At 30.5% G+C, this 128,172-nt stretch overlaps 3 protein-coding genes across 6 annotated transcripts in view; 1 reads left to right on the top strand and 2 right to left on the bottom strand.

Moving 5' to 3' along the window:
- Positions 1-21,940: 21,940 nt before the first annotated feature.
- Positions 21,941-98,329, bottom strand: Sf3b3 (splicing factor 3b subunit 3). 4 transcript variants are annotated; one of them, XM_075368888.1, is made up of 20 exons: positions 98,171-98,329; positions 83,439-83,691; positions 76,948-77,291; positions 73,581-73,835; positions 73,131-73,372; positions 68,149-68,327; positions 66,995-67,159; positions 61,555-61,706; positions 52,920-53,075; positions 51,694-51,849; positions 48,469-48,753; positions 45,785-45,979; positions 45,025-45,159; positions 43,037-43,242; positions 40,913-41,029; positions 40,502-40,667; positions 37,813-38,025; positions 36,720-36,869; positions 31,921-32,118; positions 21,941-25,632 (listed from the first exon to the last, which is right to left on the bottom strand). In XM_075368888.1, exons 2-20 carry the CDS (start codon positions 83,662-83,664, stop codon positions 25,492-25,494), a joined length of 3,681 nt encoding a protein of 1,226 aa, XP_075225003.1. In that variant the 5' UTR covers positions 83,665-83,691; positions 98,171-98,329; the 3' UTR covers positions 21,941-25,491. The 4 variants fall into 4 exon arrangements, with proteins under 4 accessions (XP_075225003.1, XP_075225004.1, XP_075225005.1 ...); XM_075368889.1 differs by lacking the exon at positions 98,171-98,329 and adding an exon at positions 91,907-92,016; XM_075368890.1 differs by lacking the exons at positions 21,941-25,632; positions 31,921-32,118; positions 36,720-36,869; ... (7 more) ...; positions 51,694-51,849; positions 52,920-53,075 and adding an exon at positions 63,080-63,198 and having other exon boundaries at positions 61,569-61,706.
- Positions 98,330-98,728: 399 nt separating this feature from the next.
- Positions 98,729-107,962, top strand: Pp4-19C (protein phosphatase 19C). Its single transcript, XM_075368887.1, has one exon. It carries the CDS (start codon positions 99,016-99,018, stop codon positions 99,937-99,939), a length of 924 nt encoding a protein of 307 aa, XP_075225002.1. The 5' UTR covers positions 98,729-99,015; the 3' UTR covers positions 99,940-107,962.
- Positions 107,963-113,109: 5,147 nt separating this feature from the next.
- Positions 113,110-128,172, bottom strand: part of LOC142326405 (serine/threonine-protein kinase MAK-like) — a 44,924-nt gene continuing 29,861 nt past the window's right edge. The window contains exons 7-10 of the mRNA XM_075368886.1: positions 126,951-127,124; positions 122,442-122,597; positions 117,320-117,460; positions 113,110-113,274 (exon numbers count right to left, since the gene is read on the bottom strand). Of these exons, the coding sequence (XP_075225001.1) occupies positions 113,262-113,274; positions 117,320-117,460; positions 122,442-122,597; positions 126,951-127,124 (484 nt within the window). The 3' untranslated portion in view covers positions 113,110-113,261. The remainder of the gene's footprint in view (positions 113,275-117,319; positions 117,461-122,441; positions 122,598-126,950; positions 127,125-128,172) is intronic.

Below are 128,172 nucleotides of genomic sequence, written 5' to 3'. Positions count from 1 at the left end.
ATAGGTATCCGTTTATATTTTTATGGTTACATTAACTTCATTTTTATTTTTTACGTTTGTTCATTACCGTAAGATTTCTTATTTAGCATGCACGGTATAGCCTCGGAACGTGAATACACTGCACGCATAGCGCAACGCTACTATTTGACGAGCCGATTAAACAACATTTTATGACAACAATCTACATTAGATCAGAACTAAGAATAAAGTACGATTACTCTCATGACATTAAATAAACTTTGTTGCACATCATAGTAAATTACAAGAGGTTATCTCTAAAGCAAAGACCGTTTCATTATAAAAAAATTTATTCTGAAAACTTTGTAAATAATTTTTTTTTTCTTTTAAACTACATATGTAATACTAGTTCTCTATATAATCATCACATGAATTAAGGCATTTATCGTAGCTGTACACCAGCTTTAATACACCCTCGTCGTATTCTTCTCCTGCCGGTCCATTTAGTCTCTGATTAAAACATTTTTAAGTTCATCGTCACCCGTGAATCGCTTACCGCTCAAAAGTTCTTTTAATTTCCCAAATAAATTATAATCAGAAGGAGCTACGATTACTCTCAAAAATCCGGACTAATGGCTAAATCCGGACTATACGGTGGGTGATCGTAAATTTCCCATCCAAATTTTCTCAGTAAACCCGCAACATGTGGACGTGCATTATCGTGCAGCAGGACGACGCCGTCGGTCAGCCGCCCACGCCGCCGATTTTGAATGGCGCGCTGTAACTTACGTAGAGTTTCGCAGTAGGCGTCTGCATTTATAGTCGTTTCAGGTGGCATGAAATCGATCAGCAGTATGCCAAACCGATCCCAAAAGACTATGGCCATAAGTCTGGATCCAAATGGCTGCAGCTTGACTTTGTCGGTGTGGTTGCTGATTGAGGATGACGCCGTTCACTTGACTGCGTTTTCTCTCTGATGTGTAATATAAAATTCACATTTCATCGCCGGTAACAACTGAATTAAGGAACTCATCACCTTTTTCTGTGTAGTACATAAAAAATTCCAAAGCAGATCCGTTCGAATTTTTTTGTGACGTTCCGTTAAGACGTGCGGTACCCGACGTGTACAAACCTTTCTGATGCCTAAACGGTCGTGAACAATGCGACCGATAACAGCTCTTTAAACATCAGGAAAAAGAAAGGCCAGGTCGGAGGATATCGTTGAGCGGCGATCTTTTCTGATTTCATCATCGACGCGCTCAACAAGTCTTCGGTGGTTATCGGAGGCCTCCCCGAACATTGTTCATCGTACATAATAATTCTGTTATTTCTAAACCTTTCTCTCCATTTTCGGATGTTTCTTTCATTCATTAAATTATCATTGGCTAGTGAAAGATTTCGCTCGGATTTCAGCTACCCAGGTGAAATGAGGTCGTACTGATAATTGGGGGAATAGGGCCTCGGTTTATGACTTAAAATCTTTCCTGGAAAAACACGAATGCATCCTGAAAAATTGAAAGCAATCGGTCGGTCGGTTCTGGCATCGTGTGAGAACAAACAACAAACTTTCGGTTTAATATATAATACGCGACGTTGGTTCCTTTTCAGTATCTGTTGCGATTAAAAGTTTCACATTTTTCTAATTTTATATTTTTTAATTTAAAAAAAAATGCAGGTAGTGTAAACGAGTTTGTTACGGTTTTAATAAATCTCTATCGAGATCCTAAATACTATATATTTATAGTACTATAAATATATTAACGCATCGGATACACTCTTGATCAACCGGATCTTGGTTATCCGGAAATTAAATCGTTTTGCTTGCACTCACCCACCGTAAAACGTACCGATCCGATCTTTCGCTAAATACACTCAAATCTGCGCGTTAGCGCAGATGTAAAGTATAAACTTACGAAGTCTAAAAAATTTTTAATTTGAAGGTGTGAATTTCACATAATCTTACACATCACCATAAAAGCTTGTTGTCAAATCCATTCTGAGATACCGTCCTAAAATTATTTTTTACCTTTTGGTACGTTTAATTTAAGAGTGTTTTAAAAAATGTTTTTACATATTATTTTCTACTTTTTAGTGCATTAATATAAGAGTGGTTTTAAAAAGTTTTTTTATATATTTTTATTTTATACTTTTTAGACTTCATAAATTTATATTTTATATCTGCGCTAACGCACAGGTTTGAGTGTATTTAGCGAAAGATCGGATCGGTACGTTTTACGGTGGGTGAGTGCAATCAAAATATAGGGCTAAACGATTTAATTTACGGATAACCAAGATCCGGTTGATCAAGAGTATACCAGATGCGTTAAACAGTTAGTGTTCAACCGGCTGATATATAAGCCGTTTGAATCGTGAAAATCGTCCGAAAATTTGGATCCAGTTAAAAAGCAATGAATTTTCCCAAAAATTCGATTTATATTTCGGATACATACATATATATATATATATATATATATATATATATATATACGGTATATCGACATATAATAATACACGTTGTCCCGTATAAAACGCAACCCATCAATCACTCATCCATGAAATTTCAAAAGTCAAGCTTACTACCCTACTCGTTACTGAAATGGACTCGTCCAACATCTGAACATCGCGGCGACGCAGTAGAACACTACCGATAGTAACAACAATGCAATCATAACGTTCAGTGTTTTGCTAGAGACAAGATGGTGTTTTCGCTAGATGAACGTGTTTTCATTGTCGAGTCGTACTTCAGTACGAAATCAGCGGTCGCAGTCCAAGATTTGTTTCGCCATAAGTTAATATTTCAAAGGTCGGTAGCACAGTTGTAATCGTCTGTTATGTTATGAAGTCAAAAGTGAGCGGTAGAATTAAATAGATGAATAATATTTAAAGTGTAAAAAAGTAACTCGGTTTGGCCGGGTCTCGAACTCGATCGCCCAGTGGACTCGGTACCTGATGTGTTAAGCCTCGCGGCTACACCAGTCTGCCGACCGTATAAGTGATATTTGTTCTATGTAAGTTGTGAAATTACATCAGTTTAGTAAGCGTCGACCGTCACCTCTTGTATCGCCACACCCCCGCAAATTAAATATGGCATGCGCGCGCACTTTAGTTAGAATCATTGAATTAAACAAACGAGAAAATAATATATTTAAATAAAATGATAAATATTTTTAATTAAGTTGTGCGTGTATGTATGTGTAAGTCGTGAATTAAAAACAACCCACAGTTGTAGGACTCACATGTGACGGGAAGTTCTATAACTGTATAATCAGCTTTTTAACCCCTATAACATGAGTACTTCCTAACTGCGTTAAAAAGCATTTATCCATTTTAGGTATAAATACATGGTTAGGTAAGATAAAAATTTATGTTAATAAAGACGGAGATAAGACCAGACAAACATTCCCTCCCTAGAACGAAATTTAAAATGTACTTATGGCAAAGCTTTCGTAAAAAGGTTTTCAATAAATTTAAAATTCTTTTTAAATTTAGCGTTGTTAATAGCGTTGTTAAGCAGCGTTGTTAACAACTAAGCTCAGCATCGCTGTTAATTAAAAACAATTTTAAAACTCAAAACGTTTAGGTAATTATTTTCAGAAATAGGACAAATCAAATTAATAAGTAAATAATTTGTCGTGTACCTGAAAATTGCAATGATTACATAAGTAATTAATTAATCAGAAATTACTTAACACTACTGAAATCCGGACATCAAATAAATAAAAAAAATTCAATGATTTATTTATTTCGAAAAGATTTGTACTAATGTCGTCACATTCAACCCATCGATAACGCGTCTTCTCAAATCAGCTGATTTGGAAGTTGAGAGTTCGAGCGTTCAAGTCCTAGTAAAGTCAGTTATTTTTACACGGATTTGAATACTAGATCGTGGATACCGGTGTTCTTTGGTGGTTGTATTAACCACACATTTTAGGAATAGTCGACCTGAGACTATACAAGACTACACTTCATTTACACTCATACATATCATCCTCCTTAGTATTATCTGAAAGGTAATTACCGGAGGCTAAGGAAAAAGAAGAAGGCTCCCACCAAACCATAGGCATAGCAAAAGCCATAGATCGTTTTTTTTTAATTTTTCAACCATTCTCGTAATATAACTGAACAAGAGTTGGAACATATATGTGGAATCCATAACTTATACTGGTCTCCTACTTCATACCAAAATAATGCTGATAAGCAGTCTTCAGAAGAGGTGTCAGATTGCGTGCGTTTCTGTGACTAAAATGTTATTTTACCTCAAATGTAACAAAAATTATTCATTGAATTTTTTCACATTTTCGTGACATTCTGATTTAACAGATTTTTCACTTCAAAAGCACTCGAAAACCAGAAATTCTGCACTAATTACAACACAATCAATATGAAACTCATAATCACAGCAGCAGTAATAACGTTTATAATCTACAAACAGCTGGAGAACGTTGTGTTTTGTCATTTAACAGGTGTGACAACTCCAAAACCAAAATTACCCCCAACTAAAAATGTAGATCGGGTAAAAGATGACGTCATTGAATCTCCAAACCAAGAGCTGATCGGTCATTTTTATGGTTATTATTGAATTCAGTAGATAGAAATACATAAAAGAATAAGCTATTTTTGAGCCTGATACATTCCCATTGTTGGGCAGTGAAATTGGGTAAATAATTTGTATAGTACGAGTACGGTCAAAATACCGTACTCAATCTGTCAATCTGTCAAATATGTGATCCTTATGACAGACATAAGCCCTCAACGACGCCGCCGTCTGCTCGACGATACGCTGCAGCGCCGACTGCGGTGGATGCAGTGGTGACAGCGTTGCCACCTCCGCTTCCTAACGGGATGTCGTCTCGTCGTCGCTTGGCTGTATTATGTAGCATTCTTGGAGTTGGTTGTCGGGTTATGACAACCAACCTTTTATGACAAGCCCTCAATCTGTTAAATGTCATAAACTGTAAAAAATTACCTACTGCCAACTGAAAGAGTCTCAACACATGTTATGAAATCTATCGTAAAATATAAAATAAGTTTATCTAAATTATCTTATTAAAAATAAATGAAGTAGGTTGATAAATTATATAATATATCTATATATAAATAAGCACTGAAAATAATAAATGTAACTTAACCTTATTATTTAGTTTTAAATATTTTTTGATCGACAAAACTATTTTCATACGCCACTAATCGAAACAAAGAATATTGCGATAGAATAATATGTCCGTTGTGACCTTGTAACAGCCCCGATCTTCGCGGAATAAATATTAACCGAAATTCATTTCAATCACGCAAATGTCAAAGGGATAAATTTGAAGAAAAAATGACGGTAAATGCCATCTCAAAGCCGAAAATATTTTTCAGAAACTAATTATACGAGAGTAGAAAATTAAATATTTTATCCTAATATTTATGGGGTCGTGACACAACATTAGTCTTGAAAAGTACACACACACACACACACACACACATATATATATATATATATATATATATATATAAGAATAATCGTTCTCATTTATCAGAAATAATGATGAAAATATTTACAGATTGGTAAAACATACGAGTATTTAAAAAAGTTTTAAATGCATTCTAATCGAAGCTCTGCGGAAATAGCGCGGAGTTTCTATATCGGCCTTCAGTTCGATTACCGGACAAGGTTTTGGCATTCGTTCACAAATCATCATTTTAAAACGGAGGTCAAAACAACAAAAATAATAAAGAATAAACAGTTTATATTGAAAAAAAATCCTAGTTGTAATATTATATTAATAAAAATCAGTTGAACACTTATTTTGCAATGTCAACAATTTTTTAATTTCCATGTATATGTATCAAATTCTTTTTCCACGTCTTTTCAGTTATATATGGTCAATATATAACATTGTCAATTTTGAAACAAAAAGCTTAACGTTTAAGAATTATTTCGTACAGTATTTTTGGAGCTTCAAACGTAAATTTTCGGAATACAGAATCTTGCAGTACAGTCGATCTGTATTTTTATTTGAAAATCCTTACCTACCGATTGATGTTTTTTCCAGTTAGCAGGGATGCTAACTCCAGATTTTTAACATTCCCCCTCCCATAGATTTTTGAAAAATTCGAAATACTCAAAAAGTTTTTGAAATGCGTTTTTCTCTGAATCTATGCATTTTAGAGAAACGTTTTTCAAACAAAAAATGTAGAGGACATTCTCCTCTACAATTAATGTCTTTGAAGTTATGCCGTATAATTTGAAACTGAAATACTAGGTGGCGCTGAATTTGTAAACGAGTTTTTTCAGTTTTTTCACCGGAAAAAATTGTTTTTCGTCTATATTGCATTTGGAAAAGTTGTTAATCTCAAAAAAACAGACAACTTTTATTTAAACAATTTTCTTGTACGACTTACCGTTTTGGAGCTGTAGCTTGTGAAAATATGAAAATGTTGTGAATTGCGCACGTGTTCGAAACCGGTCTAGTCGTTTACTCCTTCGTTTACAACGTTTTTTACAACTTCAGCGCCACCTAGTATTTCAATTTAAAATTATACGGCATAACTTCACAGACATTAATTGTAGAGGAGAATGTCCTCTGCATTTTTTGTTTGAAAAACTTTTCTCTAAAATGCATAGATTCAGAGAAAAACGCATTTCAAAAACTTTTTGAGTATTTCGAGTTTTTCAAAAATCTATGGGAGGGGGATGTTAAAAATCTGAACTTACGCTTCCCTCATCGCCCCTAACGGATGGACAAAAGATCAATCGATAGGTAAGGATTTTCAAATACAGCCTATTTTGATGACAAATTGCCTGTACTAATAATAATTATTTTTTCCTTCTTCCTATTCGAAGAAAAATAAAATAAAATAAATACCAGATATTATTCGAAAAAATTTAACATCACTTTTATATTGTGTGTATACATATATATTCCATTAACTTCAAAAAAATTCAAGTATTTCTTCAAAAAAACATCAATTTCTTTTTGTATTTATAAACAACCCTGCTACAACTTTACCGATTAGTTTGAAGAGTAAATAACTCGCTTCAGATACAGAAAAAAATAGTTTTCTATTAAACTATAATACGCCTTAATTTCTCTACTGAGATTTTACTTTAAAAAAAGTGAAGTAATACTTAAAAATATACCATTTTTAATCCTTTTTCAAATTTTATAGTTTATACTAAGATTAATTAATCTGAAAAGTAAAAAAACCTTATTAAGGGCACCCGGTACCTTGTAACTCGGTAATGTTATTTTTTCTACTTTAAGACCCATTACACTGATCAAGAATGATTTTATTAAATGAGAGTCAATAACCGATTGTTAAAGTATTTTTCATGCTGATTTTAAACATGAAATCAGAATTCTTTCACCAGGTGATAAATACCCCGATATTCCCTCGGCCATGCAACCAGTGCCGCATAGTCTAGAGCTTCCAATTCCAGTACCACCAGAAACATGGACCTTAGATGAAGATGAAAATGTAGAATCTTGTGTTGACTTATCCGGCGATGAAAAAAGAGATCCAAACTTTTTAAAAAATAGATATACTGAACCCTATTTAATTAATCAGGATCAAATGATGCGGTTTGTAATTTGAATTTATAAAAGAATCAAGCAGAAATATTGACATCAAGACTGAAAGGCATTTTTTATAACCAAACACTAAAATAAGTGTTTTCCGTGACAGGCAGTCAGAATTTGAAAATTTCTTCTCTCGGTACGAAAACTTAGTATACCGTAATGATGTAGTCTCTTTACTGGAATCTTTGGGACATATGCACCATCCTGACAAATAGCGACTTTTTATTGACTCATCAAAGCTTAGTTTTTTGAAAGCGATTTTACTTCATATTGGAAATAAATACCCATCAATATCATTAGCACACGCCGTTCGCATGAAGAAGCGTTATGAAAATATGAAACTTGTATCGAGCAGGATTCAGTATGAGAAATATTTATGGAGATCTGAAAGTAATACCAGATACACTAAATTCTGTTGCTTTTTGTGGATGAGAGACATCCATAACCCGTAGGAGGGAGACACTCACCTCGTGACGTTACCGGTCGCTACACCACTCCCTCGTTTCGATCCCTGAGGGGCTTCTGGAGGTCATCTTTGGACCCTCTTATTGATTACGTCTCACAGTCATCAGCCAGGCCTTGGTTGTGATGCCACCGATGTAAATACCTCGGCAGACATTTGCACCAGTAAAATACAAAACCTTACAAGTAAAATACAAAAAACCTTATTAAGGGCACCCGGTACCCTGTATCTCGGTAATGTTATTTTTGCCTTCACGTAAATTTCACTCAAATTTTGTTCACGTAGGCCTCAAACGGACATCTTCACAACCAACCTAACACGATTCACTCAAACTAACTAACCGACACAGCGGAAGCGCGGACCCCGCGCCTAGTCTAAATTTGACACCACCGTTCGTGACTGTGAATGTCTCAAAAAACGAACGAGTTGTAAGTCAAATCGGTGCTACACTCGTGCCGATCAAAATTATGTTTCACGTAACATAGATATTCAGACCTACACCCAAATAAGTCGACAAAATTAGATCACCTAACAAGAGGAAAGTAACCTCATTCCGGTTCGCGCAGGAGCCGGGGATAAACCCTGCACTCCCACCCGGTCCCATCGTGGAGTCTCGCGCGGTATTACCAAGTCACAATCATGGACCGCCACCGGAGGAACGAAGCCATGCCCCCGGTCGCACGGGGTACCATACCTCGGCAACGCGGCCACCCCCCGCCAGTGGGACAGCAAGGATAGGAAAAACCATTACATAAAAGAGCAGCGGCCAAAGAAAGAGGTATTGATTGTAGGAGAGAAGAATGTTGTTAGTTAGGCATTAATAAAACACATTAAGTATTTTATTCCAACTTTTGTTAAAGCGATAATCATAATGGTGCAGGGTTTAGTTTATAAAAAACAAATTCCCTAATATAAGCTATGCTAAAATAAAGGAAGGTATATTTGTTGGACAACAAATAAGAAAACTAATGAGCGATTCGGCGTTTGAATGACTTGCATGGAAAGCAGCAACCTCCAAAAACGTGGTAAACAACTTCCTTGGAAACCGTAAGGCCAATAACTACAGAGAACTTGAATGAAACATGTCACTCAAAATCCATTTCTTACATTCACATTTGGATTTTTTTCCTAACAATTTCGGCACTATTAGTGACGAACATGGAGAATGCTTTCACCAGGAGATAACTACAACGAAAATACGATACCGGGGAAAATGGAACCCAAAAATGTTAGCTGACTACTGTTGGAATCTAAAACCTACCGCAAATTGCAACAGAAAATCTAAAAAAAAATAGGCGAGTACAAAATGCATATAATGTTCCGTCATATTACTTTTACCATACATTTTTTGTTTCTAAAAAGAAATTTCAATAACAAAAAAATGAGCTCGATAGAAAAAAAATCTATTTATATAGACAGATCTATCTATATCTGAAATCAACATAAAAAATACTATAAGAACCAGCCATTCATTCTCATTTAACAAAAAATAATTAAATTTTGTTGACCAGTGTTATCTCAGAACGCAATAGGAATTCAGCAGGAAAATTTTGCACAGTTGTTTTAAGTTCTATCTTTTAGCTACTGAATTTTTTTCATACTTTTACTACAAATTTTTTTTCATTTACAATTTTTATTCTGTTTTTCAAGCTGATTTTTTCACAAAAAGTTATGTATCGTAGAAAATATAGATCATTAGATCCTAAAAAAAAACTCGGATGTGATTTACACACAAAAACACAATATATGTAAATTTAATTTTCCTACTTTAAGTGATTTATGAGATAACGGATCTTATAGAGTTATAAAACGCAATTTTCAGAAAACTATTAAAAACATCAATTACCGCAGGTCAATACATCCCAGCACAATATTCTGGATTATCTGGGTTTTCTTCCACATCGTTCTTATATACTGGTCTATTATTTTTTATGTTTTTCTTAGTTCCATGTAAATAAACTATTTTTGCTTCCTTATCAACACTTTTTATTCGACGATAGCGCACATGTTTTCACACGGTACCGTTCAAAATTTTTTAATGACTTCAACACGTCCTCCATTCCCATCATTGAACGTTAAAGTAGCATCATAAGAATCACAATACAAAATTTCCAACTCAATGTGTTTTGATACTCTGGACCGTAAAACATTTTTATAACACTGATTGTGATTTTGCAAGAAACCGTGCCAACTTTTTCTTAGAAAAGAAATAACAGCAAGACTTTGAAAAATTGGTTTTACTATGGGGGCAATCGGTTTCGGTATTGGTGATTTATGTGAATATCTTTTGTTTATTTTAGGTTTTCCTTTCTTTTCTTTTTCCTGTTTAGTCTCCGGTAACTACCGTTTAGATAATTCTTCAGAGGATGAATGAGGATGATATGTATAAGTGTAAATGAAGTGTAGTCTTGTACATTCTCAGTTCGACCATACCTGAGATGTGTGGTTAATTGAAACCCAACCGCCAAAGAACACCGGTATCCACGATCTAGTATTCAAATCCGTGTAAAAATAACTGGCTTTACTAGGACTTGAACGCTGGAACTATCGACTTCGAAATCAGCTGATTTGCGAAGACGCGTTCACCACTAGACCAACCCAGTGGGTCTGTTTATTTTAGCTAGGTTATATTTACACTACTTATTTCAATTATTTGGACAAAGCTCGTGTGAAGGGTTTTCATCTATCAAGATTTCACGAAAATAAATAGCCTGTATTGAACCCGTGTCTTCTATATTGTGTATTTTTTCTTACAGCGACACCATAGTATCCCTGAATTTTATTGATAACTTTATTTGTCAGTCAACCCTTTCCTGAAAATTTTTTTACCATCTTCTCAACATTCTTAAGTCTCCGCGGAGTCTTTGCAATCGTGAGCCCATCGATTGAAATAACTAAAAAATGTTTCACGTACAATGCAGTGATAGATTATAATTTCCCTATTTAAACGCTAAATTTACCTTCCATAATAACTAGAGTGCCAACAAAAAAACAAATCATATTTTGAAAAAAATACCATATGACTTCCTTGTACACTTACTAAATTACATATACACATTTTTTTTAAATGAAAAAAATATAATATTATATTTCATTAATAACATCATATATAATTTTATTATTAATCGTAAAAATTTTTTACAATTAATTAATAATTATTAATAAATTAATACATTTAAATAAAATTAAAAAATAAAATAAAAATTTAATAAAAAAATAAAAAATAAAAATAAAATTAAAAAAGTTGATGAAGTCTGATGCGAATCGATGTGCCTTCCCCTTGCGAGATCCAAATATTTCATTAATAATATATTTTATTTGGTTAAAACTCTGGAACCAATGAAAAAAAAATACTACTTAATATAAATTGTTGAAAACCTTTCGATGAGGACTTATTACTGCAGTTAAGGAAAAGTCAAAAATCCAAATTGTTTTGGATTTTGGGCTTTTTTGGTCCAGTCGATTGCAATCAAAAGGGGAAGTTGCACAACTTTAGGACTGTTATAACAGTCCTAAATCCAAAATTTCAACATCCTACGGCGATTCGTTTTTGAGTTATGCGAATTACATATGTACATACAGACGTCACGCCGAAAGTAGTCAAACTTGGATATTTCCAAGTTTGACTACTGGATATTTCCGTTCAAATCTGAAGACCTACATTTTTCGCTATCACAATACTTCCTGTACTTCGTACAAGGAAGTAAAAAATCAATTTTGGCACTAAAATTTTTTTTGCTTATTTTATTGTTTTATACGCATAAAATAACATTTGTAATAACCAAAAATACACAAAAAAAAAAAATCGAATTTAAAAAAACACAGGTTACCGGATGCCCTTAAGTAAAAGGAGAGTTCTAAGGTTCAAATTCTAGTAAAGGTGGCTTACTTTTATACAGATTTGAATACTCGATAGTGGATACCAGTGTTTTTTGGGGGTTGGGATTCAATTAACCACACATCACAGGAATGGTCGAACTGAGACTGTACAAGACTACACTTCATTTACATTTATACATATCATCCTGCGGTCGTTCCGAAGGCTAAGAAGAAAACGAAAAGGGTGCCCTTAAGAGGAGTATGTACAGTCTCATTCAAACACAGGAAAGATATTTAGTTTTGAGTAAAAGCTTGCAACGCGTCCAACGATCTGTCGTTGAACGCAAAGGTTCGGCTCCCATTCATATTTGCATATTTAAAATCTACTCTGGTTTATCGTTAGTATACGAAGTACAAGAGAAAGAGAAGCTCTAGAAGGCGCTGCGCGAACCATTTATAGCAAAATTGATAGTTGCTTTTTACGGAGCATAGCAATAATTACATGGTACTGCGTTATTTGATAACTATTATACTTCTGCATTTTGCTTCTCGCAGGAATATAAAAATATTTCAGGTGCAGAAACATAATTTAAAATACTACATGAAATTTGCCGATTCTGTGTATTCGACACTCGATAACGCTGAACATCTCATCCCTATTTGTGACTAATTATTTACTAAACTATCTTTAAGCTAGTGAGAAATACTAAACATCTTTATAAAAATATTACGGATAAAATTGCGGTGAAATCCGTTTTCTATCATTATCTCCGACAAATTTTGGAACCAAATTTTTACAATAATCTGGTTTTAAAAAAAAAAATAAATAAATAGCTGTTGCAATCAAAAATGGGTTTCTTTTTAATTAGAAGCTAGTAAGTTCGTATCGGTAACCTGAATTTAGAAATGCGAGAATAGTAATGAAATATAAACTGTTACTCTTCATTAGATAAATAAACAGACGAAATAAATTTAATAAAGGTCGAGAATAATATTTTACGGTGGTTGGTTTTTAAATCTTTAATACTGAAAAAATAGTTTTGCTGAGAATTTACAATTTTTATTCGTTGTGTAATATTAATTGAAATTCAATATTTCTATTAGCTTACGTCATCTCTTGGCTAACATCTGCAATATAATATGTAGTGGCACGAAATTTTATTTATATTTTATATGAATATAGAGAAAAGACGATCAAGGTTTTATAAATTTTACCATTCGTATTCACTTCACAGTGACAAAAAGCAATAAATCTGCTCGACAATGAATACTACTTATAGTATTGTCAACAATTGTATTCCAATCCATCCGTAGAATAAATTCCTTGGCATAATAATAAAAAATAGCATTACATTCCCTGTTCTTCAAAAAAATAAAAAAGCATTAATAAATAATATGAATTTTATTTGCGCAAAGAAACTTAAATGCTTTGGAACTGCTTTCTTAGTCGATGAACAGAACGAAAATAATATTATAAATTTCCATTCTCCAAATAATAGGCTTTCTATTCTTGCAGGAAAAGTGTAAAAAATAAATATAACAACTTAAGCGCCACCCGCTTATAAATTACGATAAAATTATTAATCTCGAAAAAGTGGAATTATGACGGGGAACTTTAAAAAAATAAAGGGAAAAATTAAATAAAAAACACGTTAAAATTCTGCTTGGAGATTTTTATGAACAAATTGGGAGAGAAGACAGAGAAATAAAAGGGAAGTACTCGGAACACAAGAAGATAAATTCAAATGACAAAGATCGGTCACAATTTGTAAAAAATTTCAATTAAAACTAATGTTGACAACATTAAGAAAACTTCCAAAAAAGAAAAAAACTTGGAAGAGTCCAAACAAGGAAAGAGAAGAGTCAGATTTGATAGCGTTGCAATCTCCAAAGAAAATATAAAACAAATTTAAATGTCAAATTAGAAAATCGAATTTCGATTCCGACCATTATTTGTCTTAAATTAAATTAAAATTCCTACAAAAAATATTAAGAACCGAATGATATTAAAAGATTTAATATCACGTCGTGTTCTTGCACGACAATGTCCGTTTACATACTGCTGAAACGCTCCAGAAATTCAACTTTGAAGTACCGGCTCATCCTCCGTATAGTCCTGATCTTGCCCCTTCTGACTACCGCTTGTTTGGTACACTCAAAGAGGCATTAAGGGGCCGTCGATTTACCTCGGAGGAAACTGAAAAAAGCGGTGCATTCCTGGCTCGCAGCTCGACCGAAAACCTTCTTTTATGAGGGCATCAGGAAGCTTGTGCAACGACGGACCAAGTGCGTTGAAATGCAAGGGGACTAATGATGTACATGTAAGTTTCCTATTTGCATTGCAATAAAATTTATAACTACATTGCTGATAATAATTGACTTACCCTCGTATGTTACTTAAAACTTTTTTCTATTTTAAAAAGATAAACTAAAGCGAAAAATTTTGCAAACGCTCAGCGCCATACAACCCCTCCGGAAGAACTGTTTTGTAATGTCGGAGTTATTATGCGAAAGCGATTTTTTATTACATAAATTTCGCGTTAAGTTGAAAGCTAACGCCATTTTCTGCGTTCGCTCTTTTAGCGCTTCCTTTTCTAGAGCGTTTGGTGTTATTACTTCTCCGAGGTATTTAAATTTTGATTCTATTTTAATTTCCTGATGTTTCGAGAACTTTTAGAATTTGTAATTTATTGTATTTATCATTAGAGAACCGTTTTGTTTTCTCAAATGAAATCTGTAAGCCTATTTTATGAGCACATTTGCTTAATTTCTGGACTTTTAATTCGAGGCTCGTCCATTTCTTTTGCAAATATCGCGATATCATCTGTGAAAGCTAATAAGGTTGCGTTCATAAATTTGTTTTTGTATCCCGTTTTAACATTTTCTGCAGTATTTAGTTTTTCGAGTCCTTTCTTCTATTCTCTAATTATTTTTTCTAGAATGCAGTTAAAAAGGATCGGAGAAAGTCCGTCTCCTTGTCTGACGCCTATTTTTATTTGAAACGGTTCAGAACGATCTCAAAGAAATTTAACTTTGGATTTTGCGTTTGTGAAATGAAAATAAAATAAATTACGTTCATAACTAGATAACGGATTATATCCATTTGAATATGCGATTGAATATTAAGCCCATTCTTACCGGTTATTGTATATTTTCCGTAAAATTTAGTGATGATGCATATTTTCGCTACATTTACAATATTTTTCGGTAGGGAACCCGGTTAATTTTAAGTTGCAGTCGGCCAAACCTCTTACGCGGTGTCCTATGTAGGCGACGCGATCCCGCAGGCGATTTGATGGCCCTGTCCTACGTGCGCGCGACAAGCGATAAAGCGATCCGATGTCATCTCGATTTAAAAAGAACTTTTAAATTAGCGCGCACGATGTCTACTTACGTAAGCTTATGATGTATGAAAGCTCGTTTGGAGAGGCCGTTATTATACGGAGAGTTCCATCATTTATTTAAAAAACTCACAACTAACCCTAATGGGCCAGAGTTGTTTCAGAAATATACAGGAATGCTACCTACTACATTTATTTACATAGTTGATGCTATACGAAACGAATTTCAGCTCAAGGTGACAAACTTCCAACAACCGATTTCAGTCGAGGAGTCTTCCAGTAACTCTCAGATAATACATGTTTAAAATATATTTTTATTACTTAATATAGCACTACAGTTCACAGACACTCCAATGAAAATCTATAAGTTCATTCAGTACTGAAATAATTACTAAGGAAAAATGATACAGCAAATTTGAAATAGTTAGTAAAAGTACAATAAATTGACAATGACAACATTAAAAGTGCAATAAGGATAACGACTAGGTATTAAAAATTGGTAGTGCATAATTCAAAACGTAACACGTAATTGGTATTTGCACTGAAGAAAGTCGTGAATTATATAAAAATTAATGAATATTTTACAGCCGGTGTGGTGAGACATTAACTAATTATTTAATCGATTACAAGTAACCAGAACTTTATTTATTTATTGAAATAATAGTTTTATATAGAAAATTAAATAGTAATGTTAACTGAATTTTGAAAATAAATGTCAACTATATGTCTTTAGGGTTTGTGGAGTAACAATATGGTCCACCTTGCGAATAGCAGTTGACTGTTTCTTGGTTAAATTCTTGTTGTGTCGAAGGTTGCAAGTGCAACGTTTTCTCGTGCATAGTGGTTGTACTCGCGGGAATTATTGAGTGCGATGAGCTTGAACCAGGTGAAGGTGCACCAACCCACCGGGTTGGTCTAGTGGTTAACGCGTCTTCCCAAATCAGCTTTTTTGGAAGTCGAGAGTTCCAGCGTTCAAGTCCTAGTAAAGCCAGTTATTTTTACACGGATTTGAGTACTAGATCGTGGATACCGGTGTTCTTTGGCGGTTGGGTTTCAATTAACCACACATCTCAGGAATGGTCGAACTGAGAATGTACAAGACTACACTCATACATATCATCATCTGAAAAATTATCTAAACGGTAGTTACCAGAGGGTAAATAGAAAAAAAAAAAAAAAAAAAGGTGAAGGTGCACCAGATATAACACTGTCGACCTTTATTATCTCTTCTACGAGGAAGTTTAGAATATTACTTCGAAACAAAAGTTTGTTATATAGGTGGTAGTTTTTTAACATACGGGATGAAAGAATTGAAGAACTGCATATCCTCGCTATTTGATTCTTTGGCCAACAAAGATAGTTTTTTGGATTCTAGAGCCAAAAAATCGGCTTTGAATTTATTTGCAGCACTGACCTTCTACTTTTTCCGTGAAACTAACGAATGCACTGAATTTTCTGTAGTGCTAGTAGATGACTCCTTAACTGTTGGCAGCTATATCTATGTTGTAATTTATTGGGATGTTTAATCCGTGGCCCTGGGAGAATTTTATATATCGATTACTATTTTGTTTGTAATTATATTTTAAATTCATAAAAAATTACTATAAAACTACAATTATACTTATCTGTCCGATTACTTTACGTTGTGGCGATACATTTGCGTAAAACAGTATACAATAGTACGCAGCGACAATTAACGCCCAACAGCGTGATTCATTTACATCATGGTCGTGGTAAATTATTGTTTTAACATTTCATGCGCTTGTAAACAAATTTGAATTTACATAAAGAAAAAAATCACCGTACTGCAAACAGATAAACGAATAAAAAAATACATTCCATGTTGCAGGGCATGAAAAACACATTTTTTTAAAATTCTTGAGCGAGAATAAATAGAATTCTTCTTAAAAAAAGACTAGTTATAAAAACAAAACAAAATGATTCTATCTTGGTTTTATTTAGAATTTCAAAGAAAATCTCACTTATAGCTTGATTGGAAAAAGGAAAGATCCTGCTCATAAAAACTACTTAAAATATTAATTCATTAAAAAGTTGTTTTTATAATAAAATAATATACTCACTTGTTCCGTTTAGAGTAGCGGCAACTTCACCCCATTTTTCGGTTATTTTCCTGTTATGGTAGTTGTTATCTTTCATGTTCCATACGATTGAATTTTCGACTTCACAGATAAGAAGCTCAGTGAAATCAGACAGCGAAGATTTACAATTGAAAATCGAATACACGACTAAATTAATAAGTCCGTGTACAGATTTATATCGTTCAACTTCTGAAAGCAAACTGTTTAGGGGACTATAGGACAAGAGCGAACGGAACAAAATTTTATTTTTTTGTTTTTGTAAAGTTTAATGTGTACTATGTCTCCCGAAAAAAAGTGTCTCTGTGTATAGCTGACTATCCTGGAACATTTACGTACAACTGAATTGTTTTATACTGTCCAGTTTGCGAGAAAAATATTTCTTACACAAAAAAGTTTTAAATAGACTTAACATGTCAAGACAAGTCTTCAAATCGCAGCATTGCAAAAGAAAGGCCCACAACTTATAACAGAGGCAATTAGCAACGATTTGACTTCCGAAGGTAAACAAAAAAAACATTTTAGCATAGATTTTTGTGAAGCATTGCTTATAAGTAATATTCCTCAAAGATTTTCTGCGAAAATATTGTTTGAATCAAAATATACCAAATGAATCAACACTGCGTAAAAATGACATACCAACAATTTACCAGCATGTTCTGGAAGAAATACACAATGAAAGCACCGTTTGGATTTCAGCTGACGAAACTACAGACACTTGTGGCGGTTATATTGCAACTGTCGGTGCAATAAAACTAGAGTCCTCTTCTTCCTATCTGGTGGCCTGCAAACACCTTGAAAAGACAAATCATTCTACGATCGCCATTTTTGTGAATGAGAGTATCAGATGCTGCTCCCTATATGTTCAAGACAGCCAAAGCTCAAGTATTTTATCAGAATCTGATTCATGTGACGTGGTTTGCTCGACGAGTACATCGACTCGCTAAGTATGATCCACGTTTGGGAATGTAAAAAACTGGTTTCAAAGTGTTTCTTAAGGCACCTGCTCGCATTAACTTATAAAGAAAAACTGCCAAATGTCACTTTACATCCCGAACCGGTCAAAACTCGAAGGGGAACGTGAATTGAAACTGTGCTGTTTTACAATGCGCATTTCAAGGCTATCAAAGGTACAGTAAACGACTTCGACAGTGCAGAGGATATGACAGTTTGTCAGTCCAAGGAAGCATTTAATGATTCTAGTATAAAAAAAAGTAGCAGTGATTAGCAGTAATTTTCCCACATATTTATGAGTATTAAAAAGCTTGAAACTCAAGGTTTGGCATCGCCTGAATTTATTCACTTAATAAATAAAAGTCTGCCAAATTAACTCCGCATTCCCATTTAATTTCAAAGAAAAATTTGAAAAAAATTTTAACAATAACCCAGGCTTTGAACCTTTAATCAAATTGATAGTTTTATTAATGCGGCGGGTGAACTTTTGCCAGAAACAATAACTGCTAACATAGCACCCGATTCAAATACTGTGCAGTTACCTCAATGGATGTGGAGCGATCCTTTTCCACTTATAAAAATATTTTGCATGACTGAAGACACAATCTTACTACAGAACATTTGGAACAGTACCAAATTGTTTATGTTTAAAAAAGTAACAAAATATTAAATAATTTTTAATTACCAAATTTATCAATATGCTGTTCAATTACTTCTAATTGTTGACTTTGAAATAACTAAAAATACTATTTTTTTATTATTTAAAGTTGCATATTTTGACTTTTCATGCATATTTCAAGCTTTTTATCCAGTCTCTATTCATAACAGTTGACTGTCAATAGTTAAAAGTCAATATAAAAAAAACATCTGGTCAGTAAGATGTTTATAAGGTTTAATGGCATTATAACTTACCGACAAGACTTTTTTTTTTTTACTTTTTAACAACTGACAATCAACTGTTATGAACAAAATAATTTTAATTGAATTCCCATTAATAAAAATTTATATGCACAACTATAACATTCATAATTAATCGGTAATCCCTGATGATGGAGGAATAATCTGAAAGCGCTTGGATAGTCAAAAGTAAAACTGTGTGAGTAAAGATTACAGAATTCACATGCAGAATTTCAGAGTTTATTAAAGAAATCAGATTTTAACTAGGTATTAAAAACAAATTTTTAATATTACAAAAATATCAAATACAATTAAATAGACTGCTGAAAATATCGTCCGCCATAGTGGGTACAACATTTAGCCTGACGAACAATGTTTTTGGCGGCTTTCGAATCTCAACGGGGTTGTTTTGTATTAGTTGTACTGTACTGCACTGAGAATTCTAATAACTTCTTACGTTATACTTTTGTTCATACATTGACTTTAAATGTCCCCATACATAGTTGTCCTGAGGTGTTACACCTGGTGACCTTTAATGAATTTGTTTATAAAAACAGCATTTATAGTCTGCTACAGAAGAGTGTGAAGCTGCCCTATCGTGCTCGAAAATCCTTCTTATTACCAAAGGATAATCTGGCTAATTATTCTGCGAATCTAAGTATGAAACGATCAAAACATTCTCATTGAAAGTAAACGGTCTCATTATTTTTTAGTCGGCAATACCTCGATCGTTTACATAAAATGCGTATTAGTACTCATTTTCGATGGTGGCATATGGATTTTCGTGACTTTTTAAAATTAAATTCCACTTCTGGGTAAATGTGGTTTCATCAATAAATAATAAACGACAAAAATTTAGACGTACAGGTAGATATCTGGTTAGTAAATTTTGTACATTAGAAAGATGGCGATCTTTTCGATGTTTTAAACCGATGAAATAAGAAACTCTTATCATGATACCCGAGCCTTATTCTACGCGTTGAATTACGTTTTCTTCTTCAGTCATAATGTCGGTTTTAGCATTTTGCAAATCAATGTAAAATTTAGAAGGCATTATTAGATAAAGACACGCACTGTTCCGATCATTTAAACGTTTATTGCCGTTCAAATGCAATAAGGGTGTATATGGGGGCAATTATGCTATATGCTGCACCAGTAAGGGCAGGTAGTTTGAAATTTAAGTTTACAGAAACAAATATTATTGTGGTCTCTTGTGTGATAAATTAATTGCAGATTTCATGGATGTAGAAAATGAATCTGACCGTGTGAATTTGATTTCTTTAAGTGATAGAAGCAGTTTCGAAGACCGTTAAAAACAGCAAAGCACGGGGGGGTGTAAAGGTGGAAAATTGTTGAAGTATGGAGGTCTTTTGCTAAAGCTGAGATTTTTACATTTCTTGAATATATGTTGGACTAAAGCAAATATCCTGGAACACTGAAATGCTATTGTTCAACCGTCTTTAAAACGGGCAATGGAGATATGTTTATGACAACTACAATCATTGCTTTGCGCCAGTTGAAAGACATATTCTAAAATAATATCTTCCAAGACAGACTCCAATAGCAGAGATAAAATTTAAAGAACAAGATGGTTTCTGCAAAGGTATATCTTGCACAAATGTTTTTCCCCTCTGAAAAATTATCGATAAAAGAAGAGAATATAACTTGGAGGCCCGTATCGCATTTGTTGATCTGTTTAGATCTTTTGAGCGATGTTACAGAAATGTTGTAGGAAATTTTGACTCATAATGGGCTTCCTTTTTACTTTGTAATAGTAATTCACAGTATGTATTACAGGACATGTATTCAGATAGAACAAAAAAAGAAAATAATATATATATATATAAATTTAGGTGTCCGCTATTAAAAGTTTTAATCTTTATTTAATAACTTTCATTTGTGAAAGGAACAAGCTTTACAAGGGAGTTTATAATTAATGACATTTAGTTAGTAGTATTCAAACTTAAGCATTTCTGTATTTAATAGGAAGCTAGAAACGATCACACTTCTTTGGTTTTGTTAATCGTGCTCTATTGAGTTCAGTAAAATTACAAACAAAAAATCACTTGATTATTTGATCAGATTCATTTTCAGGCCAATAGAAGGCTAATGTATCTTGGCCAGTACCCGATTCTGAAATGCAGTTTCAAAGTAACTTGTCACAAATTTCCTGAGGGTGGCCACAACTACTTCAATTCAAATAGGCTTTGGCAGAATTAAGAAGCTACTAAAAAATAAAAATTTCTTTGCTCTAGCAATATTGTGAATTAATCATCAAATCAATAGAGAATGTGGTTGTCGAGGACACAGGATACGTAATTTTTGGATCTAACCTTTTTGAATATTCTTTGTATGTTAAAAAGTGTCTTTTACAAGATGTACAAAAATAATAAATTTGGCCACATATAACGAAGAATTGTAGATCTACAGCTGCCCTTGAAAATGGTTTCATTATTACATATTCAAGAATTATCACAAAATGTATTTTGTTACGACACCACCACCACCACTCACAGACACCCTTCAATTTTTAACACTCATCCATGACTTAAACTACAATTTTTCCAACATGATTAATACAATGTTGTTAACATAAAAAATAATTTTTCCTCTTAAGAAATAAAAATCTCATCTGAAAATACTGTAAACGTTTACAAGCAATACAGATATCTGTGCCTTTTCACATAAGGATACAAGGTTCTAGACACCAGTAAAGCATGCCATTTTTGCATAGCAAAAAAATTCATTATCACTTATCTATTGGATAACTGATTTTTTGGAGGGCATTAATCTGTTGTTGCTGTGTAAATAAATAAGAGGAAAAATATAATGATAATTGGCAAACTTAAAAATAAATTATTTATTGAAATTACACATTTAAGGTATAGAAAATTGACATTACCACTAATCAATGTACATAAAAATGTTTATCTAATTTCTAACAATTTATGTAAAAATATAATATTAAAAACTACTTATCTGATTAATCAGATATTTTATCTAAATAATCAGTAACTTATCAAAGAAAATACTGAGTTTAGTAAATTAAATAAATTAACCTTATAGCACTGACAAATCGCAACAAATTTGACAACAAAAACACACGAATAAGTTTTTAGCAAAATATGGTCAACAATAAAATGTATACAAAGTCTGAATATCATTTTGACCATCTAAAACCAATGTAAAGACAGAATGATCTGCTTGTTCTACAGTTCAATATGGAGCACAAAATTGCTCAATAAAAAATGTAAAATTAAATATAGAGAAACCAATTAATTATACCGGCATATTTATTATAAAACCATACAGAAAATAAATTATTATAACTAATTTGCCACTACTACTCTGTTTTTTATAAGTACGGGGATAAATATATACGAGTAAATCGCATTCAAATATTGAATCTAGTAATCGGAATCAAGATGGAAAAATCTATTTTTAATGTATGCGAATAATTTTTGATCGGGAACAGAGTTCGAGCTCAATCTGTAGTGCAGTAAACACCTGCTTTGTCTGCACCGCTAATTATACTTTTATTGTTTTTTCAAAAGGTACTGTTGTATTAGTGAAGTTTCATATATCAGTTCAAGCGGTTCTTTAAGGAAGATGCACAAGAAAGTTGAACAAAACAAAATATTTAAAGGAAAGAGTTAATACTAAAAAATAGGCCCCCAATTTTGATCTCTTTAATATGCAAGCGGGTAATGATAGTATGCAGAATGGCACACGTGCCGAAGCTGTTATGTAAAGACTTTGTAAATCATTGGTGAATTAACTTGATTCTTTTCATTAGCAATTAAAACCGAATCTGTAAATATGAATATAAGTAATGAAAATTATATTTTATCGGCAAAATGAACTTCATTTTAAAGATTACCGGCAAATATCTTATTCGGTTCACAAACATACAAATTTATTAATTATACTATTTTTAATCATGTGCATCTTTTAACTGGAGAGGATTTATTGTTTTACTTTATTTTTACTCTTTCATTACCAGTGTTATCTCAGCGCCCAACTTTTTCCCATACTTTTAAATTTCTGGGAAGTTTACAACAGTATGTCCTTTACAACAGTATGTCCATTGCAAAGAACATCTGTACACTATGTGTGTAATACGCTACCATCTAGACCGGTCTCTATCAACTAAACAGGATGGCCGAGCATAGCTGAAGAACAGGTTGCACATTCTTAAAAAAAAAAATGTTATAAAGAAAGTTACGCCAATTATAGAAATACAAAAAGATATGACTCATCATTTACTTCAGTATGATGAAAAGAATGAAGATGTTACATGGTGCTGTAGTTAGTTGTAGGCTGTACAAAAAAAAACTTTATGAAATCCCATAGAAAATAAGTTTTTTCTAATAGTATATATATATTTCTACATATTCTTATATAATATTAATTTTGATATGTAAAATATAGTACTAGATGGCATAATTTTGTATATAGGCTATTTTGTGTTTGGTACAATATATGTATTCTACAAGACTGAAATGAATATAGAGAAATAATTTGGTAGCGAGAACTATATTTTTTAGTTATTGCCTTGAGGACATACAGCATATAAATTTTTGCACCAATGATCATAAAGCTTCTTTTAAGTCTTTAAAAAAAGTACTCAATTTTTAAAAAAAATAATTTTGATTTTTTTAATATTTATTAACGAGTTTATGTCTCCATTCAGTGTTTTATTTTATTATACTGATGTTATACATATTATGTTCTATTCTATTCAGCAACAGTCTTAAAAAAAAAGAGAAAATTAAATTTTCCCTTGTTCACCAGACAAAATTGTAGCACAATTAAACTTTGAAATGATCATTTGGACAAATAAAGTAAAAGATTTGCAAATCTTCACAAATTATTTAATGTAAATTACTGGACATGGAAGGCAATCATTTTTTTTTTTCATTTTTATTTTTCAACATTGGAGGTATAATGGGATGAAGGACTTGACCAGAAAAAAATATATAAATAAAGGGGAGAGGTGGTTTTGGGGATCGGAATATTAATGGTAAGAATTTTATTTGCTAAGTAATGTGAAGGTGTTCTCCAAATTCTTATTGATAAAGAAAACATAGCCAGAATTTATAACCAAATAACAAAATGTTATAGAATTTTATTGTTAATTTATTGTTTTGGAATATCCAAATACTGACCTCTTAAATTAATTTACAGTAAATGAGATTAAGGCAAGATTTATGAAGTTTTTGTTACTTTTCTATAGATTTTCAACTCTGCACCCCATGGGTGCTTTTGTTTCAAAAATAGCTGTGTCAAGGTTGAGTTACAATAGCGACTTATAATTGTGCTAAGCTATTTTCAATGTTCAGAATTATGAGTGTTATGGCTATTTTCATTTTTGTGTTAAAATTTTAAGCAAGAGGTAATAACATGGTTAAAATCAAAGAAGAAATTAAATATACTTTACAGTAATAACAAAATCAACAAATATTCTGTTATTGTTTTTTTAAGTTAATTTTATGAGAAAGCTGAAAAAAGCGATATGTTATACACTGATTTTTTTATAGTTAGGATCACAAATGCATTTATATAAATTTAACATCAAAATTGTATTTATATTAGAAAATATTCTAATTTGTTGTCTTTTATATTTTTCAATGATATAAGAACAGAATTAATTATAAATTTATTTTTATATTGCAACATATTTCATAAGAATATTTGGAGGTAACTCTTATTTGGTGGGGATTAAACTAAATTTATTAAAGGAAAGAACAATAAATTAACTGATCCTCCTGAGATTTTAATTTCCAAGGCTTAGGTCAGCTGTACTGCTTTTGACTTTCATCTTTCATTCGTTGTATATTATAATTCCTTCCTATGAAGTAAGTTTTCATTTTGAAAGGAATAAAGAACGTTAATGATTGATCAACGAAAATCTGGCAACTTTAACAAAGGCAATTTCATTTTTGTACCTGTATAAATAAATATAAACCGCACAACAATTGAACACTTTACATTCAAGAATATTTTATTCTGAAATGATTTTCACAGTTTTCAGCAGACTTCTTGAAAATAAGCAACATTTTAATGAAATTTGACAAATTTTTTTTTAATTCTTGGAAAAACCTGTTATTCTTAAAATTTTTAACAGCCTATGCTTGTAAGAACCAACAAAGCATACAGTTAAGAGATAAAATTATATAAAACGAAGTAAAGTAGAAGCTAAAAATTAATCCTTTAAAAATTTGTTTAATACATTACAGTTACAATTCTTAACTCTGTGAAGTAAAAACTGATTATTTACATTCTGTGCAACATACAATACAACATTATGATACATCAGGGAAATATGCAAACAGACATACATATATATAACTAAATAAAATGACGATACAAAAAAATTATAAATGATATAAACTTTATTAGAAAGCATAGCTAGTTCTAATGTCTTCTAATTTTTTGCTAACTTCACTCGGTGTTCTGTCTAAATCTTCTGATATACTCTTCTGCTTGGCCGGATCAATAGCATTAAACTGTTCACAAAGATCACCATCAAGCACATTCTGAAATTATTAAAGAATTATTTGCATTTAAAATTAATTATTATAGTCTCTAATTCACTAATATAGTACACGATCTGGCAGCTGATTTCCGCAGGTACCTGTTTTTTTAATGAAACTCGATTTAAATGAATGATTAATAATTTAATACATTACTGTTTAGAAACCTTTTGTTTTTAAAAACTTCAGGTTATTATTTCCTTATATGAAATTATTATTCGATTAAAAAATATTCTATAATAAAAACTTTCCAAATAAGCCACATCATAAATCTTACATAAACAGTTTTCAGTCATAAATAAAATTGTGTAATTATAATTAACTAAGCTTCAAATAAAGAGCAGGCAGGAGTAGGTTTCGTAATGAACAAGAAGATAGGGAAGAGAAAATGCATAGCGATAGAATCGTTATAATAAGGATAAAATCAAAACCTAAGCCGATAACGATTGTTAACGTCTATATGCCTATAAGTGACCATGATGATGATGAGGTAAGAGTGAGTATATGAAGAAATTGAAAAAGCAATTAAATACATAAAAAGGGATGAAAATTTATTAATAGTTGGAGATTGGAAAGCAAGTACTGGAAAAGGCAAGAAAGGAAATATTGTGGGTGAATATGGGCTGGGCAAAATGAATGAAAGAGGGCTAACACCAAATTTAAAAATCATAATAGAAGAATATACACACGGGAAAAGCCAGGTGATACTGCAAGGTATCAGATAGATTATATCATGGTTAAGCAAAGATTTAGAAATGAACTTGTTGACTGCAACGTTTAATCTGGAGCAGACATTGATAGCGATCATAATCTAGTGATAATGAAATGTTGATTGGGATTTAAAAATCTGAAGAATTTTTGAGGACATCCCAAAAGGACTGAGTAAAAAAGATAAGGTACAAAATATAGAAGAATGGGAGAACGTTAAATTTAAGAACGTTGATTTAAGAAAATTCTTAAATCAGCAGAAGCAAATTTAGGCAGAACAAAGAGAACTGGTAGAAGACCTTGCATATCAAGCGGATACATTGCAGCTGATGGATGAACATAGAAACTATAAGAATGCTAGTGATGAAGAAAGTAAAGGGTACTATCGACAATTAAGAAATACTATAAACAGGAAGTGCAAACTAGCAAAAGAACAATGGATTAAAGAAAAGTGAAAACAGAAATGATCATTGGTAAAACAGGCTGAGCATACAGGATGTGATACATAAATTAAAATCTAATAGTGTGTTAAACAAAGATGGTACATAGATTTATAATACGTAATGAAAAGTCAATAGGTGGGTGGAATATATCAAAGAGTTATATGGAGGAAATGAATTAGAAACTGGTGCTATAGAGGAAGAAGAGGAAGTCAAAGAGGATGAAAGGGGAGAAACAATAATGAGATCTGAATTTAAGAGAACATTAAAAGGTTTGAATGGCAGAAAGGCTCCTGGAGTAGACTGAATACCTGCAGGTGAGGAAGTGATAAGATAGATTATATATACAAACAAACAGGTGTGTAATATTTATAAAAAAAGGAGAAGTTCCATCAGAAAAAAGCAAAGAAAGCAGGAGCGGATAAATGTGAAGAATACAGAACAATTAGTTTAACTATTCATGCATCAAAATCTTAACTATAATTCTGTACTGAAAAATATAGAGGAGAGTGAGAGAAGTGTTAGGGGAAGACCAATTTGGTCTCAGTTAAAGCGAAGCAATTTTAGTGCTCAGATTAGCAATAGAAAGAATAAAGAAAAACAAAACATACTAGCCATTTATATACCTAGAATAAGGATTCATAACAGACTTGAATAAAATGTTCAGCATTTTAAAAAATTTTGGTTCAAGTACAGAGATAAAATAATCGAGGAACCAAACAACAGTAATAATTGAAGAACATAAGAAAGAAGCTGTAATAAAAAAGGGAATCTGACAAGGATGTTCCCAACCCCCCGTTACTTTTTAATCTTTACATAGAACTACCAATTAATGAAGAAAGAAGCATTTGGAAAAATATAATTAAGAGAAGAGACAGATTTATAGGCCACACATTAAGGCATCCTGAAAAAGTCCTCTTAAAATATTGGAGGGATAGGTAGATGGAAAAATTTATGCATGCAGGCAATGTTTGTAATATGTAAAACAAATTGTTAGGGGTGTATACCAAAATGAAACGCGACTGGCACTAGATAGGGAATCATGGAGAGCTGCACCAAACCAGTCAAATGTAACTTGAGTAGCTCACCTAGCACATTACCCCTTCACACATCATTCATACAAAGACAAACAACTATGGAACTTTTCTGCTTACTTGAATGCATATCATCGATAAATCAAGCAAATCAACATAGTAGCACACAATTAAGAGCATATACATTTTAACTGATATTCTTTTTATAAAGTAATTTTCTACTGAAAACAATCTGTTCAATATTTGGATCAAATTGCAATGTAATCCACAATGAAAGTGCAAATTTTGGGTTTGCTAGCTTATCAGGAAATATGTTAATAGTTTTGGCCATCCTCCTATCAACATAACAACAGACATGAAGAGCAAGTTAAAATAAAAGCATATAAAAAAAGGGTCCAATGAGATCCAATTTGAGTTTTTAAATTTTTAGTAATTTTTTATACTTTTACTTTTTTTCCAGATATGGCTGTTATTAATTGTTATTTGAGATAGCTGTTGGAGCATGGGAGGTGACAAGTGGATCCAAATGTTTTTATTAAAATTTTGATTTACTACAATTTTTTTAATGATAAAATGTCATTTGGTTTCCATGAAGTCAACTGGGAGGGGTATTCCATTTTAATTCAACAAATTTTCAAAAATTTTATCACTATGATTTTTATGATATTTGGTATATAACTACCCATCTTGTAATGGCCAAAAAATATTTCTTTATATTAAAAAAAAATCTTGAATAGACTATTTTCTAAATTGCCAATAGCCACTTTCATAAGTTTTTCAATGAGCTGTAGCATTTTTATTTTGCATCATACAGCGGTCAAAAAGAGGTTTTTGTTAAGAGTAGATGGAACTTCATCTTAGTATACTCAAAAATTGATTTTGTTACATAACCAAAACTTGTAATGTTTACTGAAGTTATGTTTACAAAGTACTGTTTTTCCACATTTTGGACCCAAAATATATAATGTACGGTTTAGGGTAACAGGCCTGGTTTTTTTTTTTTTTTTTTTACCTTTACTAGTAGTACTTACACAAACAAACTCATGTTTAAACATAAAAGTGAACAGACATGCATGAACATAAATGTTTACTTTTAACATACCTTTTTTATTTTTTATTTTATTAATTACAGAAATTTTTATTTTAGCTGTAGATAAACTGGGATAAGACAGCGAGATGTAATTTATAGATTTATAAATTATACTAACTATATTGTTATTGTTATACTGAACAGCAGTAACATTGATGTACTGAAATAAAAAATATCTGTAAGTTTCATAAAACCGAATATTTAAATAAATATTTTCATATTAATGGGAAAAGTTGCTCTAACCCATTCAGCTGTCACACTAAACCGGTTAAGAAATCTCTTTGAGGAATATCTTAATTTAAAATTTTTGAATATCTTAATTTTGGGATTGAGGAATCCAAATTTTAAATTAATTCCAGACAAAATATAAAAATCACTAACGACAGAAAACGAACTGGAATGTTAAGATGTATTTCAGCTTCAATGTATAATAGTAGAGTCTGTGAATAAAGCTTGTTTAGTGCTTGGCATTAAGGTTAAAAAATTATCGAGCAATGCAAAGGAACATATTTAAAAAAATAATGTAACAAAAATAACAAACAGTATCAGTCACCAGTAAATTAAACGATTCCTTTAATTTAAATATTTCTACAGAAAAAAACAGTTTAGTTGTACAAAATTATGCTGATTTATGTAGGGAGTATGAATTAATCATTAAACTAAAGGATAAAATGAAAACAGTTACATCAACCCAGGAAAAAATTAATATTTTAAGTTTATTTACCAAGCAACTGGAGCATTCAAAAAGAGTTTAGTACTAATCAGTATTCATCCCATCACCAAAAAATTAGTTAAGTGGAATTTTATCAAAAATCGGCAAAAACAGACCCGGTCATGTAATTGATGAAAATGTTATTAGATCTGTCCAAGATTTTTACCAAAATGATGAGCACAGCTGAATGATGCCAGGCAAGAAGGATTGTGTCTCTGCAAGACAAGCTGATGGGGAAAAAATTAATATTAAAAAGGCTTATCTTATGTAACTTAAAATAATTATACACAGCCTTCAAAGAAAAACAATTTAAAAATTGGTTTTTCAAAATTAGCTGATTTAAGACCTAAATTTTGTGTTCTGGCTGGTGGGTCAGGTAGTCATTCTGTTTGCATGTGTCTACACACCCATCAAAATGTAAAACTCTTATCTGCTCTAAAAATGAATATAATTCAAAAATTCTCCTTTCAACTACGGTGTGCGATATAGAAAATGAAATACACATACTGTCACAATGTGAAAAATGTCCAGGCACTGATGAAGTTCTCAGATTACTGCAAGAGAGCTGGGACGATTTTGATTCTGAAATTATGTTCAAACAGTGCGTTTCTCCTGACCATTGTGAACTAACTACTCAAATTCTTCCATTTCAAGAGTACTTAGATAAATTTAATGAAAATTTAATCTAAAAAGGCATAATTTTGTTGCAAGAAAACAACCTAATTTCCTCAACTTGAAGAGGAAAACTTGTTGGGAGGGTGAATGCATTCTAATGGGAGACTTCTCTCAAAATGTTATTTTGTGATACAGGATGAAGTCGTCATATTGCTGGTCAAAAACTAATGCCACAGTACATCCATTTCTCATATATTTCAAAAAAGAAGAAAAATTTTAAAGCCAAAAGCTACTGTGCGATTAGAATACTTGAAGCACAATACATCATCGTTCTTCTGCTTCCAAAAGTAAATTATAAATAAAGTAAAAACACTGTTACCACAAGTTAAACAATTTGTCTATTTTTCTGATGGCTCCTCAGCCCTACTTATCAGTTCTACTCTATATAAAAAATGGCAGGAGCACTAAGTTATGTTAAGTTTGTTATCCAAAAAGTGCAAGATTTATTCGTAACTTCCATTAGTAGGAGTAAAATAAAGTAAAAATGAATTGAACGACTTGTTAATTTATTTGATTTGTTTATCATTTTGTAACTATTATTCATCATTCTGTAATTGACTATCATTTAGTAATAGGCTATTATCAATTTATTCATTCTAAAGAATTTAGTTGTAATTTTTATAATCTGAAAAAAAAACCCCAAAAACAGCAGTATCTTTAGAACGTTGTATATGGTTACAAGGAATGGTGTTTTTAGCGGTTTTGTTGGCTTTATTACTCCTCAATCAATTTGAGTAACAAAATAAATTTTATGGTTTTGAAGTACATAACTGCTGTAAACATTTTAGATTTTTGCCATCTGTCCATGTGGTTTTTCGGCCCCCAAAACAAGACGCTTTCAAAATCTTACGGTCTGGTGGCCATTTTTTAATGAAGGACACTGCAACAGTTAAATTTTTAAGTACTACTAGTAAGTAAGAGTTAAAAGGTAAAAAACAGACTGGTTACCGTAAGTCCATTATTTATTTTGGGCCCAAAATTTGAATAAATAATTTGTAAAAATAGCTTAAGTAAACAATACAATATTATTTGGTTATGCAAAAAAATGAATTTTGATTTTACCAAGATGAAGTTTCATCTTTACTCTTTCCAGAGAAACCCTTTTTGACCCTCTGTACAATGTAAAATAAGAATGCTAAATTTCATGGAAAAATTGACAAAAATGGCTGTTTTTACCTGCTGGCGAGTTAATAAAAAAATAAAATTAAAAATTTTTTTTGATCACTACAAGGTGGATAGTTAGTTATATACCAAATATTATCAAAATCAAAAACAGTAATGCACTGGTCATTTGTTGAATTAAAATGGAATACCCCGGGATACAAAAGTTCATATTAAAGATTTTTTATACTGAAATAATTTAATATTTCTTGATTATTGATAAAATGTAATCATTTTATAAACAGATTCTGAGGATTATAATTACCTTATCCCCAACTTTCTATAATATACCTCTTTGTTATTTGGTTTGTTTCTGCAATGAAATTTTTTTGGGAGGAAGGGGAGCGAGAATAGCTATAGTTTTTTATGCTTTTTAAAATGTATCTGTAGAATAAGTATCTTCCATGAAAGAAACAAGAGGAACATACATTACATGACATGTCTTAAACTTAATAGTAATATTAAACTTACTTTTAAAGGATAATAATATGAACGGAATGACAAATGATCACGACCACACAACGGTGGATTCTCAGAACGCATGTGCATTTCTAAATGTTGGAAAAAATCTTGATCTTCATGAGATGTAAATGGAACAAGAACACCCACTGTACCAGATAAAGTGGTATAAACCAATGATTCTGATCCTCCAGGAATAAGTGTTGCTCTCTGAAAACACAAATCAATAATTATTTTAAAGTAAAATTCTTAATGATAAATAATGCTTTTAAGTTAAAAATATTCAATACGATGAAAACCAACCCCAAAAAATATATTTATTACATTAAAAAATATTTATATAATTTTTTACATGTGAAAAAATGCAAATTCATTTATTAAGTTACCTTATCTTAAACCATAACTCCAACTACATAAGCATGAAATTAAGTAACAATATGCACATGCACTGCATCATTGTTGCATCTTCATGGCTCGATCAGGATTAAAGAAATTAACAATTGAAAATGTTTATATAATTACAATTTATTCGTTTCATAATATAACATAAATAAAATAGAATAAATCAATAATAATAACAGTAATAACTACAATAATAATAATAATAATCTACATACAAAAAAAAATTTCATGTAGAGGATTTATTTACAGGCTTAATCGTAAAAACCAAAATTCAGTCCCACTGAAAGACATTATAATAGTGGCTAATATTTTGCACCTTAGAATCATTGTAATAAGGATAAAATCGAAACCTAAACCGACAACGATTGTTAACGTCTATATGCCTACAAGCGCCCATGATGATGATGATGAGGTAGAGTGTGTATACGAAGAGATTGATGCAGCAATAAACACGTAAAAGGAGATGAAAATTTAATAATAGTTTGAGATTGGAATGCAAGCATTGGAAAAGGCAAGGAAGGAAATATAGTGGGTGAATACGGGCTGGGCAAAAGGAATGAAAGAGGGGACCGACTTATAGAGTTTTGCACGAAGTATAATTTAGTAATTGCCAACAACCAATTTAAAAATCATAATAGAAGAACAGGCAATACTGCAAGGTATCAGATAGATTATAACATGGTTAAGCAAAGATTTAGGAATCAACTCGTTGACTGCAAAACGTACCCTGGAGCAGACATTGATAGCGACCATAATTTGGTGATAATGAAATGTAGATTGGGGTTTAAAAACCTGAAGAAAAGGTGTCAGATGAATCAGTGGAAATTAGAAAAGCTTGAGGAAGAGGAGGTAAAGAAGATTTTTGAGGAGGAGGTCTGAGTAAAAAAGATAAGGTAGAAAACGTAGAAGAATGGGAGAATGTTCAAAAGGAAATTCTTAAATCAGCAGAAGCAAACTTAGGCGGAATAAAGAGAACTACTAGAAAACCTTGGGTTTCAGACGATATATTGCAGCTGATGGATGAACGTAGAAAATATAAGAATGCTAGTGATGAAGAAAGTAAAAGGAACTATCGGCAATTAAGAAATGCTATAAACAGGAAGTGCAAACTGGCGAAAGAAGAGTGGATTAAAGAAAAGTGTTCAGAAGTGGAAAGAGAAATGAACATCGGTAAAATAGACGGAGCATACAGGAAAGTTAAGGAAAATTTTAGGTACATAAATTAAAATCTAATAATGTGTTAAAAAAAGATGGTACATCAATATATAATACGAAAGGTAAAGTCGATAGATGGGTGGAATATATTGAAGAGTTATATGGAGGAAATGAATTATAAAATGGTGTTATAGAGGAAGAAGAGGAAGTTGAGGAGGATGAAATGGGATAAACAATACTGAGATCTGAATTTAAGAGAACATTAAAAGATTTAAATGGCAGAAAGGCTCCTGGAATAGACAGAGTACCTGTAGAATTACTGCGCAGTGCAGGTGAGGAAGCGATTGATAGATTATACAAACTGGTGTGTAATATTTATGAAAAAGGGGAATTTCCATCAGACTTCAAAAAAAGTGTTATAGTCATGATACCAAAGAAAGCAGGGGCAGATAAATGTGAAGAATACAGAACAATTAGTTTAACTAGTCATGCATCAAAAATCTTAACTAGAATTTTATACGGAATAATTGAGAAGAGAGTGGAAGAAGTGTTAGGAGAAGACCAATTTGGTTTCAGGAAAAGTATAGGGACAAGGGAAGCAATTTTAGGCCTCAGATTAATAGTAGAAGGAAGATTAAAGAAAAACAAACCAACATACCTGGCGTTTATAGACCTAGAAAAGGCATTCGACAACGTAGACTGGAATAAAATGTTCAGCATTTAAAAAAAATTAGGGTTCAAATACAGAGATAGAAGAACAATTGCTAACATGTACAGGAACCAAACAGCAACAGTAACAATTGAAGAACATAAGAAAGGGAGTCCGACAAGCATGTTCCCTGTCCCTGTTACTTTTTAATCTTTATATGGAACTAGCAGTTAATGTGTTAAAGAACAATTTAGATTCAGAGTAACAGTACAAGGTGAAAAGATAAAGATGCTACGATTTGCTAATGATATAGTACGCAAGAACTATCGCATGAAAATAAACAAGAGCAAAACAAAAGTAATGAAATGTAGTAGAAATAACAAAGATGGACTACTGAATGTGAAAATAGGAGGAGAAAAGATTATGGAGGTAGAAGAATTTTGTTATTTGGGAAGTAGAATTACTAAATGGACGAAGCAGGAGCGATATAAAATGCCGAATAGTACAAGCTAAACGAGTCTTCAGTAAGAAATATAATTTGTTTAGATCAAACATTTTAAATGTCAGGAAAAGATTTTTGAAAGTGTATGTTTGGAGTGTCGCTTTATATTGAAGTGAAACTTGGACGATCGGAGTATCGGAGAAGAAAAGATTAGAAGCTTATGAAGAAAGAAGAAGCATTTGGAAAAATATAGTTAAAACAAGAGACAGACTTATAGGCCACATATTACAATCGCAATGAACACACCAGCAATAAACCTATACTCGCTTCTTCAGAACTGATTTTAACTTATCTTTCCTGGAGTACTTGCACTCCTATCCTCTTGACCTGCAGAACCAGACCCAAGTTGAAGCATGAGAATCATTGTCAGAGCACTTACATTTTCCCATGAATCCCTAATCTGGTCCAGTAATTCTTCTCATGGAACAAAATTTGTTACAGGTGTGTCAGCAGGCAGTATCTATCACATAGAATGATGTTAAATGGATCTGTTTTTTTTTTTGTCTTCAGTCATTTGACTGGTTTGATGCAGCTCTCCATGGATCTGTTAACTTTAGAAAAAGGGATTCCTTTTGGTTCCCTTCTGGATTCCTCTATTATATTTTTTACTACTTTTTTCTTAATTGGCAGGAATCTGTTACTCAGGTCCATTATAGTAGTCTTGTTACACTGTCCACTCCTTAAAAAGCTGTTCCTTCCGAACAGTTTCCTGATAAGGCACCAGGCGATCCAGATGAACCAGAGTCTTCTTCTTTCTTGAACTTCGTTGATTTTTGTAGAACATATTGTTGATCTTGTTCAATGCGGTGTAAGGTCTCTCCCAAATGATCTGGCATTTCTGAGATCTTTCCCTTGTCTTCCTGACCCAATCTCCTTCCTGAAACCCAGACAAATTTGCCTGGAAGTTAGGTTGTACCTTACATCTGCTTTGAACTCATCTCCTTGATGGTGTTTACACGGCAAGCTGAGTTTTCTTAATGGTGGAAAGCCATTACAAACTTTGTTTTTGGGCACCATACTGTTAGAATTTTTAACTTTGCCATCACCATCTCTCGTTCCATTGTGGTCTCATCTCGTCTTGTATTGGGATTACTTACATGATCTTCTACATTCCTCCTGTTATTATATTTTTCACTACTTTCTTCTTAATTGGCAGGAATCCATTACACTGGTCTTGTTACAATGTGTATACATTATTACACAAGATTAAATTACAAATACAACGAATGGTATATGTGGAAGAATCAATTTTTGATCACGATTTTATAAACAAACTTTAACTACCAGTTTAAAATAGCAACTTAAATATTTAAATGAAGTTTAGCAGCTAAAACATATAAATATATACGGTTGTAATATAACATAATCCTACAAATTGCAGTAACTACTGGTTTCTACATACTTTTCCAATTGTTAATTTACTTCTTCGTTTTTAAAAATCTTGTCCTGTGTCTGAGATCATAAATGAAGAGTAATAAAGTAATAATTAAGAATGAAAAATAGAGCAAACTGCTAATATCCCAATTTATGATTATCTTGTGAACAGCATTTTGAGCATAAATTTAAAAATCTTTGTACATATTCTGAAGTTTTAAATTAACAAAGTGCATAAGCACACATTAAAATTGCAATTATTTATTTAGGCGTAAAAATACAGAAAATCTTTGATAGACTGCGACAAAAAATTTAATTACTTCCAAATTATTGTTAACATTGCCTGTTATTCTCAGCTGTTATTTATTGAAAATGAAGAAACTGCACTAAAAATCAGAAGTTGAAAAACAAATTAAAGAGGTTGTACCACATATACAATGACATCAATAAGATATGTTTTGAAAAATAGTATGAACTCAAATATATATTTATAGTGAAAAAAAAACTAATTTTTTGTTTATATAAACAATATCAATGGAAGATCAATTAAATGTGACTGACCATCAAATAATCCATCTAAAGATGGAAATTATGTTCTTCAACGCATTCCTACGTGCAGGTGATTTGTGCTTTAATCACAAACTCCTGACATTTTCTATCTAATCTTTAATTAAAATAAAATAAAACTTTATATTAAATATCAAAAATATTTTGAAAAATAAAAATTACCTGCAATGACATGACTATTTCCCCAACATGAAAATTTGCAATGCAGTCAGCTTTCTGTGAAGCCCCATTTAATAAACCTCTATCCCAGAGTGCTTTATTACCAGTGGGATCTTCATCTACATCATCAGTAACATTAGTTGGTAATCGAATCTGTGAAAATTAGAAGATATTAAAAGAATAATTTATTCTATTATTTGGCAAAATATAGTTAAGACTAAAATTTTAAAATGATGTTCCATACATTTCCAGTCTAGATAATTATTGTAAAAAATTAACTAGAAGGATATTGTATGAAGTACATAATATACCAATATCAAAATTAGCTCATCCTTAATACCTCAGGAAAGCTTACAATTTCTATTGGATTAAATATTATCCCCTTAATTGGCAGATGTATGCAGCTCCACCTGTAAGCTAGTTTTAGATTATTTTATTTTTACACACAAAATCAGGTGTCAATTTTTTAAGTTTACATATGTGTATAAAAATCAAACATAGTGGTCAGTCAATTCCATTATGATAAATTTCTTTTAACATTTTTACTTGATTTTAACATTAGCTCCCCAAAGTAAATATTAACACCTTAAAATAATGTAAACTAGCTTGATGTACAAGATTTTCCTTCATTGCTAAGACAAAAGAACTGAAACAGGAGAATGCTGTTACAAACATTAAAAAAGGCAGGACACCAATAAATTTTTAATATTTTGAACTCAATTTTTCTCAAATTATTAATAAATCTGTACAAGATGTATAAATTTTTCAACAGTATTTTCCTTAAGATGCAGATCAGTAAAGCAGCTTTTCATTTGAAATTGTAACCAGAAAAGGGTACTGAAATAATTTCAAAATGCACTATGTAACAATAAATAACTTCAACTATACTAGGGGGGGGAAAACCACTTGCTGAAATAATCTGAACACACCTTTACCTCACCTATTTCACATACTTAATACATGACTTTAACAAAGTTTTTCATTAAAAAAAACTGATTCTTTTTAAAGCCAATTACAGAATAGGTTAAATAAATAAGATTAAATAAAATAAAAAAATTCACTAATTAAATAAAGAAAAGAAATTATTAATACTTACAACAGCAACATTGCCAAATTTATCAGCAACAGCAACTGTATTATAATCAAGAACTGTGGTTGTAGTAATCCAACGCGGTTGTGTATCATCGGCAAATATTATGAGTTGATTAACTGAACGCTTATATCTAACGAAATAAATGCTCTCTTGTACATCGCTGACATAAACACGCTGACCCAATGCCATAATATTTACAATTGAATTAGGAATGTGCTGTAACAAAACAGTCTAAAATTAGTCATATAAAAAACACACAATTACAATTATCATATAAAAACTAATCATCATAAAATACCTCCTTAAAAGTTATAAATGTTTCATGTTTTTCCTGTCAAACCATTGCATATATTTAACCAGAAAAATAAGGTATGAATTTACTTTGCCAATTAAAGCGACCCAACATTAAACCATTAAAGACAGTGCCACTGCTAATTATCAGCTAACAAATTTAAATAGCTGATGTAATAAATGTTATGTTAATAGCTGTTATGCAGTCAGTCCCTGTATTCATCCCTATCTGATCTGAATTTTTTTTTCTATTTGGATTAATTATATGACAGAAAAATTATAGTAACAAAGAAAATAAGCTTCCTGGTCTGGTTTTATCTTTAAATGAGTTATAATAATGTAACTACAAGATTGTAATAGCTTTTCCTCTTTAGTCACAAAAATCGGAAAACTTAAGTTTGAAATCATTTCTAAATGATATAAATTTACATCAGGTAGGTAAGAGTTATTTGAAATTTTCCAGTCAATTGAGAGAAATAAGCGTAACAATAAAACATTACACTATTTATACCTGTTAAATAAATATTAGTATATTACATAATTACTATTATCTAATAACTCAAAAACTACTCTAGATCACTCAAAATTTTGCAATTTATTAATATTTGTTTAGAGTGTTTACATATTAACAATCCCATAATATTTATCATGTCATAACTGTCTGAGTAAGTCTATATTGACATAGACAATCACAATTTATAATGACATCTCTATATATACAAAAAATTAAATTAAGTAAAAGAAGTTTTATATATATATATATATATATATATATATATATATATATATATAACCACACGATTTACATAGACTGGCAAGGTTTGAACTGAAATAAACATTATGGTAATAATGAAGCATTGGGCTCACTAGTAACTTATATTAATTAACTAACTGTAGATTGGGCAAACATTTTTTTAAATTTGCCTTTTAAGTTTTGCAGTTTAAGGACACATTTAAGAAATAAAAAATATTTAAATAGATTGTAAATAATCTGTGAAAAAATTTCTTACTCCAATGTTCCCAATTCCAAAAGTATTATTTTTCTCAGGCAGACGTTCGTATGTTGACCTGTGTTTGATCTTAAAACTCTGTACCACGGCGACCAATTTTCTTCAAATTTTGTAGAAAGGTTTTTACTATCTTTGGGTAGTAACATACTTACCAGTCAATGTAAAAGTCTTAAATTTTTTTTAAATTTCAATTTTTAAAATCAACTGATCGATATAAAGATCAAAAGCTAGTATTTATGGAATGTTCTATAAAGCTGAAATTAAAGATTAAAAGCTGATATTTATAAAGAACAAGATAGACATTAGCGCTTAATATATGGCACTTTTATATATTATTAGATGTAAAACAATTAGATACATGTATTGAAAAAGAAAAGAGTACCAGATTTCTAACAAAAGATTTATTCTAAATGCACAAAAAAGTGATAACAATCTTACTTTATTTATTTCAATGACAATACAGAAATATGTTAAAAAAATATAATAAATAGTCTTCTTAGAGAAATAAATAAATAATGGCCTTTTTCAACAGCAACTCAAAAGTTTTTAGAAATTAAATTCAAAAATAGTGAAACACATATATTAAAATTACTTGGATCTGGAATTATTTCACGCCCAGAACAAAGTTAAGCTCAGTCCTCAAGAAGTTCAAATAACATCAACTTTGTAATAAATATAAATTTTAACATCTCGTACTATTGTAAAACTTGAACTGCACATGGATGAAGAGAAAATAAATCTGAGAAAATCATTAGATGAGTTACGGCAAGTTTACAAATAGGTATGTCAAGCACACGGTACAAATGATCAACACAACAGGTCTTTCTGAATTGATTTGCTGTTCTTTTACTAATTTTATAAGTTTGAAAAAGAACAAGAACATGAAACACAGTCCCATTGTTCAACTTTTATTATGTCCTCCACAAGCATAGAAATAATCAGTCTTTTTGTATTTATTTAATTATATAAGTAACAGAAGTAAATATTTTTACATAAAAATATCTGGAAAAAATTAATTCATAATTTTCAATAAAAAGAAATTATTTTATCATAAAGATACAAAAATAGAGCTTAAAATGATTGAATTGGAAAAACTTTCTAGCTATACCAAAATATGTTTATGTGCTCTGTTAGTTTTAAACAGGTGTATTTTTGTGTATAAAAATTATTTTGTAGGCTAAAAGTTTCGATTTCTTTTCGTTAACCTAAAGAAGAGAAGAATATCTTCTTTGTGTAGTTAAAACAGAATAGTGAACACATTATTGGGAAGCTAAAAAGAAAAGGTATCTGGTTGATTTGTGTAGTGGCTTTCCACTTAGCCATGCGCTTGGTCTGGAGATTGTTCTACCTGGAGATTAAATTAACAGTTTGCTATTATGTAATAACCTTACCTTGTTTTCACATTTTCTAAGTAGTTTCTTCTTTCCCATATCATATAAACGTAGCATTCGGCCGACTCCAACAAGCAATCGACCTTGGAATCCACATATAGCATTTGGAACTTCATCTACAGCAGTACGATGAACTAATTCCAGATTTGTACAGCTAGCATTCATCCTAAAAATAAAAAAAAACTAACTGAAACCACCCACCTTGAAATAAAAAAACATGAATAACAAAAGATAGATTTGCTATCGCCTTTTATTTTTATGATGAACCACACCTTTAAGAAAGAAAAATATTGCTCAGAATGGAAAAGTAACATATTTAAAATTATGAATGATTCCAGTGTATTCACAATACAGACATCATAAATAAAATAAAAAATAAGCAAGCTTATATTAATAATTAATGTAACCAACCTGTAAGTCAAAAGATATCCTCCATTCACTTGTCTAGGACATAGCTGCAGATCTTTGGCAACACCTACAACAACAAACTGTTGTTCACCTTGGTTTGAAAACTTGCAGAGACAAATACTGAAAAAAAAAAGGCACTACATAACCAAGAAAAGAAAACAGAAAATTATACTTAATTCTACTTTTATCTTTGAGATTAAATTCAATTAAAATGACATTAATGAAAAGTTAAGCAACTGCGCAGTTTTAAAATGCAGTCGGAATAATTCATAGGTTACTTTTGAAGGTACATATAAGAAATTATTTTATATTTACTTAAAAAAATACAAGGTAAACAATTTTAAAATTTATTAATTAACTATCTAAATGTTCAATTCATCCTTGAGAAAATACTGTCATTAATCCTCTTTATAATTCTCTACCAAGATCCTTACTTCTTGAGAAGTAAGGATGAATATCCTTATTTCTAGGGTTTATTTTATCATTAAACTTGATCATAATCAAGTTTAATGATAAAATAAACCCATTAATCATCGAAATGAAATAAAATTAGTCTAAAATGATTAACTATGTAGATTAGGAATAAGAAAGCTTGAGCAGCAGACACCAAAAAAGAGATGGGGATGATCGACCCACAAAGGGACTGCTGTCTTGTCCAAGACAAACTGCATACCAAAGAGACTTTTGGATGAGGTCATATTATTAGAAAAACTATACAAAGTTCTATTACTGTAAAAACTTAATCCACAATGACTTTTTAATTAAACATTAACAGACTAGTTAATCCTATTGGTAACTATGGCAAAAAAGGACTGACATTTCTTTAATCTTGTTTATTCATGATTGTACTTAGTTAAGACTAACATGTGAATAATTAAAATCATCATTTTAATGCACATAAAGTGCATCCAGCTGCACTGAACAGTAATCTGGGACTAGATACCCACTCAGATGATACACAATCTATTTGAAGTTTTAACACTTACAATTCAGGAGATACCTCGTATCACATCATTTAAACAAGTTTGTACACAAATAACACAACTTCTTAACAACTGGTAGCTGCAAAATCTCCTTTTCTTCTCACAATATTTTCAGAATTGTAATATTATGTTTAACAGTAATGAGAGGAACATTTGGGTAAGTGAAAAGAATACTATGACTTTTTTTTAACAGTTTAAGTCTTCAAAGGTTACCTGATGAAATTTTCATTAAAACATCTACTATTTTTCTTTCTTTTCCTCTATGTTAAATAACTATACAATTTTTTTTTCAGCCACCGTAAAGTACAGAGTTAAAGAACACTCTTACCTTTACTTTTTTATGTTCAATGACATACGATATACACTTTTTATATTATTTATTTCATTACACAATTCCTGTTTATCATTTATGTATTTTATTGCCCTATTTATCATGTTTTTAAAAATATTAATTTTTTGGGACCAAGGATGATTAGAATTCTTGTTTACGATTTTATTTGAGGTAGGATTTTCTATAAACTCCAGTTATTATTTAATTGTTTCTATTTATTTTAATATTTACATCTAAATAATTCATTTTATTATGATCCATTTCATATGTAAATTTTAATGTTTTATGATATGATTTTAAGAAATTTATTTCAAATTACTTGATGTTCGTTATTTATAACTGGTTCATATTTAACTAAAATGTCATCTATGTATCTGACCCATAATAAAATTTTACATATGTGATTTATGCCAACTTTCTTTTCCTGTTTAGCCTCAGGAATTACCGTTCATGTATTACTTAAGAGGATGAATGAGAATAATATGTATGAGTGTAAATGAAGTGTAGTCTTGTAGTCTCAGTTCAATCATTCCTGAGTTATGTGGTTAATTGAAACGCAATTACCAAAGAACACACCGGTGTTCTTTGATAATTGTGTTCTTGGTAAAGTGAATACCGATTCACTTTAGATGGGCTTAGACCCGAAAACATTTTGAACATGAAACAGTAAAGGTAAGAGGAGTGTTCTCTAATTCTGTACTTTGTGGTAGTGGAGCATGGGAAGAGAGAGCTCCCTTATAGTATTCTGAATAGAGAGGGAAAAATAAAAATATTACAGTAAAAAAAACAGTTATATAAATTTATATAACATACCTAACAGCCGCTTCATTTTGTAGTAACCGTATAATTTGATGTGATTTTCCATCAAGTGGATTCATTATACGTATAAGTGAAGCCCACATTCCAGCACCAGCTTTAGGTGCACTAAAAACACTTTCAGGCAGATCTTCAGTTAAAAATGCTTCTGCCATTTCTTGAGCTAACTCTTGCTCTTCTTCACCAGCAGCTTCTCGCATTTCCTTGAGGTAAAATAAGTTAAAATGAAAATAAGATAAAAGCAAAATACATACTACATAAAAACAAAGTATTTATTAGAAATTAAGTATAAACTTTTTTTTGTTACATGTCGCAACAATGCAAATGAAATATGAAGTCATAATTAGAAAATTTTAAGCCCAACACATAACTTATAAAAGTTATTGCAACACCATAAAACTATTTTCTTCTGACACCACAGTTTACTAAACATTCTTCACTGCTGATAATATAAACTTATACATCTTTTTAATTTTTTCGCGCAATAAAACTGTGCTGAATATAGTAAAAAGCAACAAAATATGAATAACAACAGTAACAAGTTATATTCTGAAATGTTCCATTTTAAATTGCTGTACTCTCAAAAAAAGAAATTAGATGTAAAAATTAAAATAGATAACTTACAATTTTTGACAAATAACACAAATATATGTTAAAAATGGCAAGAAGGATAACAAAAAATATAATTTTTGAATTGCATAGTAAAAAACCTTTTTGGTACATCAACAAGTGGCTCTTTAGAGAAGGTCTTACAAGCTCAGGATAGAGTTCCACAACAAATTTTAGTGGATGAAAATAACTAATTTTTCTGAGAACATTTTAAATTTTGAATAGAATCAATACTAGAGGTACTGATCCTTTTCTGGAAATTTTTTAAGAATTTTTGTTATATAAGCAACAATTTTGCCATCTTTTGGCAAAAAAAGAAAAAAAGACAAGTTTCTAAGAAATGTTTTCACATTCTGAATGTAAGAAATCAGATTCCTCTTTGATCAAAACTAAGGAAGATGTAGTTTATTAAAACTACATTTACATTTCTAGCTCCCACATTTGCAATTTGTAATATAACTACAATTTCTAGCTCCCACATTTTTTTTACAGACAAATTTCACCTCATTTTTTTATCTTTTAAATTACTGTAATTAAATTTTACAGGAATATAATAATTATAAGGTTTTTATATAAATTTATATTTCTCTAAATATTTACTAACCAATTTATAAGTAATCAAATTTTATTAATTTTTAAAATACATATACTAATCCTGTATATTCATAATGTTATCAGACTCAATAGATATGACATTAAGTGGTGATTGTATAATCAAGACCCAAACTTTTCATCAAAAATAACAAACATGTTCTTCTACCTACCTATCTTCTTGTAGAAAAAAGATAGGTATAGATAGATAGAAAAATAATTTTAATGACACTTGGGGGTATGAATTAAATAAAATTTAAATAATTTTCACAAAAATGGTTTTTAGAATGTGAGTGAGGGTTCTCTCTATATGAATGAGGGGAATAGGTAAAACTGATAGCTTTTTCTATGATATGTTCATACTGAAACCATAATTGTTTCTATATGTGTGTATCGCTTGCTTTTAGATGTAACTTTGCACAGACTGTTGGTAACCAATAATCCAAATCATATGTAGTCATTTACTAATCATGTTAATGTTAACATATAATATATTTAATCTATATGTTAAATGACAGGGTACATACTACCAAATGAACACTTAAAAAAACTAACAATACCTCTGCCATTTGAATTCGCCTTCCTTTCTTATTTTCCTCAGTATAGGCATTATGTTCAGTCTCTATTAAAAGGAGATGTAAAGACCCATTTGGTAACCAATAATCCAAATCATATGTAGTCAGTTACTAATCTCATGTTAATGTTAACATATAATATATTTAATTTATATGTTAAATGACAGGGTACATACTACCAAATGAACACTTTAAAAAAACTAACAATACCTCTGCCATTTGAATTCGCCTTCCTTTCTTAGTTTCCTCAGTATAGGCATTATGTTCAGTCTCTATTAAAAGGAGATGTGAAGACTCATGATGCACGACAAATTTTCTTGGAGTGTATTCAACAGGAAATGCAATCTATAATAATAATAATATTAATAACACTCTTAAAAATAAATTTTTAATATAAAATTAACTAAATTAAACTGACAGGCAGTAGATTACATAAAAACAAAAACCTGTAAACCCTTATGATCTCAGCAATTTGTTCACTTTCTGCCGTTAAAGATAAGTGCTATCATTAATATGAAATTGTTTTTTAGTAAAATGTATTTATTCACAAATAAAGGAATTCTACAGCTTTAAAAAATTTAAACAAAAATATTTTAATAAACAAATGAGAAATATACAAATTAATTATCCAAAGTTGCAGCTAATTAACTGCAGTAGCAGCAGAGATTATAATAGAAAATAGACTTGTGAGAGCAAATGAATAATCAACCTGCAGCACTACTTTTACACAGATACTGCTTTCAACACATGTTGCATACTTCCTAACAATGAATGCAGTTCTGTATACAGCAGGAAAGCACACAGTATTACCATAATAATATCCTTCATACATATCAATAGTAGAAACACCTTTCCACCTCTACTGTTTTCAGTCGTAAAAATCAATCATAATACCATTTTGGTGTAATCAGTCATTATACCGAAAGTAATTAAATAAAAAATTGTTAATGGAAGGAGAAACAAAGGTTACCTGGTTGAAAACTGCACCTAGTTTTTCTAAGGCAAGAATTCTTAACGTGTTTGTGGAGATAGCAACAACACCTTCTGGACACTGCTCGGATGAGAAACCAGATGCGTATTCAAGACATTCATATGATAATGGAGTTAAATGAAAACGATTTTGATAACTATAACTTAACCATGATCTGCTCGACATAGCCAGTACCTAGAAACAAACATAGCACACATGAAGGAAAAGCATTACTCGCATAAAAGTTAATATATAAGAAGTTGCCAGTTTCATAGCACCTTTTTTCAATGAGAAGTTACAATATCCATAAAATGCATAAGACTTTTAATGAATTTATAAAAAGAAAGATACAACTTTATACAATGAAAAAAATTCATTAAAATTATTATTATACCAAACTGGGAATTTGATAGTTTTAATTACAACACTACAAAAAAAAGAAGTTAATTAAATTATTCTTTCACACCATATTAATTAAAATTTACTAAATAAGTTTATGAAGTTTTAATTACCAGGCAAATTTTGGAAAATAAATAGTAAATAAAGCTTTCTCATTTATGATTTCATTGCAATATCTGTTATTAGAGTAAAAATCTGTAATTATTCAGAATGGAAAAAACAAATTTTTTTACAACAGTTAGAAACCTTTCTTTCGAAAAAGTCTTTTCTGCTACCAAGCTCATACTGTACAAAATATTTAATATCATAATTAATTCAGTTAGGTTGCTTGCTCAAAATACCTACTATTCTATAAATCATTTAAAAGATAAGCCTTCTTTACCTGAAGAAAATGTTATCATGAATAAAATATAATGAATATAATTATAATAAATATAAATATCATATTAACAATCACAAAACTAAATGTAAAGTGGATATTGCATTAAAAGAATCTGAAAGATATTAATTATGATCGGTACATACAAGAAACAGAAACATTTAAAATATTCCACCAAATATTCCTAAAAGTTAGATTTCTTTTGAGTACCTGAAATCTAAATTTAAGATCCCTAGCAAATTCACGTTGACAACAAACTTCTAGTCTTAAAGACAAATAACCCAGCTTCAAGAAAAATTTCATCACACCAGCACGGGTGCATAACGTTTTTCATGAAGAAACAAAAACATGCCGTTGCATTTTACCACATTTAACCATGTTAAAAGTTACTCAGAAAACTGTAGCATAGAAACAAAACTGAGAAACCAATAATGTAAAAAAAATCTAATACGGTAAACTACTAATCTCAACCTTTTTTTTGTAAAAAAGACAATTGTTTACAATCAATGCATTACTTAAGTTTTATTTAAGCATTTTTAACACTATTATTAAAAGTTTTCATTAAACATCTTCGTAATGAACTTTTCTAAAAAATTTATGAAAGGTGATTTATTTACACTGTTACCAGCGTTTTTTCTGAACTCATTTTACTAGCAAAAATAATGAAAAAAGTTCATATAAACATGGGTCCTCAAATGCTCCAATAGTGAGTTACAGATAGCAAAAGATTTTGCCCTTATTCCTGAGGAAAGAGTGAAATGAACCATACTGAAATTCTAGGAATCCTGATTAAGGGGTTAAACTTGATTTCTTATGGTTTATGACCTGACAAATTGAATAAAAGAAGTTACAGAACCTTATCTCCAGTAAAAGACGTAAAAGAAAAAAATCTGTGGTCTAAAAACACATCTTATATTCGTTCTAATTTAATTAGGTAAGAGAAAGACAAATTAGCAGATACATTCATAGGCAAAGCCAAGCCCACTAGTCTCTTATTCCTTATAAAATCTAACAAAAAATATTTTGTTAATTAGAGATGGAAATATTATCATTAATATTAGTTATTCATTATCATGTATGAAAATTACATAAATGTGATTGTATTATACTTGAGTATATGTAAATTAACAATATAATCCACCTTAACCAGCATGTTGATGGGTTCTCTAGATCTCTCGGCTTACTTGGAAGCCCATCATCAGGAGTTAATGCATGTTAATGCATTTAAAATCAAGTTTAAAAAATCATAGTTAAAATTTAAAAACAGTCATGACTGTCCAGTCCTATTAGTATACTCTACAGGTATACTAGTAGTACTTAATTAACTTTTACTCATTAAAGTTATTAATTTTAACTCCTGATGATGGCTTTCAAGTAAGCCAAAAGATCTAGAGAACACATCAATGTGCTGATAACATGGATTATATTGTTAATTTATTTAATATATCAGTAGTACCATGTTTGAGAAATTGAATGTATGTCTATTTGACAATGCCAGTTTTCTGAAGGATTATTCATTGCTCATGTATAAAAACTCAATTCTGTGTCTCGCCTAATCTAACCAGTCGAAGAAAAAGTCTTGATGTTTTCTGAATTTAGTAAATTGTTACCTATCTATTACTATGTTTATAAATTTGTGTGTGTGTTCGCACGCGCACAAACACACACATTATTTTCAATTATAATCAGTAAAAGTTCAAAACACCAAAAAAATTACTACCTGAAATTAATAGCTTTATAAAAATATTAGCTAAGCCTTATCCAAAAACTAAATATTAAAATGTGCTGGTTAAAACTAATAAAGTGGTCACATGACTTCCTTTAAAATTTCATACGGTTTCAGTCATAAAACTTTTGCTGAACTAAATACAAATGACAATGTAAAGGAAAATTTCTAGAATATTACCGCTTCATTGCCTTGCATCTTAATACGGAATAATTTAACAGGTCTTGAACCAAGATATCGTGTACGAGTATCAGCAAGATCTCCAGTAACAGGATCAAGAACAGTACGCAGCAATACACCATTCTGGAGGCCAATATTTAGATACAGGATACCACGAGCTCCACTGCTGTCATCATTACTTGCTCCTGGACCAGTATTTGAGCTATCTCCACCGCCCATCTCAACTATACATAATGATTCGGCTGCAGCTGGCAGGGCTTGCATACTTAATGCTGATAGACAAGACTGAAAATATTAAAGTTACGATTAAAATTTATGAATCTGCATTACTTTTAATAATAAATAAAAATAGCACAAATGACCATAAATAATACTCATTAATACCATATTAACTTTTTATAACTTTGCAGCAAAGAAAATAATTCTTAAACATTACAGATTAGGCATTAACACAATTTTTAAGCCACGTTCTTAAATGAATGTTTAAGAAAGAAAGAGTTCCCTCAACAAATAACACTAGTCAACACAAAATTTATATTTACCATTTTGCACAACTTTTCTCACTGTAATTTGAGTGCAGATTTCAAATATGCAATTGAAATTGTGTTAACATGTACAGGTTTTACGTAAATCATAAATGTGTAAAAAGTGTTTTAATAAAAAATTCATTTTAATCAAATACTGGTTACAATTAAGAATAGTTTCTGTATTATATACTTTTAAACAATATGCATACATACTTAATAAACAAAAAAAAGTAATTAACTTATCCACTGTATCACAAGAAGTAGACGCACACAAAAACTTGTCTGTATGCCATACAGACAGCTGTTATTGCCTACTACTAGAGCTTAAAATCTTTTTTAGTCTAGCTTCACTGGTCTATACTGTGCATTTTGTTTCACAGTTATTAGTGTTTTGCTATACTTCACGAATTCTTTATAATAGAAAAGTGATTTTTTTTTATAATACAAATTTCTTTAATACACAAGTGATTTCTGATTTTTATTTGCTACAACATGGCTTCCGCAAAGGTTTGTGATGTTCAAATCATTGTCGGTGTTAAATTTATGCCTAAATCTCCCAGAAAGACTGTTACTGAATAAAAACTGCTGATAAAAACAGCTTATAGCTTTTATATGTATTGTGCACTCGGGGATAGATATAAAATCTGGGCACCTCATGTTATTTGCAAATCATACTCGGTAACTCATATTCCGGAACTAAATGGTTGAAGGGGAAATCATGAGCCATGCAGTTTGCTGTATCGATGGTTTGGATGAACCTAAGGACCACTTCTTCACAGACTGCTACTTTTATATGACAAATATAGTTGGATTTTCATTCAAAAATAGAAAGTTCATAAAATATGCAGATATATTCTGTACCACCATCTAATCTGACATTGACAGAACAATCTGAAGATGAAGAATTTCTTCCTGTATCTTGATGAGAAATCTCATTTAATTCAACTACACAAACTTAATGATTTAGTTCACGATTTAAAGTTATCAAAGCAGTAAGTTGAACTTCTGGGGTTTAGAGTGCAACAGTAGAATCTTTTAGCAGAAAAAAACAAACATTTAGAACATGAAATAGATTTCTTTCAACTTATTTTACTATGTAAAATTCATTGTGCATTTGTACTAATGTCAACAGCCTGATGAAAGAGCTAGGAGTTCAGCATGAAGAATGACATCTTTTTACTGAGTTTTCTAAATTAACATGAAAGCAATTTGACTGCATACAAGCAACCATCTATTCAGTCAGCTTATGCAGTTAACATGAAAGAAATGTATGTTAACTATAGCAGCAATATTAGAAACAATAAAATATAAAGAGCACATATGACAAGTTTGCAGTGATTTGATAATTGTTGGGTTACTTCTTGATTTACAAAATTTGTTTTATCTTTGAGATAGTCGTTATACAAAAAATCATTAAAGTAAAGAACTGCTCGTTGTAGTAGAACTTTCTGGCTAGTGAAAAAATCAATAATTGCGTGGTAAACTCATACTGCCACCACTTCACATAAAACTTGAACTCATGGAAATTTTTTTGTATTAACACTAGACAAAGATTTAATCATTTACGAATAAGTTTTCCTAAACTCAATGAAGGAGAGTATAATCGGCCCACAAAGAAACCCCTTGAGAACTCAACTTTTGCTGATGAACTTAGCCAATGTGAACTAGATGCAAGGAAGTCCTTCAGAAGTTATGGTTTTTTTTTTGTTATTAAGCTTTTAGAAAACAAATGATTAGGATGTCATTAAAAATCTATGTCCTACACTTCCATCTAGACTTTTCCTGAAAATTTGGGCTCAGTCAGCAATCAGCGATGAAAGAATTTTCATAAGGATATTCTGATCATGGAACATCAGTACCAAGGACGATGGGATCAGGAATGGTGGGTGGCTCTTGTTCATTTTTGTTTAAACTGATTTAGCATCATATAAGTGAAAAACATGTTTGTCATCACATTTAAAAAATTAAAGGTTAAGACAATTGCAATGATTTAAACTTTTAAAAACTGTTATTTTAAAATTGTATTAATGTATTTCAATTTATCTGTATTTGAAAAATTTAGTTGATTTAACCAAATTTAAATGAATTTTTTTTAATTATTCATTTCAGCAATTATGCATTTACCAGTAAATAAATTGTATGTATCTAAAAAAAACACCGTGATGTATTACACAAATTGAAATAACAGTTTTGAAATTCAACACCCCAAAATTATTTAAAATCACCATCTTCATTCCAGACACAAGAAAACTTTTTTTTTACTAGCGTGCCTTGTTAACAATTAAAAGCAGTCAACTAAAGATTTCAATTTACTAAATCCAGCTTATTCAAAATTGTTATACAATATGTCTGCTGCCTTAATAATAAATAAGTAAGTGAAATCTCATTTTTACTGCCTTGTTAACAATTAAAAGCAGTCAACTAAAGATTTCAATTTACTAAATCCAGCTTATTCAAAATTGTTATATATGTCTGCTGCCTTAATAATAAATAAGTAAGTGAAATCTCATTTTTACTATGAACAAAGAAACAATGAATTTTGCTGAGAAAATAAAAATAAATATTACAAAATTATTACAACAAATTTAACAGATGATGAATTAATTCATTTTTCGTAGTTCTGGAGCCGCTGTTTTAAAATTTCTTTAATAAATATGCTGATTTTTTATCTTTAATATGCTAATTTGTATTAACTTACAGATGGGTCAAGCGAGATGATTCTCACAGTATTATCTGAAAGACCAACAGCAAGAAATCGAGACATCTGTTCTCCAGAAGGTGCATTACCTAATGCCATACATAGTACATCACTTTCCATCTCTTTGTGTTTGTCATATTCTTTCAACAGACCAGTCTAAAAAAAAATCAAAATAAACTCAAAATTTAAAATTTTATATAATTATTGACACAATATTAACTGTAATACAATGACTGTGATTCTTGGAAAAGGAAGGATGGCTTATGCAAATATTCTTCAGCACATAAATAGCTGAACTCTGAAGAAAGTCACAAATCTATTTCAAGTATAACAAAATAAACTGCCACTTTCAGGTATGTCTCTTAGTTCACCTGTGCTCAGTTTCATTTACACAGATACGATAATTGTGCATTTTTACAATTAAATAAAAAAAGGTTTAGCAAATAAAAACACTTTTTTCCCTTCCAAACAATAATAATTTTTTGTTAAAATTATTTCACAATTTCATATCAATACTTGACTTAACCATTTCTCTTTGAAGATGTTCATGGAAGTCACACTGTATTTTAAGTACAAGATCTATTTTTTCTTTCTTTCAAAACATGGCATGTTTTAATTATTTAAAAAAAATATATATGTAACTGTATTACTTTTGCATTACATATGTTAAATTTAACACATCACTCATCCATAAATTCAATACATTCAAATCACACACCAATTATAATTAATATGCTTGCTTGAAGCGTGGTTTATAACATCACCTTAAAATAGATTCAACTTTCTAAGAAACTAATACTTGAATATAAAAATAACTTGAGATTTTAAGATGTTTTATTAAATTTAAAAAAACCTGCAATAACTATACACTTTTAACAAGATTCTGTTGAACTATACTTGGAAAAATTGAACCGCTTAGTTATATTGTTATTAATGAAAAAAAAAACCATTGGGAAGAATAAAAAACAAAACAAAATTTTTTTTCTAACCATATTGCAGTATGCCCATAATGCAGTATGCTTTTACACAAGTTAGGAGTAATGGAGCTAGGAACTATGCACGATCACACAAAAAAAATCAGTTACCATCTAATAAGATTATTTAAGAAAATGGCGCCGCCACCACTTTTCAGTTAACATTTCTTTAACTGTAAGTGAATATATGATGAAACTTTTTTTAATCGGTATGGGAGAACAGCAAGAATTTATGAAACAATAAATACTTACCGGGTCCATTTCGAAGTACACAAGTTCACCTCCTGTCAATGCTATCACCACTTGACGCTGATTTACAGCACATTTTACAATTTGCTTTTTGCTTGGAACTTTCCAATCCTGTAATCTTTTATCAGAACGAATGTGTCTGACACCATCTGGATACACCTACATGTAAATTACAAAATAGAAATCCAACTTTTATGTTTAACAACTTTAAATGATATTAGAATAAATATTTTGATTCATACATAAATATAAAAATGATAACTTATCATCATTGAAAACATTTTGAACTGTATCATACTTTATAGCATATGAAATGATATTTTATTCATAAAATGTAAGAACAGTATGAAATTTTCTTTTGCATGCAACGACGACCTAACAGTAATAGAATAATACTGAGAGGAGATACTGGCATGCGTAATTCATTGCAAATGAAAAAAAAATTAAAATTACAAACAAAACTTGAACAATTCAGAACTGAAAAAACTCAATTATAACACACAAAAAAAGTAAGTTGCATTAATACAAAAATTCTACTATGGTTGAAAATTTATCTATGGATACATAATTACTTAAAAATATTGAATAAATAGAGGCGACAAGTAGAAATTCTCTTTAGTACATGGTAACCTAAAATAATAAATGTGTTATAAATAGGAGTGTCAGTGTGCATTTTTTAATGGTCTTGACGGACAAATTATTTACAACAAAAACACAGTTTTAAAAAAATTACTTTTATTAACTGTAATGACTACACTAATAAAAAATTTCCAAAAACAATTTGTTTACTGCAAGCCTATTCAATTTCAGGAAGGCAGAGGAGTTCATCCTGATTTCACTTAGTTACGGTCATCCACCTCTCTCCTGCAGTGAAGTACTTGTGGTGTAGACAGACAAAAATACCACGTTCCTGTGGCACCTGACAGAACAAGAGCTACCATCAGTCGGACAATGACCTATATTGGCGGGGGGGGGGGGGCCTGACATTAAAGATTAGTAGTGTCACAGATGGTGATCTCAAAAGTGTTTTATGGAGCACCAGCCTGGTCTGTCACGTTTGTAAAGAGGAGAGCCTGGGCAATTCTGAACCAGGCGCATAGAGCTGTCTCCATATGAGTATGCCGCAGCTACAGGATTATCTCAGCGATACCACTGGAATAGTGAGTGGCCTTACGTCCTTGTTCAAGGTCTCAAATGCATGCACTGAGAAAACAATAATTACGAAGAGTATAATTATTATGAATACAAGGACACTGCAGAGCACACTATATTCAAATTCCAACAGGGCCTTACAGCCAGGGAAGCATTCCTGAAAAAATTTAGCATGCTAACCCCAATAACATCACAGGAGACTACACTGGACAAATATCAAGGTGGTGTCATTTATCTGAACAAAGATGGTAGAAAAGGTGCAAATATGAATAAATCCCACTTTTCCTGGTGCTGTGTTCATAATTAAGCAGCTCCAGGCCCAAGGAGAACAGATTAAAAAAAAAATCTAATTAAATTGCTTATGGTAATAAAAAATACTCAGTAAAATCAGGCAAATCACATGTAATATATTTTCAAGGCAACCAGTATTACCCAACAGGATAGCTCTTTTATAATGATACATTTTTTAAAAGACAAAAAAGCAATAAGAAATGAAAAAGAATGTCATAATAAATCCAACTATGAAAACTAATAATAATGTTGAGAAAAGCTCTAGAGGATAAATAAAATCCTAAACAGAGCACACAAAAATGTTAATGAAACAGTCATACAGTGCAATGCCTACACCAATTACAGTATTGCCAGATAGTTTAGGGACAGGCCTACAATTTTCATCGAATCCACTTTTAAAGCTAACTGCATTTCAGTCAATGTTTTTACATGATGCATCTAATTTTGGATTTTTAGTGAAAATTTCACTACTCTAGCTCTAATACTTTTGGAGATAAAATGTTTTTTTTTTTTCATTTTAAAACAGGGCTTAAAAAAAATGCCAAGACAAATCTTTTTTTCCTAAAAAAAAAAAAACAACACTCCTATAGCTATGAAATCATTAATGCAATTTTGTTATGGCATTAACGATCATAAAATAATAATACAACCTGGGAAAGAAATTTGTTAACTCTTAGATCACCTCTCAAACAATTTTGTTTTAATTTCAGTGGAAAAATTGGGCATTTTGGTTTCCTGATAACTCCTGATCAGCAACACTGATCCGTTCTGACTGCATAGCTGTTTTCTCAGCGTCTTGTGTGTGATGGATCGCCAGCATGCACATTCTCTTGTGATTTGTCAAACCATTACTTATAACTTCACTACCTTTTTTCTGTTTTTTGAAAGTAAATTGTGGGAGAAATGGAGGGATCATCTGTATCTGAAGATACCAAGTAGCAAATTACTGTTATGCACAATGAAGCTCTACAAAGTGGCAGACCACACAAAACCTCGCTTGGTCAGAATTGAAAGGTTTTAATTTTGAGTTGTAAAAACCGAAATGCAAGTTGTTATGATTTTTTGCTGTAATGAAGATGACAGATTTTCAATATTTCTGTGTCTACTGTGTCTTCCAAGGCTTCAGGAAGTAGTTATGAACTAAATGATATGACTAAAAAGCAACACAAAATTTAGCTGATTAAAAGAAGTTCTACTCAAATGAAAGTAGATTTGAACTATTTCCTAGGTGCAGAATCAAGGTCTGACATACATACAAAGACTGAAAAAGTTTTGCCTGCTTTTGTCAGTCCAGCAGTTCAGGCCGGTAGCAAGGCTGCGAGATTCAAATTATATTTGAGGGCGCAGGGTAGCTTTCTTTGTTGAAGGAACTATGAATAGTGTAAAATACTACCAAACAATGAAGTCCTGCTGCTGTCAATTAAAAAAATTGCTTGGTGAAAATTTCATCTACCAGCACGAAACTGCCCTATGACACCTCTCACTACACCAAGAGGTGGTTTTTTTTTAAAAAGGATGAGGTTATTTGATGTGCAGCAAGGAACCCTGAGAATAAAAATATAAAAAATATATGGAGCACGATTGTAACATCTAGCCAAAACAAAACCTAAGACAGAGCTGAAGTTTATGTTTGCGCAAATTTAGCAAAACTTTAACCAAAGATGATTGTCTAAAGCTTATCGCTGAAGAAAATAAGAACTACAAGGCTAAATCCCCATTTACTATTGAACCATATATTAGTTAAGATTACATTATTTTCTTATTTTGTATCATTAAAATTACTTTCTTTTAAATTTTTTTTTAGGTTTGTCCCTAAACTTTCCAGCGACACTGTACACATAAAAACAACATAAGCAAAGATACTTGCGAATGAAGGAATTTCGAAAAATAAAATGTTAAAATTAATATCTCAATAAAAGTAATTAATATCCACTTAAATTAAGTAATTAATTACAATAGGATATATTAAAAATAATATTTTCCTTTATACATTCCAGCCAAAAAATAATCTATGAAAGGACTTGATATAATAATACATAAAAGAATAAAAATAAAGAAAAATATGCCAACAGGTAATATAAAAAAAATTATATCATAGAAATAAACATTTCTTTAACACTTCTAATCTATAAACACAACATTGTTGATACTTTATGGCTATACAGACGCAAGTATCAACAGAATTGTTTTTCAACTTATTTACTTTTTTTATATACAAATAGCAATTGCTATCTTCTAGATATACCTTCCACAATAATAATTTAAAAAACAGTAACTCATCAGAATTCCAGGATCCATAATTAGTAGTCAGATTGTAATGCCAACAGTTATTTGTAATATCAATTCAAAACTGAATGATACAAGGGTCATATTCATATGTATTCTACAAATATTGAAAAACTTAAAAATAACAAGAAACTTTAATATTTTAAAGTATTGAATTTAACTTTGTAAATATTCTTAAGACATGAACTTTCTATAAAAGGTACTACAAAACTTACTTAAATTTCATAATTACACACAATACTTCAAAACACAACTCCAAAAATATGAACCCCAACCTTACTAATGAAGGATGAAAACCATAATCTGGCCCATAGTAAAGATAAGTGGAAATCCTAGCTAAATATTTCAATAAACTCCGAAATTGTGAAAACTGATAATTGTGTAACCTGACACTAGCACCCTAATAACACACCACCAGAAAGCATGAACCCTCCTACAATAAAAGAAGTCTACAAAGTACTGGGCGAGATGAATTACAAAGCGGCAGGAGATCAGACCTTTGCAGAGATCTGGAAACATTTAGGAAGACTAGTAATAATCACTCTTCATCAACAACCGGATCAAAAAATTACTGGAATGCTGGATGACAGCCCTCTTCTACCCGCTACAAGAAAAAGAGGACAAAACAGACCCTAACAACTACAGGGGATCTCACACCTAGACACAACATACTTAATTTTTTTAAGAATCATCCTAGAATACAAGGAAGGTTTCAGACCCTGGAGAAGCTGTCCAGACCAATCATGAGTCTCAAGCTGACAATGGATTAAAACAGAAAAAGAAGCAGAGACAAGGTACAATAAAGTTACAATAACATTTGTAACTTCAAAAAAGAATACGATTGTGTCCACAGAGAATCATACTAAAACTTCTATGACAACTCTGACTACATCCCAAATTAATAAATATAAAACTGACCCTCACAAATACTAAGTCAAAAGTAAAATTCAGAGGTGAACTCTTGGAATCATTTGAGATTAAAACAGGACTGCATCAAGGCGATACTCTCACCATTACTGCAGTCTGAGAATGGCTAAAACACAGATATTAGAACTACAATACATTCCAAATAAAATAGGTCTTAAAATATCATTCAAAAGTAAAAGAAGTAAACATAAACAGTAATAAGTAAGTCAAAATGGTAACCCAATTTATTTAATACCTCTTGAGACAAACAACCTTAACAAAAAAAAATCCCTTTATCCAAACAAGAAAAAACTAGCTAAAGGTCAAAAAATAACCTGTTATACCTACAGTTAAAAATGTCTACCCATTAACACAAAAACAAGACACTACAACAAACGGGGGACATTCATTCAATAATTAAAGAGACAAATTGATATAGAAATGAAACAGTTTGTAGTTGTTTTGTACTTTCATGACCATAGGTTGGCATCACTGGGATGAGCTGAGAACAGCTGACAGATAAAAAGTGTTTTGTTTCTAACCTCAATATTGCAACTAACGATGGCATGTCCACTTGAAATTTCCACATTATAATTAAACAACGTTCAGTGATCCATTTTTTGCTTTCTGAAGGTGAAAAACTAGCTAAAATCCTTTATCAAATGATTTTACAGTATGGTGAAAGTTGTATGAACCACAGAAATTTTTACAATTGGTAGAAAAGTTCAAGAACAGTCGAACCTCAGTGAGTGACGAGCAACGTCCGGCCGGCTAGTTGAAGTGTCAACTTCTTTGCTTGAAACGCACATTGAGTACATTATTCGTGAAGGTCAACATATTACAGTTGAACATAGAGCAAAAACAGTTGCAGTAAGTGTTGGCACAGTTCATAAAAATTATCAGTAACAAGCTCAAGTACAGCAAAACAAATGCAAGGTGGATCCTGAAAGAGTTAACACAAGAAAGTAAGTCTCTAAGTGTTTACAGTCTTGAAAGAATGCTATGAAACTTGGATTCACCAGTTTGAACCAGAGTCCAAAAGAAAAATCACAGAATAGAAGCACACCAGCTCACCTGTTTCAGAACACAAGCATCAGCAGGGAAAAGTCACTGACCATCCTTTCAGACTGCCTAAGGTGTCGTCTTTTGTGATTATTTGGAAAATCAGCATACAACAAACAGTGTCTACTACTAAGACATGCTGATGAAAAAAGTAAAGTCAGCAATGAGAGAAAAACATAGCGGATCTCAAAGAAAAGGAGTGATATTACTACACAACGCTAACCTTCACACCGCCCAGCTGACCCCAGAAACCATTGGAAAAATGGGTTGGGAGATACTACCACATCCTCCCTACAGTCCAGATTTGGTTTCCTTGGATTTTCATTTTTGTTTGGTCCACTCAAGGAGGCATTATATGGAAAAGTTCAGCAACAAGAAGGTCAAAGAATTTTGTGGGAAAGTAGCTTAAACAAGACCAAGACTTATTTGCATCAGGTATTAAAAAAACTAGTTCATCGTTGGAGCAAGTGTATTAATATTGGTGGATCAAACACTTGAACACTAGAAAGGGCTCAGATATCAGAACATACGAAAAGTACTGGGAGGACCAAACAGTCCCTTCAAAGAGATTTGGATAATGAAATACTAAAGTGATCCTATGGGTTCATAAAAAAATATATGCAGTTTTCTTAATTAGTATACACAAAAAAATTATAAGCACATGATAAAATATATCAAGACATGTAAATGTAGTAATATCAGTTAAGGTTAGACATTTATTAGATAATGAATTTTAATTACGCCAACTTCACTGAATTCCTTTTAAGCTGAGGCCACCTGAATAAACCATTATGTTCTTTAACAAATGAAATTATTCTAAAAAAATGTATAGCCACACTTTATGTTTCACAAATGACATAAATAAATGCCAACAACCATAATGGTAGAATTGACATTAATATTACTGTATCAGTGATTATCAATACTTCTGATAATAGAGTAACATTTAAACAGGTCCTAGGTAAAAAGGTGCATTCCCTTAAAACAAAGTAATGATTTTAAACACAGGAAATAACACGTGAGAAAAAAATGTTTCCATATGATCACAATTAAACAATATATGTACTTTTTGTTTTTCTTCATCCATTTGGGATTTTTATTTTAATAAATGATTTAGTTTGCATTTAATTGGTTTATAAAATTAAAATCTTCTTGGAAAAATTAAATAGATTTCACTGGAGTTAGAACAGCAAAAAGAATTAAATGTGGAACATCAACATACATTAAAATTTAGATTTTTTAAAAATTTTCTTTTGCCAAGTATGTTAAGTATGTTTTTTTAGTATTTATTATCTTGCAACTTTCATAATAAATTGTATCTTCCTTGATTCACTCCAATCAAAAAAAGAACAATGAAAGGAGGCGACAAGTAGATTTGTTTTAGCACACAAAATCGACCTGTATGGTAATAATACCTACAGGAGATACCGATGTGCATGAATTTATAAATATAAAACAAAATAGTTTTAAAAGATTATTCAAACTAAATTACACAAAGTGCAACAATAATACAAAGGATACACACACTAATGACAGTACACATGAATTCCAGAACTAATTTTTTATTAATTGAAAAAAAAAATATTGGCCAACTGATATTGTGTAATATTGAATAACAGAATAAGAATATCTACAAGCAAAAATTGAATAAATAACAAGGTAAAAGATAAAAAAGATACCATAGAGGTTTAGGGGTTATGACTATTGAGAAAGAAACTGAAAATATCTTAAGGTAACTACATCTGCTAGGATAAAATGTAGAATAATTTTAAAAACAATTTATGAACTGTATTTAAGCTACACTTTTTTTATCAAAAAATAAATTTATGTTTAAAAGTATCATAATAAATTATTAATGCTGAAAGTTTTCAATACAAAGTACTGAAAAGTACTGATTTACATCTAGATATGTATAATATGTAGGTCCTGACAACTAATTTTTGACAACATTAGCATCATAACAGCAGGCTGCGTCATTAGACATCACTTTTTAATGTCAACAATTATTTATAACAGTTTCATTCATAATGTGAGGGGTTTTATATTAAAAGGGTATATAAATAGGCAAATTCTTTTTTTTTTTACAGTCAAGCGGGTTATAAATAAATACATACACATCGTGTGTGTGTTTTAACACACACACACCGCTAGATTTCGATATAATATAAAACCTTAATTGGCATTATACTGAATTAATTATTTTTAAGTGTTACCTAAATATCATAATTGCAGTGTAATCTAGAGATTTAATTATTACCAAATAATTCTAACAGCTGAGACAACAAACTAGATTCCCCTTCATTTCCCCTTAAAGTAATTAATAGATAGAAAAATTTCTAACGGCTGTACTTCAAAAATATTACTTGCATCAGAACTGCAGGACACCATCATTTAAGCATCAGTTCCTGATGTCTACAGTTATCATCATTTGCAAAATCAATTATACAATTATTTTATAATTTCAAAAAAAAGAACTTTTATGAAGATTAATTACTTGATTATATAAAACAATGCCTTATCACAATCATAATTGGAAATATAATACATCTGTTATTTTGCCAGTCTGTAAACACAACAGAAATAGCGTAAAAGAATAAATTTCTGTTACTATTTCAGATTATAAAACTTATCATTACAATCAAATGAAACACGGATAATAAAGAATCATCCTTAACAGTAACACACTATTTAAAAAAATTGATATTTACCTTCATATTATATATAATGTTTTTCATTTTACACACCCCCGGAAAACATGTTTCCATTGCAACTGCTCATCATACATTGTATCTACAAGTATACATACTAGATTTTCAGAGCTCTCATTTCAATCACCATTCCACTTAAGTAACATTTTTACCTTACTGAACAATAAAGTAATTTTTAAGATTTAAAAAATGCTAGACAGTAAACATTCACTCAAGGGTATTTTGATATTTACCTGTACTGCAGCATCATCGCCCAATGCAGAACAAGACAATGTAGGAGTAATACCCAAAAATCCAGAATCAGCAACTTCTTCAACAGTTTCACCGATTGACAAGACGAGTGTAGCATTAACGAATGACACTATGATGTAAGCATCATATTCCTCTGCAACAAGAAACTTCTGTAATCAAATGATTTGTTAATAACATAGCCTACAAAAATTAACTCATTAATATTAAACAAATATCACTTAATTTAAAGCAAAAACAAAGCGACAAAACATTTATGAGATTTTTGACAAGCACACTGTAAATCATTTTGATTACAGAAAAATTTATACAAAAAAAATCTAAAACATTAAAAGGGATTTCTCCTAATAATCTGACAAATTTAAATAATTTTAATCATTCACAATCGCATGCAGTATATTGATTAACCAACAGAAATATTTTATAAACTATACACAAATTGGAAGTACTAAAAAAAATTATTTCAGATTAAAATAAAAATGAAAGTTTAACAGAAAAAACTAAGAAATATAAACAATTAGTGAAAAAACAATAATACATGAATAATTGTCTTTAGAAACTGACTTAATTTAGTATTAATTGTGAAAAAATAACAATAATGTTAAGAAATGTTATAGTAAGATAACTAATATTTTATAAAACACAGTTGCTTAGAAATATGCTAACCCTGAATAACATTTTATGAGAGGAGTCAAAAGCCATACACAAAATTTTATGCGCTACAAAACCTAGTTTTTTATTGTAGAAATTTTATAACAACAAATTCAATTATTTAAGCGCGAGTATATTACGGAAATTTATATTATTTGGGTTGCTGTAAAATATTTTCTCTGTAACAACATATATTAAGAGAAAAATAATTTTTAATTTTCTAACTTACATTTTTAAAAATATCTTAAGATCTTTAAGAAAAAATCCTTAAATACAGCAATGAAAACAAGCAGTAATTATGTTTCTAATAGGAAACAGAATTAAATGAAACCATGTGAATTCCTCAATCAATAGTTAGTTCAGTATTTAACTCGTTTTTAACATCTTTTATTTCCAGACATATGCAAATAGAGGAATCTACTATACTTTAAAAAATAGTTCGCCATTGCATAAAAAAAAGGATGAAATCATTTTAAAGCCTTTCCTAGAGATAATATTTCTTAAACAAGAAACAAAAGATTCAGAAATAATCCTACTAATAACTAAAATTTCTGCTTTAATTTACAGATTTCGGAACAATTCTTTTAAATTTCCCTCCTTAGGTAAATAAAATATCTATGTTAAATTGGCTGACATAAAATGTATTAATATTTAAATTGAAAAAAAAAAATTTCCTTGAATAATAAACAGAAAACAGAGTGTTGTACCATGTCAAAGAAAATAGTTTTACACCTAGAAAAAACATAATTTGCAACTTCAGAATACAATTTGAAAAGAATTTCCAGGTTAAATAAAAATGAAAGCACATCTCCAATGTAGAGCAGAATTCATTTGTCTTCATGGCCAATTGTGATTTACCTGTTCCTTCACATTTAAGCAATGGATTCATCATCTTCAAGTAGCAATTTTAATTGGGTCCCCGATCCTCCAGCTCCAATCTAGAAAAGAAAATAACTGGTGTTGATAGACTTTAATATCTATTTCACCAGTCAAAATTAGTAAATGAAAATTAATTAATAAAACTATTTTTAATGTTGTACAATATGTAATTCTTAATAGTTTTAATAACCCTTAGCACAATGGGGGCACAAGGAACCTTTAAGCTGTGATAGATTTACTTAATGTTTTTCTTTTACTAGTAGTCTGCAATTCAATTGTACTGTTTACTGCACACATCTATTTTTTTTAATTAGCATAATTCGTAAGAGAATAAAGCCAAACTAACATTCTCAATTATAAATATAAAACATAATTTTAATTATTTCATTTGCATACAAGAAAAAATAAGATTGAGGAACCACTGTAATGTAATAAACTGAAGCTTATTTAATATCCTATAGTTAATATAAAATCATAATAAATAAATTTACTAGCAACCCATGGTAAAAGAAAAATGTTAACAATAATCAAACTGCTGCACATAAATCTATAAAAACGACTATAGTCTGAAGCTTAGTTTATAGAACACCAGCAGTGGAAAATAGTATGGAAGATACAAAACGGATAAGCTGTGTTTTTATACAACACTGAAATTGTGCTGCATAAAAAATGCTCTTCACCTCTGTCTAAATTAATTAAATATAGCTAGCAAAAAAATGCTCTTCACCTCTGTCTAAATTAATTAAATATAGCTAGCAATTTGCTAACTATTCTACTGTGAAAATACAATACAAAGAATACCTAAAACCTATACTAAGCAAATCTTCACAATGCATATCTAGGTAAAATACCTAAGTTTTATCTACAATGCTACCTCCTCCAACTATATAGCTTTCCTATGGTACTCACTAGTTTTACTAACAATCTGACATCTGCCAATGTTATTGTTACTCATCGCCAACCCGCTGCACATGAAACCTAGAATTTTTACATTTAAAACTACAAGGATTTAAAAACAATAATGTTAATTTACAAATAAATTTTCTTTATTTCAACACAGCAGAGGCATTCTGTATATTAAAAAAAAGGATTATTTAAATACAGTAGAACCTGTTTTAAGACACAACCCTCAATTTGTATTGTTAAGACTTTGAAAATGTGTCGATGAAAAAAAGTCTATTTTAAAACAAGTAATTATTTGTTAATAAAATTACAATAGTTTAAATTATTATTATTATTATTATATTTAAACATAGTAAACATAAAACATGGAAGCATTACCAAAATGTATTGCAACACTGGTAAAAAGGTAATATTTTATTAATTTATCAATAATACATGAGACAGACAAGAGAGTCAATAATAACCCCCTTCATAAGCAATTAAATTCACTGTTTGTGAACCAAGCATAAAGGAAAATTGCCAAAAACCAATTACAAACCGACTTAAAACCGATTAGTTTTTTTTTTAATGTTGGGACATTCACATTGTACAGGGCAATATTAACAGGACAAGGCTACAAATGAGTAGACATGCCACTTTTTGATGACTACAAGATGCTGCAGGAAATGCTCAATTATTAGAAATTTTGCATTAATCTAATAAATAAAATCTAGTCTAAAACATCTGACCGTTAAAACATGTTTATCAGAAAAGATAGGCATTTTAGATAGGTTCTTTGAACCTATTATATTCACACACAATGTGAATATAATTTTTTTCAGCCAAACCAGCCATGAGTACAGCCATGAATAGTTTCAGAAATATATTGCTGACATCGCTCCTTTTACACCACTATGATAAGAGTTTTATCCTACAGCAGACCTTAATTTATTTAATTTTTCATCTTCAAGAACTATTTAAACAATATAATACTGACTGGAAATGGACTCGAACACAGCAAGTTGTCATGGAATTTAGTAATTCTAAAAAGAAATATTAATCATACGAATCCTAAGAAAAGAATGTTTGCAAAGTGATAAAATTGCATACTGTGTTTATTTCTATTTTATATTATTTTGATATTATGTCATTTAAATACATTTTAATAAAGAAGGTGAGATGATGGATGAAAATGATAAGGTACCCCAGCTGCTCACAAGGGAACAGAACCTTGATACTATGATCTAGATTCCAGCATGATTACCACCATTTGAACAAAAAGAAACAAAACAAAACCAAAATACTGTAAATTATTCATGAAAAGTTGAGCATATTGACAAAACAGCAAATGAGATCATTTTATAAAACTACTTAAAATTTTAATTATAAAAATTTGGCTAATTTAAATTAACAGACACCTGAATTTCTTAAAAACTTACAGTAAAGGAATTATTTAAATTCAATCAAATAATAAAATTAAAACATACAAGCCTGTTCAGAAAATAATTGAACATCTTTAATTATGTACCACAGATATTTAGTGATGTGCAGTTGGCAGCATTATGTTTCGCATAACCTTCTCTGTAACTACATGTTCTTGAATTGCTGATATCTCCTTTAGTTTTCGTGTTATTATTTGGGCGCAACGTGTTTAACTGTTAGTAATGATTTTTATAATTTCCAATTTTATGATGATGAACTGTCTCAATGTTGTAACCATAAACCCAGCTATCTTCTGTTACGATCCTTTACATGAATGTTTCAATGTCACTGGATTATTCATGTCCACTCGATGTTCTTTCTGGTGTTTGGTCATCAAACAAGGAACAAACTTTGCCGCAACTCAATGCATGTTGAATTTTTCAGTCAAAATGTCATGACACTATCCCGATGAGATGCTAACCTCTTCTGCAAGTTCTTTGACAGTCGATCGGCAATTTGCATGCGCCAGATCATTGATTTTCTGAACATGGGTGTCATCAGGTGAAGTCTAAGTCGTTCCTGGTCAAGGATCATCTTCGACTGACTGATGACCACTTTGAGATCGTGAAAATCATTCGTAATATTGAGTATAACCTAGAGTTGTCTCTATAAGTTTGTATAAAAAATTAGAACATTTCTGTGAAGGTTTCCCCAGTTTCACGCAAAATTTTACATTTTACTGTTGTTCATGAAAGTCACACATTACAAAAATCGCTACTAACACTTAAAACACGTTACACTCAAATAACGGTAACAGAGGAGGTTATGTGCATAAAATTCTGCCAACTGTATGTCACTAAATATCTCTTTTGGGATGTAATTAAAAATGTTTAATTATTTTCTTAACAGACCTCATATAAAAACAGTAAATGTAATGACAAAAATTAATAATAAATGGATAAATACAATAAAAGGCTGAAATGGGGAAAAAAACAATTTTTTTATCATAAAGTTGTCTTTTTCCTATTAAGATCTACACGATCAGTAAAATCTGATGATTTTAAATAAAACTTAAATATTTATTTCCTGTAAAAATTACTTTTAAGATTTTTGAGTAAAGTTTAGATAAATCTGAATTTTTAATTAAGTCATTTAAAATCTTAATACTTAAATATTAAATTCACACCTTTTTTCTATTTATTAACTACTTTTTTTATTAATTTATTACCTATGTATGGCTGCAACACTATTTTATAAATTATATAATTTTCAAATTAGTATGGGCTATACAAGCTGTTTTTTTATTTTTAGTTCTGAACTTCAAAATGATGCTTTAATCAAGGTTTTAACATCATTAATACTAGAACAACTCATTTTTATCAATGTAATAATAAACTAACCATTCTTGAGATATATTATGATCTGAATTTATTTATTTACTTATCAAAATGCTCAGAAGCTTTGTTTTTATCAATTTTAACCCCTTGTGATCTCCCCCAGAAGCAGTTTGTTTTGTAACATAACATACAATACATGCCAGCCAATACATTAGAAAACCATCATTGTCACAAATGAAAGAAATTGACTGACCATCAACTCTTCTCTTAACAGTCCACACAGCATTTGGATTACCAGGAAGTTCAGAAACAGCCATCTCTGTCACTTCCAAGCCGTGACGTAAAACTCTAATCGTAGACCTAGGACCACGACCACAAGCCATATACAACTGAGGAGTATCTTCAATATCTTCATTAGCTAGATTGCAAAAAAGAAACAATTTAAAACATTAACTGATAATTTAAATCTTTTTAAAAATAAGTTTTTAAAATAAAATACGATTTCTACTAAAAAATTAAACTAATTGAAATCTTAACTGTTTAATCCTAAAATAAATGACCTCTAGAAAAGTTATGTATTTAATTAAAAGGTCTTTGAAAATCTTTGTAGTTAAAATTTTTTTCAAGTTGTGAAATATAATGAACATGTTACTGTTTAAGTAATATAGTACTATAAAACATATATAAAGAAAGTTATTAAGCTTAATCACTGCATTTTGCGAAGATGCACTATATAACAGTATGCTAATTAAAACAATCTTATTTTAGCCTCAACTTGGTACTAACCATACTTTCTTCTGATGTTCCCATTCATTCAAAAATGTTTCTGTCTGTATTCTCTTTAGCCTTTATCTCTTTCTCCTTCTTCCTTACATAACACTTAAAATTTTCACTAATCTTGCAATAACAACTGTAATGTCATACTAAGTACATCATAGATGCAGTATAGAAGCAAATTTACTCCAGCTTAGATTTATCGACATATGTACAATTTCCTTAGTTTTCCAATGTTTTCAACACTTCACACCAGTAACAGTAAGTAAAATTTTGATATGCATTCAATAAGTAATAACACAATGGCACATTGTTATTAGTAACCTTGAAATAAAAAATCTAATTTAACTACACTTATAGGTTGAACAATTCTCTAAATAGGAAAATAAATTAGAGTTACCTTGGTTTTTTTTGCATTTATAATTAATTACTTAAGAACAAAGAGCTATCTCAGTATACAACTTTAGTATCATTGTTATCAAATGAAACACGGATATATGTATTGTTCATCATTAATAGCTTGCATTTACACAAAACTAGTACTAACATTAAACAATAGATCTACTTAACAATAAACCACATGGTTTTTCTTAAAAATCATTATTAGCTTTTTAAGTGAAAATATTATCTCACCCAGATCAGCAACATGACAGGAAAGGATAGGTGATAAAGAATCCATTTCATCAACAAGAACAAGATTTCTTAAAGGCCTTGGTGCAAAAAAGAATGTATCACCTTCCTCCAGAGGCATGGCAGAACTAAACTCAGGTTCATCATCATCGTCGCCCAAATGTGCTATCTGGTATAAGTAACTAGAAGGGAAAAAAACAATAATTACTCGTATTATAGATTGTATATGAATGTTGAAATGACATTAAGACTTGAGTAAAACTTTTGATACAATGATAGAATAAATTTTTTTTACCCATTTGTGTTATTTATGTTCTCTGTGTACAATTAGGAATAGTCATGAAAGTAACTGATCAGTATTCACAATTTGAAATAAAATATTTTAAAACAATGCTGTAGATACAAATATATACAAGCTCTTGCAATCATACTGTTTTGACTCTTTCCATAAAATAATTAATTACAAGATGGAGTGAAGGATATGCCTATACAGATCCAGTTAAACCAAGTCTCTAAAGGTTCAATCTTTGGCCTACTACAGATAGACTAAATAGGTGACGACACCCAATATCTGTTACCAAAGAATAAACAGCAGACAAAGCTTAGTCCTCACACTAGAAATATATAAATGTTTCAATGGAATGATAGTGTGCTAAGAAAAGTTTACAATTTATAAAAATAATTTCATAATAATATTAGAAATAGGAAGAATGAATATTTCACTTATATTTTTGAGTTAACTCAAAAAACATTACAATACAGAGGAGATTGATAAATGAAATTAGCAGTCAAGTCAAATTGTGAAGAATTACAAGAATTGAAAAGTGGTGGTAAAAAATTCAGCTAACAACAGAACTGTAAAAACAATGTGAACAAGGAAAGATCTGGCTGACCACAAACAGCTACAAGTCCGGCGTCCAGTGCTGCAACATATCACCCAATCACTGCAAAAATCAGTTAACCCGGGACCCGCATGAAAGTGGACTTTCAAACATAACGGTACTATGAACTGCCACAATTGTGTCTACTGAGCTCTTGAAAATCCTCATGCTCATATGGACAGGGCAGTGAATTTATGGGGGATTGCTGTGTGTGATCTACCAGTGAGTGGTTTGATTGGTCCCTTCTTTGAGGGTACCATAACTGGTGAGGCTTATCTTGATACTGATACACTTCAGCAAGGATTTTGCCTGCCATCCAAAACATATATGGTGATAAAACGTTTTTTACATGCAACAGTATGGAGCCCCACACCTCACTACCATTGAGATGTAAGGTTGTACCTTGACAAAACTCTAGGTAGTTTCATCAAGGTGGATGGTGAATGTTTCAATAAGGTGCTGTAGAGTGCCCACCTCAGTCTCCTGATTCGACCCCTCTGAACTTCTACCTCTGGGGGAGCTTCAGGAATGATGTGTATTGACAAAAACCAGCAACAATCAACGAGCTACATGCAAAAATTGTAATCATGAGCTGCCAGATACACAAACAGCTGTAGTTCAATGTGCAGTTTGGCGCTATGTAGTTGTATAGAAGCTGCTGGTGGTCATTTTGAACATATACCATAACCCTCTCTCTGTGCCAAAAATTGCCATGAGATATGGACTAACAGAGTGCATTTTTTTGGACCCCTCTGTATAATTGGAAATTTTGAAATTCTTAACATTGTTAAAGGTTTAAAACCAAACAATTCGAGTTTTGATAATTTCTTTAATATCATAGAATCTATAATCCCAAAGATAGTTTATGTTCTTTCATTTTTATTTAACATTAATTTTTCTACTGGAATTTTCCCACAAATATTAAAAACAGGATTGTTGTGCCAAACCCACAGGTAAATTAGCTTATTTAAAGTCACAAACTACAGACCTTTAAGTTTGCTTTCTTTTTTTTCTAATGCTGGAAAAGTTTGTACAGGAAAACTTGGCCAACCTGTATAAGAAAATTCTATAGTCTGTACAGTACTGTAAAAAAAAAGCACTATCTAGTCTGCAAGTAAACATTATAAATGTTTTATACAGAATGTTCTGGGACATATTTGCTGAACTTCATATACAGATTCAGGGCACCAAAATGAGCAAAAATGTTCATTTTGACATTTTCGAAGGCGATAAGTTTTCAATTTTTCTTATTTTGTAGAAAAAACTAGTCTTAGATATGTCAAATTCAAGTAGTTTTACTCATTTCTGAGAAATAATTTTTTTGTTGAAAAACACAAAATGGCATCAGAAGGAAAACAAAACAAGATTTATGTCAACATCAGGTAAAACCGATATGCAAAACTATTAGATCTTTTAAAACTAGATTTTTAGAACACATTAGAAATTATAAAAATGGTAAATTGGGTTTATCTAATGTTGCTGACCACGTTATTTATAATAAACATTCTGTATCGTGATATTCTGACAAATTTGGAAATAGTAAAAATCAAGAAATTTAATTTAAATAATAATCGTAAAAGTTTAAACATTTTGGAGAGATAAGTACAAAAGAATTTCAACTTTATCAACTTTCAGACAGAGCATGAAGATGACACTTATAAAAGCCATAACAGACGGCAGGCAGCACATTTTTAGATAAAAATGGATATAATCAGAATGTATATATAAACAATTCCAAATTAACTCAATAATAATGTAACATTGGATGGCCAGGTTACATGGTGTAAATCTTCTAATTATTTTATTTTTTAAGTTAAAAATTAATTTTTAATTCTTGACATATTTATATACATATGTAATTATTTTATTGACTTCATTTTTTCTATATATAATAGTAATTTTAATATTTTCATCTTTTAATTAAAAAAAAGTTGTCATTTTGATATATAATTTATAAACAACTGATGATGCGGAATCCCATGAAAGAGCTATTGGAATAAAGAAAAGAAAAATAAGGTGTCATTTCATTTACTTTGTAATTCTGTACTTAGGTTGTTCAAGTTTATTTTTTATTAAAAAAAAATACAATTAATATCTTATTTTATATCTTGTTAATTCAGAATCGAATATTTTTTTATCATAATCTCTCCAATACAGTCATAACACTAGCAATAAAAGTAGTTGTCTGCCGCTCAGTCTTGCTCTTAACAAAAAAAAAAGCTCTTGGTGCTTAGATATCTCAAGCTCAACAAGTTTCCACCACAATTTCCAGCTTAAGTAAAACATTTTTTCAAAGAGAAGACAAAAATATTTAAGATATAATGATGATATATACATTCAATATTGTAATTAATTATTTTTAACAGTAATAAAATGCTAGACATTTTAATATAATTTTTTTCTAATGATTTTAAAGAGAAATCTGGTTCAATAATATTTATTTGTAATTTATTAGAAATTAATCGGTCTGTCAAGGTCCGTGTGTAATAACTAAAAAAAATTAAAACTATAATTAAATTAAAACTTTTATTAAGGCAAAGAACAAGAGAATAAAAAATAAATTAAAACATGTTAGTAATGAGTATTAATTAATGGGTAGTAGTAACCTCTTGCCATTTGCAACTCATGAGTTTTTAACATACAAGTTGTGTGAAAATTATCAAAGTGAATAAAACTGTATACATTTACACTGAATGACAATTTAAGACAAAGGGAAGAAAAGTAAAACAAAAAATATAACAGGTATATGCATGTGTACTGACTATCATTTATGTAATATGTAATAATTCTGACAAAGTTAGTACCTACAAAAAAATTTCTTAAATAAGAAAATAAGTCAAGCACAAATTAAATTAATCTAACTAAGCACTAGATGACTCATCAAAGTATAAGATAGTTTAAGCAAATTTAAGCAAACATTCTAAATACCTTGCAAAAAAGTTTATTTACCCTGATTCTTCTGTATTCAAATCATCCCTAGAACCTTTTTTTTTAAAATTATTTTTATGCCAAACAATAAAACTGCACCTACGCCAGCAATTTGTTATATATATGCAGAACAGTGTTCCAATTTTATTCGCATTAAAGTCTTTTCAAAAGAAACCATTGTTTCATTTTGCTTTTAGTCTTACTTCATTTTGAACTTACACTGCATTATTGATAGAGAGGAGTTTAGCGCAACTAACAGGTATCTAAACTCTACAACCATAGATAAATTTTTAAATCACGTGTGAGACATCCTCAAAGGCAGATGTGGGAGCTTCAGATCTTTGTTATCTAAGAATTAAAAAGTGGATTGTAGACAGTAGATATACAGATGCACGCAGGTTACAAAAGTTTAATTAGTAGTATATTTATAAAAAAAAGAACAAAAAAAACACATCCAGCTCATTGGGCCAACCAGATTAAGTGTTAACATTATTTTGTTTTTAGAAGATAAGAGATACCCCAGTTATAAGAATATTCACTAAAAACTGTCACCGACATAAAATATTCAACCTACAATTCTTTACTGACGTTTACAAGATATTGCATTACATAAAAGAAATTAAAATTATTTTTAGTTTTAAATTTTATTTAATACTAATTTTTTTCATCCAGGGGTCCAAAATTTCCTGGTCAGGCATGGCATTTTTCATAATTATAAAATTCCATTTTCATATTAGCACATACAAATGCATCTGTAAGCTTCCGTGGTAAATTATCAGAAAAAGAAACTTATTTCACATAAGTTTAAAAATAACAAAAATATACAATTACTTTAATGAAATTCTAAAAGCCAAATTTCCATCTTCCAAATTATGACTGGTGGTAATTAATTTAAATAACAGGAGTTATGCTATAATAGCTTTACAAGGCACTGTATTGACATTACATGTGTTTTTCTTTAAGTATAACAAATCTATATATAATATAACTGTCAATCAAAATAGATTATAAAGGCAATATCATACTTAATATATGATATTACTAATATTCATAACACTAACTTACTAAAATTATTTTTTAAATTAAAAACCATAAATAAAAATTTAAATGAAGGATAAAAAAGCTAGTAAATATAATTATTGATATTATTAAAAAAGAAAAGAAAATTGAACTTACTGGTTTCCAAATTCTGACGCAACAAATAAAAATCCTGTTTTTAATACGCACATGGCAGCTGCAACAGGAACAGTATCGAAATACTTTAACTTAATTTCAGTGACCATATCACCATCAGTTTCTAATGTAACTTTAAATATATCACCCTGTTCTGTCTGAGCTAAGAAGAAAAACATGGATTTCGTTTTGTGAGTTGCTGAACAAACAAATATCATACCACGTTCAGGGTCATCCAAATCATTCTGAGGAAAAAAATAAATAATTGAAAGTACATATCAAACTCACTTCTGATATAAACAAACAAAAAATATTCAAGCATATTAACTTCTTTCTTGCAAGAGACTTAACTACAAGAGATTGCCAACTACCACATACAGCAGTTTTCTGTATATAATCTAATGAAAATTAACTGAACCAAAACTAAATTAAGCATAAAGAAATAATACTAACCCTTCTTCGAGGTATCGGGCAACGTACATCATGTTGATCACCCAAATTTTTGTATGTTAAATAATTTTCAGAACAAATTAAGACTCCACTAGAACCTTCATTACCACCAGGTACTGATACTAAGAAATTGGCATGTTCTTCCAAAGGTTCTGAATATTTTCTTACAACATGATTTAAACCTAAATCAAGCTCATAAAATGTTAATGTTTGCTGTGTTTTGTGAACTGCTTCGCCTGTTACATCAGTATCGGCTTCCTTAACAACACAAGCAAAAAAATTTTATAATACATTTAAATTTTATCAACATAAAAAAAAATACATTTAAATTTTATCCACATAAAAAAAAAAAAAACACTAACAGTGAAGACATTTTCAACATTTCTCAGTCTACTTTGCTATGACATAACATGAAAATCAGTTTAGTCTTAACAAACAAGACAATTTAACACAATTTCAGAACTTTTTAAACTTATCTGATAATACAAAAAATAATTTAAAAAGTATAAATTGACTAAAAACTTAACAGGGTTAAATAATCAAGTTCACGAAAAATGGTAATAATGACAGAGAATCTGCCTAGATAGCTGGCAAGATTAACATTTTTGTACTAACATTAGCTAACTCCAGAAAACAGTATTTTTACAAGTTTGATCAGAGGTGCAATTTTCAACACTGAATTTCAGAGGGAGGACGACATGTCTCATCACTTCAAACTTTGCTTTACTTGTATATTTAGAATAAGCCCTAGGCCTACCAAAAATAATTGCCAAGTACCTTACTGATCATTGTTAATGAGTTTGAAATACAGAATTGTCAATTTAAACTACAAATGAAGAAAGATTTATGATGAATCCTGAGCATAACTCCAGTTTTCAGCTATATTGAGAATTTTTTTCACTACATCCACTTTAGACAACAAATAAACCTTTATTCTGACCAAAGCAAAATTATATAATCATTAAACATTGTAAGATAAATTTACAAGAATAAAAAGAATTACAGAATGAAAGATGTTTTTTAATTACATCAGTTTGAAAAAAAAAAAACACTAATATAAAAGATTACCACAAAATAATTCATAACCGAGATGTTATTAAAAATTATCTTGAGCACAACACATATGTAAACTTATATGTAAACAGGATGCAATTTTTTTTTAATTAGTATTATTTAAATATTCAAAACAGAGTAATATTTTTTCCGTATAAGAGAAATTTTTTAATTGCGTTTTAAATAAATTGGAGGGAAGAAATTTCTAATGGTTTGGCAATTTATTAAATTTGGCAACAGAAGCATAACAACCCACCTTTCTTGAAAGCAAAGTCTAATTTTTATAGCCCAAAAATTATAACTTTATGCAAAAACCCATCACACCCTAAAAGAGATTTTCAATTTCTAAACTAAAAAATAAAAATATCATTTTCATTCAATCAATTTTTTATCAGCAAATTGATAGTTCTGTGAGGCTGTATAAAATAAATTTCCTTAAAAAAGGAAAAAAGATATTGAGAATTTACTTTTTTCCTTAAAATAATTAAAAAATCGCACATGTTACTGTTAATCCAATAACACTATCAACTAAACCACCTGCTAATAACACATAGAAAAAGGGTGAAAAACTTCATTTTTTACACCATATAATAAAACCAATAAAATCTGCTATCCTAAATTCAATAAATCAAATTCTTTAGTTTATCAGAATGATCCGACCCATGTATTAGTATTTTTTTTTTTTTAGAATTCAAGGCGATAATTAATATAAATATTAAGATATTTCTTGTGTGCAATAAACAAATTAACATCAGTGATAACGTTTCCATTAGCATTCTACCCCAGTCCTAAGGACCAACCAGATTACTCTTAAGTGAAATATTTTTATTCCGAAAATCAGAATTTTGTTTTTATAGTTTAACTAAGAAAAATTCTAAGTTTGAATGTTACAACAACAGTAATTATTTACATGTGCTTGTTGAATGGTATTCCAGAAATTTATTTTGTAAAAATCAATATAAAACTTTATATACTTTCCTTTTTAAATTGTCAACTTTTTCTGTAAAGTAATAAGTACAATTTTGTTTTCAAAATCCACTCTATAAAATTTGTTTAACAAAAAAAAACGAAAATGTTGTGTATTAACACATGACTAGGATAATTATCAATTAAAAACAATTCAAATTACGAATAGAAAAATCTTTATAAGCAAATGAAGTTTCAAATTAAAACAAAAACAAGCAAAAAGTAGCTACAATATATTGTTTAATTTGCAAATTCGCCAGGCTATGTATTCGAATTGATATCATTCCTTCTTTTGTTACAGGTCTAAAAAAATCCTAACCAAATACACAAAGGAAAATTCTTAATTTACAATTTCACATCCTGTTTGAATAAAAACAGGATATGAAAATAAAACAAAAAATTAAAATATTTCAAGTTGCCAGCCACACAAACAATACAAAATAACTGTACTTTTTTTTAATATAAATATTTTTATCACCACATTTGTTATTTATAGGTATCAATGTTATTGCATTATTAAATTTCACTTTGTTTTTTTATAAATATTATCCATATTATATCCATTTTTTACTGCAATACATTTTATAATATCTATTTCTGGATTTAATTTTTCTTTTATTATTCTGTATGTAATTTATCACTCTATTTAACATGTTTGTAAATATATTAATTTTGTGTGGCCAAGGATGATTCAATCTTCTGTTAATAATTACTTTGCTAGTTGTTGTGGTTTCCTATATACAAATGTTACATTTTATTACTTTTACTAATTTCTATGTCAACATTTAAAAAAATTATTTATGTATTTGTTTGTTTCGGAGGAAATTTTTAAATTTTAAGTTTTTTTAAAATTATTAAATGTTTATTATTTATAAAAGGTTCATAGACCACCAAGATATCATCAATGTACCAACCACACCCATAATTGAATTTTGTAAATGTGGCTAATACTATACACTATATTACTTTTAAACTCCTGCAATAAATCTGACATAACGACCAATAATGGAAATCCCATGGGCAAAGTATTATCTTGTGTGTAAAATTCATTGTTGAACTCAAAATAATTTTGTTGCTATATATATTTCTAACGATGGTTATATAATATTATCAATAAAATTTCAGGTCTTCATTATTAATTTTCAATATATTTCTTATTATGCATATAGTTTGATTTACAGAGATATTAGGGTACAAGTTAGTTATGCCACAACTTATCATTACTGTACATGTGGCTGGCCAAATGAAATATTTGGTAAGAGGGTTTATTTAATTCTGTACTGTCTGTGGTAAACTGTGTTATACTTTTGTCTTTGATATATTATAAACTATCCAGCTACATTAAACTTACTTCATAATCGATCTCCAGGCATGCAAACATCGGATTACCGAATGCAACATCAACACCAACCATATGATACACTAATGTATTACTTTTATGCGCTTCTAACGGCGATGAAATCGTTAATCTAGCTTCCTCATCTCTGTTTAAAATATAAACTAACTTTTGTTTTTCTATTGCTCCTATCATAACAGCTCGACCCTTTGGATCTATAGCTAAATATTGACCAGGTACTATGCGACGACATCCACTTTTACCAAATGTTTCCTGATGAACTTTTTCCAGTATATTCTTTGCTGGCATATATTCTAGAATTACAATTCTTCCAGAATCTGAGCCAATTATTATGTAATCTAAAAATGAAATAAAAAATTAGAATTACTAATATAACAATTACCATTAGTAAAATAAAGGAAACTAATGACATTACTTAGTTATGATGAATACATACCCATTATGATGATTAAAAGGAAGAAAATGCCATGAAAGAAATAAACACTTGGATGAAAAATTTATAAGCAAAAATTGCAAATACTAAGTAAGGATCTAATTCACCAGGACCACAAATTCAAATAGCCCTTAAGACAGAATGTTTAATCCATAGTTTTGTAGTACCACTCTTTAATTCATAAAGATTATATATTTGCAATATCATAAATTTTCTAGGAAAAAAACAAACAAAAGTAATAAAGTAAGCATTCAAGTAAAGGATTAATGGCAAATTGGAGGAAAATTCCACAATAAGAAATTTTAGGTAGGTAGTATTCCTTTTAATAAACAGTAAACATTACAATTAAAGAACAATAAAATGAATTCAGTCTTATCAAATTTAACTTGAATATAATTATTTTAATGAAATGCAATGAACTGGTTTTGATCAGCAAGATATTTCTTCTACATACACATTTCAGCAGTCTAACGTGTGAATTTTTAAAACATCATTTCAAACCAGAACAGGAAATAAAAAATACAACATTATCTGCTATAAACAGGGGTGTACAAAAAAATAATATTGAAGTTTTAAAGCTATTTCAAAATCTTGAAATAATGTAAATTTTACTTACAGAAATGAATAGCAAATAAGAGTAACTTAAATTTTTCCTGCTAGCGTTCAATGTGAGCAACTTTCATCACGTATCACACATCCAACTGGAAGGAGTTTCATCCCAGCTTTAACCAGCATGTCTGGAGTAATGGAAATATCAGCAGCTTCAATCATGTATTACAACAAATCTGGTGGACTAGTACATAGCAAAAGGCACACAACAGATCCTTTATACAACCCTAAAGGAAAATATCGCACATGTCAGAACTAATAATCTTGAAGGCCACTAGGAACAAGCTGTAATCAGGTCTGTGCTAACCAATCCAGCAGTTGTAGAAAACATCATTCAACCAATCCCATATAGCAGGGGTGGCCAACAAGTTATCACGATCCAACCCGATGACCGGTCGATTGCGAGGCCAATTTTGGTCGATCATTGATCGCTCACAATGTCTGGGGTGGAATTCCATGTACCATAGACTTTGAAGCGATTGTAGAAGACAAAACTTTCTAGCAATAGTTTAATGCATTCTGGGAATTTGCTAAGGTCGTAAATTGACAGCCTGACACTGTGATCTCCGCCCACCCAGCACAATACATTTTGACTTATGTATTACACTTGTCACCGGACGCAACAGTTACGACTCGACTTATCAAAGAACACAGTCAGTTAGCTTATATTTGGTAGTGCCATACGGTAGCTTCTTTTCTTTTGTATTAACAGTATTATTATTAATCAATATTATTATCCTCAGTGACCAGGTTGAGTTTCAATTTTTCTTCTGGTTAAAATGTACGTACCTTTTCTTTGTTTTAATTCAAATTGCTTTTCTTATCTATTTATTTACTTGATAGGTGAGCATTCTCGGCAACAGATCTCTAAACTGCAGTCATTACACTGAGAGAAAAATAAGGGACAGTATTACAAATACATTAGGAATAACAATAATTCTATTTAAATTAAGAAGTCAGTATTGTAAACCGTAATAAATACATTGTAACTTCAACATACTTCTTGTAAATTTGAATATATGTATATTAGATTTTTAAAAATACTTGTATTGCTGTCCCCGATCGTAATATGTAAAGTATTGTTATTATTTCTCTCAATGTAACGGAGATAATTTGCTGCAGTCCATGAGCTTTTGAATTTTCTAGGAAAATATTTAATTCACTATTTATTCTTTAAATTGTCATATTTCTTTGCATTCTAGTATACCCATGGACAAGAGTAGTAAAGAATGGGAACTATTACTTTTTTACAATGGTGAATGATAAATAATTTGTTTAATATGCCTTACCTCGGTAGCCATTGCTAAACAGGGTAATCTGGAGAGACATTTTTTAGCTTTACATAACAAGTATCAAACAGATTATCCACCAAATTCTGAACTGAGAAAACAAAGTTAGGGATCTTAAAACTCAATTAACAAATCAACAAAGCGTTTTTAAAAAGCCAAGGTTGTAGTCACAACCAGTAACTACTGCATCATTCTAAGTAAGCTATCCATTAGCAAAAAAATTGTAAGCCATTTTCCGATGGTGAATTCGCAAAGGAAATTTTTTTGAAAATGTCAGATTCACTTTTTAATGATTTTAAGAACAAGAGTGAAATTGTTACTGCAATTTAAAATCTACAATTGTCTCGAAACACAGTGATGCAACGAATTGAAAGGATGAGTGGGAATGTAAAAGAGCAGTTATATAATGATATTAATAGATGTTCTTGTTTTTCCCTTCAGTGTGATGGATCGAAAGATATAAGTAATACAGCACAATTACATGTTTTTGTTCGTATGGATTTTAAGGATTTTACATCTAAAGAAGAATTGTTGGGTATGATTTCTTTGGAGGAAAGGACTAGAGGTGTGGACATATTCAAAGCCTTTAAAAATTTGCTCAATGATTTGAAAATACCACTTTTTAAATTAGTCTCAATAACAACGGATGGCGCAGCTGTGATGATAGGTTGCAGAAATGAATTTATAGCCCTATGTCAAAATGAAGATGAATTCTCAGCCTTTTTGAGCTATCACTGCATAATTCACCAGCAAGTGACTAAACACAAAAGAGGTAATGGACATAGCATTTAAAATTATTAATTCAATTTGAGGAAGTTCCCTCAAACGGCGGCTCTTCCTACTGCACCTCGATGAAGGCCAACCTGAATTATTACTACAAACGGATGTCAGATGGCTAAGCAGAGGTACATTTCTGCAGCGATTTTGTGATTTATTGTCAAATTATAGATTTTTTTCACGAAGATGGAAACTGTGAAAATTTAAATGATGAAACTTGGCTTAGTGACCTTAGGATTTCTTACAGATTTTACTTCAATATTAAGTCATTTAAATTTAGAATTACAAGGTAAAAATAAAACAGTAATTGATATGATCAGCTGCATAGATGCATATAAAACAAAATTTATTTTGCTAATAGAAAATCTGCAACAAAATAATCTGAATCAGTTTCCAAATATGGCAGATAACCTACAAAAGATAAAAATATTATAAGATTGACAAATACATTGCCGAAATCCAAAAAGTAATTTAAGATTTTGAGGTAAGATTCTAGGATTTTGAAAAAATTAAAGAAATTGTGGAATTTTTATCTTTTCTTTTAAAAAAGATTTAAGTGTGAAACGCATTAACAAAAAAATTTCAGACATATTTCATACGGATCAAAGGACATTAGAAAATGAAATTATAATTTTACAAACTGACAATCTTACAAGCCAGAAAATTTGAAGATTTTTGGAAATATTTCAACCGAGAAAAATATCCCAGTATCACCAAATGTAGCGACTAGGTATGCTCTAGTTTTGGATCTACAAACCTATGCGAATCGGCATTTTCATACTTGACTAAACAACATTCTGTCCTGACTGATGACTACATTATTATTATTATCTTTGTCAGAATATACACCTAATTAAGATTCCTTAAAAACTCAGTCTTCCCATTAATGTTAAGGCAACAAAGTTCTAAATCTGTCTTTTATCTGTAGCTAATTTGAATTAATGAATATTGTTAATCCATGTTTTTTAATTCCCCTGGACGTGAGTTTTTTGGTCCTTTAAATAAGTATTGTTGTTGTTTTTTACGTAGATAGATAAGCCGTATATCTATATTTCAGTACGAGGTGTACTCAGCAAGCTATTGATAGATTAGCAAAAAGTAAGTCATATTATTCTTTCATTATAAATTTTCCTGGCCCAAAAAAACGCAAAAGTGTAATATTGAAATCAAACTATCAGCCATACTGTGCATTACAAACACTTTTTCATATTTACAAACAAATAGTACAACTTATACATTGCAGTTGATAAAAAAATTAAATTTCATTTCAAGTTAGTAACAATCTATCTTGAAAAAGTGTCAGAAAATCAAATTTTTTAGGTACTGCATGTACAGAATGCTGCTATCAAAAGTTGGGTCAGGAAATTTATTTTCTACACGAGCCTATATCTCAAAAACTTAATAAGCGATTAAAAAATAATATATTTTACTTATCTACCCATACCTCACTGGAGTGCACCTTAGACTGAAAAAGTGTATTAACATAGTATGCAATTCACACCCCTTCTTCCCCCTTAGACTACTCCTATGACAAGTCGATCGTGACACACTTTTAAGATAAAAAGTTGATCTTATATACAGAAAAGTTGGCCACCCCAGCCATATAGTTATACCAGTGAGGAGAGTCACCAACCATCTTTTTCCAAATAAAATTCTCTGATCCATCATGCAGTTGAAGAAAGAATAGCATGTACACAATGTATCCAAATAAGCAACTCCAGTTATGCATGCTTCAGTGAAAAAGAACGACCTGTAAACTTGCCTCAGGATATTTCACAGAAAAATTTATTTTAAAGAACTCTTAACCCTTCGCAGGCAGCAATATTTTATGGCTGTGGGCATTTTAAAAAAAAATTCAAATAAAAACTATTTAAAGTAACTTAAGAGATGCATTCATGTATATAAAAACAAGATATAACTTGTGTTTTTGCTGAATTCTGCCATTAATCTAGTTAAGGAACAGTAATTATCTCACGAGGCAAAGCTTATGCAAAAACCGCACAAGTTTCACTGAGCGCACTAGAATTTGCAAACTATAGGTGATGATTTTGGTTATGTTAAGTTCTTTTCATGTAAAAGACACTGAATAATAATTGTTTGATGGTAATATAACAATAGCAATTTTGAAGAAGTAGTGCACATAGGCAGGGAATAATATAATATGGTTTTATATATTTTTATTAATTTCCTTCTGAATTTTTGCCTAGAAAATTTTGTTTGAATTCTCAATCAAAGTAGGCCGAAAATGAAATTTTGGAAGGAACAGTTTGTAAAGAAATTACTTTAAAAAAAAAGAGCAAACAACAAAAAAAAATTAATGCACACATCTTGTTACATATACACTGTCATTGAACTCGCATGATAACTTAAGTAAAATGATTCCCAATCACGTGGTATCAGGAATTCCCACCTCAAAATGATTGAAAGAACATCTCTTGCCATCTCTTGGAATTTATGTAATTATGTGACTACAAATAGCTGGTCAGATTCACAGACTCATTATGGGTTTCTGCCCTCCAGCATAAGTACAGGTAGCCCATATGGGTTTCCGGCCATGAAGGATTAATATTTAAATGTTCATGGGGATTTTTTTGACCAGACAGTCATTAATGAGAACTCAAATGTCCATATCACTAATAAATACAGACATTATGCGAGTCAACTATCGCACCACTAAGATGAAATGTTGACATTAACACAATATGATCAAGAAAGTCACATTTTCATGCTCCAATATTTCAATTAAAAAGACGGCACATGCACAGTGTAGTCTGTAGACTTCAAATTGTGTAACAACTGCCAATGGTAATGCATATAAAAGCAATTCCTTAACACATCTCATATTCACACTCATTCTCGCAGTTCGCAGCTGTACAGAAAAGCTATCTGACACATTCAAGATTTTCTAGACACCCTGTCATCCTGTACTCTTCCTTTTATGCAGGCTGGTTGTTTTAACTGATTATACCACTAAAGAATGTTTTATCACTTGGGAGATTGTAATTAAATTTTCTACAGAATGCATACTTATAACTACAGCTTCACATTTAACAAACTGCAAACCACAGAAGGCTTTCGCTGTTCAGAGCACACCATCTTGGCTAGTGAGGCTGTCAAAAAGAAAGTTAAGGAATCAACCTACTGTTATGGGCACAACTGAAACTTTCTTTTCTGCTGCTTGATTCTAGCCCTAAACAAACCCCACTGTATAACTCCTCCAAGAGATATAACAAAATTAAAAGTCCAATATTATTTTTTGCACACCAGTATACAAAAACAATTTTTTTTTATTAAATTGTTAAAACCTAAATCACATTGATATACATCCCTAGACATTTAGCTACAATCTAATGAACAAAGCTACATGTATTATTTACCTTTAGTGCCGCCAGTTAATCGGAATGCAATAAGTGAGCGAATGATACCAAATATCTCTACTGTCAATAATGTGTGAACTTTCCCTGTATTTGGATCTGGTCGAAGTAATTCCAAACATTTTCCACGTGAAACTAAAATCTCTTGTGTCTTACCACCACTGAAATTGCCATGAATAGCATGGGTAATCCCAGTGGCCCTCTGCAAGGTTAAATTGTAGAGATACATCGAATCTTTTTAAACTAAACAGAAAACCTAAAAAAAAGGCAAAAGAAATAAATTACCTTACCTAAAGTTTACAACATTATACAATTATAGTATAAAAATGATATATAATTAATAATAAAAAAAAGTAATCAGGAAAAGTACAGTACAAAACAAATACACAAATATTGAATCCCAAAACCAAAATAAACTATTTAAAACTAATTTCAGCCAAAATTTAGTCTTTCAACAAACTAAACAATAAATGATTGAACAAGAAGATAATATTCCTCTCAGCTTACTGGAGTGACACACAATTAGTACCTACCCACCGACCCATCTAGGCGGTCAATAGTTTAAGGTCCAGCCAAACCATAATTTCTCCTTTGTCTCCTGGTTATCTTACTTTAATTGTATTATAATTAACAAAATACTCTGGCCTGATGGTTTAGAGATATTAACAACCTGAAGGTAATAGAAAATACTTTATTTATACAGCTTTATTTTTAGAAAACACTATTATTAGTAAATACTTTACTTTAAAAATACTAAATAATATTTTTCACTGCAGGAAATACAAAATTAATATTCAAATTAACTTATTGCCTTTTTATGGGGTCATTCCATGTCCAGTTTTGGAAATCATTCCCAGTTAACCAATTCCAAATACCATCAAATTTTTGGTGGAGGTTTCCCATGGTCCAAAATGCCATTTTACCAAATTGCAGCTCTTTATGTGATTTTTTGTGGCCTCTTGTAAAAGGGGTACTTATAATTTGTGGACACATGTAAAGATTGTTCTCTGACTAACAATTTTGATAGCAACAAGATATAGATTGGAATTTGGGTAATGTTGGTTAACTTTTTAGTCTTTTAATACATTATTCACAAGTTTCTTTTGGAACCTGGTTTTGAGATATAGCTCCTGAAATTCAGCCAAAAATCTGTCGCAAGATTGTGGAAGTCAAAGTTTGAGCTTATATATTTCCTTACCTAATTCTTTAATTGGAATGAGACTGTAATTTGAAAAAGGGTGTAAATTATGAGTAGGATCCTGCAGTTTCAAAGCAATTGGAATCTTTCGTCAGGAGAAATCAAATTTGGTCAAAAATGATTTTTGGCCCACCTTCGAAGGCTTATACCTCCTCAGATTTTGTTCGTTTTACAGTAGGTGGACAGGGCAGCTTATAAACATAATCCATGAATTTTGATTTTAACCCGTACACAGAATGTTTTTTTTATATTTATTTTGAAGAAAGAGTATATAAGCATCAACAACTTTTTGTGAGTTAGCATAGTTGTTAATAACTTCTATAATCAGTTCTAACATTTATTGTTATCTCAAACTGTGTTTTGAATTGTTTTAAAATGAGTGAAGGTCTTGACCATTGCCATTTTGGCAAGCCTGATAGAGCTCTCAAAAAACCGCCATTGCTCAGAATCCAGAGAGTTGGTCCTACCGACCCCTGAGGCACTCCTCTATGAAGTTTCTGCAGAACTGTTTCTCCTAACCAGACACTCAAGCCTGCAGCTGCAATAAGTAGTATTGAACCATTTGTCGCAAATACAAAGGTACTTCATGTTCCTGCAAAGCCTGCATTATGGCAATTAAATGCATTTCTCACATCTATAGTGAAAAGGGCAGAAATTCCTTGCCATTCCCCTTTTGCAGCCCTATCAGCCACCTCACACACCGCCACCACAGCATCGATGGCAGACCTTCCCCTGCAAAAGCAGATAGTCAGTCAGCCCTCCTCCTCGAATGCCAGAGGTATTCTGTTCTGGAGCATATGCTCCTGTATCTTGCCCAGCACATCTATCATCGCCAGCGGCCATTAAGAAGAAGGGAGCACCGGATCTCTCTCACGTTTCACATCAAGCACCAGCCGCTGGGTGTTTCCATATCGCAGGGAAATATGCCTTCCATGAGGCAACTGTTGTAAATCTCAAGAAAAACCTCTAGCTCTGCCCAAACTGCCACCTTGACCGCAGAATTTGGTACCCAGTCCAGACCCAGCACCTTAGCCGGAGGTTATCATGTTGCTACCTCCATAAGCTCAGCTAAACTGAAAGGAGCTCTAGGCCTTAAGCCCTTCTTAGCAGTATGTTGTAAGATCTGCCCCATAGATCCATTTCTACTTCCAAGACCTCTTCTTAGCTTCTCGGATGCATTAACAACACCCTTCTTGCATTCACAATTACTATCTATAAGGATGTCACTAAGGGCAGGGAGGTACACCCTCATCATGTGTCTCCTAGCCCTGTGACAGGCTTCCTCTTTTCCATGATTTCAGGGGTCCACCAGTATCACATACAAGTTCAGATTTTGACATTGGTATTCAGTAGCTGGAGTATTGAGAAAACAGCTGATGAATTCCAGGTTTCAATGTAAATGGTGAAGCAGGCCAGGAAACTCAAATCAGAAGTTTGTATTTTGGAGACACCAGAAAATAACGAGGAAAAAATTGACAGATATTACACAACGGGTCCTCAAATTATGAATTTTCCCAAATCTGTCCAGGAAAGAAAGATTTTGTTTCAGTTAGGATCAATGGTGAAAAAGTCCACATGCAGAAATGACTGCTTCTGTACAATTTAAGAGATGTTCATAGCTTACTGCATACATTATGACTGTGAAATTGGCTCTTTAACTTTTACGAACTTAGGCCAAAGGTGTGCATTGCAGTTGGTGTTGCTGGCACACATTCAGTTTGTGTACAATTTATCAAAATGTTAACTCATGATAGCTACAATATCCATCAAGGATGACTACAAAGTACTGATTGATAAAACTGTCTGCAGCTTAGTATCTAATGATTGCATGCTACAACACTGTGAACAATGTCCTGAAAAAACTGGAATTAAGTCCTATTAGTTTATGCACACTCATGGTGCAGCTCAATCTTATCACTGGCCCCCCTAGAAAGGACACTTGCTGGATTCCAAAACAGCACATTTCTGCTACTCTTGAAGCACCAACAACATAATCAGGAGAATGACAATATATGAATCCAGAATATATCCAGACTACAATTAAGAAACAATTTAAGCTGAAGTGGAATAAAAGTATTATGCTAAAACGTGTTGGACTATTTTAAATTATATTATTTTATTCTGAAGCTACTGTGATCTATAATATTGTAATACTTTATTGTACTGCATTATTACTATTATAACTACATTTCAATTTATTTATTATTTTAGTATTTTTGTGCATTTGTAATATGCTTGCTCTAATAGATATAATTAGTTGAAATTGTTTCCTCTGCATTCAATAGGAAGCAAGGTACAGCTAATACAGTTAACAACTTTGTATTAACAGGCAGCAAAACGAATATTACTTAAAAAGTAACTTAACTAGACAGTATTCATTTAATCCATAAACATTATGGAAAACTTGCTACCTGTGTGAAAGATGCATTATCTTTCAACTGTTTTTTCTGACACTTATAAATTATGGGTCAAAAAATAAACTGCATGGATTTTTTAGTTTAAAAGTTTCTCTTCCTATTATAAATCTAACAAAATCTAAAAAGGTACACCTTAGATACAAGCTTTCAAAAGTAAGGTAAAAAATCAAGCTAAAAATCTTTTTAACCAATTTTGATGATGATTATATCTCCTGACATAAGCCTCCAGTTGCTTTGAAAATTTAGGATGTTACACAATTATGCCCTGTTTCAGGTTACAAATTCTCATTCCAATTAACGAACTCTATAAGGAATTATATAAGCTCAAAATTGACTTACAAAATGTCGCAACAACTTTTTTGCTGAATTTTAGCTGCTATAGGGCAAAACCAGGTGCTAAAAGGAACTTGTGAGTAAAATATTTGAAGTCATCATAAAATGTTAACCAAAAGCATTACAACTCAGACAAACAGCTTTATTATTGCCTTCAAAATTGTAAGTCAAAGTTAGAATTTTTTGCACCTATGCACGACTACCAGCAAGTATCCTTTTTTCAAGAGATCACAGAAAATTAGCAATAGCAGATATAAAGTTAAAATGGCAATTAAGCCCACAGCGAATGTCCACGCAAAATTTGATAACGTTTGGAGATGGTCGACAGGGGACCCCTGGTCCACTTGTCATACATAGATGCCCCATGGTTTTTTTTTATTCACAGTACAAATTGCCAATTGTTAAGCATTAATAAATAAATATGTGATAAAGCACAACAATCTGCAGTAGCAATTATGGGGGAAAAAAAATTAAATCCAGATAAGAATAATTTGCATGCTACAGATGCAATCAATATACGATGGCAAACATATATTAACACCGTTTGCCAACAGTAATGGTTGTGTGATGGCAAACAGCTACACTGTTTAGATTTTTTGAGTTCAGAATTATCATACAAATCAAATTTATCAACTGTTGGTTTATTTCAGATACTTTTCTGCTAATCAGTCACCAGTATTTTTACCTGTGATATCCACAACTCAAATTGGTCAGTTAACAGAGCACTTTGTTTTCATAAAATTATTACTATTATAATTTCCTTTTATTATTTTACAGTCTGTTTTTATATAATTTTTGAAGATGGTAAGAACTTTATGTGGGCCAAAGCTAAATTAAGAAAATGAATGCAATTAATCTCTCAGTTATTATAAAATTTTAACTAGCATATATTGGTTATCAGGACTGAGAGGATCTTTTGATTAATACACGCTTTTAAATTGTACATAAGAATCAGCAAACACAAGAGTTGGGAAAAATATAAACATTGAAAATATAATAAAGCTGCATCCATACTTTCATCTACACCATAACCTCTCTCATACCATCAAAGAACACTTTGTTAAACATCCTAGTGTGAACAATGATCTTTTTGTTGTGATCAAGAGGAGGAGGAAAGTCATGGGTTGGTGGATGAATTCCGTATTTTCTCCTTGTTCAGTTGTAGTTCAAGAAAAAAATTCAGGAGTTTTTAAAAATAATGTCAGTTTTGAATTTGCTGCCTATATATGAAACGTAGATTACATTTAATTGCAGAGCTCAATTATTACAATAAATATTAAGCAGTTACCAAAATAGTTGAGTCATTTTGTTTCAGTTGTTTACACTTATCCATTTATAATGTGTGCTACATTTACAATCCTGCCAAATGTGAAGTGTGAGGAGTAATTCAATTTTTGAACACAAAAAAATGAGTTAAAATTTACAGGCAAGTTTGTGACATTTACAGGCAGAATAACTTGGGTGATGCTAAGTAAGTCAGCGATGCCATTCATTTCAACATGGGTGAAAAGATTTAGCAACAGACCGTTCATGATAAAAAAAAAACCGTTCATGATAAGATGATTTGATTGAAAAAGATGAAAAAATCCAAGAAAACTGGGGGCTTCACCAACCATGTCACAATTGTATCTGATGTTTTTTAGATCTTTATTTTACGAAGTTTTGAAGAAATTATGGGCAAGATGGATGCCAAAGATTTTAACAATAGGAAAGTTTTGCTGCAAAATAAAAAGAGTGTATTGTTTGATCACAATGTTACCAGAGATGAAACCTGGACTTCTTAATCTAATATCAAAACAAAGCAACAGTCGATGCGATGGCAACATTCATTATCTCTTAGACCTAAGAAGTAAATACAAGAATCTTTGGTAAAGAAACATGGAACAAAAAGTGTGTCTTTTTTGTCAAAAAATGTGATTGAGGAACAACTGTGAATGCAAATACACAAGATGTAATGCTGATGAAACATTACAAAATCTTAGTAGAGCTATAAAAAAAAAAAAGATAAGATGTTATCCCACAGGATTTTGTTTCTGCATGATGATGTCCAGCCAAACAACTGATCACACAAAAGCAAGAGGAGAAATGTTGGAAAATTTTTTATCACCCATCTTATAGCCCTGACTTATCAGCGATTATTTTCTTTGTCTTCCCCTTAAACAGTGGCTTGCATCACAAATATTTAACAATGTAATGAAAAATGGCACTACTGGGTGACTTATAACACTGGCAACAGAATTTCTTGAATAGGAAATTAAGAAGCTAGTGAAATGCTACAAAAAAACAGTATATAAAAGCATAATAAAGTTTGTTCACATTTTTCAGTTTTGACTTTATTACAATACTGACCTTACTTTAAAACAGCCTTGTACTAAGCACTTAAGAAAAACATAGCATTCAAGATATTTTGCACAGAATAAACCAAAAAATAAAAATACTCTTATTTCAGCAGAGTTTAAATAACATTGTTTAATTTGAAGAATAAGATATACTTAAAAATATTGTTGATATAGATATCTTAGCCATAACTTTATATGACAGGATGCCATCTAAGGAAGGACCATACATCTGAAAAATGTCATGATGACGATACTATACCACCACAGATAAATATTTGTCACCTATAAATAAACAGATGTGCTCTTGTGGATGAAGCCTCTATTTGGTGAAAATTCATTAAGTATAGAATAATTACTCCGTACATAATATCTGAGAAAGGTTATGTTATCAAATTAGTTGTCTTTTTTTTTTAATTTTGTGAAAATCATAAAAATGTATTTTATTTTATGTTTGTTAACAGATTACCTCCCATATCCTTTGAGAATCTGGTAGCTGTCATAATGGGTAACGGTGGGCTAAGTAATCTGGATACCAGGCCAAGATATGATTCCTGGAAAAGAAGGCAACAGCCCTTTCAGTGTTTTTTAAAGGGCACTAACTTACTGAAGGATACAGCCTAACAATAAACTTAAATCTTATCTATTTTAAGGCTGTACAAAAATTCTACTGTAAGCATTAGAAGACGGCACCTATATGTTCTGACGTAACGTTTTCCTCATTCCATTTTATTAAACTAATGTAATATTTTCTCTTAGATAAATCATCTTCAATTCAGATCTCTAGTTAAGGATACTCTGGAGAAGGTAATCACAGAATACAATAATGGATGATAATTGGAGAAAATTACCGTAATTATTTAGAGACAAAAAATAAACATGTTAAAATTCCTTGATGAGATTGTTCTTTTGGCGGAAAAAATTCTAATTGCCTGTCTTATTACTAGGAAAGAAATTTATTTTGAAAATTACCATGTCTATAACTGTAATGAAATATGGCAGAAAAATAATGAATTTTATAATAAAATGCAGATTTGAAATATTTCAGTAACATAAGAATATTGTTACTTGGATAAAATTATCAAGGATAAGCAATATCAGGAAAAAAAAAAGGGAGATGTAAGAATTGGTAAACATCGTTTAGGAATGTAAGCGGAGTTTTATGTTAATGAAAAATAGATTATATAGTCTATTTTCTTATACGGAAAAACAGGAAACAGAAACAACTTTGCAAAAGAAAGGAAAACCTTTAATAGTTATAAGAAGATCTTAAGTTAGGCAGATCAATAAAATTCAGAATAAGAATTTTACAACTAATCAGAAAAGAAATATGCGCAGCAGGGACAGACAAAATGGGAGATTGACCACGTACTAAAGCATTAACGTTTAATAATTAGTTTGACACATTACAAGCAAATGTGGAATGAAAAAAACAAGAAAGACTAAAAAATTACAAAGCATATATAAGATAACAGAACAATTCTCCTCCCTCTTTGAGGCCTAACAGTATTTCAATATTCTATCCACTTCTTTGGCATTCTGCTAGTTTTAAGTTTTTCTCCTCAAAAGCAATGACTTGTTTTTTGTGGAAACTTCACTCAAGCAAAGCTACAAGAACCTTATGCAAAATCAAATATTACAAACATGAACACAGTAAATATTTAAAAGAGAATACAAAAGAGCAGATGTGAAGTCATACAGATGTTTGATTTGTCATACAGTCATACAGATTAAACTCTAATTACTTTTTTTATTAAGTCAAAACATAACCTTGACTGTTTTCTCTTCGCTATTTTTGAGAATTTCAAAATCTCAATTTAATATATTATTTCAAGCTTTTTTATCAGAAAAACAGTATTATTCAATGCAGATTTAAAGGATTTTCTTTTTTCCAGAAAAACTATTTGTAGAAACATGATGGTCAGCAAAATTATTGGTAATTTTGGGCAACTACTTGATCAACTTTAATTTCCTTCATACTGTTATATCAAGACCTGCTCAGATGCTAATCCATTCTGTGAAGAGGTTAAGGTTCAGGTTAGAGATTAGGGATTAATTACTAAGGTGTGACAATACTTGATACAATCTTATAGGATACTTGGCCGAATTTATGTTTAAAAGCACAAGTAGTCACTACAGAGACTCCACATGTCCCATGCATCATGTACACAACAGATAATTAATTACCTTTTGAAGAACACAGTCAATCATTTTCAATCGCTGATGCAGAGTCCAATTCTGATGACTATTAAGGTTGGTTAAAGGTTTTTTCTTCTCTCCACACAACAGATTAGCACCTGAACAGGTCACAAAACTCAAAAAACATCCAAGCAGTAATGCATTGACTTTGACCTTACAGTCATCAACTCTCCCAACCACCTTTCTGACATTTATATCTTGTGCTTTCGTGGTCCCAATCATATCTACTAGAATAAATTCAAGTATGAAAAAACCAAGCAATTATTCAGAACTACCAAATTAAATAATAATAAATGTGGAAGTAGGGAGTATGTATATTTCTTCATTTTAATTCAACAAATTTTCAAAACTTTTATTGCATCACTATTACCCCCACCCTGTACTGGCAAAAAAAATTTTTTTTTGTATTTTTAACAAATAATTTTTCTTGAGTAATAGACTATTTTCTAACTTGCCAACAGGTAAAAACTGCCATTTTCATAACTTTTCCATGAGCTGTAGCATTCTTATTTTACATCATAGAGTACTCAAAATTCATTTTGTTACATAACCAAATTTATTTTGTTTATGTAACAATTTTCACTGAAGTTACATTTACAGAGCGGTTTTTTCATATTTTTGACCCAAAATAAATAATGTAGGGCTTAGGGTAACAGGCCTGTTTTTTACCTTTTAACTCTTAGGTAGTACTTATAAAAATAAAAAAAACATAGACTGTAACAAAGTGCTCTTCATTAAAAAAAATGGCCACCAAATCATTGAAAATGTTATTTTTAGGGCCCAAAACCACATGTGGGACAGGTGGCAAAAATCTGAAATTTTTACAGAAGTATGTACTTTAAAACCATGTAAAGTGTAATTTACTGAAGCGGTTGACGAGTAACAAAGCCATCAAAACCACTTAAAACACCATTCCTTCTAACCTTGAACAATATATCCAAAAAATTCACAGCACGTATTTTTTTTCCAGATAATAATGTACAAAACATTACTACTATTAAAATATACAAACTATACACAAAATACTACTACTAAAAAATATTGTGATATGTCTAAAATGAGACAGCTTATATTCTAGATAGTTGTTACTTAGAAGTAATGACTCATGCACACAAACTCATGTTTAAACACAAAAGTGAATAGAAATGCTTAAACATTAATGTTTGCGTAATCCTGAATGTAAACATCGTAGAAGGCTCAGTTACTGTTTTGATTTCATTGTGATGTGTTGTTGCTAGTGTTAATACTGTGGTTAGATAATGTACATTTGTTTATTAAATAATTTTATCAGCAGTGAACTTCTCTGTTATTTTTAATTTTATTAATTAGAGAAATTTTTATTTTAGCTGTAGAGAAACTGGGATAAGACAAAGTGAGGTGCAATTTGTAGTTTTATAATTAATACAAACTGTAATATTATTGTAAGAAACCTTGCATTTTATAATAACCGATTATGGAGAATTAATTGGCATTCGAATTGAAATAGTAGCAGACACAAATTGACTTAATAGATTTTCAGTATTTCATGATATTTTAAGTTTACTGAACAGCAAATAAAATTGATATCTTTAAGACGTGGATGTACTGAAATCCAAAATTTCTGTGCTTTTCATAAAACTGAATGTTTAGATAAATATTTTCATATTAATGGGAAACATTGCTCTGATCCATTTAGCTACCACACACTAAAGCGGTTAAGAATTCTCTTCAAGAAATATCTGACACTTTCAACAAGCAATCCAAATTTAAAATTAAATCCAGGCAGAGCACTGTGTACAAAATGCTTAAACAAAATACAGAAAGTGAACCAGAATGTCAGATTTGAGCCTCAAAGTATTACAGCAGTCTGTGAATAAGGCTTGTTCAGCACTTGGCATTACCCCCCCCCTCCACCACATTAAGGTTCAAAAATTATCAAGCAGCGCAAAGGAACCAATTTTAAAAACTAAAGTTACAAAAATAGCAGAATCAGTTACCAATAAATTAAACAATTCCTTTGATTTAAGAATTTCTACAGAAGAAACCTGTTTAGTACCACAAAATTATGCTGAATTTAGATAAGGAATATGAAGATTAATAATTAAAATAAAGGATAAAATGAAAACAGTTATATCAACCCAGGAAAAAATAATATTTTAAGTTTACTACCAAGCAGCTGGAGCATTCAAAATCAGTTTAGTGTTAATCAGTATTCCACCCATCACCAAAAAATTAGTTAAAAAAGTGTAATTTTATCACAAATCGGCAAAAAGAAACCCAGTCATGTAATTGATGAAAATGTTATTAATCTGTCCAAGATTTTTACCAAAATGATGAGCACAGCTGAATGATGCCAGGCAAGAAGGATTGTGTCACTGCAAGACATGCTGATGGGAAAAAAAGTAATATTCAATTAGTTAAAAGCTGTGGAATTTTGGCACAAGCAAAAGAAACCCAGTCATGTAATTGATGAAAACGTTATTAAATGTGTCCAAGATTTTTACCAGAATGATGCCCGGCAAGAAGGATTATGTCTATGTAACACAAGCTGACTGGAAGAAGATTAATATTAAAAATGGTTTATCTTATGTAACATAAAAGAATTTTACACTGCCTTCAAAGAAAAACAATTTAAAAATTGGTTTTTCAAAATTTGTTGATATAATAAGACCCAAATTTTGTGTTCTGGCTAGTGGGTGAAGTACTCACTGTGTTTGTGTGTGTGTCACCAACCAAAATATAAAACTCATGATATCTGCTCTAAAAATCAAATTCGATTAAAAAATTCTCCTTTCAAACATAGTATGAGAAAATGAAATGTGGATGATGTCACAATGCAAAAAATGTCCAGACATTAATGAAGTGCTCAGATTACTGCAGGACGGCTGAGATACTGATTCTGAAATTATCTTCAAGCAGCTGATTTCTGTTGACTGTTATGAAGTAACTACTCAAATTCTTCAACATTTCCTCAACATTAAAAAGGAAACTTGTTGGAGTGCGAGTGTATTGTAATTGGAAACTTCTCTAAAAATTTTCCTTTCGTGATACAGGATAAACTCGTCATATCAGTGGTCAAAAACCTTCATTTCTCATATTTAAAAAAAAGACAAAATTACAAAAGTAAAGCTACTGTTATTGGAGAGTACTTTAAGCATAATACTACATCGTTCTTCTGCTTCCAAAAGAAAGTTAAGTAAAAACACTAATAAAACAAGTAAACAATTTTTTTATTTTTCTGATGGCTCCTCAGCTCAGTATAAAAATAAAAAAAAATTCATAAATTTGCGTAAACATCAAGATTTTGAAATCACAGCTGAAAGGCACTTTTTTGGCTCATACCATGGAAAAGGACAATGTGATAATATTAGTGAAACTGCAAAAAAAGGACTGTGACTAAAGCAAGCCTTCAAAGGACAGTCAACAATCAAATTGTTACACCTTCTGAAATGTAAAATTATTGCAGACAATTTTAAAAATATAACATTATTTTCTGCTCGAATAAAGATGTTCAAGAGACTGAAGAATACCTCAGTTTTTGTTATCAGGTAATCACAATAGTCCCAGAGATAAGAACTTTTCACAGTTATGTTCCAACAAGCCAAAAATGTATTCTGAAAATCCAGACAACCTCTGAATCATAAACATTTATGTTAGTATCAATACAAAAAGACATTAGTGTTTCTGATTGATTTATAGGTTTACCAAAAGCCAAAAAGCAAAAATTATGTCATGTCTCCTGCATATATGTTGACAAGTGATGTTTAGGCGGATATCATACAAGTCAAAATACATGAAGAAAATTAAGAGATATATCAAACACACTTTACCCATTCACAGGGTCCTGGAACTTCAATCAAGACATCATTGAGGGATAATCAAACATGGGATCAACTGGAAAATATTGTAAAGATTCTCATGCCTTCAGAGCTTTCTTATCAACTACTGGAAGAGGATACAACATTACACCAAATATGAATGAGGACTTATCAGTTCTACTTTATAAAAAAAAAATGTTAAGAGCACTAAGTTATGTTAAGTTTGTTATCCAAAAAGTGCAAGATTTATTCATAACTTCTAAACTTCTATTAGTAGGAGTAAAATAAAGTAAAAATGAATTAGAACAACTTATTAATGTATTTGAATTATTTTGTAATTATTTATTGTTCTGCAAGTGACATAAAATGAACTTACTGCTGTAAACATTTCAGATTTTTGCTACCTATCCCACATGAGGTTTTTTGGCCCCAAAAATGAGATTTTCAAAATCTTATGATTCGGTGGTCATTTTTTTTTTAATGGACACTCAGTAACGGTCAGTTTTTTTTTTATTAGCACTACTAGAACCTAAGAGTTAAAAGGTAAAAAGCAGGTCTGTTACCTTAAGCCCTTCATTATTTATTTTGGGCCCAAAATTTGAAAAAAACAATTTGTAAACGTAACTTGAGTAAAAATTACAAGATTGGGTTATGTAACAAAATTAATTTTGAGTACACTAAAGTATTATTTTTAAAATCTGCAAACTAGGTTTCATAAACACAAAGCAAAAAAAAATTTTACTAACAAAAACAGAGGTAGAAATGCGCAAAAAAAATTCTGCAATTAAATTATCGTAATTTTTGTATCGTTTCAATTTTTTTGTTGTTACAGACATAAAAAATATCCAATCGTAACACTTTTTTTTGTAAAAATCTGTTAAATCTCTTTATATACTGTAATTTTTTTCACAAGATAGCATAAGACTATGAAGGGAGGCAGGCAATCAGATACCAACATATTCTTGTGGAACGCTAATCAACAACAGATCATTGTGATAGGAAAAGGTTCCGCAGATCATTGTGATGGGAAAAGGTTAAGTCTTAAGTTCTGTAAGCATAGTTTTCACCTCATTGGAAGGGATACCTTAGATATAGGTATCCAGAGCCAAGCATGCCAACTACTGTCCAACCAACTACAACTGTATGATTTTTTAAAGGAACAAACAAACTTTTGAATATCAAACAATGTTTTTACAATATTTTTGTAGCTTCCTCCAAGCATGGAGACAGTGGCTGCAGAAACACTTTGGAGGTCTGTGAATCAATATATATCTCCATTCTAAATGATAGTTCTACGTATTATCGTATTTATAAGTATGTTCATAATATAAAGAGGAATAACATCATAAAACACATCTAAGTCTCTATACATGGGTGATTTTAGGGGATGAGTTTTTAAGGGAAAACATAATTCTTGGTGGAGAAAGTGACTGTAGTATAAAGTAGAGGATTGTTAAATAACCAGAATTTTTTTCTGAGTTTTGTATTGCATAATATGGTATCTTACAATTACATTATTAACTACTTATAAAATCCATAAAAACACTTTGCACGGGACAGCAACACTCTACAGCTATCGCCTGTAGATCATTAACGGGGATTTTATTAATGGCCATTTTGACATCCCATAATGGCCATTTTGGCAACATTAATAAAAGTGTAACTACAGAGAGATCAGCAGTATTCGCTAAAATTTGTAATTTCACATCAGCAGATGCAGATCAGTCATAAATGCTGAACTAGGAGGAATCCTCATGTTTTAATACTCGCAAAACTAAATTGTTTTAAATACATCAAATATTTGATTTTTCATATAATCATAAATATAAAAGATAGCAAAATTAAACAAAACATTGTGGCAAAATCTTAAGCCACTGATGAAAAGTTTGAATTGAATTTATTTTTACGTTTATTTCATAGTAGGCTAGAGTTTACGGCCAAAATCTTGCCTACATCAACAATTTCTGTAACTGGGTCTTAATTTATTTTTTTAAATTGCTACAAAAATACATATAATAAATCAGTAACGTAAGTAATTTATTCTGCGATTAAACAAAAAACTAACAGCGCCAACGAGAATGGGAAGTGTAATAGATTTTTCTTTAATCTATCATGAATAGTCACAAATTAAAACAAAAAAGTCCATTACTTATAATATCCTATGATTAATAAAATTACATAAATCACAAAACAATCAACCCTATTGAGCGTTGTAATGCGTAATTCATATGAATCTACATTAAACTACCTCGACGCTTCAACATGCTACACGTGCACCGGTATCTTAGGCAAGAATAAAATAAAACTAAGCTCATAAAACAAAGCAAATTATGACTGTATTATGAAATAGATCAACCCCATAAATAAATAAATAAAAGATGTTAATTGAATATATCTAAACAAAAAGCTATGTAAATATATTGCGTGAAACCGCTAGGAATAGTTAAAAACTTACCAGGAACATTCAACTAAATCTGTCATTATGTAGTAAAAAATACGGCTAAAAGCAAGCTAATTCTTCTTTAAAACTTTTCATAGCATCGTAACAATTTAAAAATGTACAAGCGAACTATGAATATGCATTCCAACGGAGGACACGCCGAAAGGAAAAGATCCTAACCGGATATAACATAATAGCAGCTCTACCAATGGCAATACAATTATTCTCAAAAACAGATATTTCGTAAATTTTTAACTTCAGCTCAATTATATTAAAGCTTCATTAAATAACTTTAATAATTTTATGAATAAAAAATGTATCGGTGCTTAATTTACTGATGAATTGTTTTAACTTCGCAGCTATACAACACTATATTAAACTGGTATTTTCAGTCTCATGAATATTATTTATTAATATTATCCTAAAGAAAAATAATTACATCATGCATTTTGCATAGTTAACTTATCTTATTTAAACGTTGCATGTATTATATTTTTAAAGGTATCTGATGCGGTAGTCATTTTTACTTGAAATCCGTTTGTATAAATTTTGGATGTTGGCATAGGTGTTCATAATTCGTAATGAATCACTAATCAGAATCGTTGTATATTGTTATTTGTTTGAAGTGTAAGTATTTTTGTTAGTAATAATTCAGGAAATATACAGTTTTTTATATTTGAAGCTAAAAGTGTACTCAGTTATTAAAGTTTTTATCTTACGTTAAGTGTTCGGTGACCGTTACGGTATTTAGTTTATATGTATTTTAATGGCCTAAAAATTGTTAGGCTAGGTTAAACGGCTAGCTTTGCTGGTGTTATCTATTAGTAATTATTCTGTTATTGAATCTAAAAACTGTTAAAATGGTGGATACAAATAATTTAGATAGACAGATTGAGCAATTAAAAAAATGTGAAATTATTAAAGAATCTGAAGTAAAAGCTTTGTGTGCTAAAGCTAGAGAAATTTTAGTAGAAGAGAGCAACGTTCAAAGAGTAGATTCTCCTGTTACAGTCTGTGGAGATATTCATGGTCAGTTTTACGATTTAAAGGAATTATTTAAAGTAGGAGGGGATGTACCCGAAACAAATTACCTCTTCATGGGCGATTTTGTTGATAGAGGATTTTATAGCGTTGAAACTTTTCTCCTGCTTTTAGCACTGAAAGTTCGATATCCTGATAGGATTACCTTGATTCGAGGTAATCATGAGTCGCGTCAGATAACTCAGGTTTATGGTTTTTATGATGAATGTTTACGAAAATATGGAAGTATTACTGTCTGGCGTTACTGTACAGAAATATTTGATTATTTAAGCCTCTCTGCTATAATTGATGGCAAAATATTTGGTGTACATGGTGGATTGTCACCTTCAATTCAAACACTTGATCAGATCCGGACAATTGACAGAAAGCAGGAAGTCCCGCATGATGGTCCAATGTGCGATCTTCTGTGGTCTGATCCAGAAGATGCCCAAGGTTGGGGTGTAAGTCCTAGAGGAGCAGGGTATTTGTTCGGCTCAGATGTAGTTTCACAGTTTAATGCAGCCAATGACATTGATATGATATGTCGAGCACATCAGCTTGTAATGGAAGGTTATAAATGGCATTTTGATGAAACCGTACTAACTGTATGGTCAGCACCTAATTATTGCTATCGTTGTGGTAATGTAGCTGCAATATTGGAGTTGAATGAAAACTTACAACGTGATTTTACTATATTTGAAGCTGCTCCACAAGAAAGTCGAGGAATTCCTTCTAAAAAACCTCAAGCAGATTACTTTTTATGAGGTCAAGCTTTTTATGAAGAATGCATGGATGATTGAAATTTTATTTTGTTTTCATTTAAGAATTAATTGGTATAGAATTGTAAGAATTTTTGTGCGATTGAGTTAGTGCTGTATCTGAATTATTTGAATAATTATTTATTGTAGGCTAATAGCAAAGATATACATTTAAAAGCGTGACTTTTAAACGTTTGAAAAGAAAAAGAAGAGTTGTTACAGAAACATTGATATAATAATAAGCATTAAATATATATTGAACACCTCTGCTACTGTTTTAAGGTTATGTCATTAATGAATGCTGAACTTACTGTTTGGATATATTCTGTATTTTGGTTTTTTTTATAAGCTATTAATCTTTGCATCTGTAAAGTATTTAAACATTTATAAGTAGCCCAAAGAAAATGTAAATTTAATATTTTTTTAAAAGTAATAAGTTTCAGCACGTTATTTTGTTTATCTTTAACTGATTATATTCCATCAACAATATTCTTTATGTAATATTCTGTGTCATTTATGATGTAATTTTGTTATTGGCAGTTGCATGCGCTTAAAATAAGTTTTATAGCCGTAACTTGTGAAGGAAAGTAAAGTGAAAGGTTTGTGGAAAATGTAGTATTTTCTATTTTGCATTATGTTAGTGTATTTTTTAAATGAAGTTTATTGTATATATTTATCATGTTTATAACTCAAAACAATTATATTTTTGTCAATTATTAATTGGCTGAACTACAGTAGATAATTTTTATAATTTATTAATGTTTAATTTTAAAGAAGTGTGTAGAGATCTATACTATGTCAAATAATTTACTATAAGCAAACAACAAATTTACTATGTTATTATTCACTCTTTATTTGGATTTATGTTATTGATTAATATAGCCTAATATAATTTTTGTATATATATATACAGTAGAAATTTCAGTAGAAATGAATTGAGAAAAAAACCATTATTCCATGGTGTAAATTATTTTATAAATTTATTATAACCTAAATATGTTTACTTTTGCTGACAGACATTACCAAAGTTTTATCTCCACCAAACTTATGATAGGTATTTTGTTTCATAGTTAGTGTAAAATAAATACCCCTTTCAGAAGTGATTTCTTAGTCATTTACTTTATCTCAATACCTCAAACATTTATACGAATAACTCTTAACTTTGTTTATCTCATGTTTCCTGAATGGCTGTTGGTCTAATGTTGTACTAGCTAAATGATGAGTTATGTTGAATTCAATTTTTGGCATGTCTGGCATTTTCATCGCTCATAATGCTTAACCATAACGTAGACATCAAGCATAAAATCTAATAATTACGTGGTAAGTGTATAATCTCTTTTGATAACAAAAATTAAACAATATTAATTAGGTAAAATTTACTGTATGTTTGTTTATTTTAATTTAGTGACTTCAACATATTTTTATAATATTCACTGAAAATATGTTTTCCTTATGAAGTAAATCCACATACTATATTTTTAAATTATTCACCATTCTGCAATTTCCTTGTATGAAATATATACATATTGCCTGTTTTTTATATATTTGTTATGATTGTATTTTATATTTGATCTGGTATAAATTCATCCAGTTTTCTTACTACATTAATTTGTTACTGTTATGAAAATATGTATGAACTTGTTGGTTTCGTTAAAGACAGTTGTCAAATTGAGTGTTTCTCATTCTAAGTATTAAAATTTAAATGTTTTTAGTAACAATTTATTTGGAAGAATACCATCAGAGAATGAATTTTTAAGTAAAATACATTTTAATCCTTATTTAAACAGAATACAAAGAAACAAATAACTATTGTCCTCAAACATATACTCCCATATTTAGTTGAAATAGTTGAAGCTTACCATGTACATGCATTGCTTTAAATATGATATTCAAAAATTCATTGTTAAGAAAAATAAAATATTTTTTTACTGTTAATATTAACAATAATTTTCCTGTAAAGAGTGATAGAGGCCGTAGGAACTAAACTTTTAATGAAGTGACTTATTCATTACTACTTCACTTCACATTTTCATTTTTATTTACTTTTTAAAACCTGTTGCATTCTCTCAAATCACTTTATGATAGAATGTATACCAGTAAACATCCAACCATCAAGCAAGGGAAATTATTATTTTTTTTTAATGTCTTTCTCTTTTGTTAAAAAAAAAAATTTATGGAAATCCCAGTGCAGGAGGGGGGGTTCCAGCTATGGTTTCCTCATCGTATCACCCCTGTTTAAATCCACAGTTATATTCACTTTCACTTACTGAATCTTAGTCATATTTGAATTATGCAGTTGGTTTTTTAACTTTCATTATTTTATTACTGGTAAACTATATATGCTCACTTTTGCCTATCATTTAAAATATGTAAATGGTCTTTTTGCTACATCATTTCGTATTAGATGATTTTATGTTGCTTATTCCTGAAGACTGTTTTAAAACATTTTCTTAGTTGAAGAATAGTGTTCTATATATTTTTGTACTTTACATTCTGTTTTTATGGGATTTAAATTTCAATCTTGTTTATTTGATAATTTTATTTTCATATAATCATATCAGTTGAACAAGTTCCATTTTCTTTAAATAATTGTTAATATTGGAGATATGTTACTGGTAGTAATAATTGTTAATAATGAAGCTGAAATATCACTCTTTTAAGTTGGGCCAAGATTAGTATATTAAGAAAGAAGAAAATATTTTTATTTAAAAATAAATTCTATACCACAAACAAAATCCCTAGCATTGGTAGTTTTAAACCATATTTATGAAATATAAATAGTTTATAGTTTTAGTTCAGAGGTATAGTTTTCTACTTAGAGCTGTTTTACAACTACCCTAAGATGTATGGTGAGTCTTTAGGAATATTTATCAAGGAAATAACTGTATATATCCTCAAGGAATATTTCTTAATCAGTAAAACTTATGAATACTAGTAATTTGCATTCACTAGTAACTTTGAGTAGAATATAAAAAAATGAAACTAAAACTGTGCAAGTAATAGCATTTTACTGTTTAATTCTCAGCCAGTGATAACCTCATCTTTGATTGCTCGTTAAAAATAATTTTTTTTTGTATATGTTTAGAAAGTGTGTGTACAGTACAAACTAACTGGTTCTTCTTTGAAAATAGATTTTGACTGCTCCTATTATTAAATCTAACCCTGTTTTTCCTTCTCATGGTATTCTGTATAAGCATGGTCATAATTCTTCTATGAATTGTTCCAATCAATATTACTGATTTTACTGACATCGCCAACTTTTTTTCATACTAATTCTCTGGTGTTAGTTTATACACTCAAAAATGGTAAAGTTATTTAATTTTGAAGCTACAATCTAACCTAGTTGTGAACTTGAAAATAACTTATATATCATCCTTTATTATACAAAATAAAATTATTCACTTTAAATAAAATATGTAATTTACAGAAATCTTGTTAATCATTAAAATAGAACAAGAGACTATTGGGTGTGGTGCCCTTCTTTATTAGTAAGCGATCTTTCATCTGCAGAGTATTTGAACATGTAGTAATTTATTTTAATGATATTGTATTAGTAGCCTTAAAAAATATATATATTATATTTTGTAATTTTATTAAGTATGCGTTAAGATGATTTTTAGTTCTTTGAGAAATAGGTCATTCTCCAAAAAAAGGGAAATTCAGTCTTTTATATAATTTCTCTAAATTTTTAATTTGTTAAATAAGGTACATTTTAATTTATGCAGTACTGAATGTTGGTCTTGAAAATTAAAATTTAAAAATATTTTTAGAAAATGTTTTGTTACAGATATGAAAAAATGGTATAATGAAGTTAGCATATAAATAGAAATAAATATTAAGAACAGTTGTAAATATCTGACCTTTATTAAAAGTTTAAAAAAAAACCTCTTGCAGTAAAAATATTATTATATTTACTTAAACTCCCTCAGATTTAAAGAATATTTAAAACAATAACATTTTCTTCCTAAAGTTACACAAATAAAAAAAACTATTCTACATAGTACTAGTCAGCTAGTAAAGAATACTGCTTGATCATTATTCAACTTGGATTGTCAAATTTTCCCCTTACTTTATTTCTTATACTTTCAAGTTTCCTTTTACTATAATATCAATTTTTTGAACGCCCATTGTTTGTAACTTATAACTTGAGTTTCTTAACATGTGAGTCTTGTGATTTTTTTGTTCTTGCATAAATTGCAAATTCTTATTAAACATTCTTATAAATGACTGTTGTTACAACACAAAGATTTAAGTACTTCATGTAAGGAATTCTGCTCAATTGCTTTATTGTGGTAAAGTTTGCCAGTAAGAAGAGATATGTTCTGATGTCCAATCAGATATCTCTGCCTAGGTGATACAATCCAAAATCGACGTAATTTGCAGAATGACAACATTGTGCTCATATTTTTACACAAGCACAATTTCATGACTTATTTTGTTGTTACTTGCAGGCACTGTACTTCTAATTTTATTTACACCATCTTGGATTTCACGTTTTATCATTTTATGTGATAACATTTTACTGATTGCGAATAAAAGTCTGTATTTTTTCGCTGCCTTAGGAAAGTTATGTACTTTATAAGCTATACTTATATAACTTTCCTACACTGTGGTTTTTCTTTTAAATTTTCTGTCAATTGCTTTCTTATGACTTCACCAAACAATAGCTTGTTTTTTTACAGTAGGCGACACTTGCTAACCTTTAAGAAATTATCCTTTTTTGAAGGGTATTTTTTTTTATTGTTCTAGCCTTTGTGATTGTTTTTTATACTGTTGCACTCTTTTTCTCTGCTTCTTTTTATCTTTTAATCTTTTAATTTAATTATTTAATTTTTTTATAGTGTCCTTCTATTCCTCTCATCGCCTATTTCTACCCAAGATTACTTTGTTGTTTGGAGGTTAATATAAATTATCTATATTTAATTCAAGTGAATGTGGTGTTGATAGAAGTATATTCTCTTCAACCATTTTGTCTATTTTAGTTTTCTTTTTTAATTCAAAATATTTTTGCCTTTTCTCTCCAGACCTTTGTAATTTTTCTTTGCTCTCTTGAACTTATCTAGTTTATACCTTGTTGTCTTGCATAATATTGTTCCCTTTCTTGTATTATAGCTTCCTCATAATTAACTAGATCATTCTTTATTTCATCCCTTAATTTACATGTACATTATTTTTACTTTTAATTTACGGTTTATGTAGCTTTATTAGGGTTTTACTTTTTTTAATGACCATTGTGGCAACTGTAAAAAAATTGTGATTGTTAGTTTTTATAATAGTGTAATTTCTAAGAAAAAAATTAATGAAAATAAGCACATAACATAAAATGTTCAACATTCCAACTGTTTACATTTTAAAAAGAAACTTAAATTTTAATTGTGTGTTCACGTTGCCATTTTCCAACAAATAAAATGAGGTTATTTAACAAATTTAATTTTCTACGTAAATAAATAACATTAAAGATTAATTTTTGTTCAAAAAGTTTTAGCATGGTGAATTATTGTATATAAATTGTAGGTTACAATTAATATAACAGTTTAAAGTGATTTAGGTTTATATATTTACACACACGCACAAAACATTATATAATTAGAACATTAAAAATATAAGTGTATTTAAACTTAGCTTTTAAATTTAGTAGTCTCTACTTCATTACTCTCCCTTACCTCCAAGAATTGTATGGGTAATAAGAGTTATGATTTTTTCACTTTTTGTTGAATAATGTGAAAAAATTTAAGGTTAGGGTATTGGCAGCATCATCACAGAGTTGGCTTTGCACCAAGTATAATTGTAATCCTTAGCAAAATAATTTAATAAATTATAGGACTTACCTTCAACACCTAGGAGCATAGAAGATAAAGTTCAATGATCAAAAGAATTTCTTCACTTAACAGCATAGCTGCCTTTTCTTGTTTATACAGGAAGTGGAAGCTTGTGATGCTATCTGTGAGACAATGCTGGAACCTCATGTTCATGGAGGTGAGAAATCTCCTCAGAGTAATGAATCGTAGTAATAAATTAGACTTAATAATAAGTATTGCAATCTTAAAGTAATTTATAAAGAATTATCTACATTTCCTTTAGTTATTAATGTATTTGTGATTCTAAAAATATGAAATTCAGTATTTCAAAAGAAAGAAGATATACAGGAGGTACGGGCAGACGATGGAGATGAGATTTATAATTTTTGAAAAAGTGAAAAATTAAATTGGGAATCAAATAATGTTTAATTAAAAAACTGCACATTTTGAGGTACTCTTAGTTAATCTCACTAGTAAACATAAGGAATAAATGAAAACTTTGTCAGGACTAAAATCTTTCCTTTTTTGGTGGAGAATGACCCAAATATTATATTAACACTCATAATTGTAAGCATTAACTTTCGTCATATTTTGATTACAGTTTTTTCTGTCAATTGATCACACGTTATTTTAAGTAAAATTGTAGATGAGATTTAAAATATTCTTGTGTAGCTTATTGTTTTTTAGTATAAATTTTATCAAATTCATTAAATTGTTTAACGTTCATTACATAAAATTTTTTTCAGTTCTTATTTATTTATGAATGGTAATGATTTAATGGATATTTTAATAGTTGTTTTGAAAATATAGTGGTAAAAAGAAGATGATAAAATTTTATTTATTTAATTCTCTATGTGTTTATTCTCAATACATGTAAAATGTTATGCAGTGTTATCTGATAGCTTAATTTGATGAGAGTTGATATCAAATATAGGTGTTTAGAAAACTTCATACACTGTAAATTAAATAGATCTATCAATAATGTTATTTGAGTAATTGATTGTACTCTCAACTCATTGTAAGCGAGTTCTTAAATTTTCATATGTTTATTTTTTAATGGTGTTTTAACACCAAAATTGTACCGGTGAATGTTTACAAAATGAATATTATGTTGTATCTTAGAATTCAGTATTTGTTCTGTTTTTTTTTCTAAAATTATTTTTTCCATATAAGTTATTTCAATTTATTATTGGTACTTATATGGTAGGATTGGATTTATCATCTTTACTTATTTTCTAATACAATTTAAGCTTATTTTTTTAAGCCTAATATTCGTTGGCAGTTGCTTTGAGAGTTGAATTTTGTAGCAAGTGAAAAGTACCAATCCTGGCCAGAAATGCATATGTCTGTCAAACATATGTATCAGATGTTAAAATATTAACGTTATCATTTAATATTTTTATAAATTTTAACGTACTATAAATGCTTTTCTTGACTATCCGACAGTTACTACAATAATTTTTCACATTACTCAACAAGAGTTTTTAATGGTTCTTTTTTTACATTTAAAAAGCACTTTATTGCTTTCTGTTAAAAACCGAAACCTTATTTTGAGATTCTTTGCTTTATCATGTATCATAAAACATGTTTCAATAGATAATGAAAAAAGATGTATATTGATGACCATTTATTTAGTAAAATAAGTGTTCTTAGATTCTCATTACTGATCTGTTATGTTTTTCATTATTGTCTTAATTTGTTGAATATTTAAATTTTCATTTTGTACTGCTATCAAAATTTATTGAAATATTATTTTTACAATATGTATATTTTTGTATTTTTTATTTTACAGTGTTTTTATATATAAATATAATGGTTATAGTTTCATAAGATTTATTTTGATTCTTCTTTTTTTTTAATTGTGAGCATAATTAAAAAGAAAATTTGTGTATGCAATAATATCTACAGTTTATAAACTAAAGTGCAATATAAAGTTCACTTTTTTTTTGTAAACAATAAGAATTATGATTTAGGTTTTAGCTAAATATTATTCCCAATTTTTCAAGAAAATATTATATGAAGTTATTAGTTTTAAAACAGTTTGTTTACACGATTAGAACTGAGTTTTATCAATAATATAGTAAAAATGTATTTTATAACTTTTGTATGATAGTAAAAAATTAGTTAACTGTTTTATTTTTTAATAAATTATATAATAAATTTTTCTGTAAAACATAATGTTATAAGATTCAATATATTGCATTGTGATTTTCATTGTTTTTTTTTTTCATTTCAATTAGTAAAAATATTATTGTTTTCCTTTTTTTAACAAAATACAAGATATATCCCTAAATTTGAACTTGTTTTTATTCCATGTGAAGTACTACCTGCAGTGTAGCTTACTCATATTTGAAAGCAATCTTTCCAGTTCCATATACATCTATCACTATCTTGAAATATATTTAATATCTTCAATCTTTTTAAACCATGGAGGATTACAGTTTGAGAGAAATGAGAAAAAGTTAGCCCGACCCAAATCTGGTTATCGAGGAAGTAAGTTGTGTTGGCAAAACATCACCGACTGGGATTGATGAACCATTGCATTATTGTGTAGTGTGTTTTGGAATTGTTTCTCCACTGCATATGTCTTTTTTTGCTAATAATTTAACATTTCACGATAATATCAGAAAAAATATTAAAACTTTCGTGTTTGAGTTGCCTTTTGTCACTTTGCCCTTTTTGTGGTGTTTGAAATTTTTTACTTTTTGTTAGTAGCAATTTTACATTTCCACATAGATCTGTAAAATTACATTTCATCTCCAGTTATAGTCTTGTAATCCTTGTTAGTGCATTACCTAAGATGCTTGAAAAATAATAATTATTCCTACGTCAAGATGGTTAGGAAAATTTTGCACATTATACATTTAAATTGTTTTTAACCTTTCCCTGATGCGATCCTATCAGTACGTTGCTCTTTTCTGTCATTTTTCAAACTGTAAAGTAATGATTTCACATGCTTACGGAATGTAAGCATCATCACTTGACATTGTCATTCTGAACGCGTGTCATAATTTATGACATTTTGAATACTGCCCAAACACTAAATGCAAATAAACAGCTGCATTTCAGTCAATAATTACAGTAGGATGATACAATTTATAGCAGTCTAACCTCTAAGGATGCTCTATACTTGGTGATGGTACAACTTCACATTATCCTGCTCAGACCTTTTAAACAAATTAAGCGTTGCTTGCTTCATGAAAACATCTTATGAACGGTATAGATACTGTAGTTGATTTATTTATTTTGACTGTCTAAAAATAAAAAAAAAGCAATATTATAAAATGCTTTTTACAAGAACCATTTTATTTGTGAAATTATCTTTTTACTTAACCACTAGAGTGGATTCATCTTATTGTTTTGTATGTTATAACCAGAAGATTATCCCACTATACTTATAGTGAAAAATATGTTTTCCTTGTACTTTAAATATTGTAAGTCGAGGAATAATTTTTATTTTGTGTTTAATCTAATTTTTTTTTTTTAATTTAGTTCAGGCTATAGAATAAAAATAAGAATATTCTGTTTCATTATTTGTACTGAAATGGAAACAGCAGTGTGCTGCAGTATGATACATTATTGCATATTTAAAAGCTATAGTAATCTTATTAATGTAGCACCACTTACGTAATATTAAAAAATTTATAAGAAATGCCAGTCTCTGTTACAGTAGAAGTGTCTTGGCCTTTAATCCAAATCCTCCCGTGTTTGAACATTGGTCAGGCATTTTTCATATGGTACATTTCTAGTCTCATATACTCACACAAGCTTCAAGCTTAGGTGGTGAATTAATTCATAAATTATATATTCTTTCTCTCCTTCAGTATTTTTGTTGGGTAAAAATATACATACAAAAAATAATTTTTAATCTTATAAAATAAAAAATTAGCAGTGAAGCAGAACCAAAACAAACATAACATAAAAGAGATTCATTAAAAACAAAGTACAATAAAAATCACCATATTAACAATTTTTTTTTTTGCTTGATATCGCCATATAAGCTTGAAGCTTGTGCGTGGGATATGTAATGCAATGGCACACCAGGATTTGAACCCGGTACCATATCTAATGAATTAGAAATGGGAACACACCCCGCTCTACCTTTTATCATAACAGAATTCATCTTGCAAAATACATGATTATGTGGACTTCATTTAAAGATTAAAACTTAAAACTATTACTGGCAATTAGAAGATTTTCTTCAATAAACTGTAATTTTAATAACAGTACAGTGGTTTGATTTTTTTACATTACAAATAAACAGTTTTATTGTTTTAAAACATCGACTGGATCAATTAAAGTTTTTCTCTTCAGGTGACTCAAGTGAAGCCTCTTTTCTTATATGTAGCCGTTACTAATTGAATATGTCACACATGTAACATATTACCAACAACAGTGCATTGTTGTAACTAGTCAATCGATAAAGAATTACACCATTCAGCATCTGTAATATGTTAACAGAAAGGCAATACTATGAGAGCAGTACATTATAGCTGGACAAGTGAAGTAGGCTTTTACTTCTGTATTTTTTTTTATTGTATACAATAAAAGATAGCGTTTGGACTTAGAAATGATACACTTCTCATAATATAGTTCATTTTAAAATTTGTTTATAATTGTACATTTATATTATGTTTCATAAACTGATTGTTAAGACTTAACAAAATCCCATGTGTGTTGACAATTGTGAGCAAGGAGTGCAGTGGTGCTTACTTTTTTTTTCATTAAGTTGAATACTTGTGATCAAGTACAGGCCTACAAGTGGCATTTCAGCATAAGGATTGGCTGTATGGTAGACAATATGCTGATCTTTGTAACAGTCTGCCTTTCATCCATAGGTTCTGGGTTCAAATTCCACTCTTGACAGCATTTTCACATACTATAAAATTCATATACCATAATGATATTATTGGGTGTAGATTGTTATTTTTATTGCATCACACCCGTAATAAAGAACAGGGAAAGCAATGTTAAGTAACAACACATATTTTTACAAAAAAAAAAATCATTTTACCACTTTACAATTCATACACTTCAGCGTAAAATTTTGAGTTTGTTTAAAAAAGAACTCAAAAGTTGCAACAGTTTATAAATATGTATTGTAATCATAAGACATACTCTTTACCTGAGATCATTTTTATTTAATAAATTAGAAATATGTAAATCTCTGAAGCAGCAAGAAATCGATTTAGTCGCTTCATTAGTAAAATTTAATTCCAACAGAACATCATGACAGACAGATTAGAATTATGATTATACAAGTTCAGAATCTTATAAAGTCTTATTCTTTACAAACTACACATGTTTTCTAAGTGTTAGTATTAACATTTTAATTGGATTTTGTTAAATGTATTTTCCGCTAAAATATCCATTTTCCCTAGTGACTTTTCTCAAGAATCCTGACTATTCTTGAGTATCACTTTGCAGTTACCTGAAATCGCTAGTACATGAAGTGCTCTGCTTCTGTGTGGTTACGGCATATACCGTGTGTTTCAAAATTAATGTCGGGGTTTTAAAGTTATGCTTACATCGTTAAGTATATTAACTTTTATTTAAATTGATAAATTATAATAAAATAAAAGAGCAACTCGAAGAGTTTTTCCAATAAGTGTTCAATGTCAGCACCACACATCCAGCTAATAAGAGAGTTCATCCCATTCTTTAATCAGCAAGTCTGTAATTGATATGACAGTTGCTTCAATCCTATTTCTCAAGTCAGGAAGGTCAACTGGTAACAGTGGTACATACACTTTAATCTTTATAAACCCTGAAGAAAAATAATCACAGGGTTAGATCGAGTGAATGTGGAGGCTACAGCAAACAAGCCCTATTATCTTGTTCCAAGTGGTAAGGAAGAATTTCATTCTACCAATCGCATACAGTGATATAGTGTGTGACAGTGAGAAGGTACACCATCTTGTAGCAAAATAAAGTTCTGTTGTTTATATTGCAGTTGAAAAATTTCTTAGGACTACATACAAAAGACTATATGTTCAATATGGCCTTCGGACACATTTGGTTGTCCTGTACTCTTTCCTTTACAAATACAGCCAATGGTTTCAAATTGTTTATACCATCTACGAATCTTATTCTCACTCAGAGGATCACAAAGGAACTTCAAACTGAACACATATTGAACAGTAATTAACAGATTCGCACTTTGCAAACTGCAAAACACAGAACGCTTTCTGTTGGCTGTTACCATCTTTGCTACTAGTGCTTTCAAACAATTTATGAGCTTTCACACAGCTAAAACTGTTTGAGTTGCTCTTTCATTTCATGTGTAATTTATCAATGTGCATGAAATTTGAAAATATGACGGCTTTAAAACCCCGATATTGATTTTGAAACGCTCTGTATAAAACCTTTATAAATCATCTACCAGTTGTTATATAGCTATTTGTTCTCATATCGTATTAAATTTTGTATGATGAATACTTTGAATTTAAAAAAAAAGAAAAAATTATATTGTGATAAGACACATACTGGTACATAAAATAGCTGTCAATATCTTATAACAAACAGTTAGTCTTTTTTCTTATTTAATGCTGTACAAAAAACTTATTCACATATAAATTTTAAGCTTAATGTTGTTTATAAAACAGATTGTAGTTTTTCATTATGAAGCAAAAATAATTTTTTGCTTCATAAAAAAAAACAATTTTTTTCTCGTTTGTAGGTGGCCATTAAGCATTGTTGTTCTATAAAGGGGAGGATTGAATTGAATAATTTATAAAGAGCACTATTGCTCTTTAAACTATAGGGATAAAAAACAATTTTCTTATCCCTTTTTAGGATAAGTGGATTTTACAAACACTTATGGAATGATGTTTACTTAAATACTAGAAATGAATTCTAATTGTAAACAATTTTAATTTAACAAGATGAAATGTTGATCAGTTTCCCTTCCTATCGGTTTGTGTTTTATGCAAATACCACAATGGTTAAAAATGTTTAACGAAACTGAAAATGTATAATCTGTGATTGTTCAGAATGAACATATTTTTTAAAGTAACTGGTTCTATTTAGTGAGAAGCTTAACTTTTTTCTCAGTAACATGTTAACAACTTATTTAAATAGCTAAAAAAAATTGTTACAAGATTCAAGTAATAAGCAAATGTTTCTCCTCCATAAATTGACTGATAACTACGTTTTTTTTTGTATAAACTTCTATAACATATAAATTTTAAAAAAATAAAGTTTTGTAGCTGTATCTGTAATGCATACTACCTGGTATTTATTTACTTTTATTTTTTTATTTCTATTATAAGCATCTGCATGGTAAATTTTAAAGTTTCTTCATGAAATGGAATTTTTCATCTTATTACATTCTAATGGACAGATGTGTTTAGAAAGTAAAAAAAGAAAAAACAAAAAAGACATAAAGTAGTATTTTTAATAAACAAAACAATAAATAAATATGTATATAAGAAAACATAAATATTAGTATATGTACATATTTATATGAAACGATACGAAATTTAAAAATAAGTTTGATTTTTTCAGCAGGATATTTACTTCATAATTTTTTTATTTCAGATACCTGAAACAAAATATTTTGATTAAGACTTAAAAAGTTATTACAAAACTTCACTATGTATATTTAAAATATATTATGTACAGGTAAAAAATTGGTTTGTAATCGAAATATCATGTATGCGGTTTAACTATTAAAATGAAATATATGAAAGATGGTATAGATCTTCATAAAATGTCAAACTTCATTCTTGAATTTAAAACTTGGAAACAGATACTGATTTGTAGATTAACTTGAGATAAAGTTTATCATTTTAAATACTTAGAAATGTGTTTTCAAAAGATTTTTTTTGGGCCTATCGAAAGTCCAGTTCTTTCCTCAACATTATTATAGAAAATAGTAGCCTCAGAATCATTAAGAGACCCGTTTAATGTGTCTTCAAATATACCTAAATAGTACACAAGTACTATAAGGTACCTAGTACTTTTCCAGTAAGTATATTTGATCTGAGTTTTCTTGTTTATTATGTGTATTATTTGATGAACGTAATTATTTTTGAAAGGTATAAACTGCTTTAATCATCAACCAGTAAAGAGTACAAACTGGAAAAACAACTGCTCCTGTCATTTTAAAGTGTGAAATTTATCGAATCTATTTTACTGAACGTGGTTATGGCTGGGAGAATTTTCCAGGGAGCAAGATTCCAGGTTTGTTCTAATACAGTGGGAATATCTCAAGGAAAAGCATACTGGAATCTAGAAAGGTGTGAAGTAAAGTAAAATGCTCCCAGCCATAACCACATTCAGTAAAATAGATTCCATAATTTCACACTTTAGAAATGACAGGAGCAGTTGGGATTCCAGTTTGTACTCTTTACTGGTTGATGATTAAAGCAGTTTATACCTTTCAAAAATAATTACGTTCATCAAATAATACACATAATAAACAAGAAAACTCAGATCAAATATACTTACTGGGAAAGTACTAGGTACCTTATAGTACTTGTGTACTATTTAGGTATATCTGAAGACACATTAAACGGGTCTCTTAATGATTCTGAGGCTACTATTTTCTATAATAATGTTGAGGAAAGAACTGGACTTTCGATAGTCCCAAAAAAAATCTTTTGAAAACACATTTCTAAGTATTTAAAATGATAAACTTTATTTCAAGTTAATCTACAAATCAGTATCTGTTTCCAAGTTTTAAATTCAAGAATGAATATTCCCACTGTATTAGAACAAACCTGCTGAATAAATTAGTATTTTTATTATTTCCTACAATTAATATGCAGTTTAGAAAATCATATAATTTCATAAAAACAGCAAACTTAATGAAAAAATACATTGTAGATCAAATTTCCTTAACACTTAAAAATGAACATAAATATCACTATCTGCATTACAATAAAAGAAAGTGATACATTTATTATTTTGGAAAGATCCTCAAACATACTTCAAGACACTTACAAAGTGATGATGGGTCAGTTTGATTGTTGGCTGGTAATCAAACTGACAGTTTTTGGCATATACCATATTTAACTATTTATGTTTTTATTTTAAATTTCATAAATTTTTTCTTTGGCTGCTTAAGCGGTGGCCAGTCCACTGATCAGAGAGTGCCTAGAGCCGTCTGTTAGATGCAGGTGGAAACCCGGGAATAAGTGGTGGTCCTTTGACCTTTGTGTGCCGCACTTAAAAGTTAGATTCGCTTGGAGTAAATACCAGCGTCGTCTCCTAACCGGGATTATCGTCGACGACATGTTCGCTGAGCATCTGCGGATCTACTGTCCGTAACGAGTATGTTCATGTCATCAAGGAAGCCAAACTCAAGTTTTGGCAAGACTCCATGTGCGAGTTACAGCGCAATCCCTGACAGCTCGCGAAGTCATGTTACCGGCCAAAGCCATTGCACGTGCTGTCCAGTGTTCGATGCGGGTTTGGTGGTCGTGACCACAAAACTTTCCACTTGGAAAGGATCCAAGTGAGGTCAGCAGTTATCGACCCATCAGCCTTGCCGATAATCGACAAGTTGCTTGAAAGGCTGGTTGTGGAATGGCTATGGGTAAGCATCGATACGAACTCACTTCTAAATCGAGGCCAGTATGGCTTCATGAAAGAAGTTGGAACCGAGGATTGCATCTTAAATGCTTTTGCCAAGGTGGAAGGCGCCGACGGTAAATATGTTTTGGCAATTTTTATTGACATAGAGGCAGTATTTCCTTCCTTGTGTTGGAGTTCTGTCTTCTATGAGTTGGAACGCCGCAATGTTCCTGTAGCCCTGCAGGCCGTAGTACGTGACTATTTGTCAGATCAAACGGCTCTGGTTTAAGGATACGCACCTAGTTGTGGAAAAATCCGTCACCAAGGGAAGCCCGCTCTGTTCTCGGACCCTTCTATGGAACCTGGTATACGACTGATTTTTGGGACTAACATTCCCGGAAGGGGTCACGGCCTAGGCTTTTGCCGAAGTCTGTCTCCTGTTGTTAGTTCATGGTAATTCACAACCGCAGCTAGAAGACCGAGCGCAGGCGGCTTTGTCAACCGCAAAGGGCTGGATGAACATTCAAAATTTAAGGATTTCTGTGCCCAAGACAAAGTTTATGCTTCTCAAGGGTGCAGACAAGTTATCATACAGTCGTAACCCCCGTATTAAGTATAAAGGCTGTGTAATCAGTCGAGTTTGAGTTCATACGTGCCTAGGTGTTTTGTTTGATGAGAAGTTGCTGTTTAGCAAACACATTAGGCAAGTAGCGGCGAACGCCATCTCTGTAATACACAAGCTTAGGAGGATTGCTCGAAAGGATTACAGACTGTCGGGCCGTCATTTGTACATGGTGTACCGAGGTGTCTTCGAAAGTATGACCTCTTACGCGGCGTCAGTTTGGCGCGTAGGTTGGAAAGAAATCGAGCACTTATTCAAAATTTAAGGAGTGCCCAGCGCAGAGCCTTAATTGTATGCACTGGTGTTTTTAAAAACACCTACGAAGCTACTACTGTATTGGGGAAGGCTCTTCCAATCGATTTAGTGGTAAAAGTTCGGGTGGTCATGTGGAAATTGCGAAAAGGCAGGGAGGCCGAGGTATTTGGGATGTGGTTTCAAGCCGGGCCTATACCGGATTGGAACGGTGATCTCAATGCACCGGTTCTAAATTTTGAACAGTTGCCCATCTCCCTCCTGCATGGCAGCAAGAATGGCACGCCATGACTAAGGGAAGGTTCTTGTATAGATTTTACAGGATCTGGGGGGTGGGGGGTGGTATGCCTCTCGTTTTTAAGGGCATCAGAAGCCCGAGCGCTCTCCAACTACGTAAATTTAAACCAATATTTGTTTCAGTTCCACCTGGCAGCTGATGAGCTGTGGGGAGGTCCAATTGAACAAATACATGATGTTCGATTGCCCAGCTCTTTGGGTGGGAGGGGGGGTGAGGAGCCAGAACTCAGGTCACTCTGGAACTTAAAGTTCAAGGGGAAAATTGGCCACTCACAAGCGGCAAGTCAATGTAGCGAGAGCCGCATTGTTGGACTGTGTGGGAGTTCCTTGATGTGGTTGCTTTGTTCAACCAACATCAGCTGGCTACCAGCCAGATTAAGTCTCCAAGCGCTTTAATGGTGTACAGGTACTTGCTGGCATTTAGCGTCCTAGGTGTGGCAGCGAATTGCTGTCTCAAAGAAATTAATTTTAATTTATGGATGTCATACATATTTTTAGTAGTTGACGGGGTGTACATACCCATTTTAGCAATTATATGACAAATGGGCGGTTAAGACATGTAAGCTAGTGGTGTATGGCACTGCGCTTAGTCTGCTTACGCTGTTAGGTAAGCTCTAGGAGCTATTCAGGATACTGGTCGCTAAACTGTTTGAGGCTCAGTAGCCATTTGTGGCACAGACATTTTGGTCATATGCTTTAAGGTGACCGAATGGGGTGGTAGTGGGAGAAATGCTAAGCAAACCAAATAATTGGCTGCATGAAATTATTAATTGTCAATTTGAGAGCCTAAACTGATTACCAGTGGTGATAAACAGTGATGTAGTTACATTTGACCTTAATCTAACTCAAAAAATTTAGTTCCTTACACTAAATAATATATGAAAATAATTTTACTTACTTGGCAGCCCAGTCAGTACGCCCTTTCACTTTCGTTTGTGAAGTATTTACATTATTTAAAGTAAGTGAACTAATTCCTGGATATATGTAATTTAAATTTAATTCTTGCCTAGTTGCAAGAGGTTTCTTTTGATGTTGCTCTCTGAAATAAAAAGTAAGTCTTCAATATATTTACCTGCTTTAGCATAAACTAATGTAATACATCATTTAATTGGTTACATAGCCTATTACCTTTATTTTAATTTAAAAATAAGATAAAAATTCAGCAAGATTGTATTCTGCAAATTTCTGCTGAAAGAATTCGAAATTAGAACAAACATGTTTAGATAATTGCTAATAATTTGGCATTAATTGAAGTACAATCCAAAAGCATTTGAAAATGCAATGAAAAAACTGCATTTTGTTGTGTTATTTTCAGTTTTCTTTTCAATCTGACCCCAATTTTTTTTTGCTTTTAATGCATTTACTCAACCCTACATCACATTAAAAAATTGTTTAATTATATGTTTTACTACTATATTTTTATTGAATTACTTTTAAAGAATTTTATTTTCTCATTCATAAATCCATGTTTGATACAGATCAAAAAGTATTTTCAATAAATTTTCAAAATTCTGAAAATATTCTACGAGAGTCATAAGTTTAAAAAAAAACTTGTGCAAAATTAATTAACACATATATTTTAGATATTGCTATTGACTGTCAAGAAAAAATCAAAAAAATTAGTTGCAATTTTGATTCGGGCAGATTCAGTTATTCTCAAGACAAATCCATCATAATCTTTTTTTTTCTTCATTATAAAGAAGTAACTTCATTTCAAAGCCGAGTGTATATAACATATTGTTTCGATGAAGTAGACCCGAAATATTATTTAGTTTTTAACAAGACAATCTTGTAAAGAGATATGTCTTGTTGGAAAAAAGACTTGTCCAACACAAGCAGTTACCAATTTTTTCCCAGTGTTATGTAGGAAATTAATGGAATATATTAGTGATGTAATGATTCATGTTAGTCAGTTGTTAACATTATACAGAACTACAAATTTTTAATTACAATTTAACTAAATTTATTACAATTTTTTTTCTACTAAATGTCATTAAGACAGATCTGAAGTGCAACTGAAAATGTTATTTGAGAAATGGAAGCTTGAAAATTATTTCAAGTTAAACTGGTTCAAACTGTCATTAAAAATCAGTTTGATAAAGGATGTAACTCAAGGATAGTACAGGTAGTAATTTTAATTTTAGACACAGTTAAATTAGTCCATAAATATCAGTTCTCTAGGTACTCATTATCTTCAAATTTTTAGCAAAATAGTATTGGTGCTACTTTAGTATGCAGTCTAGCAACCTTGTGACATCTACCACTAAAGTACAGTTGCTGCCAAGTAACAGTGAGTTTGGAATGGTGACAGTTATTACCCAACGTAAAAACATGTTCCCTTAACTCTTAGTAATCCCCCTTACCAAGTAATTATTTATTTTTAACAAATAAATGCAACAATTTTGAAATGAAATACAAGTCAGGTAATTTTGAATTGTACAGTGTAAAGTGTAATAACAGATAACAAAATATTATCTATTACTAATAACATGGTAAATATCGCGATGGATGGTTATTACTGTAATTTTAATTACTTACTGGAAAAAGAATTATCTGTTTAATTGCTTCCATTCGGTTTTTTACCTTTCACAAAAGATCTAAATTCAGGCATAATTATTCACACGTGAACAAACTGTCTTAAAAAATTTGAAACATAAACCACGATAAAAAATTTTTACAATATCATATCGCGCATTAATTGACTATGTAACAAAATACACGCCAAAAGAACTGTACCAAGAGCAGAACCACAGAACTGAACTTTATACACATGGAAAAGCAAATGTGAAATAAAATTAAAATAATTATTTTGTATTTGAAGCATGATGTCACTTTCTTAATGCTGTAAACACACAAAAATACATTGCTTTGTAAACAACAGTTGCATCATGTTTATGCTACTAAGAGATGACCTAATCGTGAATTGAACTTTCACAAAATGATTTTAAGAGATTACTACAAAAATGTTGCGGGTGGTGAAGAAAAGGCTATCACCTTTTTAAGGCAAAATAATTTGTTGGATAACAAGTTATTATTTAATAGACTATCACCATGTGGGTGTGAAATGGCAAGCAGCCATAAACAAGATCGTGGGGGTGAATTCTGACTTGTTTTCTGTTGCTGGCAAAAACAATGTTAAGCTACTCGGTCAGTGCGCAGTAACAATGCTTTCTTCCTTTTCACAGACTTGAATAAGTATCTGAACTGCAACCTGAGGATGTACAAAATTTTGGAAATAGTTCTATTCTCTTCATGATGAACATCCCCAAATCTACTGCTACATCTTTGAGCAGTTAATCATTATTGATTGTAAATCAACAAACAATAACTGGTATAATATGTGTCACAAAGTGTGCACGAGTTTACTGCATGTTAGCCTTCATATAATTGTTGCCACAGATCGCCTGATCCAAATCAACAAGGCAAGGTTTGCAGGAAGGCCTATGTACAAAAGGAATAGCATGTTGAATGGTCTGAACTGAAAGACAGTGATGCTAAAGTTGAAAAAAACAGTAATGAAGAAGGTATGTTTGTAGCTCTTCTCCTTTATGTTCATTGTTTTTTCGTGAATGAGTTTTACTTTCTTGGCGACAGTTTAGCTATGTGATTTTTGTGACGGTAGACTACATACTAAAGTAGCACCATAGTATTAATCACATTTAAAAACAAATTTTCTGATGCATTTGTTGTTCATGGTTTTCCGATCTCAACATTTTAGTTGTACACATTAAAAATTTATTGCTAAACTTACAAAAGTTGTAAGTTAAATTGATTTTATTTCTTATAATAAAGTAGTATCTTAATCAATTATGACAATTGTAATTGTTTTGTATGTATGTGTAATAATCATGTTTTTCACTGAACTGAAATTAATTTGATTTCTTCTGGGGAAATTGAATGCTTACAATTTGATGGTATATTTAATTTATGCTGGAAATTATCAGGTATTTTAAAAATTATTCTGAATTTGAAAGCAGATCATGAAGTGAATGTGAAAATTATATTGTGGCTTCAGTATTATAAAAGTTTTATAAAAAGATTTTGGTACACTAAACAGTTACCAAAGTGAAATAATAAACAGTAAATACTCAACAACCATTGAAAAAATTAAAAAGTAGTGGTGACTTTCTTAATTTTGTAATGAAATCTTTCCACCCCATAAAAAAATTATTTTTAAATTAAAAACTAATTGTCACACTTGTAGAAGTCACATTACTTTATTTCAGTAATGAATTTTACCGAATTCAGGTTTTTATTAATGAAGTTCAAAGATATATAAATAATAACTGAAATTCATTACAATTTCCTCTCGTTTTGAAATGTCCACCAAAGTATAACTTTAGTACCCATAAATCATATTTTACACCAGTAATTAACTATTAAATTACAATAAAATTAGTGATAACCGAATTGCTTAAAATTCATATATTTGGAGGAAGTAGTTTCTGAAAATATTTTTTTGCAAAATAAAAAATGCAGTATAGTTGTAACAGACCTCAGCATTAAAATACGAGGTCTATTCAAAGAAATAAGTAGACTGTTTGAATTGCTCGAGTCCAGTTGGTTCCAGTCAAATCCGCTTGGCGTCGCCATGTTCATACAGATCAGCTGTTTACAACGCAGTTTTTTGATTGCAAATATCATTATTGGTTGCTTAGCTACGCGTTTGTTTGTGAAGTATTTTTTTCATTTGGCGGATTTTAGAATGAGTGACTTGATCGAGCAAAGAGTTTCTGTGAAATTTTGAGTTAAAATCGGAAAATCTGCGAGTAAAACTTATGCTCAAAACGGCTTTCAGCGACGTTGCTATGAAGCGTGTGACATGTTTTAAGTGGCATGGACGTTTCTGTCGATTGAAGACGATGAGCGTCCTGGATGTCCTTCCACGTCAACTGACGATTCACACATAGACAAAATCAACATCCTGGTTCGGGCAAATCGACGTCTGACCATCAGAGAGCTTGCTGAAGAGTGGGATATCAATGGATCATGTTACGATTTTGACCGAAAAATTGAAGATGCACCGCGTTGCTGCGAAATTTGTTCCACGCCTGATGATGGACGACCAAAAAGCAAATCGCGTCCAGGCTTGTCAAGAATTGCTTGAACGTTCAGAAGAAGATGAAAAGTTCTTATCGAGAATCATAACAGGTGATGAATTTGGGTGTACGGTTATGACATAGAGACAAAGGTTCAATCGTTCCAGTGGGTGGGTGAAACATTTCCCAGATCAAAAAAAGGTTACCAAGTTCGTTCCAATGTGAAGGTGATGTTGACAGTTTTTTTGATGCTCAGGGCATAGTCCACCACGAGTACCTTCTCTCCAAGGCTCCACAGTGAACCAGACTTACTATATTGAAGTTCTCAACGTCTGCGGGAAGCTATCCGGCGGAAGGCCGGAAATGTGGAAAAGTGGTGACTGATTTTTTCATCACGATAACCCTTCAGCCCTCAGAACTCGTGCGTTTTTGACCAAACACTCGATCACTGTTTGTTCTTCCCCACCCACCCAATTCATCTGACTTCGCTCCTTGTGACTTCTTCTTGTTCCCCAACTCAAAAGACCTTTGAAAGGAAGAAGATGTGAGATGATTCCTGAGATTGAGGCAAATGCGACGAAGGAACTGAAGAACATCACAAAAGAAACATTCCAGGACTGTTTCCAAAAGTGGAAACACCGTTCGATAAGTGTGTGCGTCAGGGAGAAGAGTACTTTGAAGGGGATCCAGACAAGTAACTTCTAAAAGTGCATTTTGTTTTATGATGTTGGTCTACATATTTTTTGAACAGACCTTTGTATAACAGATAAACACTCAGTGTGGCGCATAGGATTATTATAATAAATTAATGATTGTTTATAGAAACAAGCACAACTTATTCCTCTAAACTATATATATATATATATATATATATATATATATATAAATAATTTATTAAAATAAATATGAAAAAGATGCTTTTGAACTAGTCTTAAATGAAATCTAAAGTAGAAAACAAATATGAAATTTAAAAAACCATACTCATTGAGAATAGTAGTTGATTTTCCTGCCACATATCTAGCAACAGAAAGATAGTGTTGTTTAGCACTTATTCTACTTTTTTTTTGACCTTCATTATTGCACCAGTATCGATTTTCTTTCATTTTCTTGATATCAGATTGTGTTACAGATTTAGTTCTGGAAAATAAATAATATTTACCTTTAACATTATTATAGTAGAAAATTTTAATCTAAAAACATTTTATAAAAAGTAAGCGTTAAAAATATAGATTTATTTTAAATACTATTTTAAGATTAAAAATATTGTCCCTATTTCATTATGATTTATTTTTTAAGTTTAAGTGGAACATAATTTTAAGTATAGATGCAAATGAAACTACGAAATATTTAGAGCAAGAAAATCAGTTTTTTTGATGTCATTATGTAATATCACTAATTAATTAATTATTAACAAATTTATTATTGTATAAATAGTTATCCCTCCTATGTAATATTATATATCTCTATCATCTAACAGGAAAACTGGCCATAAAAGATATTATAAACAGCAGTTTTCTTTTATCTATTTTAAAGAGTATATCATTAATCAATTAACATATAGTAGCATGCAATTTAATCCGATGTTATTTAGTAAAAGTAACTTTATTTAGAAAACAAATCATACCTGTACAATTTGTGAATATCTACTAATTAATATGTCCTCCTTTATTCTTAATCACGTCATATACACGATTTGGCATCGCTTCAACAAGGGTACTATACATTTTTTTGATTTCTTTATCGTGAAACCATACCGATAATTTAATGAGGTCAGTTTTTGTGGTACAATTAATTTTTGAGAGTCATTTTTGACAATTGCTCAAAGATTTTCAAATAGGTTTAACTCTAGGGAGTTGCCTAGTCATGGGTGCACCTTAATGCTTCATATTTTTAAAAATTTGTTCATTTTTCTGACAGCATAGCATGGTGCCAAATTTTGTGGGAACAAATGTAGGAATTTTTTTTGAAGTTGTGTTACAATCCTTTCCTTCAGAATCTTGATATATCTATCACTTTTCAACATATCATCTGCTGTAAGTACAACAAGGGCCTTCAAATATGAAACAATCCCAAAACATTTTTTTTGGGTATGTTTAATTGATTGTTCGATGTGAGTCAATGTATTTTTATCTGATGCTTTTCTAATGCGTGGAACCCTTTGTCCCTGGACAGAAAAATGTGATTTGTCAGACAACATAACATTTTTCCAGAGTTCTTTAATCCAGTTAATATAAACTGGATAAATAAACTAATTTTTCTGTCAAAGGATTCTGGGGATGAAACAGTTTGTCAAAGCTATCTTAATGTAAATATATGTGTTAGCACAGGTATCAAATTGTTGGTTAGTACTCCAACTTTCCAGCACAGCATGTGTATTCCGATTTATTAAGTGATTTATCAAGCAGGCATATACCACAAATCCTCACCATTGAACCAACCTCTGTAAGAACTGTAATAACTTTTTCCTACTGTCAAAGTCACCTGTTATGAGATGCTACCTTAGATTCAAATACAACAAAAATTAATGGTTGAATTCAGTGTTCCCCATTTTATCAGATAAGAAACCATTGTCATAGTACTGTTAATATAAGTAAATCTTTCATCAACCTGACTAAAGTATGTTAATTTATTTTTTACAATTTATGAAGCTCAGCTGATACATTTTGTATACTAATGTGCTACATGGAGACAAACGGTACTATCAAGTTGGGTGTGGTAGCTAAAATCCCCTTCTACAAACCTGCGATAATGCGTAGAAATCTGTTTACCGGTTTGTTTTTGGTAGCAGTTAAAATGGAGTCAAGTACGGCCAGTATTTCAACATGGTTAAAACAGCTTGCAGTGATAAAATTTTTAACAGCGGAATATGTGAATCCCTATAAATATTTTTCATAGTTTAAAAGTGGGTTACTGTGATAGTGAAACTGTTGACAGAAGTACTGTGAATAAGTGGGCGTTGAAATTTTGCTAATGTGTAGCTGGTAAAGCGACAATTGAGGATTCATCTCGCAGCAGATGACCAGTTTCTGTGACTGATGAGAAACATCAAAAGAAGGTGGACGATTTGCTTTAAGTGACCAGCAAATCATCCAGCAATGCATTGCTATTCAGTTAGGCATATCTAAATAGTTGGCTCCGTGCAACTTCCACTTCTTCCCTCATCACAAGAGGGATCTCAAAGGTAATCATTACACCACCAATGATGAGGTGAAAGAAGCTGTGGCCACTTGGATCTGATAAAGACCGCCAGAATTTTTCAGCGACGGAATGCAAAAACTTGTCACATGTTGGGTAAACTTTATCAGTGTAAACGGGGATTATATTGAAAAATAAATACTTTTGTAGCTAAGGTATTGTATTTTTATCATTTTTTATTTCATTCCTATGCTATGCATATATGTGCAAAATTTATCAGTTGAGCCTTGTAACTAACTTAATTTATTAAATCAAAATATATTAAAGTATGCTTCTAAAAAAATCTTTTCAAATCTGTTATACAACTTCATTAATGCTAGTGCAGGTGATGTATTGCTAATAGTGAATATTTTGAATCTGGAATCTCCTTTGTATGTTTTATATATATTCTTTAGTTTATAGTTTTTATCAAATTTAGTACTTTTATATAAATTTTATGTTAATTTCACGGTTTTTTCGATACTATCTAAAATCTTTTTATTGTTACTAATTTACATATTAAATGCAGTTCAGTACATATGAAATAATTTACAAAGGTTGATGATTCTGTTGTGGGTAGTGTTTGTATGTATTCTTTATATCTGTGGTTGAATATATATCATCAGTAATGTTTTTTTAGTTTAGTCATAGTTAATTTGGATTATTTCTGACTTGTTGCATTTTAGACAAGTAGTTTATTAGTTAATCATAAAATTAATTATGAGGGTTCAAATAAATAATCTTCTTTCCTGAAAATTTTGTGTAAATATTGGTTGCTATTTGTTAGCATTGTATATTTACTGCTGTCATTATTCAGTGACTGGAGGAATATTGTTCCTGTTAATATATTGTTTCCTGGACAGAAAGGTGTGTGCTTTGCTTTAGTGTTGCTTTTAGTGTATGCTTTACACTACTTGTCCCAGACTTTTTTATAGTTAATATGAAAAGATCTGAGAACAGAACTGGTCAGTTGCTTTCTATGCAAGTAGTGATTAACCATGATTAATAATAATAATAATTAAAATAGCAAAAAATTGTTAACTATTAAATAAATTGCACTTGCAAAATATTTTTAAAGTAATCTCGAATTCATTTCTACAATTCTGTTTTATGCCATTCCGTTAATCCTTTTTTTTTTACATTGAATAAGAATTCAATTAAAACAATGGTTAATCAGTACATATAAAAGTTTGTAATTATTGTGATTGTAAAGATTCAATATTTTTTTGGCATAATTTCAATTATATTATTTGATCAAACTGATTTCCCAATGTATGATGTTTAAAAACCAGGTAGTCTTTGGTCTCTTGTGCTTTTTTTTGTAATAATTTTAACCTCTTCATTACAAATAAGAATCTTGCAGTGCATGTTGTCACAGGAAATGTATTTAGTATTTTCAAAAGCTTATAATCCCATAATTCTAAGTTGTATAACAGATGAAGGAAAGGGCAATATAATATTGTTCTGCTTACATATTGTTAATAGAATAAACCAATTCTAAAATAAAAATAAAAATATTGAGCTGTAAGGATTCGATTCTATTAATTTCAAACATTTTATTCTTAAGAATTTACAACTTAACAATTATAATTCTAGATTAGAACATTTAAATTAACTGCAACAATGTAAGTTTTTTTACATTGTCTAACATTATTTCTCTGTGTGGCTATGGATTCCAAGAAACAAAAATGAGAAAATTTATTATTTTGTAGAAGGTAGGGAAATTTCCAGTTGCTCTTAAAAGTATTACAAAGTTCCTTTTTCTTAATAATGGTTGTCCATTACACCTATGAGGAAACCTCTGACAGTTGCAGGTTAATGTTTCAGATTCCATAATTTGCCACATTAAAGTTATAGAATTTACTCTGATTGCAATAAATTCTATATTTATTAATAAAATAGATAGGACAGCATATGACTGTTAAAAAGTTTCACACTTGCTTATCTTAATGTTGTATTAGGTTTTACACTTCCTGTTCAATTTCTTCTCCTTAATTGATCAACAGTCATAATAAAAACTAGGATAATGATATTATCTTATATCTAACCATGATTTATCATTTAATGTAATTATACCATTCATAATTTATATTAAATATTTATCTTTTTTTAAAATAAATATTTATTCAAATATCGCTTTCACTTTGAAGGATGTCCAGACTTTATTTGAATATTTTGACTATATTTGAATTTCCATATCCTTTGAAGGATATGGAAATTATTTTTAATTTTAATGGAAATTAATTAAAAATGTACAATAATATTACTAATACTTGCATAAATAAACAGATAAAAAATTACATGTTTAATACTTACCCTAAAATTCCAGAAAAATCTTTTTCATCTGTTATGACTTGCGTAGATTTTACCGCTGGTGCTAATTTTATTGTACTTTGTGCTGATGGATTATGTTGATTTATAGCTAAACGATCAATTTCATTAAATGAATTAATTCCGCTGAGTCTCTGACCAACTTGGAAGTATGGTTGTCTATAAATGGAATATTAGATTATAACTTAAGCTTATTATTTTTAATCTTCTTTTTAAAAGAATTACTCATTAATAAATGTTATACTACCTCAATTACTTTTGTTTTAAAATAACTTAATCTTAAGTTTTTTAAGCATGGCACAGTTGATATATATTATTATTTATGTATAAATAAATTGTCTCCCTCCAACCACTAATATTCATAACAACTGCGACCTTCTTACATAACAGACATGACTAACTTTATATTATGACAACCAGTTATGAATTTAACATTTTATAAACTTACATTCTACATTCTTTAATTTTAACGATCTCAAATTGAAGAATAACTTTTCCTAAGGATGGTCGAATGACTGAAACTGCTAGAAAAAAGAACAGAGATGAATTGTTTGTGAGGTTGAATTTCATTTTATTTATATATAAATATTCATTTTATTTATATATAAATAACTTAATCTTTGTTAATCAATATGCAAAAAAGTAGAATTATTGTTAAATGTTTTCTGTTAAACTTAGATACATTCTCACACATATGTTACCAGTGGTTATTTTTATGATGGAAATAGCAGACGTGATCTTCTTATTGCCTTAAATATATCGTTTATTGAACAGTTTCCCAATTTTAAGAGTACTAGTATTTAATTATGTATAATTTTCTTCAACATAATATTAAAGCAATACTTTAAGAACTGTATTTATTGTATGAATTGAAGACTGAAATTCATTATTTTTTTTAATTTTACAAACGTAAAACTTTTATTTTGTGAATGTAATAATTTTCTTTTTCAATTAAATATGAACTTTTTTTTAGATCTGATATAAAATTAATTAGAATAATTTATGATAACTAAAAAAGGTGAGCCTATGTCCCATCGCAAAAACTTTCTTGTGTTGTGATTTTTTAACGCAGCTCTAACCCCAATGTTTTTTTTTTTTTTTTATCCCCAAAACACAAATATAATTTTAGATGAATTGTTCATATCAAGAAGTATAAATCGTTCTTGCACTGCACACAGCCACCCGATGCACCACTATTAGTCCGCTC

This window comes from Lycorma delicatula, chromosome 6, assembly GCF_047948215.1.
Source record: "Lycorma delicatula isolate Av1 chromosome 6, ASM4794821v1, whole genome shotgun sequence".
NCBI lineage: Eukaryota > Metazoa > Arthropoda > Insecta > Hemiptera > Fulgoridae > Lycorma > Lycorma delicatula.
This window is presented reverse-complemented; position numbering and strand designations above follow the sequence as displayed.

What these genes read in the sequence shown, in the direction of transcription:
- Sf3b3 (XM_075368888.1), bottom strand. Translation starts at nt 83,664, where the DNA reads ATGTATCTCTACAATTTAACCTTGCAGAGGGCCACTGGGATTACCCAT. An exon ending in GCCCGATACCTCGAAGAAGG is followed by an intron (nt 73,373 to 73,580) that starts GTTAGTATTATT and finishes TTTTTTCCTCAG; the next exon opens with AATGATTTGGATGACCCTGA. An exon ending in GGCGAATTCAAATGGCAGAG is followed by an intron (nt 43,243 to 45,024) that starts GTATTGTTAGTT and finishes TTTTACCTCAAG; the next exon opens with GAAATGCGAGAAGCTGCTGG.
- Pp4-19C (XM_075368887.1), top strand. Translation starts at nt 99,016, where the DNA reads ATGGTGGATACAAATAATTTAGATAGACAGATTGAGCAATTAAAAAAA.